Below are 121,650 nucleotides of genomic sequence, written 5' to 3'. Positions count from 1 at the left end.
ATGCCCACAGGAGAGAGCAGGAAAGATCTAAAATCAACACCCTAATATCACAATTAGAAGAACTAGGGAGAAACAAGAGCAAACAAATTCAAAAGCTAGCAGAAGAGAAATAACTAAGATCAGAGAAGAACAGAAGGAGATAGTGACACAAAAACCCCTTTAAAACATCAATGAATCTGGGAACTGTTTTTTTTTTTTTTTTTTAAAAAGAAGATTAACAAAATAGATAGACTGCTGGCCAAACTAATAAAGAAGAAAAGAGAGAAAAAATCAAACAGACAAAATAAAAAATGATAAAGGGGAGATCACCACTGACCCCACAGAAATACAAACTACCATCAGAGAATACTATAAACACCTCATGTAGAATAATGAATAAATTCCTGGACTCATGCACCTCTTAAGACTAAATCAGGAAGAAGTTGAATCCCTGAATAGACAAATAACAAATTCTGAAATTGAGGCAGTAATTAATAGCCTACCAACCAAAAAAAGCCCAGGACCAGATGGATTCACACCCAAATTCCACCAGAGATACAAAGAGGAGCTGGTACCATTCCTTCTGAAACTATTCCAATCAATAGAAAAAGAAAAAATCCTCCTTAACTCATTTTATGAGGTGAGCATCATCCTGATTGCCAAAACCTAGCAGAGACACACACACAAAATAATTTCAGGCCAATATTCTTGAAGAACACCCATGTGAAAATCCTCAATAAAATACTGGGAAACAGCATCCAGCAGCACATTAAAAAGCTTATCCACGACGATCAAGTTGGCTTCATCCCTGGGGTAAAAGGCTGCTTCAACATACACAAATCAATAAATGTAATCCATCACATAAACAGAACCAATGACAAAAACCACATGATTATCTCAATAGATGCGGAAAAGGCCTTCAATAAAACTCAACACCCCTTCATGCTAAAAACACTCAATAAACTTGGTATTGATTAAACACATCTCAAAATAATAAGAGCTATTTATGACAAACCCACAGCCAATATCATATTGAATGGGCAAAAACTGGAAGCATTCCCTTTAAAAACTGGCACAAGTATGCCCTCTCTCACTACTCCTACTCAGCGTAGTATTGGAAGTTCTGGCCAGGGCAATCAGGCAAGAGAAAGAAATAAATGGTATTCAAATAGGAAAAGAGGAAGTCAGATTGTCTCTGTTTGCAGATGACATTATTCTATATTTAGAAAACCCCATTGTCTCAGCCCGAAAAACTCCTTAAGCTGGAAAACAACTTCAGCAAAGTCTCAGGATACAAAATCAATGTGAAAAATCATGAGCATCCCTATACACCAATAATAGACAAGCAGAGAACCAAATCATGAGTGAACTCCCATTCACAATTGCTACAAAGAAAATAAAATACCTAGGAATACAACTTACGAGGGATATAAAGGACCTCTTCAGGAAGAACTACAAACCACTGCTCAAGGAAATAAGAGAGGACACAAATGAGAAAACATTCCATGCTCAGGGATAGGAAGAATCAATATTGTGAAAATGGCCATAATGCCCAAAGTAATCTATATATTCAATGCTATCCCCATCAAGCTACCACTGACTTTTTTCACAGAATTAGAAAAATACTACTTTAAAGTTCATATGGTACCAAAAAAGAGCCCATATAGCCAAGACAATCCTAAACAAAAAGAACAAAGCTGGAGGCATCACGCTACCTGACTTCAAACTATATTACAAGACTAAAATAACCAAAACAACATGGTACTGGTACCAAAACAGATATATAGACCAACAGAATAGAACAGAGGCCTCAGAAATAACACTACAGATCTACAACCATCTGATCTTTGACAAACCTGACAGAAATAAGCAATGGGGAAATCATTCCCTATTCAATAAATGGTGCTGGGAAAACTGGCTAGCCATATGCAGAAAACAGAAGCTGGACCCCTTCTTTACACCTTATACAAAAATGAGCTCAAGATGGATTAAAGATTTAAATGTAAGAACTAAAACCATAAAAAACCCTAGAAGAAAACCTAGGCAATACCATTCAGGACATAGGCATGGGCAAAAACTTCATGACTAAAACACCGAACGCAGTTGCAACAAAAGTCAAAATTGACAAATGGGATCCAATTAAACTAAGAGCTTCTTTTTTTGTTTGTTTGTTTTTGTTTTGTTTTTTTGAGACGGAGTCTTGCTCTGTCGCCCAGGCTGGAGTGCAGTGGCCGGATCTCAGCTCACTGCAAGCTCCGCCTCCCGGGTTCACACCATTCTCTTGTCTCAGCCTCCCGAGTAGCTGGGACTACAGACGCCCGCCTCGTCGCCCGGCTAGTTTTTTGTATTTTTTAGTAGAGACGGGGTTTCACCGTATTAGCCAGGATGGTCTCGATCTCCTGACCTCGTGATCCGCCTGTCTCAGCCTCCCAAAGTGCTGGGATTACAGGCTTGAGCCACCGCGCCCGGCCTTAAACTAAGAGCTTCTGCACAGCAAAAGAAACGATCATCAGAGTGAACAGGGAATCTACACAATGGGAGAAAATTTTTGCAATCTACTCATCTGACGAAGGGCTAATATCCAGAATCTACAAAGAACTTAAACAAATTTACAAGAAAAAGAAAACCTCATCAAAAAGTGGGCAAAGGATATGAACAGGCACTCCACAAAAGAAGACATTTATGTGGCCAACAAACATACGAAAAAAAGCTCATCATCACCAGTCATTAGAGAAATGCAAATCAAAACCACAATGAGATACCATCTCATGCCAATTAGAATGGTGATCGTTAAAATGTCAGGAAACAACAGATGCTGGCAAGAATGCGGAGAAACAGGATCGCTTTTACACTGTTGGTGGGGTTGTAAACTAGTTCAACCATTGTGGAAGACAGTGTGGCGATTCCTCAAGGATCTAGAACTAGAAATACCATTTGACCCAGCAATCCCATTACTGGGTATATACCCAAAGGATTATAAACCATTCTACTATAAAGACACATGTGCATGTATGTTTATTGCAGCACTATTCACAACAGCAAAGACTTGGAACCAACTCAAATGCCCATCAATGATAGACTGGATAAAGAAAATGTGGCATATGTACACCATGGAATACTATGCAGTCATAAAAAAGAATGAGTTCATGTCCTTCTCAGGGACATGGATGAAGCTGGAAACCATCATTCTCAGCAAACTAACACAGGAACAGAAAACCAAGCACTGCCTGTTTTCACTCATAAGTGGGAGATGAATAATGAGAACGTATAGGCACAGGGAGGGGAAAATCACACACCAGGGCCTGTCAAGGGGTGGGGTACAAAGGGAGGGATAACATTAGGAGAAATACCTAATGTAGATGACGGGTTGATGTGTGCGGCAAACCACCATGGCACATGTATACGTATGTAACAAACCTGCATGTTCTGCACATGTACCCCAGAACTTAAAATATACTAAAAAGTAAGTAAATAAATAATTAATAAATAAATAAGAGTAAAGTATCCATTTGGTGGTGAAGTATAATGATCACAAGTAGAAAAATTCGATTGTGGGAAGGAAGGTGGCCCATTTTTCTTTCAGTCACTAGTGGGCGGTAGAGGCATTCTTCAGGCACCTAATTAATACTTTCATTCAGGTAATCATTCTGCATTAGGATGGCCAGTGACTTTTTTTTCATTTACTGGTGCATTATAATAATTTTTTCAAATTAAATTTTATAAAAGAAAAAGAAACCAGTCTAAGAACTGATGATTATACTTTATATAAGAAGGGAAATATTTGGAAATTATGTAAAATCCTGTCTCCTAATTGTATTAGAGCTCCTTCAGGACAGGCATACTCATAGCCCCTTGAAAGGAAGCTCTTTCAAAAATCCTCCTCTAAGCAACATAGCTATCAATAATTTTGGACAGTCATCTTATATAAAACAATACCTAATTAATTTATTGAATTAAGTTCCCTGGACTTGGTTCCTAGACCAAGATGGTGCCTGAAACAAATTATTCATATGTCATCAGGTGATTTGCAGGACAAATTGGCATAAAAATCACTGTGGAAAGAGATATCCAACTGTACTCCTTCAACTGCTCTTGTGAAAATCCAGCCTCATTCCCAATCAGCATGCTTCTAAACATGTGAACTGGTCTATCTCCTATAACTTCCTGTTATATACATTCTGCCTAGTGTTACCCCTTCATCTATCACTTCCATTTGTGAGTCTTGTAATCTGAGTTGGGAACTGAAACATATGAAAGAGGTTCTAGATTCCTACTTTTACCACTACCAACTCAAGCATCTAATACAAGTCACATATTTAACAGCAGCAGTTGTAGAAACTAGTTGCCAATCTAAATTATGTCATTTGAAGGCACCAGGGACCTTCAATAGGCACATTCAGAGAGCCCCTGAATGGACTTGTACTTTCCACATTATAATCTGTAAAGGGAAATCAGTGGATGCCTTTTTAGCAAGAGATTCACATTTCTTTCATTTGTTCCTCTCCAGTTTTTACGATCCTCCAATTACTGACACTATTCCTCTCAAGTTTGTTCTCTGACATTTGTCCTTGGATTTGGCACTGGTATTTCATTAACAGGTACTAGGTCCAGGTGAAGATGAGACTGCTCACATGCACTTCCTCAAACATGGCTCTCAAGTACAGTTTCTCTCCATCTGTAAACCTGTGAACTAAACAGATAAGCTTTCTGTCCTCTACACATTACTCAGACAGTGGAGTGATGAGCATAGTATAACCAACCCAGACATTTCTATTCAAAGAGATATAATGCAAAGTACAGAGAAGTCATTGATCCAGAACAGTTCTGAAACCCAGCTGGGCAAATGTTGCAGGTTCCATGACTAAGACCCATCCATTTCTTCCCCAAGAGTTGTTCTATATGACTCCTGGCTACATCCTCCAGGCTGTTTGTTCTGCCTTCTAAGTCATCTTTTCATTTTCATTAAAATTGACATATAGCTGAAGACATACAGTTTTCTCAGCCTGATTCTTATCAGTAATGTTTGAGGGTCCAGTGGTCTATTTTCATTGTCTACTGTCTCTGTCCATTTCTGTCCAAACTGGCTGTGTTTCTCCTGATATAATTCTATTAAAAATCAAAAATGTCCTGGGTCTCCTTTGAATCTTATTGGAGGGCCCACTCATTAAGTAAAAGACATCTAAAAATCTCCCCAAGTAAGCCCATCTCCTTATTATGCCTCTATCAGAAACAATGCCCTAAGCTTCTTGCAAGTGATGTTTTTATTGAAAGAATCTGTGGGTCATAACATCAAAATATTTAGAGAGCCTTTTGAACTGAGTAATAATCTGGGGCATCATGTAAGATAGCTTTGATGATTTAACAAAGGTTTTTAAAAAATTTGTGTGGGTACATAGTAGGTGTATGTATTTATGGGGTTGCACAAGATGTTTTGATACAGGCATGAAATGTATCATAATTACATCATGGAGAATGAGGTATTCATCCCCTCAAGCATTTATCCTTTGTGTTACAAGCAATTCAATTATACTCTTTTAGTTATTTTATGATGTACAATCAACTTATAATTGACTATAGTCATTCTGTTGGGCTATCAAATACTAGCTCTTATTCATTCATTCCATTCTTTGTTCTCATTAACTATCCCTACCTCCCCTCAACCCCAGTCCTCCCACTACATTTCCCAGCCTCTGGTAACCATCCTTCTGCTCTCTATCTCCATGAGTTCAATTGTTTTGATTTTTAGATCTCATAAACAAGTGGGAACATGTGAGGCTTGTCTTGCTGCGGCTTATTTCACTCAGCATAATGACCTCCAGTTCCATTTAACGATGGATTTTTTTTAACATTCAACTCCCAACTTATTCATGTTTGACATTTGCTTCTTTTCTCTCTTTTCTTGTATTTTACTCTAAGCAGCAATATGAAACCAGGCTGTATTTTTAGCACTTTACCCAGAAATCTCCTTATCAACACCACCCAGTTCATTAGGCATGTTTTCTGCTTTCCACATACCATATGGAAGAATACCGCTAAACATCTGCCATTCATAACAAGAAGTCCTTTCCTCCAGTTTCCATGTTTTTCACATTGCTTTAAGTCTTACTCACAACTGCCTAAAAATCACAAGCTTCTAAAAATATTTTCAAGACTCTTCAAGCTTTATATAACTTTCTCATCAAAATCTTTCTAGTTGCAGACCACTGCCCACTGCCAAAGCCACTTTCACATGTATAGATATTATTAGGATAGCACTCTGCTCCCAGTATCAAAAGATGTATGAATTACCTATCACTGCAAAACAAATCATCCCAATACCTAGCCACTTAAACAACATTTACCTCCCACAGTTTCTAAGGGTCTAGCATCCTAAAGCAACTTAGCCAGATACCTCTGGTGCAAGGTCTTCTATGATGTTGCAGTCAAGGTGTCAGCAGGGGTTGAATTTGTGTAAAGGACTGAGTGGTGCTAGAGGATCTGCCTCAAGATGGCTCACTCTCCAGCTGCTGTTGGAGGAAGGCCCCAGTTCCTTGACAAAAAGGCCTCTCCTCAGGGAATGTCCTCATGGCATGGCATCTTGCTTGCCTAGGAGTAAATAACCCAAGAGGCAGAGCCACCATGCCTTCTTATGACTGTCTGCAAAGGCACACACCATAACTTCTGTTTTGTTCAGTTACTCAGAAGTGAGTCACCATGTCCAGCCCACACTCAAGTAGAAGAGAATTAAGCTCTAATTTTTAAAGACAGGATTATTAAACTATAAGTGCCTATATTTCTTTTCAAAACCACAAACTGCATCACTGTTCAACTTCTACCTTTGCCCAATCCTGTGTTCCTTACATGCTTACAAATGTTGGTTCTAAGAGTACGCCAAACAAAACCTTCCTGCGTGTACATTTCTGCCTCAGACTCTCTTTCCCAGGGAACCAACCCAAAGAAACCTATGGCAATGGCTAACACAGCAACGCTTTGGGCAAAATAGATGGGCCACCAGCAAGAGTGCTACTGATATATACAATCAAAAGAAGTTAGGAAGGATAATCAACAATTTGAGGGCAGATTCCCCGATAAAAATATTATGATTTCTTTTTTAATTTCCACATCAGAGTAGCCTCTCAGAACCCAAAACCAGCGGATGAAGGAGAAGTTGTATTCCTAGAAGGAAGACCTCTGAAACACCAGAGTAATTGCATATTTAAATGATTCCTGCAGACCTTCTCAAATGAATCTATGTCATTTACTTGCATGAACATGCACTGGAAACATTTTGAGGACTACTGGGCACAGAGTTCATGGTGGCACAAACATTCAGGGACTCAAAGAGTCATCATTCTGCCATTTTAAAGCAGGAGATTTGGGAGTGACATAATAGAGTATTACAAGCAAAGCCTGACTCACAGCAGATCTACAATCACAAAGGAGTTATTCCCCCGTTCCTTCCTGAATAATGGGATTCACCATACTTGATGGCTTGCAGAACACCCACAGGTCCTTGACCTGTAGAATAAGAGCCACCGTGGTGGAAAAGGTCAAGGGGAAACAAGAAAACTGTATCTCACTCCCTCTCAAAATAGTAAATCAAAAATAACACTGTGTTCCTAGTGAATAACAACTTTTCTACCCTTAAAAGCTTCAAGTACACAGGGGCTGTAGTCTCCAGAACGTCTCCATCTAATTGTTTGCAGGGCCAGACTTAAGTCCATTTGAGTCTGGCCCTGAAAATAATTGACTGATTGTCTTACTCTGTTTAGTGTTGCTATAATAGAATACGTGAGGTTAAGTCATTTATAAAGAGGAGAAGAAGTTTATTTAGCACCCAGTTAGGTGGGGTAGGAAGTTCAAGGGTCTTACCATGGCTTCTGGCAAGGGCTTTCATGCTGTGTCCTAATATGACAGAGAAGGACAAACAGGAAGTGGACATGTTTCAAGAAACAAAACCCAAGGGGCACCCTGACTTTGTAACGACCGTCTCAGCCCCAGAGTCCCCATAGCTTGGCCTTTGCTGTAACTGCATCACAGTTTAGCTTCTGCCTCTGCCCAATCCTGTTCCTCCACCTTCCCCAGTAAATTTCATGCCCACAAACCTCAGACTCAGAGTCTGTTTCACAGGGAGCCTGACCAGTAGATTCCGTATAATGCTGGACTGAAATGAAACTATAAAAAGTAAAAACCCCAAAGCACATATTTTCTATAGAGAAGGGGAAGATCTGTTAACAGGTTCTACCCACGTGTCTCGCTACAAAACTTCTTTAAGGAATTCCAGCCGTGAAGCTAGACAGAAGGACCAGCTGTTGTGCATTAGAGCATATTCTGGGTCCTGTTGGAAGAAAGAGCAAGGAACTAAGATGGTGAGATGTACCGTGGTCCTGTGCTGTTTCCATCCACCTGGCGCCTTCACTTCCTTCACCACAATGTTCACATAGCTCTGGAGAACTGACCAATCACGTTATTTTGAAGCTTATGTCATGAAGTCCTAAATCCAGCTGTACTGTTTTCTATTCCAGGATTTGATAGTCCCTTAAACCAGGAAGTTCCTCACTTTGCTTAAGGTATTTTGTTTGCTGTCCCTTGCAACTAAGAGAATCCTAACACAGGTCTACTTGTTAGCCCTGGGAATATCTAGAGAGATTAGACTAATGAAGCCTCTAACAGGTTCATTTCTTGTATTTGGAAATGGACAGATCACTAAAGCCACACACACCCTTTTCTTTCTTTACTTTTCTTAATATCATACATCTGCCAGGCTCCTTGTGTTAAGAGTCTGGGTGTATGTTCTTGACAGACAAGCCCTGCTGAGCCTTGCCCACACCACTTCCTGAGCCCAGCCTTGTAGAGCAGTAGTCCTAAGTGTGAGCCTCCAAAAGCCTGTTTAATCAATTATCTATAGGCAATTACCAGAGTGCTGTTCTCCTGTTGCCCCATGAAGTGACAGGACTTTGCGGAAGGTGCTCAGGGCTTCAGTGGACCTCTCTCCACAGGGTACAGAGGTATGGAAGAACGGAGTCCTCAGCATCTGCATTTGAGCAAGACACAGAAATTTCTTGATATATTTCCCTCAGCTGAGATGGTGGTAAAGTTTGCTCCCACTACAGTTGTGTCAGACTGGGCTCCCCGAGACATTAAAGCTGCCTTCCTGATAGGTTTCACTATCCAGGCAGGTTCTGCCACAGCCACAAGGTTGGCAGTCTCTGTGCTACATCAGTACCAAAAGACTGATTAGCACTAAGGAGTTTCTGAGGTTCCATAGCTTTCTATTTCCTCCCTGGACTGAATTCTCACCCCAACCCTCATAAAGAAGACAGTACAATATTGGCTGTGGGTTTGTCATAAATAGGTCTTATTATTTTGAGCTATGTTCCATCAATATCTGGTTTATTGTTATTAGCATGAAGCGGTGTTGAATTTTATCGAAAGCCTTTTCTGCATCTATTGAGATAATCATGTGGTGTTTGTAATTGGTTCTGTTTATACGATGGATTATGTTTATTGATTTGTGTACGTTGAACCAGCCTTGCATCCCAGGGATGAAGCCGACTTGATTATGGTGAATAAGCATTTTTGATGTGCTGCTAGATTCAGTTTGCCAGTATTTTATTGAGGATTTTTGCATCAATGTTCATCAGGGATATTGGCCTGAAATGTTTTTTTGTTGTGTCTCTGCCAGATTTTGGAATCAGGATGATGCTGGCCTCGTAAAATGAGTTAGGGAGGAATCCCTCTTTTTCTATTGTTTAGAATAGTTTCAGAAGGAATAGTACCAGCTCCTCTTTGTACCTCTGGTAGAATTCGGCTGTGAATCCATCTGGTCCTGAGATTTTTTTGGTTGATAGGCTATTAATTACTGCCTCAATTTCAGAACTTGTTATCAGTCTATTCAGGGACTCAACTTCTTCTTGGTTTAGTCTTTGGAGGGTGTATGTGTCCAGGAATTTATCAATTTTTTCTAGATTTTCTAGTTTATTTGCATAAAGATGTTTATAGTTTCTCTGATGGTAGTTTGTATTTCTGTGGGACCAGTGGTGATATCCTCTGTATCATTTTTTATTGTATCTATTTGATTATTCTCTCTTCTTTATTAGTCTAGCTAGCAGCCTATTTTATTAATTAAAAAAAAAAAACCTCTGGATTCACTGATTATTTGAAGAGTTTTTTGTGTCTCTATCTCCTTCAGTTCCACTCTGATGTTAGTTTTTTCTTGTCTTCTGCTAGTTCGATCATCCCAGGGCAACATCCCAGGTCAATTGCTGCTGTGCTGGCAGCAGGAATTTCAAACCAGTGATTCATAGCTTGCTGGACTCCATGGAAGTGGAACCTGCTGAGTGAGGCTACTTGGCTCCCTGGCTTCAGCATCCTTTCCAGATAAGTGAACGGCGGTGGGGGGTTCTGACTCACTGGGATTCCAGGCACTATCAGGGTATGAAAAAAAAATTCCTGCAGCTGGCTCGGTGTCTGCCCGAACAGCCGCCCAGTTTTGTGCTTGAAACCCAGGGCCCTGGTGGTGTAGGCTCACCATGGAATCTCCTGGTCTGCGGATTGCAAAAGCTGTGGGAAAAGCGTAGTATCTGGGTTGGATAGCACAGTCCCTCATGGCTTCCCTTGGCTGGGAAAGGGAGGCCCCCGGCTCCTTGCACTTCCTGGGTAAGGTGATGCCCCACCTTGCTTCTGCGCACCTTCCGTCGCAATGAGATGAACAGGGTATCTCAGTTGGAAATGCAGAAATCACCCGCCTTCTGCCTTGGTCTCACTGGGCGCTGCAGACTGGAGCTGTTCCTATTTGACCATCTTGCCAGAACCCCCAACAAGAATATTTTTAAAACAAAGTAAATACCACCATACTCCTGGAAAAAAAAATACACATTTGCTCTCTGCCAAGAAGCAGCAGCATGGGGTTCGTAAATAGTTGGATTCCTAGTAAAGATTCTGCCCAGCTGAAAGTTAGCTTTGAAAATAATGCGACCAGAAACTTGGGGAGAACAGAACTTTAAGTAGCTCAGATAGCCTTCTTAGAGTCTGGATTACCATTGATTGTTCTCCTAAAGTGATAAGAAGTTTCTAGAGGAACAGTGTGGAGATCAAAATGTCCTATGATCACCAGAATGCTATGTATCCAGCCCCTATGCACCTTGTGCTGTGCTTGTCTATGTGTGTTATAAGGACCCAAGTCCTACAGAGTCAGGAATCACCCTTCCCTTTAAAATCTTCCTTCTTTGACAAAGTCCCCCTCCTGCATGACTGCAGGAAATCCAGTTCTTTCCCAAAGTATTCCGGAGAATACCAAAGGTAGCTTACATTTTCAACCAACATAGTGCCTCTCTAGTCTGCTTGTTTCCTATGGACCACCTCTGGTCCTGAGCCTCTTCTCTCCATAGCTACAAACTTTTTGGGTACCACAAATCATACTCCTCCTTTTATTCTCTAAGAACAGCCAATAACAAAGCTTGAAGATAACAAAAGGGGAGCATAAGACAATACCTTAAAACTGGGAACTAGAGAGTAGCTTCTTTCTACTCCCGGTGTCACCCAAGGCTCCCTTCTGTTTTTTCCCTGCTGCCTCTGCTCTGCTGCCCCCATGGTGGGATCCATTCCCCCTTTTTCAGTTGGCATCTCTGGCTGACATGTTCTCCACCCCTAGCCAGCAAAACCAGATTCCTTTATGGCCGTAAAAATCTCTGCAGAGGTGTTTATTTCCTGAAGTCATTCTTTCTTTCTTTTTTTTTTTTTTTTTTGAGATGGAGTCTCGCTCTGTTGCCCAGGCTGGAGTGCAGTGGCCGGATCTCAGCTCACTGCAAGCTCCGCCTCCTGGGTTCACACTATTCTCCTGCCTCAGCCTCCCACGCAGCTGGGACTACAGGCGCCCGCCACATCGCCCGGCTAGTTTTTTTTATTTTTTAGTAGAGACGGGGTTTCACCGTGTTAGCCAGGATGGACTCGATCTCCTGACCTCGTGATCCACCCGTCTCGGCCTCCCAAAGTGCTGGGATTACAGGCTTGAGCCACCGCGCCCAGCTGTCATTCTTTCTATCATTAAGCAAAATAACTGGATTGTGCCAGCCCCTACTGGCTCGTGTGCCACTAGTACTGGGCCTCCCTACCATTAAGGAACGCAGCACTTTCAAGTTCTCTGATTCTCCATGTGACATGCCCAAGTGAACCAAGACCGCCACTGCCCCAATCACCCACCCATTCCCAAAAAGTGAAAAATAAGCACACAAACGAGTGACTCGCGTTTAACTCATCTCAGAAACATTTGCATTCAGATTACTTTGCCTTAGAATTGTCTCCTCTTCACTCCATCAGGAGTGGGCATGTGCTTTATTATATCAACAAGACTAAGAAGCCTCACCCGAGTGGTCCCACTCAAAGAAGAGATTTCAGTTTCTACCTTAAAATGCAGAAGCCACTACAGATTAAAAGAGAAACACACACACTTTAAAGAAACTCTCCCCTCCTCATCTTCAAAGGGTGGGGTAAGCATTCCAGATCTCTCAGCCTGACGGACAGCTTGGAAGTGGAAGGGACCAATGTCCAACAAGTGACCTTTGCCCCATGTCCACTGTGCCCTGTGTCTTCCCAGCTGACTCAGAATTCCTCACACCCAGCCCCCAGACTACTGCTCATGGGCTCAGGCAAAGGTGAGAGTAGCCAGGGTTTGGCACTTGGGAGACTCTCAAAAATATTTTTTGGACAAACAAGTGAATATGAGCCCTGAAACTTTCCAGGAGTCTCTGTCCCATTGGGTTCAAACCAGTAAAAAGGCAGAAAGTGTCTTTCTGTCCCAAACATAAGCAAGAGATGGATGAGTCCTTTGTGCAAAAGTTACTCAACACTCCTTGGTGTGGAGGAGTTTTTTGTTAATCAAACAACATCCATTTTGTTTTGATGAAAGATTAATATGGTCGATGAGTTCAAAGTCATCTTCCAATTAAAGCATTCACTAAAACATGGCTGGGTCAGTTTGCAGCTAAAAGGAATAAATACACTTTATAAAATATGAGTTCCTGGTACTCAGGTTCTGCTTCAAAGGAAGTCTCAACCTAGACCATATAATGAATAGAGACTGAAGGAAGAGATATTGGGAACTCAACTGATTACCAGGCGGGGGAGTGTGAGAGGAAATGGGGAAGCGGAACTAGGGATATCAGCTTCATCCTGGTCATGATTCACAGAAATGAGTGCAGAGGGAAGACGAAGTCAGACGCCCAGACTGCGGTGCTGGGGAACAGGAGGTCATCGAATGTAGATTGCTAAGAAAAGAGTGGAGGGTAAAAAAATCGGAAGAGTTTCAATGGGAGTCTATTTTCTCCAATAGGAGCAAAGCGTATGGGAGATCCCAACGGACCTTATCTGAAACACTTTGAGGGATCCATCTTGCTCTTTTCTACATTCTTCATATTTTCTAGGTATTTCTGGAGGCAAAAGAGAACCCTTCTCTAGCTTTTTTTGGGTGGTTTCAGCTCCCAGCTGTCACTACAATCCCCAGCCATAATTTCAGATCTTCCATCCTGTCAACATTCTTCAAAACACAAAAATAACTCCTTTCTCTCCCTCACTCGCACAGTAGAGTTCAATTGATTAAACTTATCAAATTATTTTAAATATTAATCTGAAATCAGTGAGACTAGAAACTTCACATTTTAGGGTAATTATGAGGTAGAAAAGCAAGATAAATTGTCTTATCGATACTTTTGATAGATGATTTTTAAACAATAAGGAATAAAGTTGATGTATAATTCTAAAAAGAAAATATTTCTTGGGATATGTGTTTCTAGATTAAGGTACTGAATAGCCCTGAATAGCGAATCACAGTTTTTCTTAAGGTCCTCCTCCCCTGAGGCTACACTATGGCTTGAAAAGGGCAGGATTATCATAAATAGAAAGAAGCTAGAGGCATTTTAGTTCAATAAAAAGAACATCTGGAAAAAGACATCTTCGTTTCTGGAAATATTCAAGCAGAGGCTTCTGGGATGTTTCTGATGGCATTCAAGCATCAGAGACCAAGATCAGCCTAAGAAACAAGCAAGGTCTCTTCCTACAAAGAGAGTGAAATTAGATCAGTATATGAAATGCCTAGCACAGTGCCTGGCGCATAAGAGATACACACTAGATACCAGATCCTTCCCATCCTGAGAGTCTGTGGGTCTATGCTTGTATATATTGGATGTATTTCTGGAAGGGTAATTGGATACATTGTAGATTCTTCCAGAAGTTCACAGTTTTCTTCATCGGAGGCATTGAGAGAAGGCAAGGGAAGGAAGCATGTTCTTTTTGCTTGTGTCAGTAACTCTTCCTCTAGTTGGAGTTCTCATCACCTTCAGGCAGTTATTGGTCTGGGCTTTATGCTATCCACTACAGCTGAAATAACTGCTCCAACAGCCTTCCTCCTTCCATCAGGGCGTGCTCTACCTGCAAGGCACATCAGTTCACAGGACAATCGGTACCAATCCTAGGCTTGCACCCTCCCTACCTCTACCCCACCACACATTCAGCAACCAGCCTGCCTGGTGTCTATTCCCAAGAGAAGAAGCAGTCCACGCTATCTTATATGTTCAAAACTCCTAGAGTGACAAGAGACCAAGAAAAGCCAGGACTGTTGGAGACAACTCCTTCCTCCCTCTGTGCCATTTGGCCCAGGGTCTGCTTCCAGTGTGGAGCTCAGAAGCAAAGGATCTCACAGCACCACAGTCACTGAGGCCCTCATTCTACAAACAGGGGATCCAAGAGCCAGGGAACGGAACTCACTTGCACAGAGCCGTACAGTAAATTCGTGTCCAAACTTAGCTCTTGGGTTCTTGGGCCTCATGACTCCTGGGCCCAAGCTTCTTCAGAGGACTTCTTGTAACGCCTTCAGTCCTTGGGATCTTCTTGTACAAATTCTCATGGGATGGGAGGTTTCTCACACCAGAGCCCACCAAGCCCCTGACTCTAGAGCAAAGCCTCACAAGAATGGAGTGCAGTCTGGAGAGGATGCAGAGCAGAGAGGAGGAAGGTGCAGAAAGTAAAGGGCACAGCAGGGAGGCTGCCAATGCTCTGAGGATGGGCTGGCAGCAGCAGAGACCAACATTGGAATGTGAGCCCAATCTGCTTAGACAACAGAAGAAACATAGACAAAAATAGAACAATTGTGTTATCTTCTAATCCTTAACTTTTTTCATCTCTTTAAAGGGGGGGATAATAAGCCGGGTGTGGTGGCTCACGCCTGTAATCCCAGCACTTTGGGAGACTGAGGCGGGTGGATCATGAGGTCAAGAGATTGAGACCATCCTGGCCAACATGGTGAAACCCCGTCTCTACTGAAAATACAAAAATTAGCTGGGCATGGTGGCGCGTACCTGTAGTCCCAGCTACTTGGGAGGCTGAGGCAGGAGAATCGCTTGAACTTGGGAGGCAGAGGTTGCAGTGAGCCAAGATCGTGCCACTGCACTCCAGTCTGGGTGACAGAGTGAGACTCTGTCTCAAAAAAAAAAGGGCGGGGGGGGTGCGCTAATAAATACTTTCTCTGCTCATCTCATGGAGTTTTAGTAAGGATCACCTATTAATATGAACAGCTCAAGTTTTTACATATATTTAAGATTCAAAGTTCTTTCACAAGCACTGAACTACATGAATTTATTACTTCTCTATATGGGAGGAAATGACAGAGCCAAATGCAGTATAGGCCAGGGAGTAATGTGAGTGAGGCAGGTGGGTGATACACCTACCGCTTATCCCCTGCAAAGCCACAGCATGTCCCTACAGAGTGTCAGCAAGTAGGAATGCCAGCCCAGTGGCCTGATCAATTAATTGTCTGTTAAAGAAAAGCTGAGGGCCGGCGCGGTGGCTCAAGCCTGTAATCCCAGCACTTTGGGAGGCCGAGGCGGGCGGATCACCTGAGGTCAGGCATTCAAGACCAGCCTGGCCAACGTGGCGAAACCCCGTCTCTACTAAAAATACAAAAATTAGCCGGACGTGGTGGTACACACCTAGTAATCCCAGCTACTTGGGAGACTGAGGCATAAGAATTGAACCCAAGAGGCAGAGGTTGCAGTGAGCCGAGATTGCACTACTGCACTCCAGCTTGGGTGACAGAGCAAAACTCTGTCTCAAAAGAGAGAGAGAGAGAAGCTGAGAAGCTACATATTTTTATATAAAATTTTATATAAAATTTCTATATTTTTTAATATTGGTAGGTAATTCAAACAAAAATTGTGTGTGTGTGTGTGTATCCAAGATGTGGCCCACAAAGTACTAGTTTACAATTTTAGCAACAAGGTATCTGCTTCTGCTTATCCCTGCTTTGTTAAGGAAGAAATGGTCTTTGGTCAGGCACGGTGGCTCACACCTGTAATCCCAGCACTTTGGGAGGCCGAAGTGGAGGATCACTTGAGCAGAGGAGTTCAAGACCAGCCTGGGCAACATAGCAAAACCGCCTCTCTACAAAAAAATTAAAATTATCCGGGTGTGGTGATGCACGCCTGAAGTCCCAGCTATTCAGGAGGCTAAGGCAGGAGGATTGCCTGAGCCCAGGAGGTTGTGGTTGCAATGAGCCATGATTATGCCATTACACACCAGCCTAGGTGACAGAGTGAGACTCTGTCTCCAAAGAAAGAGGGGGAAAAAAGAATAGAAAGACTCAAAGAGGGTCAGGAACCTGCCCAAAGCTAGGTGGATAGTCATTTAAAGCCAGTACTGTTTTTCTGCTACAACCGTGTCGACATGCAAATGTCTATACCCTTCCCTTTATAAGTTGTCCAAGGGCAAGAAATGCTCCATGATCTTTTCTTACAAATTTGAAGAAAATCTGCTGATTTTATAAAAGCTGGTAGTAGATAATTGAGCATTCAGGAGCAGAAATGGCAGAATTCATTTTCAGAGAGAGCAAGATAGGAGTAGGGGAAGATATAACTGATAAGTATCTCTGTGGTTGCACAAGAGGGAAACTCCTGGACTTAGTCTGGAAAGAAGAGATGAATTATCACATTCTTGGAGTAGGTTCTGAGACAAGAAGCGGGAAGGGTACGAGCGGATGGGACAGAGAAGAGAGGCAATGAGAAAGGGTCTCTGCTCCATGGGACATCCCAGCATGGTGAGAGACGGGGCCAGAGGAAGAAGACAGGACACAGAGATGACAGCTGAGAACAAGCTGGGACCAAAGGCCTTTGGTATAGTGCCCTTCTGTAATTCAACTTTGAACTGGCAATACCTGCACAGGAGACAGCATTCAAAGGGCATTCAAGGGTATTCAACAGGGTCCCCCTACCCCTTCCTCTCCCACACCCCAGCACTCATCAGGCCTCATCTCCTGAGACAACCATTGTGACCAGCGGTTCTAGACACCCAGTTTTTCAGTTGTTTCCCATTTTGCTGTAATCTCCCTCTACTGTCGTCACCTCCTCCCCCATCAAATCTCCACTAAGATTTAATGAACACAAATTGAATCTCAGCCATATGTTAAGACAGCTGTGAGAGATGAAAGGAGGGCTCTATCTACATGGAGGGTGAAACAGCACGGAGCGTGTTGGAACGGCAGGGAGACAAGGTGAGGACAAAGGTGCCAAAGGTGATCAAGAAGCCAGATGCAGTGTCTGAGGACTATAGAAAACAAATGATGATCAGAACATGTGAGCATCTGCACCCTCCTTGGGGAATCCTCAGAAAGGTGAGGACAGATGCTCAACTCTTGTCAGTACAAAATGGAGTTCAAGTTCTAAAACGTGTGTTTTTCAACAAAGGGCCCTCTAGGAGGTCAGGGAACTTGGGCCACGCTCTTCACACTTGTATCACTCTTAGGCCTGGACACTCGGTGGTTTTTGGTGAAGAGAGACCAAGCTCTGTCACAGTAAACAACGGTCCAGTCATGCTTCAAGGGTTCCCGTTGCTAAAGAATGGCAATAACTGAGGAACACAGTAATGAACGGTGCTTCTATTTACTTGGCTAACTTCAATATCAGTATTTCAATATACTATTCACACTCACTCGGGGGAGCCAGATGGACCACGCAATCATCTTCTACATAGATGGCCCAGTGCTCATAGCCAATTCGAAAAATCTCAATCAGGTCTCCAGGTCTGGGTCTTGGTTTTCCCTATAATGGAAAAACAAAAGATACATGGCACATGCCCAAGGAATTCCAGAGACCTTGTCTTAGGATCAGGTACAGCTCAGCCTAAAGGTCCCCTCAGTGTGGTTCATCGCTTCACAGAAACCCAAGCTAAAGACATTTCTCTTCACACTGAGGACCAAAGAAGTCCCCTCCTACCACCACTCACATTACTAAAGCCATCAAGGATACCTGTGCCAGTTATCAAGGTATTGCCTCGCAGCTGTGAATGTACCCTCCAATATATACCCTGTGATAGACGACTAAACTTCTTTAAGCATTTCTTCCTTAAAGCAAGTAAGATGTTAAACCTCCTCAGTAGAGGGTGCTGGAGGGACACTGCAAGATCAAGAGGCTCTCCTGCAGTTTCTGGCCAGGGGTGGGCAGGATGATGGTCAGTAGTGTGGTGTGTGGACATCTAGTAGAGTTCTACCTCAGACCCAGGATCCTCAAGGCCTCCTGCCTCTGCTGGCACCCTGATTCCCTCTGCAGGGCCCCCACAAGACCCACCTGAAGCCCAGAGGGTGCCCCCATCCTCTGCACACCCACACCACCAGTTACTAATAGCCCCTTCAGTCCTGCTTGCCCAGCAATTGCAAACTTCTCTATTATTGTGTGTGTGTGTGTGTGTGACAGGTAGAGACAGAATGAGAATATACACGAAAAGGTAGGCATAGAGTTGTAAATATGATGAGCATCCATCTTTTTAAGAAATCTCTGGCCAGAGCTCCAGGTCTCACCTTCACTGCTGTGTTATCATCTCCTGGAGGCCCAGCTTCTGGGGCCCTGTGACCTGCAGGTCTTTGGAAATCCATAGCTAAGATGTTAGGACCCCCTGGAAGCCTAGAAATGGTATTGCTGTCTCTAAACCAGACCGGATCACCTACTTGGAGCAAAGAAAAGAGCCCTGGAATATGGAGAGACACAAGATGGTAGAGAAACACCCAGTTACACGTTCTCATTTCACCCAAGACCCTTGGCCAGAACAGGGTATAAAAGACTCATTCCCAAAAGTGATACTAAACAGATATGGAAAATGTAAGCATGAAAATTTACAATTAAGGAAAGGCTATAAAAGTGTGGGTGAGTGCAAAGTGCACAAAGGTCATAATGGACTTAATTAACGTCATTAATGTCATTAATTTGTCAACTACTCAGAGCAAAATATTTTAATGCAATACATATGTGAAAGTCTCTAGCAAATTTTCGAATTCAAATAGACATAAGACAGGACACACTGGAGAGAAACCCTTCAAATGTAAAGAATATGGCAAATTGGCCAGGTGCCGTGGCTCACACCTGTAATACTAGCACTTTGGGAGGGCGAGGTGGGTGGATCACCTGAGGTCAGGAGTTTGAGACCAGCCTGACCAGCATGGTGAAACCCCATCTCTACTAAAAATACAAAAAAAATTAGCCAGGCTTGGTGGCATGCACCTATAGTTCCAGCTATTCAGGAGGCTGAGGTAGGAGAATGGCTTGAACCTGGGAGATGGAAGTTGCGGTGAGCCGAGATCACGCCACTGCACTCCAGACTGGGCGACAGAGCAAGACTCCATCTCAAAAAAAAAAAAAAGAATGTGGCAAATTATTTCACATGCTTTCATGCCTAACTCAACATCAGAGAAGTCATACTAGACAGAATTCCTACAGATGTGAAGAAGGTGGCAAAGCCTTTAACCAGTCCTGAGCCCTTACTAAACATAAGATAATTCGCACTGGAGAGAATCCCCACCATTGTGAAGAATGTGGCAAAACCTTCAACCAGTTGTTAACCTTTATTACACATAAGATAATTCACACTGGAGAGAACTCTGACAAATGTGAAGAATGTGGCAAAGCCTTTAACCATTACTCAACTCTTATTAAACATGAGAGAATTCGTAGTGGAGAGAAACCCTACAAATGTGAAGAATATACCAAAGCCTTTAACTGGTCTTCAAACCGTAATGAACATGAGAGAAGTCATACCAGGGAGAAACCCTACAAATGTGAAGAATATACCAAAGCCTTTAACTGGTCTTCAAACCGTAATGAACATGAGAGAAGTCATACCAGGGAGAAACCCTACAAATGTGAAGAATATACCAAAGCCTTTAACTGGTCTTCAAACCGTAATGAACATGAGAGAAGTCATACCAGGGAGAAACCCTACAAATGTGAAGAATATACCAAAGCCTTTAACTGGTCTTCAAACCGTAATGAACATGAGAGAAGTCATACCAGGGAGAAACCCTACAAATGTAAAGGATGTGACAAAGCCTTTTAAGTGCATCTCAAGCCTTACTAAACATAAGATAATTCGTACTGGAGAAAAACCCTCCAAATGCAAAGAATATGGTAAAGCTTTTAACCAGTCTTCAACTCTTACTATACGTAAGAGATTCATACTGGAGAGAAACCCTGTGGTTGAATATGGCAAAGCATTTTAATGGTCCTCAAATGTAAGATAATTGATACCGGAGAGAAACTCTACAAATCTGAAAAATGTGGAAAAGCTTTTAACCACACCTCATACCTTTCTAAACATAAATGATATTGGTGAGAAATCCTCGAAATGTGAAGAACGTGGCAAAGACTTTAAATGGTTGTCACACCTTACTGTATGTAAGATAATTCATACTGAAGAAAACCCCTACAGATATAAGTAACATGGTAAAACTTTTAATTAACGTTCATGCCTTATTGCAGAGGAAAGCATTTATACTTTAGAAAAATTGTACAAATATAAAGAATGTGGAAAAGCCATTGCTATCTGCTCACATCTTACTCAAAATCAGAGAATTCATACTTCATGAAACCATTATAAATGTAATTACTGTAAAAAAAAAAACTTTCAGAAAATATAAGCCTTTAAAGTGAATAAGAGTATTTATTTTGAAGAAAAACATTACATATATAAAGAGGATTGCAGTATCTTTACTTGTATTACAAACCTTATTGTACACATTTTATACCAGAGGAAAACACCAAAGCAGTTGTTCAAACCTTGTTGAGTATCAGAGAATTTATGTTGCAAAGAAACCCTACAGACGTAATGAATGTAGAAACACATTTGTTTAAAAACTCCAGCGTGGAGAATGCCAGAGAGATCATACTAAAAGATACTTTTGCAGATGCAGTAAATGTGAAAAACATATTTTATCAAACATTAAGTCTCTGTAAACATCAGAGGATTCACATAGAAAGAACTAAGGTACCAACACTTCACACATTACACTAAATCAGAGTGTAGAGTACGGAAAATAATTGAAAGCTAAAACTGTCAGGCTTTTTTGTATATAACTTTACAAGAAACAAGACTTTTTTGAAGAGTTGTAATTACAAAGTATTTGTTTTCCCTTGAAAAAATTATAGTTGGTTGAAAGCAAATGTCATTTAATTCTCAAATTACTTCATGCTGTTCCTTCATTCCCACTGTTTACGTGAAAGTACGTGATCCATGATTGTTGCATCAGATCTATGAGAGATTCGTTTTCATCAGGTGGGCATGATTTATGACCTTTTCCATAGAAGAGTAAGGACATTGAAATGCAAGGTGTGCAATGAAAATCTAAGTGAAGAGGCTCCTTGTGGCTGACTTACAACATGGTTTGAGTGAAGCAAGAGGTAGGTATTCAGAGTAATATTCTTCTACATGATAGTGAGAGAAAAACATTTTGAATTTTAGTAGTAAATCATTTTAAATGCAGTACATTTTGAAATTCTGATTTAAGATTACAGGTGAACTTAATTTTTTAAACAAAACTGTTTTAAAAAAATATTAATAGGCTGGATAAAGAAAATGTGAAATTCTATGCAACCTATAAAAAGGATGAGAGCATGTCCTTTGCAGAGACATGGTTGGAGCTGGAAGCCATTATCCTCAGCAAACTACCACAGGAACAGAAAACCAAACACCGCATGTTCTCACTTACAAGTGAGAGCTGAATGATGAGAACACGTGGACATACAGGAAGAGGAACACCACACAGTGGGGCCTGTTGGGGTGAGGGTTGGAAGAGGGAAAGCATCAGGAACAATAGTGAATGGATGCTGGGCTTAATACCAAGATGATGGGTTGATCTGTGCACAAACCACCATAGCACAATTTTACCTATGTAACAAACCTGCACATCCTGCACATGTACCCCAGAACTTAAAAGCTGAAGAAAAAAAAAAAGAAAGAAAAAACAGCCCAAACAGCCATTAATAAGCACCAGTTAAGTAAATAATCCTACATCCACACACACAGAGACATTAGAGAGAGCAAGCTGAATTTACATGAGCAGCATAATGCCACTGAGATTCATGCTTGCTGCAGCATGTGTCAGTTACTCCATTATATGGAGGCACCACATTTTACCTAACCAACATTGTTCTTTTTCAATATCACTTTGGCTATCTCAGGTCCTTTGTCTTTCCATGTAAATTTTAGGATCGCTTCATGAATGGATATCAAAAAAAATATTTTGACAGGGATTGTGTTTAATCTGTAGATCGATTTGGTGAAGACTGCCACCTTAAGATTACAGCTATTTCGCAACCCACAAACATGGAATTTGTTTTGTGTACTTAAATCTTCAATCTCCCTTACCAATGTTTTGTAGCCTAACATTTTTGTTAAAGTTATTCCTATTTTTATGCTATGATGAATGGAATTATTTTCTTAATTTCATTTTCAGATAGTTCACTTGTAATATACAGAAATTCCATTGATTTTTGAACATTAGCCTTGTATCCTGCAATTTTGCTGAACATATTTATTAATTCTAATGGTTTATGTGGCTCAGGCGCGGTGGCTCCTGCCTGTAATCCCAGCACTTTGGGAGGCCAAGGTGGGCGGATCACTTGAGGCAAGGAATTCAAGACCAGCGTGGGCAACATAGTGAAACCCCAACTACCATCAGAGTGAACAGACAACCTACAGAATGGGAGAAAATTTTTGCAATCTACTCATCTGACAAAGGGCTAATATCCAGAACCTATAAAGAACTCAATCAAATTTACAAGAAAAAAACAAACAAAAAAACTTTTTGATAAAAAGTGGTCAAAGGATATGAAAAGACACTTCTCAAAAGAAGACATTCATACAGCCAACAGACACATGAAAAAATGCTCATCATCACTCACCATCAGAGAAATGCAAATCAAAACCACAATGAGATACCATCTCACACCAGTTAGAATGGGAAGCATTAAAAAGTCAGGAAACAACAGGTGCTGGAGAGGATGTGGAGAAATAGGAACACTTTTACACTGTTGGTGGGATTGTAAACTAGTTCAACCATTGTGGAAAACAGTATGGCGATTCCTCAAGGATCTAGAACTAGAAATACCATTTGACCCAGCCATCCCATTTCCGGGGATATACCCAAAGGGATTATAAATCATGCTGCTATAAAGACACATGCACACGCATGTTTATTGCAGCACTATTCACAATAGCAAAGACTTGGAATCAACCCAAATGTCCATCAGTGACACACTGGATTGAGAAAATATGGCACATATACACCATGGAATACTATGCAGCCATAAAAAAGGATGAGTTTGTGTCTTTTGTAGGGACACGGATGCAGCTGGAAACCATCATTCTCAGCAAACTATCACAAGAACAGAAAACCAAACACCACATGTTCTCACTCATAGGTGGGAATTGAACAATGAGATCACTTGGACACAGAAAGGGGAACATCACACACCAGGGCCTATTGCGGGGAGGAGAGGGGGTGGGGATAGCATTAGGAGATATATCTAATGTAAAGGACAAGTTGATGGGTGCAGCACACCAACATGGCACATGTATACACAAGTAACAAACCTGCACATTGTGCCCATGTACCCTAGAACTTAAAGTATAATAAAAAAAAATAATAATACAAAAAAAAAAAAATTAGCCAGGAGTGGTGGTGCACGCCTGTAGTCTCAGTTACTTGGGAGGCTGAGGCACGAGAATCGCTTCAACCTGGAAGGCGGAAGTGGAAGTGAGCTGAGATGGTGCCACTGCACCACTGCACTCCAGCATGGGTGACAGAGCAAGACTCTGTCTCAAAAAAAAATTCTAATAGTTTTGTAAGTACAGGCATGTCTCATTTTATTGTGCTTTGCTTTATTGTGCTTCACAGATAATTTCATTTTTTACAGGTTAGAGGTTTGTGACAACCATGCATCAGTAAGTCAATTGGTGCCTTTTTTCAAACAGCATGTGCTCGCTTTGCTAGCATTTTTTTAGCAATACAGTATTTTTAATTAAAGCATGTACTTTTTTACATGTAATGCTATTGCAAACTTAATAGGCTACAGAATAATATAAGCATAACTTTTATGTTATGACTTTCTTGCAATATTCGTTTTATTGTGATGGTCTAGAACCAAACCCACAATATGTCTGAAGTACACTTGTATGTGATTGATTCCTTAGGATTTTCTACATACATTGAATACATGTGATGAGAGTGGGGATCGTTGCCTTGCTAGATCTAGTCTCTTACCATTAAATATGTTAGTTACAAATTTTTCCAAGGTGCCCTTTTCAGGTTGAGGAAACTCCCTCTAACTGAGGTCAAGAGAATGTTTTTTATCATGAATGGCAGATTTTGTCAAATGCTTTTTCCAGAGGTATTGATATGACATATGATTTTTATCCTTTATTAACATGATATGTAACTTTTTTTTTTTTTTTTGAGAGGAAGTCTCACTCTGTTGCCCAGGCTGGAGTGCAGTGGCGCAATCTTGGCTCACTGCAACCTCCATCTCCTGGGTTCAAGTGATTCTCGTGCCTCAGCCTCCCGAGTAGCTGGGACTACAGGCGTGTGTCACCACTCCCGGGTAATTTTTTTGGTTTGCTTCACCTTGTTGACTAGGCTGGTCTCAAACTCCTGACCTCAAGTGGTCCGCCAGCCTCCACCTCTCAAAGTGCAAGGATTACAGGCATGCGCCAAAGCGCCCCGCCCTGGTATATTACATTAACTGATTTTGGGGTATTATACCAAACTTGCATTTCTGGGACAAATCTTAAGTCATTGTGTATAATCCTTTTTATATACATACTGGATTCAGCTTGCTAGCATTGTTCTGAGGGTTTTTACATGTATATTCATAAGAGATATTAGTCTTGTAGTTTTCTTTTTTTGAGATATCTTGGCTTTGGTATCAAGGTAATACTGGCCTCACAGAATGAGTTGGGAAGCATTTCTTCCTCTCTTTTCAGAAAGAGTTTGTGAAAGATTGGTAATTTTTCTTATTTAAATGCATGGTAGAATTCTTGAGCAAAGCCATCTGGGCATGAGATTTTCTTTGTGAAAAGATTTTTATTTATTAATTCAATTTAGATTTTCTAGTTTTTCTTGGCCAGTTTTATAATTCATGTCTTTCTAGGACTTACCCAGTTCATCTCAGTTGTCTAATTTGTTTGCTTACAGTTTTTCACAGTATTCCCTTTTATGTCTATAAGATTGACAGTGAGCCTCCTTACATTCCCAATTTTGGCAATTTGAGTGCTCTTTTTTTCTTGGTTAGTGTAGCTAAAAGTTTGTCTGTTTTGCCTTTCCAAAATACTATCTTTTGGCTTCATTCGTTTTATTGATTTCTGTTTTCTATTTCATTGATTTCTATTCCAGTAGTTATGATTTTCTTACTTCTGCTTGTTTTGGTTTTAGTTTGCTTTGTTTCCCTAGTTTCTTAAGGTAGGAACTTAGATTATTGATTTTGAGATTTTTTTTTCTAATACAGGAATTTGCAGCTATAAATTTTCCTCTAAGCACTTCAGCTGCATCTCATAAAATTGATAAGTTCTATTTTCATTTTCACTCAGCTCAAAATATTTTCTAACTTCCTTGTTCCTTTTTTGACATTATTTAGATGTATGTTGTTTAATTTCCAAATACTTGTGAATTTCCCAAAATATCACTTTGTTATTAATTTCTAATTTAATTTCATGTGATCAAATAAAATATTTTGCAGAATTTCAATCCCTTCAAATTTCCTGAGACTTACTTTATGGCCTAGAAGAGCGTCTATCCTGGAAAACATTCATGTGTGCTGGAGAAGGATATGTATTCTGTTGTTGAGTGAAATGTTTTATGAATGTCAGTCACGTCAGTGAGTTGCTTACATCTTCTATCTGCTCACTGATTTTCTGTCTAGTTGTTCTATCCACTACGGAGAGTGGGGTATTGAAGTTTCCCAACTATTATTTCTGAATTCCCAATTTATCCCTTTATTTCTATCAGTTTTTGCTTCATACTTTTTGGGATTATTTTGTTGGATATGTATATGTTTATAATTGTTATATCTTCCTGATGAATTAACCCTTTGTCATTATAGAATGACCCCACTTTTTTCTAAGAATATCTCTTCTCTTAAAGTCTATTTTGTCTGATATTAGTACAACCACTCCTGCTATGGCCACTGTTTACATCAACCTATTTGTGACTTTAGATCTAAAGTGTGTCTCGTGTGGATGGCATTTAACTGGATCTTGTTCTGTTAAGTCATATGATCTCTGCCTTTTTTTGGTGTGTTTAATTCATTCACATTTAATGTTACTATTAATAAAGTTGGATTTATGACTGTAATTTGCTATCAGTCTTCTTTTTTCCGCTGTATCCGTCTTTTTTGTTCCGCTGTTCCTCTTTTGCCTTCTTTTTTGTATCAAATACGTATTTTCTAATGATCATTTTAATTCCTCTGTTAACTTTTTAATAACATTTTTAATTGTTTCCTTGTGGTTGCTCTAAAGATTCCAATATGCATCTTGACTTATTGCTATCTATTTTAGATTAATACTAACTTAATTCCTGTAGAATATGGAAACTTAAAATTAGCTCCATTCCTTCTTCCTTCCTTTATTATTGTCAGATATATTACATCCATATATGTTATAAACCGAAGACAGTGTTACAAATATTGCTTTATACAAACTTTTGTCTTTTAAATTAGTTAAGAGAAAAAGGAAAAAATATACTTATGGTCATTTATATTAACTACACTTTACCATTTCCATTTCTTCCTGTTGATTAAGATACTTACTGTCTGGTGTCATCGATCTAATATAGCTTCATATCAGTCCCTCTCCTTGGTGCTATTACTATTATATTTATTATGTATTTGCATGTTATAAGACCAAGAATAGGATTTATAACTAGTTTTATTCAATTACCTTTCAAATTGGTCAGCATAAATGATAAAATATATATTTATATTCTTCTATATAATCACCTACATAATTACCTTTACTAGTGCTTTGTATTTCATGTGGCTTAGAATGCTATCTGGTGTGACTTTCTTTCCACTGGAAGAATTTTCTTTACTATTTCTTTTAAGGCAAGTGTGCCAGGCAAAAATTCTCTCATTCTTCATTCATTTAGGACTATCTTTATTTCACCTTCATTTTTGCAAGATATATTACTGGATATAAAATTATTGGTTAACAGGTTTTTTTCTATCAGCACTTTTAATACATCATCCCACTGCCTTCTGGCCTCCATTGCTTCTGATGAAAAGTTGACTATTGTTTTTTATTGTGCACCTCTTGTATAGAAAAAGTCTTGTTTTCTCTTGTTGTTTTCAAGATTCTCTTCGTGTTTGGCTTTCATCTGTTTGAATGACATGTCTAGATATTCACAGAGCTTCTTGGGTGTATAGATAAATGTTTTATATCAAATTTGGAAAGTGTTCAGGTATCTTTTATACAGGTATTTTTTCTGCCTTTTTATCTTCTCTCTTTCTGGGACTCCAATTACACATTTGCTGGTTTGCTCAATGATGTCTCCTTGGCCTCTGAGGCTCTGTTCATTTTTATTTTTATTTTTCCTCCTACTCTTCATATTAGATAGTTGCTGTTGATCCAGCTTTGAGTTTGCTGATTCTTTTTCCTTTTTAGGAACTCAAATTTGCTGTTAAATCACTCTAGTGAATGTTTTATTTTGGCCATTGCATTTTTCAACCCCAGGATTTTCATTCGGTGCTTCTTTATCATTTCTACCTCTTTGTTAAGATTCTATATTTGATCAATCATTGTCATTCCACTTTCCTTTAATTCTTCAAACTTGCTTTTTTTTTTTTTTTGAGACAGAGTCTCGCTCTGTCGCCCAGGCTGGAGTGCAGTGGCCGGATGTCAGCTCACTGCAAGCTCCACCTCCCGGGTTTACACCATTCTCCTGCCTCAGCCTCTGGAGTAGCTGGGACTACAGGCGCCTGCCACCTCGCCCGGCTAGTTTTTTGTATTTTTAGTAGAGACAGGGTTTCACCGTGTTAGCCAGGATGGTCTCGACCTCCTGACCTCGTGATCCACCCGTCTTGGCCTCCCAAAGTGCTGGGATTACAGGCTTGAGACATCGCGCCCGGCCGATTTACTTCTTTAAACACACTCATAATAGCTGTTGAGAAGTATTTGCTACATTCAACATGTAGGCCCACTAGGAAAGTGTCTCTATTGACTGTTTTTGTGGGGGGGGGGGGTCACTCTATCCTGTTTCTTTGCATGTCTCATAATTTGTTGTTGAAAAACTGGATATTCTAGGTAACATATAGCAACTGTGGGTTCTGATCTCCTTCCCCACCCAACCAGGGCTGATGGATGTTGCTGTTTGCTTGTTAGTGACCTGCCTGGACTGGTTCCGTGATGTCTGTTTCTCTCACAGCATGTAACCACTGAGACATCTGCTTAGAGGTTTTTTTTTTTTCTCCTGAGACAGAGTCTCACGCTATCGCCCAGGCCAGAGTGCAATGGCATGATCTTGGCTCACTGCAACCTCCACCTCCCAGGTTCAAATTATTCTCCTGCTTCAGCCTCCTGAGTAGCTTGGATTACAGGTGCCCGCCACCACACCCAACTAATTTTTGTATTTTAGTAGAGACAGGGTTTCACCACGTTGGTCAGGCTGGTCTTGAACTCCTGACCTTGTGATCCACCCGCCTCAGCCTCCCAAAGTGCTGGGATTACAGGCGTGAGCCACCGTACCCGGTTTCTTGTTTTTAAGCCCGGCTTAGATCAGCATAGCTTAATGGGCAGCCAGTGACTGGCCAGAGGTTGAGCCACACCTTGTGCCGGGAAGGTTTCACCTTTTGTCAGTGGATCTCTGTGTGACTTGGAGAATTCATTCAAAGTTGCAGATTTTTATAAGTCTTCAGTCTCTCCTGAATGTGAATGTGTATGCAGCCTTATGCATACCTTTCAGATCACCAGATACATGTGGTAGCTTTTCAAGACCCCTCTTTCATTGTATCATTACGTGGATTTCCATGTTAAATTTTTGGCTGGCCTGTTGGCCTATTGCTTGTCCTAACCAGTACTGCAACCTCAAGCTAGCTGCAATTTTGGTCTTCCATGATTGTTTGTCACTGAGATAACTATTGTTTTCAACATCCCTGGGCATGGAAGTAAAGTCAGCCACCCTCTGCTGCCACTGCCATTCCCTCCCACAAGCCCCACCCACCTGGATAGAACTTCCTTACCACAACCACACAGCTGGAGGTGAGGGGGCAATGCTAAAACACTACAGACTTCCACTGTTCTTTCTGAAATTCTGAGAACCAGTACACTTTTTTTTTTTTAAGATGGTGTCTTGCTCTGTTACCCAGGCTGGAGTGCAGTGGCGTGATCTCAGCTCACTGCAACCTCTGCCTCTCTGGTTTCAAGGGATTCTCCTGCCTCAGCCACCCAAGTAGCTGGGACTACAGACTAGCGCCATCACACCCTGCTAATTTCTTATATTTTTAGTAGAGGTGGGGTTTTACCGTGTTAGCCAGGATAGTCTCAATCTCCTGACCTGCCTGCCTTGGCCTCCCAAAGTGCTAGGATTATAGGCTTGAGCCCACGCCCGGCCACGGATGGACTTTCTTAAATTAACCCTTCTCAGTTTGTTGTATGCCTTTGGTCAAATTTCCAGTCTTTAAATGACTGTCTTTGGCAATTTTGTCTAACTTTATAATTGTTTTGGGAAAAGAGGATTTGCTGAGATCTGCACTCAGCCATTCCACAAGTCCTGCCCACTTGCAGGAATGAGTTGTTGTGAGCACCAAGCAAACAGTATACACTACAATATTTCATGGAAGGAACTGAGGCCAAGAGAGTGGAAGTGCTTTGTCTAAAGTCCCACAGCAAGTCCATGGTGGAGCTAGGACCAGAACCACCCCTTTGCCCCTGCCAACAAACTAACTCTTTCTTCTGCCTTACTTAAAGGGAAAATGTAATGGCAGCCATATATCCACTAGAGGGCGCCCCAAACCAGGTTTCTCACCCTGAAAGCGGAATGATATTGCAGGAGACTTCAAACTGGACTTCATTTTCTTTTGCCATAAGCCCTGGGAGAGCAATAGGGATATCCCCCACCATAAAACCCGGAAGCTGGTAGTATACAGAAGAGGTTGAGAGCTAAGAGTTGGGAAGACAGCGTGTGAGTGATGTAGACGGATACAGAGGAGCAGAAAGCAGCCAAGAGAGTAAGTGAAGAAAGGGAAAGTGGAGGAGAGATCTTTCTCATCCTTTGGAGAAGACTAAAAAGGAACAATAGCAAATAGTATTTTCTTTGTGATTCAGATATTCAGATAGCAATATTCTATTCAGATAGCAATAAGAATATATTGCTTTAAGCAGATGCCTCTGTCTTCATAAATGGCAAAGGGATCAGAGAACAATGTTTTAAAATGTTCATAAGAAAGTCTGAAGTTTAAATATTTTGATGCTCATTTAAAAAAAATCAAGTCAGGTTCAACATTTGCATGTGCAGATGCAGGTAAACAGTTAAATTGCCTTTAATTTATAATTTAGGCATATACAGATTTTTGATTCATAGATTGTCTGATTATTTTTTCCTTTCAGACATAGGTAAATGAGAGAGGAACAGAAGCTATTTAGCCTAATTTCTTTATATGAACATATGTGCCAAGTTGAGGTCATTTCTGCTATTATACACACATGACACAGGAAAGCCCATAGGCCCATCCTCACTGTTACATTAACCAAAGGACCATTACTATCTAAGTCCTGACACTGGTCAGGAAGAAAAACAGAAAGGCCCATGAACGAAAGATGAACAAGAAGTGAAGAACAGGTGCCAGAGCTTAAATCAATCCAACTCAGGCTATTATTTCTGGCATTGATCAGGGTGAAAGGAATGGCAGTAACAATAAGATTACGGGACAGGTTTTCCTGCGTCAGTCCAGAGGGAAAGCCAGTTGACATGTTATGTTACTCTTGAACCAACCCCTGACTCCATCTCAGTCTACCTGAGCACAGACCCCAATACCTTAGAGTCCTAACCAATGCCTTTCACCCACCAGCCACGGTATGTAGTGGAGGGCAGGGCTCTCAGAGTGGGCCAAGCCAGTTGGATGGTCACATCTGTTCTTCGTAGGAACACGCAGTCTGTTCTTCACCATCCCTCCACCTTGGACACACTTCCCCATCAACCAAATAGCCAGTTACTTCCCACCCAACATGACTAGGTCATTTCCAATGACAACAAACAAGCAATCAATCAAATCCTTGTTGTTTCCTGGAACACTGACAGCAAGGAGAGAGCCCAATTCATTGTGAGGCCAGTCTAAGCTAGAAGAAAGCTCACAAAACCCAAGTTCTGTTCATCAAGGATGTCGAACGAGCTTTGTGGTACAGAAAACAGAAGGCTCAGGGACTGGAGAAGGAAAGAGAGGGAATTTTGGAATTTTAGATATTTTCTTTTGCATTTTAATACTCTCTCATCTGCAATTTTGCCACTGGATGGGGTAGTAAGGTATAAAACTAAATGGGATTCACAGAGACTTAACATTTATCCACTCTCTTGTTAAATTTCCTCCCACTGTAAATCGATTATATTGAGTATTGATTCTCAGCCTTGGTTACAAATTGAAATCGCCTGTGGAGCTTTAAAAAGTTCAGCTTGGTCTGGAGTATAGCCTCGGTGCCAGAGTTTTAAAAGCTCCTCCGGTGAGTTGAAGGTGTAGCCAAGGTTGCAGTTATACTGGGGGCTTTTCTACAGTCCCATCCTTCCCTTTTTCTTTAACATCTCTCCAGCATTTCATGAAGTTCTGCTAACTTCATGAGCCACGGTGTAGCTGTCAGTATGCTCCAGAGCTGCCTCCAATCCCAGCAGATGCTGCCACCTTCAATTCCAGGTGAAGATTTTGCTGCCGTTGGTCTTTGTGTGATTGGGTTAATTCGAAAGCCTTGTCTTCAAGCTCTTCCTTTTATTAATACTTGTTCAGTTCTATTTTCTATGCATTTTGTATCTCTCTAAGTGTGTCTTTCATTTCCATAAGTTGTGATTATTTTTTATTTATAATATCCATTTTTTCTGGAGCATTTTTCATCCATATCCTGTATTGTCTTTAAAATTTTCTTTAAGTTGGTTATCACCTTTCTCTGGTATCTCCTTGAATAGCTTAGTAATCAACCTTCTGGGCTGGGTGCGGTGGCTCATGCCTATAATCCCAGCACTGTGGGATGCCAAAGCAGGTGGATCACCTGAGGTCAGGCATTCAAGACCAGCCTCGCCAATATGGCAAAACCCCTCCTCTACTAAAAATACAAAAAGTAGTGAGACATGGTGGCACATGCCTGTAATTCCAGCAACTGGGGAGGCTGAAGCAGGAGAATCACTTGAACCTGGGAGATGGAGGTGGCAGTGAGTCAAGAGCGTGCCATTGCACTCCAGCCTGGGCGACAGAGCAAGACTCCATCTCAAAAATAATACTAATAATAATCAACCTTCTGAATTCTGTTTGTCCCTTTGGAATAAACAGTCATTTCCAAGCTCCCTGTACATCTGCACAGGCTGGCAACCCAGCTCTGGCCCTTCTCCCAGAAACAGGCACCCACTTGAAACTCCTCTTTTGTAAGGCCCCCTATTTGACAAAGACAAAGAAAAAATAATCAAAAATATGAACAAAGCCTCCTAGAAATTTGGGATTATCTTAAATGACCAAAACTAAAAATAATTGGTGTTCCTGAGGAAGAAGAGGAATCTAAAAGTTTGGAAAACACATTTGAGGGAATAATTGAGAAAAACTTCCCTGGCCTTACCACAGATCTAGACATCAACACCTGGGAAATTCATCACAAAAAGATCATCATCCAGACACATAGTCATCACGTTATCTAAAATCAAGACAAAGGAAAGAATCTTATGAGCTGTGAGGCAAAAGCATCAGGTAACCTAGAAAGGAAACCCTAACAGACTAACAGCAGATTTCTCAGCAGAAACCCTACAAAACAGAAGGGATTGGGATTCTATCTTTAGCCATTTCAAACAAAATAATGGTCAGTCAAGAATTTTGTATACAGCAAAACTAAGCTTCATAAGTGAAGGAGAAATAAAGTCTTTTTCAGACAAACAAATGCTGACAGAATTCACCACAACTAAGCCAGCACTACAAGAAATGATAAAAGGAGGCCGGGCGCGGTGGCTCAAGCCTGTAATCCCAGCACTTTGGGAGGCCGAGACGGGCGGATCACGAGGTCAGGAGATCGAGACCATCCTGGCTAATACGGTGAAACCCCGTCTCTACTAAAAAATACAAAAAACTAGCCGGGCGACGAGGCGGGCGCCTGTAGTCCCAGCTACTCGGGAGGCTGAGACAGGAGAATGGCGTGAACCCGGGAGGTGGAGCTTGCAGTGAGCTGAGAGCTGGCCACTGCACTCCAGCCTGGGCGGCAGAGCAAGACTCCGTCTCAAAAAAAAAAAAAAAAAAAAAAAAAAAATGATAAAAGGAGTTCTAAATCTTGAAAGAAAACTTCAAAATACACCAAAATAGAGCCTCCTTAAATCTCACACAGCCTATAAAACAATAACACAATTTTTAAAAAAGGTATTTAGGCAACAGCTAGCACAACAAGTAAAACAGCACCTCACATCTCAATACTAACATTGACTGTAAATGGCCTAAATGCTCCACTTAAAGGATACAGAATGGCAGAGTCGATTAAAATCCACCAACCAAGTATCTGCTATCTCTAAGAGACTCACCTAATGCATAAGGACTCACATAAAAAGGGTGGAAAAAGATATTCCAAGCAAATGGAAATCAAAAGTGAGCTAGAGTAACTATTCTTATAAAAGACAAAACAGACCTTAAAACAACAACAGTTTAAAAAGATCAAGAGGGACATTATGTCATAATAAAAAGATCAGTCCAACAGGAAAATATCACAATCCTAAATATATGCACCTAACACAAGAGCTCCCAAATGTGTAAACCAATTATTACTACACCTAAGAAATGAGATAGATGGCAACACAGTAATAGCAGGAGACTTCAGTACTCCACTGACAGCACTAGACAGGTCATCAAGACAGAATGTCAACAAAGAAACAACGGACTTAAACTATACCCAGAGCAAATAAACTTAACAGATATTTACAACATTCCACCCAACAACTGCAAAATATACATTCTTGTCATCAGCACATGGAACATTCTCCAAGATAGATCATTTGATAGGCCACAAAACAAGTTTCAATAAATTTAAGAAAATCAAAAATATATCAAGTACGCTCTCAGACCACAGTGGAATAAAATTAGAAATTAACTCTGAAAGGAACCCTCAAAACTATACAAATACATGGAAATTAAGTCATCTACTCCTCAATGATATTTGGTCAACAATGAAATCAAGATGGAAATTTAAAAATTCTTTGAACTGAACAATAATAGTGACACAACTTATCAAAAGCTCAGTGACACAGCAAAAGTGGTGCTAAGAGGAAAGTTCATAGCATTAAATGCCTACATAAAAAAAACAAACAAACAAAAAAAACCTTTAAGGTTACACCTCAAGGAACTAGAGAAACAAGAATAAACTAAACCTAAATCAGCAGAGGAAAAGAAATAACCAAGATCAGAGCAGAACTAAATGAAATTGAAGCCAACACACACACACACACACACACACACACACACAAACACACACAAAAGATAAATGAAACAAAAAGCTGGTTCTTTGAAAAGATAAACAAAATTGATAGACCATTAGTGAGATTAACCAAGAAAAGAGAAGAGATCCAAATAAATTCAATTAGAAAAGACATGCGAGATATTAAAACTGATACCACAGAAATACAAAAGATCATTCACACACACAAACTAGAAAATCTAGAGGAGATGGATAAATTCCTGGAAATATGCAATCCTCCTATATTACATCAGGAAGAAATAGAAACTCTGAACAGATGATAACAAGTAGCAAGATTGAAACAGTAATTTTTTAAAATGCCAACAACAACAACAGAAAAGTCCAGAACCAGACAGATTCACAGTTGAATTCTATCAGGCTTTCAAAGCATTGATCCCAATCTTACTGAAACTATTCCAAAAGACAGAGAAAGGGGGAATGCTCCCTATATCGTTTTATGAAGCCAGCATCACCTCAATACCAAAACCAGGAAAGGACATAACAAAAAAAGAAAACTACAGACCAATATCCCTGATGAATACGGATGCAAAAATCCTCAAGAAAATACTAGTTAATGGAATCAACAGCATATCAAAAAGATAATCCACCATGATCAAGTGGGTTTTATAGCAGGGATGCAGGGATGGTTTAATGTATACAAGTCAATAAATGTGATACATCACACAAACAGCATTAAAAACAAAAATCACATAATCATCTCAGCCACAGAAACAGCATTTGACAAGATCCAGCATCGCTTTATGATTAAAAACCTCAACAAAATCAGCATAAAAGGGACATACCTCAAGGCAATAAAAGACATCTATGACAAACCCACAGCCAACATTATACTGATTGGGGAAAAGTTGAAAGCATTCCCCCTGATAACTAGAACAAGACAAGGACGCCCACTTTCACCACATTTATTGGATATAGTACTGGAAGTCCTAGCCAGCACAATCAGACAAGAGAAAGAAATAAAGGACATCCAAATCAGTAAAAAGGAAGTCAAGGCCGGGCGCGGTGGCTCAAGCCTGTAATCCCAGCACTTTGGGAGGCCGAGACGGGCGGATCACGAGGTCAGGAGATCGAGACTATCCTGGCTAACACGGTGAAACCCCGTCTCTACTAAAATATACAAAAAATTAGCCGGGCGAGATGGCGGGCGCCTGTAGTCCCAGCTACTCGGGAGGCTGAGGCGAGAGAATGGCGTAAACCCGGGAGGCGGAGCTTGCAGTGAGCTGAGATCCGGCCACTGCACTCCAGCCTGGGCGACAGAGCGAGACTCCGTCTCAAAAAAAAAAAAAAAGGAAGTCAAACTGTTGCTGTTTGCTGATATGATCATATATCTAGAAAACCCTAACGCCTAATCCAAAAAGTCCTAGAACTGGTAAATCAATTTAGCAAAGTTTCAGGATACAAAATTATTGTACACAAATCCAGTAGCCCTGCTGTACACCAACAACGACTAAGCTGAGAATCAAATCAACCCCTTCTACAACAGCTGTAAAAAATAAAATAAAATACTTAGTAATATACCTAACCAAAGACATGAAAGATCTCTACAAGGAAAACAAAACACTGCTGAAAGAAATCACAGATGACACAAACAAATGGAAACACATCTCGCACTCATGGATGGGTAGAATCAATATTGTGAAAATGACCATACTGCCAAAAGCAATCTACAAATTTAATGTAATTCCCATCAAAATACCTATTCACAGAACTAGAATAAAACAACCCTAAAATTAGTATGGAATCAAAAAAGAACCCACATAGCCAAAGCAAGACTAAGCAAAAAGAACAAATCTTGAGGTGTCACATTACCTGACTTTGAACTATACTGCAAGGCTATAGTTACCAAAACAGCATGGTACTGGTATAAAAACAGGCATGTAGACCAATGTAATAGAATAGGGAAGCCAGAAATAAAGCAAAATACAGCCAACTGTCTTCAACAAAGCAAACAAAAACATAAAGTAGAAAAGGACACCCTATTCAACAAAAAATGCTGGGATAATTGGCAAGCCACATGTAGAAGAATAAAGCTGGATCCTCAACTCTCACCTTCTACACAAATCAACTCAAGATGGATCAGAGATTTAAATCTGAGATATGAAACCATAAAAATTGTAGAAGATAACATCGGAAAAACCCTTCAAGACATTGGTGTAGGAAAAGAGTTCATAATCAAGAACCCAAAAGCAAATGCAATGTAAACAAATATAAATAGATGGGACCTAATTAAACCAAAAAGCTTCTGCACAGCAAAAGAAACAATCAGCAGAGTAAATGGACAACCCACAGAGTGTGAGAGAATATTCACAAACTATGCATCCAACAAAGGACTAATATCCAGAATCTGCAAGGAACTCAAGCAAATCAGCAAGGAAAAAAACAAACAATCCCATCAAAAAGTGGGCAAAGGACATGAACAGGCAATTCTCAAAAGAAGATATATAAATGGCCAACAAACATATTTTAAAAACTGCTCCACATCACTAATTATCAGAGAAATGTAAATCAAAACCACAATGCAATAATACCACCTTACTCCTGCAAGAATGGCCATAACTTAAAAATCAAAAAATAATATGTGTTGGCATAGATGTGGTGAAAAGGGAACACTTACACTGCTGGTGGGGATGTAAACTGGTACAATCACTATGGAAAACACTATGAAGACTCCTTAAAGAACTAAAAGTAGAACAACAATTTGATCCCACTACTGGGGTATCTAACCAGAGGAAAAGAAGTCATTGTATGAAAAAGACACTTGCACAACCATGTTTATAGCAGCACAATTCACAACTGCAAAAATATGGAACCAGCCTAAATGACCATCAACAAATGGGTGGACAAAGAAAATGTGGTATGTATACACACACACACACCATGGAATACTACTCAGCCATAAAAAGGAATGAAACAATGGCATTCACAGCAACCTGGATAGAACTGGAGACCATTATTCTAAGTGAAGTAACTCAGGAATGGAAAACCAAAAAATCATATGTTCTCACTTATAAGTGGGGACTAAGCTATGAGGGCACAGAGGCATAAGAATGATGTAATCGACTTTAGGGACTCAGAAGGGAAGGGTAGGAGTGGGGTGAGAGATAAAAGACCACGCACTGAGTATAGTGTACACTGCTCAGGTGATGGGTGCACTAAAATCTCAGAAATCACCACTAAAGAACTTTTCCATGCAACCAAACACCACCTGTTCCCCCAAAACTATTGAAATAAAAGTACAAATAAAGATGCATCAAATATGTAAATGTAAAAAATAAAACTATAAAATATCTGAAAGAAAACAGGAGAAAATCTTTGTGACCTGGGCAAAGGTTTCTTAGATACGACACGAAAGGCACTATTCATAAATAGAGATTTATATGAAATCATATTGTGTGTCCACTTCTTTGTCTCCTTCATATAACTATTTTGAGTGACATCAATGTTGTTGCTTTTTATCAATAGTCCATTCCTGTTTATTACTGAGCAGTATTTCATTACATTTCCTTTTTATAAATGGAAAAGCTGATACATCGGACTTCATCAAAATTCAAGAACCTGTTCTGAAGAGACAAGCTACAGATGGAGAGAAAATATCATAAAGTATTTATCTGATGCTGTACTTGTATAGAGAACTTCTGGAGAACTCTCAAAACATACAAACCAATAGGAAAAAATGGGCAAAAGATTTGAACACTTCACCAAAGATTATATATATGGATGACAAATATATGCATGAAAAGATGTTTAACATTATTAGCCATTAGGAAAATGCAAATGAAAACCACAATGAGATACCTACACATCTATTAAAATAGCTCAAATGTAGAAGATTTTAACCATGCCAAATGCTGATGAACTGGAACTCTTCTATACTGCTGGTAGGAAGGTAAAATGATACAACCACTGTGGAAAACAGTAAGTTAAGGTTAGAGGTCTTTTAGAATTTGTCTAGCGGGCTTGGAGAGCCCCAAAAAAGAAAAAAAAAAAAATTAAGGAAAACAGTAAGTTAAATATACATCTACCACATGACCTAGCCATTTCATTCCTACATATTCACCCAAGAGGAAAAAATACACAGTCTGCACAAAGACTTGTACATAAATGTCCAAGCAGATTGTGATAGTCAAAAACGAGGAACAACTCAAATGCTCAATCAACAGATGAACAGATAAACAAGAGTGGCATATCCATGCAATGAAATCCTGCTCAGTAATAAAAAGGAATGAACTGTTGGTAAAAAGCAACAACATGGATGTCATTCAAAATAGTTACCTGAAGGAGACAAAGTGCACATACAGTATGATTCCATATAAATCTCTCAAAATGCAAACAAATCTATGGTGACAAAAAGCATATCAGTTGTTGCCTGGGGATGGGAGTGGTGTGGGAAGAGAGAGGGATTATAAAAGGCACAAAGAAACTTTTGTAAATGATAGAGATTATCCATTATCTTGATTGTGGTGAAGATTTCACAGGATATATATATAGATGTCAAAATGTATCAAATTGTACACTTCCCTGGCATATACATATGCCAAATGTATCAAATTGTATATTTTAGATATGTGGAGTTTACTATATGTCAATTACATCTCAATAAAATTGCTTTAAAACAAAGCATAACTAACATCCCAAATCAGGATATTTATTAGACTGTCTAAACCAAGCTTGTCCAACCTGCAGCCCACAGGCCACATACAGCCCAGGACAGCTTTGAATGTAGCCCAACACAAATTCGTAAACTTTGTTAAAACATTATGACGTGTGTGTGTGTGTGTGTGTGTTTTAAGCTTAACAGCTATCGTCAGTGTTAGTGTATTTTATGTGTGGCCCAAGATGTTTCTTCTTCTTCCAATGTGGCTCAGGAAGCCAAAAGATTGGACACCCCTGGAAACAAAGTAAAATACAATATATAGAGAAGTTGCCAGGAGGTTAAAGATAGTCACTTTGAGAATTTTTGTTATACCTACTTCAGCTGCTTGCTTTATTAACTTGCCTTCATTCTCAGGAGGAACCGCGGAGGGGAAAGCGCCGCGGGCGACAAACGGCAGAGGCGCGCGGGGCGGCGACAGTGGTGCGGACGCAGTGATGCGTCCGAGGACAGAGTGGGGCGAAACGGGGCGCTTAGAGGCCCGGGAATCTGTGGGTCTTTTAGGGGGAGGGGGGCGAAGGTTATTCGTTTTGGGGAAGGTCATGGAAACAGCAAAGGCTCAGAGGTGGTGCCGAAACTGGCTGGAGAAGCTGAACGGTTTGGAACAGAGGCGTGACATGGAGGGGTAAATGGAGACCAGATGAGGAAGCCTTGGGAGGCACAATCAGGAATTAAAATCTTGAACAATTATTTTGTTTTAAAAAAATATAGCAAATGAAATCTACACATACGTGATAGATAACATACAAAAAAGTACATGGAATACACATGTTGCCATCTTGCCAATGTACTTTAATGTAGCATTTTCTCCTTGTTTGGACTAATACCTGGGATTCTTTGTCCTACTCCAAGAAAACTAAGGAACGGGACACAGGGTGAGGTGGGAGTGAAAAGTTTAATAAGCAAAAGAAGAAAGCTCTCCACAGTGAGCTGGGTATGAAAGTGGATTGCCCTGTGACAGCTGAATTCAAAAGTTTTTCCAAGAAAACCTCTTATCTCTGTAGTAGTTTGAGTAACTTATCAGTAAAGCTGTCTTATCTTACGCAGCTGTGGGTATGTATCTATGCAAGCACAAAGCACCGCCTTTTTTGTTTGCATAACTGTGAGTTTGTTTTAGGTAAGCACCTCTCCTGCCTGTGCAAGTTCCCACCATGTATATGCCTGAAAAGGGGAGGAAACTTTCCTGGGAGCTCGCTAATTGTAAAAGAACAAAGGGCTTCTATGCTGGACCCTGTGTGCTTGTCTGTGTGCAGGTACAGCCTGAGTTTTTTACCAGATTGTTTTATTTTTGCCTGTTGCTGTGACTTTTCAGGCAGGCCGCTTCTGCAGTGAGTCTTCTGCACTGACTTTCTCTTTCCTTCTCCATCACACATCCTTAGGAAACATAATATAATTACTATCCGTGACAAAACCATCCTACTTAAGAAATGGAGCATTCCCAGTATAGATGCTCCCACCTATGGTTTCCTTCCTTATCCCTTCTCCCTCTGCACGCCCAACTTCTATCCTGACCTTTGTGTCTGTCATACCCTCACTTTTTTTTTTTTTCCGTACACAAATAACTGTATTGCCGTAAGTTCAGAATACTCAAAAATAGTTTCCAAATTTGGAGAAATCAGAGAGAAACAAATATGATCTAAATTTTGTTCATAGGAGTATACACAATTGTGAAAAGCTGTCAATAGCTCATACCCTTTTTAAAATAGGTTTTTTAAATCGTTTCTTTGTATCCCTAATACATCACTTCGCTTTGCTTCTCTGTAACTTTATAAAAATGGTGCTATGGTCTGGGTGTTTGTGACTCCATAAATTCATGTGCTAGAATCCTAACCCCCAAAGTGATAGTATCAGGAGATGGGCCCTTTGGTCATGAGTGGGATTCATAAGAACCCTTATAAAGGAGGTCCTGCAGAGCCACCTAGCCACTTCCACCATGTGAGAACACAGCAGTTGCCATCCATCTAATAACTGAGACCAGTCCCTCACAAGACAGGAATCTGCTGGCGCCTTGATCTTGGACTTTCCAGCCTCCAGAACTGTGAGAAATAAATTGTTGTTTATGAGCCACCCAGCCTATGGTATTTTGTTATAGCAGCCCAAATGGACTAAGACAAATGGTATCATGCTGTTAAGTTCTCTTCTGCAATTTTCTTCTTTCAAAGTTGTTTCTGTAATACATACACAGTGCTGTATAGTCCTGTAATTCATTTTCACTACAGTAAAATATTCCACTATGTGGCTATACCACAATTTATTGATCCGGTGATAAAGCCACTTGGTGGTTTGTTGGTTCTTTTTTTTTTTTTTTTTCCAATGTGGGGTTGGAAACAATTGAAAAGGACCCAATTTGTGTCCTGGTGTACGCATGCAGACATCCCACAAGATGTAATACCTAGTAGTATATGCAAATATCCAACTTTACAATAAAACACTAGAACTGTTTCCCCAACTGGTGGCCCCAATTTCACTTCTACCAGCAATGAGTAAGAATTGTTAATTTACATCCTCACCAACACTTAGTATTGTCACACTTCTTGATTCTTCCAGGTGGGTGAATGTAAGATAGTATTTCACCAGAGTTTCAATTTGCATTTCCCTGATCACTAATAAAGTTGAGACCTTAACATATATTTATCATATTCCCTCTTTTTAAAAGTGCCCGTTCATGTCCTTTGCCCATTTGTCTTCAGCGTTCTGTTCTTTTTGATTTGTAGGAGCTCTTTGTATAATCTTGATACTCATCTTTAGTCAATTATACTTGTTTACACACATTTTCTTGCCGTTCATGGCTTGTCTTTTCACTTTCTTCATGACATCTTTTGACAAATAGAATTCATGTATTTTCTTTTGTGGTCAGCTCCCTATCTTTTCATGAAGTCTTTCTTGCCCCGAATTCAGAAAATGTTTTCATATTCTTATACATACATACATATATATATACACACACACACATATATATACACACATATATACACACACACACACATATATATATATATATACATATATATATATAATTTTTTTTTTTTTTTGAGATGGAGTCTCGCTCTGTCACCCAGACTGGAGTGCAGTGGTGCTATCTCAGCTCACTGCAAGCTCCACCTCCCAGGTTCACGCCATTCTCCTGCCTCAGCCTCCCAAATGGCTGGGATTACAGGCACCCACCACCATGCCCAGCTAATTTGTGTGTGTGTGTGTGTATTTTTGTATTTTTAGTTGAGATGGCATTTTGCCTGGAATTACAGGAAATCAATAAATCAGCTTGGCAATTTTGGCATCTTTACAAAAATTGTTTCCTTCAGTTAATTATGTATTCTATGTATTTGTTAGGTTTTAAAATATTTCAATGAATTCTTCTAATATTCTTCATAAATATCTAATCTTAGTATATTACATTTTTCCCTCTACTCATTTGGAAGTTTACACTGTTTTCTTTTACTTATTGCCCTTGAAATTTTAACATGTATGCTTCAGTCTAAAATTAATATCCTAAATAATCCTCTGAAACAATGTACGGACCTTGGAACACTTTCACTCTAATCTTTCCTGCCCATGCTGTTTTAGTCTGCCCCTTTTTTATCCCCAATTCACATTATTATTACCATTGTTATATTATGCATTCATTTAGATTTGCCTATATGTTTGCCACCACCTTTGCTCATCATTCCTTCTTGCATCACAAACCTTCTGTCTGAGGTCACCTTTCTTCCCAAAATACAGATGGGCCTTGAAGGTCCTGTAGTGAAGGTCTGTTGGTCATTAACTCCGGTTCTCATGGTGCTGAGATGAGGACCTCAGTGCTTCCTGTGACAACATGTGGGGGAGCTGACATGGAGAAGCAGAAGGAGTTCTAATTCTGGAAGGGCCTGTTAAATTAAGCTTAGCCTAAACCTCCTCCTTACGTATTTTAAATTCAGCCTAAAGGTTTCTCTGTACAGAGTGAAATGTAACTTAACTGGATGTGTAAACAGACTAGAATCTACTCTTGTGCCAACCACCAAGTTTTAGCCAACTGTTCAAATCATGTTCAAATAAGGCATAAGCCAAGCTGTAACCCACCCAGCTGTTGCTGACCTCACTTGTTTCTGTATATCAGTTTCCTTTTCCTGTCCGTAAATCATCTTCAACCATGCAGTATCACTGGAGTGTCTCTGAATCTCCTGTGATTCGACAGGTTGCCTGATTCATAAATTGTTCTTTGCTCATTTAAAGTCTGTTACATTTAATTTATCTTTCTTTTAACAGGCCCAAAGGGAGACCCAGGTGCCTCTCTGGCGGTGGGGGGTGAGAGTCCTCAGTGGCAGAGAGTGTTGGAATGAAAGAACTTTGCCTGCACACTGTCTCTATGGAGACCACATTTGCAAAGGCCCCCAGCACAAGAGCTAGAACTACACAGAGCTGGAGGGAGTCCATGGACTGTCCCACGACACACTAGAATCTGTCACTTCTGTCCCTTCTCCCTGCTCCCAACTGCAGAGGGAGGAAGAGGTGGTGTCTTTGAGGTGGACATAGTAGCTCCTGCCATCCTTCTATTCCAGGGTACTGCAGTGGGAGGGAGGGTGCCCAAAGGAGCAAACCGTGCTCCCCACCTCCAGGCGCTTAGCTGTGCATCTCACCTGCCACTAATAGGATATGGAATCAAAAGCTTAACATTAATTAAGTATGACTTTTGTTTTGAATTTCTACTTTTTACTATGGACATTTTCACATACATATGAAAGTGAGAAAGAAGTATTTTGTTTGAGAAATACAAGCCTCCTTTAAATTATCAGACTCAGAGAGACATTGGAATGAGAAGCAGTCATGTCCCACTGCCCCCTTAAGCTTAGTAATGATTTCAAAGCTGCTTGCTATGCAGGATCCAGACTGAGAACCACACAGCTTGCCACCCTCTGGAGTATACCCATGGCGTCTCCATTGTTGTTGTTGTTGTGTTGTTGTTGTTGTTTTGGTTGGGGGGGATATTCATCCCTTCAAGCATTTATCCTTTGTGTTACAAACAATCCAATTATATTCTTTTAGTTATTTTTAAATGGACAATTAAATTATTGACTATAGTCTCCCTACTGTGATATCAATACTAGGTCTTATTCATTCTATTTTTTTATATGCATTAACAATCCCCCCCCTCCCTCCTACCTTCCTACTACCCTTCCCAGCATCTGGTAACCATCCTTCTACTCTCTATCTCCATGAGTTAAATTGTTTTGATTTTTACATCCCACAAATAAATGAGAACATGTGATGTCTGTGCCCAGCTTATTTCGCTTAGCATAATGACCTCCAGTTCCATCCATGTTGTTGCCAATGAAAGGATCTCATTCTTTCTTGTGGCTGAATATTACTCCCTTGTGTATATGTACCACATTTTCTTTATCCATTTGTCTGTTGATAGACACTTACTTTGCTTCTGAATCTTGGCTATTGTGAACAGTGCTGCAGTAAACACAGGCATGCAGATATCTCTCTGATATACTGACGTCCTTTCTTTTGGGCATATACCTAGCAGTGAGATTGCTGGATCATACGTTGGCTCTATTTTTAGTTTTTAGAAACTGCCAAATTATTCTCTATAGTGGTTGTACTAATTTACATCCCCACCAACGTTGTACAGCAGTTCCCTTCTCTAGAAGGCTGTCAGATAGAAGGGGAGGCAGAGATATAGACCAAAGTAGGTGAATGTAAGCATTAGTCCCTCCTCTAGGCCCTGAGAGTTACACCCGTTCAGAAGCAGGGATTGTGAAAGAAGCTGCTGGAACAAAGAAGGGGACAGAGGGGGGTACCTCAAGATCCCTGACCACAAATTGTTTTTCCTAGGCTGTTAATTGATAATTGATTAATAATCATTATAATTGGGGCATTATAATTAGTAAATTATAATTTTATATTATAATTGTAAATTTATATATATAATTTACTAATTAAAATGCCCCAATTATAATCTGTGGCCAGTTGGAAGAAGAGTATGGGACTAGTTTGTGCTTGGGCCACAATTCCAGGCCTACTGGGAGAAATTGAAGAGGAGAGGCTGGACAAGAGCCGTAAATCACCAGGGGTTATGAAACCACCTTTGCAAATTTATGACAGTGAGAAAATTATGACAGTGAAAGAGATCTGATTCAACCAACATCCCTCTTGCTCTTGACCTCCAAACTGCCCTTGATCATTCCTGAGCTTAGGCCAAGCTAACTTTGGGAGACATGTATGTAAAAAGAAAAGTAGAGGTTCCTCTTCAAAGACTTTCCTCCCCGTCTAATTAGGAATCAATTGTAACTTCTCTTAGAAGCAAAATGTATTCAAAGACCTGTGCTAACATTCTTAAATATCTGCTAGCCGAAATAAGGAAATCAAAGTACTTTATGTTCCTAGCTCCCACAGTTTAGCCTAAATCTTTGCCCTGGCAGGCTTATACTGGTTCAAGCAAGCATTAGGTTATAGCCTGTTCCTCCTCCTTATTTCAAGGTGTTTTTACCTTTCTCAGCATTCCACAGGTTACTTCCTCCTTCCTTTGTTCTCCTCTGCCTTTGCCTCTTTTAAAAAGTTCTAAGTTGCTAGCCAATCAAGACAAATACAGAATGTGAGGTCCTGTTCCAGCCAGTGGAAACTGGACACAGCAGTAGGGTGAATGCATCAGGTTAAAATGACCCTGTCTCCTTTGTTCATGTACTTTCATGGCAAAACTGCTGGTGAGTGTACCCTTTCTGCAGAAAGTATAAAAATGGCCTTGCTGAGAAAATTGAATTTATCTTCAAGTGCCATTTCATTACGGTACTGGGGAACAAGCATTTCAAACATTTAGTTTATAGTTTAAATGATAATAGCCCTTCCCTAAAACTAACCCACCTTTGTAAAGCTAATGAAAGGCCACCAGGTTAGGAGGATGAGAGGAGCCTACATTCTGCTAAGGTGTAGAGGTAAACAATTACCAGCCATTATTCTGGAGGTCATAAGATTTGCCACTCCCCCAATTACTCCTGCAGGTAATATGGTGGTTGTAGAACCTAAGATTGACCATTTGAGATGTATTTTCAGGTTTTTGCATTTCTGACAACCAGTGGCTCCACCTGGACCTGCCAACCCCACCAACCAGCCATAGACCCAGAAGCAGACTCCCTGGCCTGCCAAACTATCCTTACAAAACCCTAACCTCCAACTTTTCAGGGAGATTGATTTGAGGAATAACTTCATTTCCCACATGGCATGGCTGGCCTCATGTTAATTAAACTCTATTGCAATGCTGTGGTCTCAGTGAATTGGTTTTGTCTGTGCAATGGGCAGGATGAACCCATGGGGCAGTTACCGTTACATTCATTCATTCCATAAATATATTCGAACACTCTGTGTCAGGCACTTTGCTCAGTACTGAGGGTGTAGGAATAAGTCTGCCCTCATGAAACATAGGGAGTAGAGCGAATGGGGAGAAAACGTTAAACAGTTCTTCAAATATATAATGATGAGTGTTGGTAGGTGCTGTAAGGGAAAAATAGAGGGAGTAGGGAGCTAAGCTGGGCATAGGGGATACCAGGTTTGGGGAGAAAGGTGTGAGGACTAAACTCTGATTTTTTTCTCTTGCCCAAATGCCTATCTAAGGGGTCTGGGGAGCCGTGCCCTACAAATCATGAATTCTCATCCGATGGCTTTTATTTAACCCTATGTATTGTGACTTACTTTCCAACCTAGCTCTGGTATAACGTTAGAAGGCAAGGAAGAAAATCAAAATATTTTACCCCAAAACATGTTTCTTTGCTATATTTTGAAATGGTCCTGCAAAGTTGTTCTTTGTGGGGGAAAATTTGCATCTGTAAAGAATCCCTATTAACATAGCTAGGTCTTTTTCTTCCAGACTCTCCCAGTCTCCTAAAGAGATTAACTAAAATCTGAATAGGAAACATTTGTCATCTATTGTCTCTAAGGGCAGCCACCATCAGACTTCAAAAGAACTTTGGTCTCCACAATCTTTATCTTAATCCGAACTTTCCCTTTCTATGAATTCCAGGTCTTTAGACAAACTCAACCAATTGTCAACCAGAAAATGTTTAAATTCACCTATAGCCTGGAAGCCCCCTGCCCCCCTCCTTCCTGCTTTGAGTTGTCCCACCTTTCTGGACCAAACAACCCATGTATATTTTTTTTTTTTTTTTTTTTTTGAGATGGATGGAGTCTTGCTCTGTCACCTAGGCTGAAGTGCAGTGGTGTGATCTCAGCTTACTGCAACTTCTGCCTCCTGGGTTCAAGTGATTCTTGTGCCTCAGCCTTCCGAGTAGCTGGGATCACAGGTGTGCACCACTATGCCCAGCTAATTTTTTTGTGTTTTTAGTAGAGATAGGGGTTTCACCACGTTGGCCATGCTGGTCTCAAACTCCTGACCTCAAGTGATCCACCCACCTCAGCCTCCCCAAGTGCTGGGATTACAGGCGTGGGCCTCCAAGCCCGGCCCCAAACCTATATATTTCTTCAATGTATTTGATTGGTGTCTCATACCTCTCTAAAATGTATAAAACCAAGCTGCACCCCAACCACCTTGCACACATGTTCTCAGGACCTCCTGAGGGCTGTCATGGGCCATGGTCACTCATATTTGGCTCAGAATAAATTTCTTCAAATATTTTAGAGTTCGACTCTTTTCATCAACAGGTGGGAATAAATGCTCCCCTGCCAGTGTCAGGGTCACCCTAGGCCATTGGCCCCCTGAGGTCACCAGCACTTTCCTGGATTTCTCTCACAAGTTCTCCCTCATTCTGGCTCTGGAAGAGAGATTTGCCCTGCCTCACCCCCAGACACTCACAGACACTGAGGCCCCTTCTTATTCTGGAGCAAGCACAAGCTCTTGACAAGCCCAGTAAAGTCCATTCCAGCTACCAAAAAGCAGTTATGTAAAAAGAGAAAGGAAATGCGCCATCCTCTTCCTGCTGCTCCCTCCCCAGAACAGGCCTCATCAGCCTCACCTTAGACTGTGGCAATAGCCTTGGGGTTTCAGGAAGATAACAGTTACAGCTACTCCTCTCTTAGGGGCTGAGTTGGGTCCTTCCAAAAAACCTGTGTTGAAGCTCCAGACACTTAGAATGTGACTGTATCTGTAGTCAAGGCATTTAAAGAGGTGATTAAGGTAAAAGGAGGTCATGTGTTTTGGCCCTAATCCAATATGTCTGGTGTCCTCATAAGACGAGAAGATTAAGACACAAACGCAGAGACCTGGGGAAGGTGGCTATCTGCAAGCCAAACAGAGAGGCCTCAGAAGAAACCAAATCCTTTGACACATTGATCTTGGACTTCTGGCCTCCAGAACAGTTAAGAAAATAAGTTTCTGTTGTTCAAGCCACCTGGTCTGTGGGTTTTGTTATGGCAGTGAGGACTAAACTCTGACGTTTTTCTTCTCTTGCTAAATTCCTATTTAAGGGGCCTGGGGAGTCACAACCTACAAACCATAAAATCTCAACAGAGGGGTTTTGCTTAACCTTATATAATGTGGCTCACTTTCCATACTGAGTCTGGCATAACATCACATGACAGATTAGAAGGAAATCAAATATTTCACCACCAAATATGTTTCTTTGCCATATTTTAAAATGGCCTGCAGAGCCATTCTTGTGGGGGGAAATTGCATTTGTAAAAAATCTCTGCTAACATAACTAGACCTTTCCCCCTTCCAGGCCCTCCCAAGCCTGAAGAAATTAATTGAGTCTAGCACCTTTTTGGGGTCTGAATAGAAAACATTTGCCATCTATTATCTCTAAGGGTGGCCACCCATGAGGCTTCATCTACATAATGAGAACCCTGGTCTCCACAACCTCTTATCTTGACCCAGACACTCCTTTCTATTGATTCCAGACCTTTAGATAATAACTTAACTCTTTTCACCAATAGCCAATCAGAAAGTCTTGGAGTCCCCCTATGACCTGTAACCCCCACCCCGACTGCCTCTTTGAATTGTGCCACCTTTGGAAACTGAACCAATGCATAAAACCTGGCTGCAGCCCAATCACCTTAGGCACATATTCTCAGGACCTCTTGGGACTGTGCCTTGGGCCTTGGTCACTCATATTTGGCTCTGAATAAACCTCTTTAAATATTTTACAGAGTTTGACTTTTTTCATCCACAGCAGCCCAAGCAAACGAACGTATCCTCCTTCCTCATTTCACCCAGGAAGGAAGTGAGGCTGGATGGGGACCGTGCACCATTGGCCTCAAGCTGCAAGATCTGCGCTGGTTCCAGGGGCTGGGACTAGGACCCAGATCTGATTCCAGTGCAGTGACCCATGTCCAGACCCATTCAACTTGCAAACCAAAAGTAAAATTCTAGGCCCCACAACCAACCGAATGGACCCCTCCTCTCAGCCAAAGACATTCCAAAGTTAACCTGAAAAACAGTTCAGACTGTGATGGAAAGTGGGGGTTGGATATGCCTTATTATGCTGTCTCCTCCCTTTGGAATTCAGGCACAACCGGCTAGCATTAATATTAAAACAAAGATCTGAAGACTGACCAAACAGACTTATTGTAGCAATAAGACACCAAGTTCTAACCTGGCTCTAGTATAGCATCACATGACAGTGGGCCCTGAAAGAAATGAAAGTATTTTACCTCAAAATATTAATATACTTATTTGACATATTTTGAAATGGCCCTGCAAACCTTGCTCTTGTGGGGAAAATCTACTCTGCAGAGAATCTCCGTCCCTTTCCAAGTCTTTTCCCTGATCCAGGCACCGTTTTAGGTCTGATAAGAGCTCTGAAGCCTGCTTTCTGGAGGCTTCATCTGCATGATAAAACCTCCATACCCCTTAACTTAACCCAGACACTCTCTTCTATTGAGTCCAGGTCTGTAGGTACTTACTTAACTCTTTCAACCAATAACCAATCAGGAAGTCTTTGAATTCGCCTATGACCTGGAAGCCCACCTCTTCGAGTTGTCCCACCTTTCTGGACCAAACCAATGTACATATTACATGTATTGATTGATGTCTCATGTCTCCCTAAAATGTAGAAAGCCAAGATGTAGCCCAATAACCCCGAGCACACGTTCTCAGGATCTCCCGGGACTGTGTCACAGGCCATTGGTCACTCATATTTGCCTCAGAATGAATCTCTTCAACTATTTCGGAATTTGACTCTTTTCTTCCACAAACTGGCCCCTCCAGCCCCGGCTTCCTCTCACTGTGTATGCAGAGTACCCTTCCTGAGCACATCTGACTGAATTTCCCCCGAATAAGCCCCTTAAGTCACCCAGCTCCACCTACTCGACAACATCTGAACAAACTCAGCTCCGCACCCAAAGCCCTTCCAGTTCCATCCTACGTCAATGCTTCTCAGACTAAAGTGCATCAGAATTACCTGGAGGGCCTGGTAAAATGCAGATTCCTGGGCCCAGCTTCCAGAGAGTGCTCCTCAGTCGGTCTGGGGTAGGGACCCGAAACTTGCATTTTTAACAAGTTTCCAGGTGAGGCTGATGCTGGTGGCTTGCAGACCACAGCTTAGGTAGCACTGGCTAAGACACCTTATCCCAGGACCCTTCATGCACTCTCCCTCCGTCCTCTGCCCTCAGCACCCCATGTGCTTGAGCCTTTGCCCAGCCTGGGCCCAGTCCAGGAATTCCCTGCTGCCAAGTCTGATGCTATGGGTCAGATCCCAGAACCTCCTAACTCAGGATAAAGTTGAGAGGTTGTGCTTCTTTTTAAAGGGAAAGCCTTTTTGGGATTTGAGCCAGAACTGGAAGGACTCTAGTAAAATGCAGATATTTGGGCCCACCCCCAGACATAGGCCTCCCTGTGGGACATGCTGCTATGGTCGCTTTCTCCATGTACAGATGAACAAAGGATGGCCCAGAGATGGGAAGTGACTTTTCCAAGGGCACACAGCACATTAGACGAGAGGCTGAAGAAGAATTCAAGTCTCAAGTCTCCTTCCTGTGCAGTTCTGTGCTTCTTGTGCTGCCCTTTCCGAGCTTAAGGGGTTCTGCTTTTTTCTCCTTCCCTCATTCTACTTTCTTGTGAGCCCAGCTGGGCCCCAGCATTTCAGGCTGATGCTGATATGGAGCCTCAGGGGGCTGTAAAACTTGGAAAAGGAAGGAGAGTGGAGGAAGGGACAAGAAAATGGGGGGAAGAGGCCGGGCAGGGTGGCTCACACCTGTAATCCCAGCACTTTGGGAGGCCGAGGCAGGCAGATCACGAGGTCGGGAGATGGAGACCATCCTGGCCAACACGGTGAAACTCAGTCTTTACTAAAAATACAAAAATTAGCTGGGCGTGGTGGCGCACACCTGTAGTCCCAGGGAGGATGAGGTAGGAGAATCGCTTGAACCCAGGAGGCAGAGGTTGCAGTGAGCCTAGATTGTGCCACTGCACTGCAGTCTGGCAACAGAGCAAGACTCCATCTCAAAAAAAGAAAGAAAGAAAGAAAGAAATTGAGGGGAAGAGATAAAACCCTTTGTGGTGAAGGGAGGAAGGAATGGGAAGTCACCCAAGGCTGTCCAGGGAGCTGGGGGTGGGGCTGTTTCTGGAACCTAAACACACGTACCACCTCCCCTTCCTCTGACCCAATGAGGTCTTGAGCTGGAAACCACAAACCCTCGCTGACCCCACAGGAGCCAGCATCTGGCTTCCCTCTGCAGTGGCCACTGCAGTGCTGCAGACCCAGCGTAGGTAGTTAGTTGGTTAATGCCAGTCCTCCTCCCCCGGACACGGAGTTCTGTCGACAGCCACCACCACTGCCCCCATCCCCGTTCCCCCCTCCATCAGAGAGCTCTACCTTATACCGCTGGGAGTGGGGCTGGTGTGGAGCCTGGAGGTCACCCACTGCCCTCCCAGGGCTGCTCCAGACAGCATTAAGACCCTGCAGGGCGCAGGTGAGACTAACAGCTGGGAGAGCTGCACGAGGCATTTAGGACTTGGCTGGGACAGGTGAGTCAGCCCAGTGGGGGCAGGGCTCCCGGAACGAGGATCTACAGTTGGAGTTGCCCCACCCTCATGTCACCTGGAGAAAAACTGGACCCAATTCCTGACAGCTTCATTCTGCAACCGCCAGTCTTCCACCCAGTGAGTTGTCACTGTAATGTGGAACCTCCTCATTCTCTGGGCTCTTCCCTTCCAACTGGGCCCAGACTCCTGGGTGGTGGGGTGGAGAGGACCTCAGTCTTTGGCTCTGCTTCTCCCAAGCACCTGCCCTGGGTTCTGGAAGGCCCTCCTGAGCTAAGCAAAGTGGCTGACTGCTAATTCCCACTTGGGTGTAAATGACTGCTAGGCTTCCAGGGTCGCTGCATTTTGAAAGTGGTGAAGCCTGGAGTCACAGTGCTCTGCCCCTACTGTAAAGGATGCTAGGAGGATGAGGGTGTGGGTAGGATTGTTGGGGGGATGCTGATTACTTAGTAAGGAGAGTCTCATCCCCAGCTTGGAAGGAAGGGACGGGTGGGAATTTCCACTCAGGGATGGGGGTTGCGGGGGGTTTCTCTCTTCCTCCTCTTGCTCAGTCAGTGCCCAAGAGGTTTTCTGAAGCCAGGCAATGATTTACAGGAGGCTGAATTCCCAGCAGACACCCTCTACTAATGAGCATTAATTATCACTTTCCCTTACTTGGCCCTCCCCTCCCATGACAGCTGCGTCCTCTCAGTTAATTACAAGCCTGGAGGGAGCCTGGGAATGGGAAGTGATCAACTGCTGAACCAGCTGAGTTTGCCAGGCTGGCATCCCAAGCCTCCCTCCCATGCTTCTCAGGTGCCTGAGGAATGGGCAGAAGCAGCTGCCCAGGTTACGGCAGCTCCTTGCTTTAGAGGCTGCGAGCTCCCACCTGGAGGGCCATCCTGGTGGGTTTCAGGTTTTTCTAGGTGGTTTGGGTTCCTAAAGGTTGCTGGGAGTTAGAGAGCAACACAGGAAGGCCTATCTTGTGATACCACTGGTATGTACCTGCCGTCCTGCTCACACTCATTCCGAACACATCTATGCAGAGCCCTCACGGCGCCAGGCGAGGCACTGAGCCTACAGGAGGGAAAGATAAAGCTTCAGTTTTGAAGGGCTCATAAACTCCTAGGGAAAACAGCCAACCAGACCCTCTAAGCCAAGGGCCAAGCCAGCCACATGAGCAAAATGCCCTGGGAGCTCTGGGGAAGAAAGGAATAATCCAGGAACCCAAGTGGATGATGCTTGGAAAAAGAGTCAGGGTGAAAAGAGACAGGAGGAACAGCCCAGAAAAGGCAGGAAGTTGTAAAAGTGTGTAATGTATTTTAGGAAGGCCAGGTAACTTCTTCTTCTTCTTTTTTTTTTTTTTTTTTGAGACTGAGTCTTGCTTTTTCGCCCAGCCTGGAGTACAGTGGCATGCGTGATCTCAGCTCGCTGCAACCTCTGCCTCCCAGGCTCGAGAAATTCTCCTGCCTCAGCCTCCTGAGTAGCTGGGATGACAGGTGCATGCCACCACTCCCAGCTAATTTTTGCATTTTTAGTAGAGATGGTTTCACCATGTTGGCCAGGCTGGTCTCGAACTCCTGATCTCAAGTTGATCTGCCTGCCTCAGCCTCCCAGAGTGCTGAGATTACAGGCATAAGCCACAGAGCCCAGCCCAGGAAACTTCTACTTGGGGAAAGGTGAGCCTGGGAAGGCCATTTCAGAGTTAGCTGTCAGTTCCTAACTTGTCCATTCTTCTTGCTTCCCAGTTCCTAGTCTCCAGCCACTAAACAGTCCTCAGAGAGTCCCCCCAGTACCAGGCTTCTGGGGACCAGGGTGGCGTCTAGTGGATGGCAAGCGTCCCTGGGGTCACTGCAGCCTGTTGTGCCCTAGGAGCTGGGGAAAGGCAGCTGGCTGGTGCTGAATTTGGCAAGGGAGCTGAATTTGACTTCTCTGGTGTAATGTGGCTTTGCTGTATGAAGGTCCAGGAAAGGGGATTAGGTGGGAGAAAATATTTCAGTGAACACTGATTTTTACCTCTAAGGAATTTTCTGTTTGGGGAGGAAAAGTTGAGTTTTATTCTGCTCCTTTCCTCCCACTCCCCTGACAGAGAGGTTCCTAAGCCCTTTCTCCAACCCTGCATGGACGGGTTTCTCTTCTTGTTCAGGTGGTTCCTTATGTCACGACAATTTTTGGAGGCCTGCATGCAGGCAAGATGGTCATGCTGCAAGGAGTGGTCCCTCTAGATGCACACAGGTAAGGTTGGGGAGGTGGCCCAGGGGGTGCTGGAGCTCGGTCCTAGAGGCATCAAGCTGGAGGGCCCCTCCTTGCCTCTGGGATCTCTGTGGGTCTCTGGTCAGAACTGCACTTCGAGAGGCTCACCTCCCAGTAGGTTTCAGGTGGACTTCCAGTATGGCTGCAGCCTGTGTCCCCGGCCAGATATCGCCTTCCACTTCAACCCTCGTTTCCATACCACCAAGCCCCACGTCATCTGCAACACTCTGCATGGTGGACGCTGGCAAAGGGAGGCCCGGTGGCCCCACCTGGCCCTGCAGAAAGGCTCCAGCTTCCTCATCCTCTTTCTCTTTGGGAATGAGGAAGTGAAGGTGAAGGAAGGGATGGGCATTGGGTGGTCTAGAATTTGTGTCCTTGTACCCTTCCTTCCCTCAGCCAGACTCCCCACGATGCGGTGTTGAGTGTCATTGGTAGTGGTCAGGTACCAAGAGGACCAAGAAGCTGCCATGCCCAGTTCCAGGCTGCCCTGGGCCTACATGACAGTAGGAAAGCTCTACAGTGCCTGGCTCCAAAGAAGGCACTGCTGTCATAGTCATGGCCAGCACTTAGAAAGCACCTGCTGGATACCAGGAACTGTTCTAAGCCCTTTAAAGGTATCTGCTCATTGAATCCTCACAATAACCCCATTAGGTAGGTACCTTCATTATCCCCATCTTACAGCCACAGTGGTAGGAAAGAGGGAGAGAGAACCTGACCTCAAGGTTTTGACTTCTAATGTGAGCTCCTGCCAGAAACATGATGGGATCTTCAGACTTCTCCAGGAGACAGGGCAGCTGGTGGGAGGGGAGCCTCTTGAGCCTCAGTTTCCTCACGTAAATGGAGTGAAGATGATTCTTTGGGCTGCTGAGAAAGCACAGTGAGGGGCCTCTGTGGGGTAGAGGGAGCGTTGAAGGTGCCTTGATCTCCAGGCCACCTCTGCAACCTTTGGAAGATTACTTAAGCCACCCAAGGCTCTGTAAAATGTACCTACCTCATAGAGTTGGTATGAAGTTAAGTGAGGGAAATTGAGGGAAAAGTGCTTGGCAATGCCTGGGACGTTGTTATGAACTCAATGAACATTAGCTGCTGATAAGCCAGCCTCTGTCTGTCTCTCCAGGTGAGTGTGAACGGACAGCACTTTCTCCACTTCCGTTACCGGCTCCCACTGTCTCATGTAGACACGCTGGGCATATTTGGTGACATCCTGGTAGAGGCTGTTGGATTCCTGAACATCAATGTAAGTTTCCTTGGGACCAAGGCCTGGGCAATGGCAGTGTCTAATTTCCCCTGACTCCTGGACAGGCCTGGGACCCCTTCCTCCACCCTAGACTGAGAGAGGGCAGAGGCCCTGTGTACCAGTAATAGCCACGGGGGAGGGAGTCCACTGAGGTTTCAGGTGTGAGTGGGCTGAGGGGGACGAGAAGGTGATGGCAGGAAGAGAGCCCAGGAGCTACAGGCAGGAGCCTGTACCCAGTGTGGGTCTGGTTAACACTGAGAAGCAACGCCCAGGAATGATTTGGCACACTGGGGCTGAAACAGGCGGCAGCTGGCTTTATCATTCCCACCTGATGGGCTTATCAAAGCCCAGATTTCTGGGGCTTGCCACGAGAGATTCTGATTTGGTAAGTACAAGGTGGGGCCTAGGAATTGGGATGTTCAAAATGCCAGCAAGAAGCCACCACTGACCAGCTGAATGGGAACATGAGGAGCTCTAAAGGCCAAAGCCAGGGCTCTGCCCATCTCCCAGGCATAGGTAGGGGACTGCAGTGGTCCTAAATGCTGCTGATTCTTTTCTCTCTTTCTGAACAGCCATTTGTGGAGGGCAGCAGAGAGTACCCAGCTGGACACGTGAGTCTCTTGTGAGCAAGGTCTGAGCAGCCACACCAGCCGATCCGCCCTTCTGTACGGCTGCTCCCATTACACAAGGCCCAGCTGCCCCTTCCCTCACTGCTACGGTTGCCATGGACACAGCTGGCTCTGCTTCAGTCTCTGGAGGGCCTGGATTTGCCTCTCCCAGCCCCTCTCCAGGCCCAGCTTGGGAAGATGAATGGGGGTGCGCTGCATGCAGAGGGGGCAAGACCCTATATTCCTATCAGGAGAGGCCTTAGTTGAAACGCTCATTTCTCAAACCACTCCTGCGAGGTGGCTGGGGTTGGCCTACCAGGACAGAAGGGGAGATGAGGCCCATGTACTGCTCAAGGCCACACAGGGAGTGGATGACAGATCCTCCACCCCATTCTTCCCTAGTATTCCAGAGGTGGTGAACCTCTGAAGTCCAGAGGATCCCACTGGGGCTCCAATAACTCACCTGCTACTGTGAGAGAGACAAGCCCCAAAGATTCCCAATTTGTCAGAATAACAAGAGGTTCTCTTTTCCTGAGCAAACACCACATGGCCTTGCGTCCTCTCTCTCTTTCCCTGACAGCCTTTCCTGCTGATGAGCCCCAGGCTGGTGAGTGAACCTCCCTCCCGCTCCATCAGGGCTGGGGGCGAGTCTGGGTAAGCAGCTAATGAGCTCCTCCTGGTGGGCAATCCCCAGCGCCAGGATTTCCCCTTCCTTTATAGCAAGCTGCAGGCTGTGGGTAGGCCAGGAAGTTTATGCCCTCAGCCCCAGGATTTCCCTTCCTTTATAGCAAGCTGCAGGCTGCAGGAGGGCTGGGCAGCTTCAGGCTGAAGCTCCAGCTTCATTTGACCTTTTCTCCACGTATTCTGAACATTGCTACTTGATACTTCTCTGTGCCAGGCCCAGTGCCAGGCTCTAGGATAGAGGAACAAGCGGGTCCCAGCCATCCAGTTGCTCACAAGCTGGTGGGGGACAGACCACTAGATGGTCATTACAGTTCAGGATGCTGTGAAGGGAGAAGGACATGGTGGTCGGGACCCAGAGAGGCCAAGCTCAGTCTGGAGGGGCCAGGGAAAATGTTCAGCAGGAACAGCGTACAGCAGGCCAGGTGCTAAACAAATAAGCAGCGCCTCCTGGCTGCAGGTCTGGGCAGAACATGCCTGCCCGGGTGCTCCCCTGGCCCTCGGGGCTGGGTGGTTCTCCCCAACAACCCCGAGAGTCAACTTCTCAATACCTCCCTCGTTCCTTCAGGAGGTGCCCTGCTCACAGGCTCTTCCCCAGGGTCTCTGGCCCGGGCAGGTCATCATAGTGCGGGCACTGGTCTTGCAAGAGCCAAAGCAGTAAGTATCCAGCATGTAAGTGGAGGGGAGGGAGCAGCCTCTCTGTGACAGTCATGTGCTCTATAAAACATCATCTTTTAATCTCCTAGCCCCACCATTTAATCCCCATTTTACAGATGAGGTAACAGAGGAGCAGAAAGGAGAAGTGGCCCAATTTGGCAGAGCTTGTGAAGGTCAGGCTGGGACTGGGACCAACAGCCCCAGTGCTGGGAGCATCATTCCTGCTGGTACATGTAGTCAGGCCTAGCCTCTTGTCCCAGGTCCTAGGAAAGGGGCCCCAGGAAAGGCCCTTTGTAGATGCAGGCTGAGGCCCAGAGCAAACATGTAGCTTCCCATGGTAACACAATATGTGGTTCAAAAGATACAGCCAGACTGCCCCAGAGAAGAGGACTGGTATTTGGAAGCCAGGACTTGGAGGGACACAATGACTATGTGGACACTACTTCTCCTATATGGTGGTTCAAACCCAGACCTGTGGCTGCAATCCAGTTAGACAAGAGCCACTGGCCAGCCTGCCTTGAGGAAATGCATCTGGGCCCGAATGCCTGGGTTGGCATGTGCTCAGGACACCTACTACCTGTGCAACCTTAGGGCAGATACTTTTCCTCTCCGTGCCTCTGTTTCCCTGTCTGTAACAAGGAGATGATAGACCAGGCATGGTGGCTCATGCCTATAATCCCAGTACTTTGGGAAGCCGGGGTGGGCGGATCATGAGCCTGACCAACATGATGAAATCCCGTCTCTACTAAAAAATACAAAAATTAGCCAGGCGTGGTGGTACATGCCTGTAATCCCAGCTACTTGGGAGGCTGAGGCAGGAGAATAGCTTGAACCTGGGAGGCAGAGGTTGCAGTGAGCCGAGATCACACCACTGCACTCCAGCCTGGGTGACAGAGCGAGACTCCGTCTCAAAAAAAAAAAAAAATAAATAAATAAATAAAGTGGGGTTGATAATAATGCCACCTTTAGGGGTGGTACTTAGAATAGTACCTGGCACGTGGTAAGTGCTCCAGAAATGTGGGTGCTATTGCAATCATCTCAGTACAGGCAGGGGAGGGCAGAGTAAGGGAAGCACCCTGTGTTCTCCTTGCTCAATTTTTTTTTTTTGAAACAGTCTCGCTCTTGTCCCCCCGGCTGGAGTGAAATGACATGGATTACAGGCGGAAGCCACCGTGCCTGGCCTTCTTACTTAATTTTGTTTTTATTTTTAAGTCACTGACCTCACTAAACCCTTACCCTGGCCGGGCGCAGTGGCTGAAGCCTGTAATCCCAGCACTTTGGGAGGCCGAGACAGGCGGATCACGAGCTCAGGAGATCGAGACCATTCTGGCTAATCCGGTGAAACCCCGTCTCTACTAAAAAATACAAAAAACTAGCCGGGCGAGGTGGCGGGCGCCTGTAGTCCCAGCTACTCGGGAGGCTGAGGCAGGAGAATGGCGTAAACCCGGCAGGCGGAGCTTGCAGTTAGCTGAGATCCAGCCACTACATTCCAGCCTGGGTAACAGAGTGAGACTCCGTCTCAAAAAACAACAACAACAACAAAAAAACCCTTACCCTGCACGCTCTCAATCATGCCTGTGAATTCCTGGGCAGGCATGAAGCCCAGCACTCAGTGGCCTGAGCCTCCAAAGACAGGCATGGCTGAGTTGGATTCCTGGTTTTGTCTCTTATAAACGGTGCAGTCGTGGGCCAGTCACTGAACCTCTCTGAGTCTGAGTTTCCCTGCCAGAAAAAGGCGAATGATAACTCCAACCTGCTAGGGAAAATGAAAAGTACTCAGTGATGGAACCAACACTTCTTCCCACAAAACCTGGAGGCATGAGACCAGGTTCATATCGTAGCTCAAAGTCACAAGGTTACTAGTGACATAGTCAGCAAGTAACTGCCCTTTCCCAAGGGCCATGAATGCATGTGTCATCAGAAGCCAGACAAGTCTCATGAATAGTGAGGAACCCAGCTGGAAGGTGGTGAAGGGGAAGGAGTATTTCCATACACCCAGTCACGCCAGATCTTCTGACTTTTTTTTTTTTTTTTTTTTGAGACGGAGTCTCGCTCTGTTGCCCCGGCTGGAGTGCAGTGGCCGGATCTCAGCTCACTGCAAGCTCCGCTCTTCTGACTATTTTTAAAGCGAAAATAGAAGCCGTCTTTTATACAAACTCTCCCAACTTTTGAATATTGTATTAAAGTTGAAGAATACTATGGACCAGACAAAACATGCCTATATACCAGTTCAGCTGAGATCCACCAACACGAAGATTTAGCACAGCACCTGGTACTTAGCGAGGCTGCAGAGAATGCAGCTGCTGCTATTTTATGAAGGCAACCGATGGCTTGAATGGGGCAGAGGGAGTAAGAGATGGAGGGCGCAGGATTCATCTGCAGTGAAAAATCTATCCCTCTTTCTCCACCTCATCCCTTCCTTCCTCCTCACTGAGTGGGAGTGTATGACTGCAGCCTCAAAGAGCTTCCACAGAGCTTCACTGGGCATCTGGTGATTTGTGATTATTCAGTGATCTAGTGGGCATCTAGTGATTCATGATTATCCAGTGATCTGGTGAGCTGAGCTGCATGGAGGTGAAGTAGGGAGACACTGAGGCCTCCTCACCAGGAGTTCGCAGGCCAGGGGAAGACAAAGCGTTGTCTGGCAGGACAGGGTAGGGGGAGCCATAGTGGGGCTGGAGGCTCCACGCAGTCCACTCTGCAGGGTTCCTGCCTTCCAAGCTTCTTTCCAAAATTGAGTCCTGGCCACCTTCTTCCCAAAGCTGGAAACTTACGGGACCTCCTCCTGTGAGGATCTACCAGTAGTCCCTGAAAGGCCTGTCCAGGGCGGCCTTTTCCCCTACCTTACCTGCTCTCTGCATCTTGTCGGGATGCAGCCTTCTCTGGCATAGTGCTTCAAAGAAGGAGACTTTGGAAGTTCCCAAGAGATAAAAATAATCTGGGCCAGGCACAGTGGCTCACACCTGTAATCCCAGCACTTTGAGAGGCTGAGGTGGGTGGATCATGAGGTCAAGAGATCAAGACCATCCTGGCCAACATAGTGAAACCCCGTCTCTATTAAAAATACAAAAATTAGCTGGGCGTGGTGGTGCACACCTGTAATCCCAGCTACTCGGGAGGCTGAGGCAGGAGAATCACTTGAACCCGGGAGGCGGAGGTTGCAGTGAGCCAAGATCGTGCCACTGCACTCCAGCCTGGGTGACAGAGCAAGACTCCATCTCAAAAAACTAAAAGAAAAATAATAATCTGGTTGCCCTATTTGAGAGGCAGGTACTGGATCCCCCCAACCCCAAATCTGGGGTCATGAATCCTAGTTCACATCCTAACCTGAGGCTGTACGACTATTACTCATAACAGAAGTCATTTAACTTCTTGTTCTCATCACTTAAACGGGCTGACAAACTCACAGCACAGAATTTGTGAGGATTAAGGAAAGGCAAACTAGCTTCTGTAAAACACCTACTGTGTGCTAGGAATCACTAGTTTTCACATACATTATCTCCTTTGTTGCTTTTTGTGGCTCTGTGAGGTACAGATTGTACTATATAGTAATATTTTTAAACAGTAGGTATCATCTGAATGCTTATTACATACCAGGTGCTGTTCTCCATAAGTATTTTTTATGTATTAATTCGCTTAATTCTTAGGGCAATGCCACAGGCAGGTACAGTGCAGTTATCTCCATATTACGGATGTGGAAACTGAGGCAGAGAGATTAAGAGTCTTGCCCAAGGTCACAGGACTAGAAAGTAGCAGAGCCAGGGTTGAACCTGGGCTGCCTGACTAACCACTATGCTATTTAGAAAACATTTAAGACAATTTTTAAGACAATACCTGGCACTAAGCATTCAATAAATGCTAGCTGCGGCTATCATCATAATCACCCCCATTTTGAGAAGGAGAAACTGAGGCTCGGGCTAGGCAATTTTCACACATTTCCCTCCCACCCCCATCCTCCTGTAGTCAGTAGATGGCAACCCGAAGTCAATCTCAAGTTCGTCTAGAACTCGTGTTCTTTCCACTGTTCTGAGCATCCAGCCGTGAGGCTGTCATAGGCCCTCAGTGCTTGTTTCTGGAGGCTGAAGCAGCTCAATCTTCCATCCACTACCCCACCTCCACCCTTCCCCTGGGGGCTGAGCAGCAGCTTGCGGGCAATGGGCGCTAATCCCTTCTCCTTCCTCCTGCTTCCTGCAGTTTCACTCTGAGCCTGAGGGACCAGGCTTCCCATGCTCCTGTGACACTCAGGGCTTCCTTCACAGACAGAACTCTGGCCTGGATATCCCCCTGGGGGCAGAAGAAGCTGATCTCAGCCCCCTTCCTCTTTTACCCCCAGAGATTCTTTGAGGTGGGTCAGAGCCAAGTGGTTACATCCCTTCAGGCTGGAGCACAGAGCTGAAGTCCCATAATGACCTGGGAGACTCTGGGGAGGGTGTACAGGGCAGATGTTATGGGGTGGGAGGCCCCAGCCAGCAGAGCACAGCGAATGTCTGTACAGCGGTCCTCAATGCTCCACTCTGATGCCAGGGATCCCATGGCCAGAAACTCAATTGGTGCAGGTAGGGACCCAACATCAGCTTTAGTAAAAAGCTCCCCTAATGATGCCGACACGCAAAATCACTCCTCTACAGGAAGCAGCCCCAGTTACAGGTGGTGAAACTGAGGCCCAAGGCTGGGAAGATCCTTGTCAAAGGCCACAGTGGACTGGTGACAAGCCAGGCCCCTTGTCCTGTTCTTTTCCAGCACTGTACTGGCTGCCCCCTGGGTCCAATCTTTGTGTCCTCTGAGAGGAGGAGGGTCTCACTGGGGAGCGCATCAGGCAGACAAGGGAAAGTCTGGCTGGAAGCTGCAACCTCCTCATTCCTTCTTTCCCAGGTGCTGCTCCTGTGCCAGGAGGGAGGGCTGAAGCTGGCACTCAATGGGCAGGGACTGGGGGCCACCAGCGTGAACCAGCAGGCCCTGGAGCAGCTGCGGGAGCTCCGGATCAGTGGAAGTGTCCAGCTCTACTGTGTCCACTCCTGAGGAGGGTTCCTGGGAAACCCTGACAGAAAACAGGAAGGTCAGCCCACACCCAGGGCCCAACTCTCCTCCCCTCATTAAACCGTCCACCTGACACCACCACATCAGGCCTGGTTCACTTCTGGGCTTGAGTCTGCAGGAGCTTTGGGCCTGAGGGAAGGCACAAGGGTGCAAAGGTTCCTCGGACTCTGCACCTTCCTCCACTAGGAGCCTGGGATTTGGCTCCATCTGCCTTCAGGGCCTGAACTGCACTCACAGAGGCAGGTTTTGTAGACTAACAAAGATACTCCAAAATACAATGGCTTAAAGAATGCGGTCATTTATTCTTTATTCTTTATTTGTTTCATTCTCATCTAGCAATTCTAGAGACAATGGTCCAGGTTAGTGGGGCAGCTCTTCTCCCCAGAGACATTCAGGGTCTGTCCCAGCCATTGTTCCACCACCCCCAGGGCGTCATCATTGTCTCCTTGGCTGAAACTCAGCTGCTACCCTATCTTGGTCTCAGCCACTGAGAAGGCTAACAGTGGCTGTGGACAAGACCCACCTGATCTCATACGCCCCAGGCCTGGGTCTGACACACACCAGGGTGTCAGTCACATTTTATCTGCAGGCACTCGCTCTCGGTCTCACTACCTGCAAGGGAGGCCGGAAATGTTCTCTAGTGGGACATCCATGAGACCGGCCACATAAAACAGAATAGTCACAAAATAGCAAAATAGTTTTATTCTATTACTATAAAAAAACAGGGAGAATGGATTTTGGTGGATAGCCACAGTCTCTGAGACAAGTAGATGCTGTTAATATCCTCATTTTGTAACACAGGAAACTGAGGCACAGAAAGGCTAAGTAATTTGCCAGGATCACACAGTGAGTAAGTCATGGGATTAGAACCCAGGGATTCTGTCTGCAGAGTTTGTGGCTCTTAACCATAAACTATTATCAAGTGTACACAGGCACACTAGAGCTTCCAGATAAAGATGGGCTTTGGAGCTGGAGGCTTGAGAGGAATCAAAGAACCTTGCAAATTGAAAAGTACAGACAAGAGAAAAGAAGGACCACCACAAGGAAAGAGCAAGATTAAATGAGAAATAATTTAAGAATTATATATAACTGTATATAATATATACCATACAAATATATATATAGCATAGTATACATTATACAGTAATATATGTGCCATGGTCTGAATGTGAAATGAAAGAACACATTCCTCAACACATCACAGCCTTGAGCACATCACATCCCCCCATATGCCTGCCCGACACAAACACATTAAGAAAAACAACACCTGGGGAAGCTCCAATAAGGTTACAACCGTTTGTAAAAGCGCAGGAACCAATAAGAAGGCTGCTAAAAGCATAACTTCACATTAACATGTAAACCAATTGTAATGCTGTAGCCTAGAGAAATGCCTTGTTCCTCTGTAACCTGACAAGTCCTGTTTACCTCGAGCTATAAAAAGCAAGCGCATGCATTGTTTGGGGCCCTCTTGAATGCTGTGTTACGGAGGGACCAAGTTCGAACTTGCATTAAAGATCCTTGCCGCTTGGCTTTGACTCTGGACTCTGGTGGTCTTCTTCGGGGAATGAACGGTCTGGGCATAACAAATGTTTGTGTCCCCCCAGCTAAAATTTATATGTTGAAATCCTAGCATCCAAGGAGATGGTATTTGGAGGTGGGGCCTTTGGGAGGTGATTAGATCATGAAGGTGGAGCCCTCATGAATGGGCTTAGTGCCCTTATAAAAGAGACTCCAGGCTGGGCGTGGTGGCTCATGCCTGTAATCCCAGCGCTTAGGGAGGCCAAGGCAGGCAGATTACCTGAAGTCAGGAGTTCGAGACCAGCCTGGTCAACATGGCAAAACCCCATTTCTACTAAAAACAAAAAAATTAACTGCATATGGTGGCACATGCCTGTAATCCCAGCTATTCAGGAGGCTAAGGCAGGAGAATCGCTCGAACCCAGGAGGCAGAGGTTGCAGTGAACCAACATCATGCTGCTGTACTCCAGACTGCATGACAGAGCCAGACTCAGTCTCAAAAAAAAAAAAAAAAGTATAAGTAAAATAAAAGAGACTCCAGAGAGCTCCCTCAGACCTACCACCATGTGAGATTGCAGCAAGAAAGCAGGCGTTTATGAAACGGGAAGCAGACCTCCACCAGACACAAAATCTGCCGGTGCTTTGCTCTTGAATTTTCCAGCCTCCAGAACTGTCAGCAATAAATTTGTTGTTTATAAGTTACCCAGTCTAAGATATTTCAAAGCTGGACCCCTACCATTCACCATATACAAAAGTTAACACAAGATGGATTAAAGATTTAAAGTAAGACCTTGAACTGTAAGAATCCTAGAAGAAAACCTAGGAAACACCATTCTGGTCCCTGATCTTGGAAAAGAATTTGTGACTGAGTCCTCAGAAGCAAGTGCAGCAAAAACAAAAATTGTCAAGTGGGACCTAATTAAAGAGCTTCTGGGCAGCAAAATAAACTATCAACAGAATAAACAGACACCACACAGAATGAGAGAAAAATATTATATTCACAAAGTATGCATCCCACAAAGGTCTAATATCCAGAATCTATAAGGAACTTAAGAAAAAAAACCCATCAAAAAGTGGACAAAAGACATGACAGACACATCACAAAAGGAGACATACAAGCAGCCAATAAACACATGAGAAAATGCTCATCATCACTAATCGTCAGAGAAATGCAACTCAAAACCACAAGAGCATATCATCTCATACCAGTCAGGATGGTTATGATTAAAAGGCCAAAAAACAACAGATGCTGGTGATGCTTTTCAGAGAAAAGGATGCTTTTCAGAGAAACAGATGCTTTTCAGAGAAAAGGAAATGCTTATGAACTGTTGGTGGGAATGTACATTAGTTCAGCCACTGTGAAAAGCAGTTTGGAGATTTCTCGAAGGACTTAGAACTACCATTCAATCCAGCAATCCCACTACTGGGTATATATCCAAAAGAAAATCATTCTACCAAAAAGACAGTTGGACTTGTATGTTCATTGCAGCAGTATTCACAATAGCAAAGACATGGAATCAACCTAGATGCCTGTCAACAGTGGATTGGATGAAGAAAATGTGATGCATATACACGATGGAATACTATACAGCAATGAAAAAGAATGAAACCATGTCCTTTGCAGCAACATAGATGCAGCTGGAGGCCATTATCCTTAGTGAATTAACAGAAGAACAGAAAACCAAATACCATGTATTCTCACTTATAAGTAGGAGCTAAACATTGGGTGTCATGAACAGAAAGATGGCAATAGACTCTGGGGACTACTAGACCGGAGGGAGAAAAGAAAGAGGGAACGGGAGAAAGGGTTGAAAAACCACTGGGTATTATGTTCACTACCTGAGTGATGGGATCATTCACACCCCAAACCTCAGCTTCACACAATATATAAACCTGCACAGGTACTCTCTGAATCTAAAATAAAAGTTGAAGTTATGTTTTAAAAGAAGATAAACCTCAATTTCCCCAAATATGTTTTATAGGATTTTTTTAGTAAAATGTATTCCGTGTATAGATTTTTAGGAGCACAGGAGAGCCTGCATCTCTACACTGCTTCTTCCCAATCATATATACAGTATATCCCTCAATCTATTTTGGTCATCCTTTATTTCCTTCTGTCACTGGGAAGCCAAGTTCTTTCCTTACTTTGTACTGATGGCCAAGAAAGAATATCCAATTGGAAAAAAAAGGCAAGCAGGTTTTATTGCTGGTCAGGAATGGAGGAGTGAGCCCTTTTTCTAAAGAACCCCTTCTCCTGAGGGTGATGGAAGCCAGGGAACTTTAAGGAATTAGATGTGGGGCGGGGAGGTATGTATGTAAGCACGGGAGGGACTCCAGATGTGCAGCTGCAGATCATAAACATGCTTCTTCATATGAGGTATGTTCAGAAAATGGCAGCAATTTTCTTCTAGGGGTGGGGATTTGATATGGTTTGGCTGTGTCCCCACCCAAATCTCATCTTGAATTCCCACATGTTGTGGGAGGGACCTGGTGGGAGGTAATTGAATCATGGGGGCAAGCTTTTCCCAGGTTGTTCTCATGATAGTGAATAAGTCTCCTGAGATCCGATGGTTTTAAAAAGAGGAGTTTCCCCTCCCTTTTTTTTTTTTTAAGTTTTTAAACTTCTGTTTGCATATTTTTCTAAAATTGTGCATTCCAGTACTTAAAATCATTTGAACAACAACAACAAAAAATGGCACTCTGGTGAAACTGTATTACAGCCTGCATGACACCTTGGGCCAGCTTGGTTTTACTCTAGATTTTACTGTTGTCCCACCCCACTTCTTCCACCCACTTCTTCCTCCACCAACATGCACGTTCTTTCCTTTTCTGCCAGCCAGATAGACAGATGGGAGTGGCAGGTTTGGCCTTCGTTGTCAGTAGTTCTTTGATGTGAAAGGGTCAGCAGAGTCACTTAAACTTGATCCAACCTCTATGCATCTTACAAAGTTAAACAGCTAAAATAAGTAAAATAAGAAAGCAATGCTTGTGGAATGTACAGTGCATATTGGCAGCACATGCCTCATTACAATTCACCAGCTTGCTTCTCCTGTTCAATCGTTTCTTGGAAGGCAGTGGATTTTTCTCTTGTGCTTCTGTCTTCTTCAATTTTGACTTATCTCTTTGCCTGCTGCCATCCATGTAAGATGTGACTTGTTCTTCTTTGCCCTGCACCGTGATTGTGGGGCTTCCCCAGCCTCATGGAACTGTTAGTCCAATTAAACCTCTTTATTTTGTAAATTGCCTAGTCTCAGATATGTCTTTATCAGCAGCATGGCCTAAGACAGGACTTTAGCATTACAATGATATGTTAATGATCTAAAGGTAACAAGGGGTCGCCAGCTCTGGTTTGCTGGGGTCTTGCTCTGACCTTATCTTCCTCCAGTAATTGCCAAAGAGTCCAGAGACTCCAGCGGCCTCCTGGGCCATCTGAAGTTCTCTTAAGCAAACATACATGTAGATAAAATGATTTAGAAACCTGTTTAAGGAAGAACAATGAGTTTTCTTAGTTATCTACTGTTTAAGAAAATAATGAGCTTTCTCAGCTATGTCTTCAGGGTTGCCCTGGTAACATAAGATGTGTGTGTTTGTTTTTACCAGGACCTTGCACAACTTTTGTTAGATTTATACTTAGGCACTTTATAGCTTTGTGTGCGATTTGTAAATGCTATCTTTTTAAAAAATTGTATTTACTTGATACTGGTACAAAAATGCACCTGATTTATGTATATTAATCTCATTCCTAGCAAACTTGCTAAATTCTTTTATTAGTTCAAATAGACAATCTTGCACTGGCACAGTGGTTTACACCTGTAATCCCAGCACTTGGGGAGGCCGAGGCAGGTGGATAACTTGAGGTCAGGAGTTTGAAACCAGCCTGGCCAACCTGGCAAAACTCTGTCTCTACTAAAAACACAAAAAATTAGCTGGGCATGGTGACACATGCCTGTAATCCCAGCTACTCAGGAGGCTGAGGCACAAGAATCGGTTGAACCCAGGAGGCAGAGGTTGCAGTGAGCTGAGATCACACAACTGTACTCCAGGCTGGGAGACAGAGCAAGACTCTGTCTCAATAAATAAACAGGTAATCTTACCACTTGCAAAAAATAATGATTTCTGATTTCTTCCTTTCCAATATCCCTCTCCCTCTCTCTCTCTCACTCTTCCCCCTACTCCCAACAATATTCCCTCCCTTCCTTCCTCTCTCCCTCATGTTTCCTTTATTATATCACATTGGCCAAGAATTCTTGCACACTGTTGAGTAGCAGTGTGGTTAGCAGGCATCTTTGACCTGTTCCTGACCGTAGGGAAATGCAACTAAGGTTTCACTATTAAATATGAAGATTGTTATAGGCTGGGAATAGATACTATTTTTAGGGTAAGGAGATTTTCATTTTTTCTTAGTTTGTTAAGAAATTTTTTCATTTTTTTCATCAGTGTCAAGTCTGTCTTCTGCATTTACAGATATGAACATATATTTTTCTAATCTGTTAATGAGATAAATTACACGAATAGGCTCTCTAATGTCATGCTATAAGTATCTTTAAATTCCTTAAATTCCTGGAGTAAATGCATTTTTAATGAATACATTGCCACATTTCATTTACTGATATTACTGGTTTTGCATTAAGTTCATAAATTGGCTTATAATTTTACTTATCCATCCATCAATACTATCTCAGCCTTAGATTCTGGATTGTCTCCTTTCTGTGCAAGGTCATCAGTTGTTTATATGTACTCTAGGTCTTTATTTAATCCATATATTCCATCTTCCTCTCTTTTTTTCTTACATTTTATTGTTGGTGATAAAACTGATAACTTTTTCTTATAGAGTTTCCCAGAGTCTGAATTCTACTGATTAATCCCTAGGTCACTGTTTAAAATACTGTCTCCTGTACTTCTTTTCATCTAGAGTTTTGATCAGATTCAGTTTCAATTTTTCAGCAAGAAAACCAAAACTACTATCTTATTCTCTAAATGTTTCCTTTTTAAATTTAATTTAATTTATATTTTCTTGAGAGAGTCTCAACTCTGTCACCCAGGCTGGAGTGCAATAGTGCAATCTCAGTTCATTGCAGCCTCCACCTACCAGGTTCAAGCAATTCTTATGCCTCAGCCTCCTGAGTGGCTGGAATTACACATATGCTCTGCCACTCCTGGCTAATTTTTGTATTTTTAGTAGAGATGAGGTATCGCTATGTTAGCCGGGCTGGTCTCAAATTCCTGACCTCAAGTGATCCACCTGCCTCAGCCTCCCAAAGCGCTAGGATTCCAGTCATGAACCACCATGCCCAGCTAAATATTTCTTTTCTATAGCTTCCTATTCTTGTTTCCTGAATATATTTTCTCTTATCTCTTCCATGATATAAATTGTGGGGAGCCAAAGGCCCGTGGGACGTGACCAACTCAGCACTCCACTGGAGGCTATGTGATCAAAGAGCAAACTGTTTCTCATGAATGCAGGATGTGAGCAAACTCATGACTGCTTCTGCCCACAGAAGGTTTGCTGAGGGCAATCGCTTCCTGACACCGAGCTTCTTGAGGTTGTCTACTGGGACATCTAGGGAATGCAGTCTTGCAACCCTACTCTGGACCAAGCAGCTGACCCCTTCTTCCACACCCCTTCTCACTATCTCTTTTGCCTAATAAATACAGAGGGCTGTGTAAAGCTCAGGACCCTTATCCACTAGAGGCAAGGTGCCCCCGACCCCTTCTTCCAAATATACTGTTTTGTCTCTTGTCTCTTATTCCCGTATTTGTCCCCTCTTTGTTCAGTCCCCCTAGGTCCATGCGGGTTACATAGTGACACTCCAAACAGTGACAGAATTGGGCGCTCCACAAGTGGCTTCCGAACACAGGGACTTCAAGGATGTGAACAAAGAAGGTCTGCTGGAGCACAGGAACTGAAATTGACAAGGCAAACAGGGACCCTGGGTCAAGTCTGCTGGCAGTGGATATAAGGACCGTGCCCTAAAGAGGTACTGGGAGCAGTGCTTTAAAGAAGTACTGGGAATGGGAAGTTTTTGCAATCAGGGTAACATGGGGCAGACTTTGTCTATTGAAGAAAAACATGATGTGCAGTTACTTAAAGTGTTGTTGAAACAAACTGATGCTCAGGTTAGTTCTCAGACACTAACTAAGCTGCTGCAGGAGGTTATTATGCATAACCCATGGTTTCCACAGGCGGGCACTCTTGATGTGGAAAACTGGGACAGAGCAGAAGGATTAAAATGGGCTCATCAAAAAGGTCTTAAAGTTGATTCTTCTGTTTTCTCCGCTTGGAGTTTACTTCAACTGTACTTCTGCCATTATCTCCTTATTCTTCTGTGGGACAGCAGGCTGAATCTAAAACTCTGAAAGAATCTGTTGTCCTACTCACAGCTCCAGTTGAAAATTAAAAAAAAAAAAAACAGAAGAGGGAGGATAAAAATTGGCCTATACCGCCTCCTCCAGTTGCAGAAACGTCTATACCGTCTCCTTTGGTAGCAGAAGTAGAGACCCCAGTTCAAAGAATTTTACGCTTTGCTCCTATAGCCGGAGAGCCCTTAGGATCTTGTGCTTTTCCTATTTCTGTAAGGCCTGATCCAAATAATCCACAGCAGGTTATTCATGAACACACTCCACTAGAGTGTAAGTTGTTGAAGGAATTAAAAGCGAATGTGGTAAATAATGGCATACAGAGCCCGTTCACTTTAGGATTGCTAGAATCTGTGTTCGGTGCTATGCGTCTTTTACCCTTGGATGTGAAACACTTGGCGTGAACTTGCTTGTACACTAGTGCACATCTGACATGGAATTTAAATCCGCAAGAAACGTGTGCAGATGGAACCGTGTTGCTGGACATGGAGACATTACAGAGGATATGCTGTTAGGTGATGGCCCTTATTCAGACCTGGAACGTCAACTGGCAGTCCCAGATGCTGCTTATCAGCAGTGTGCACAGGACCCTAAATGCGCCTGGGCCACAATTCCTGAAGAGAAAGTCCCAGTACAATCCTTTTTACATATAATGCAAGGGTCACAGGAGCCCTATGTGCAAATTCTTACAAGATTATAAGAGGCAGTGAAGCGTCAGATTCCTCACACCACAGCTGCAGAAATGCTAACCTTAACTCTAGCTTTTGAGAATGCAAATGCAGATTGTAAACATGCACTGGCACCAGTGAGGTATGCAAAAACCTTGGGAAATTTTCTCTGAGCTTGTCAGGATGTAGGAACTGAGCTTCATTGCTCTGCAATGTTAGCGCAAGTAATGGCTAATTTAGCAGGTGACAAATCTAAAAGGAGCCAAAGGTCAGACCCTAAAATGGGAAAATGTTATAATTGTGGAAAAACTGGACATTTTGAAAAAGGAATGCCGCCAGATCTCAGGACAGAAAGGACCTTACAATGCAGTGCCCCACCCAGCTGAAAAAAAATGTCAGGACTTTGTCCTCGCTGTAACAAAGGAAATAACTGGGCTAATCAGTGCTGCTCAAAATTTTATCAGAATGGCACCCCCATGCTGGGAAATGAGAAGGGGGCCTGGACCCAGGCCCCACAACAATGAGGGTGTTCCCAGTCCAGCCCTCAACCCTGTTTCAGGGATGGGTTCCCAGAGGCACATTGATTCCCTCACCCCAGGGACACCAGGAAGTGCAGGATTAGATCTACCTGTCAGAGAATGGGTAACGTTACCTGGGGGCGACCAACCCACCAAGATTCTCAGTGGCATTTGGGGACCTTTACCAACAGCATATATGGGACTAATTTTAGGCAAAAGCCGTCCTAACTTGCAAGGCATCACTGTAGTCCCAGGAGTAATTGACTCCGATTATGAAGGAGAAATTCAAGTAGTTTTAATGTCACAAGATCTTTGGGTTTTTGAACCAGGAGAATATATTGCTCAATTATTGCTTATTCCCTTCAAGTCACACCCTTCTCCACGAAAGGAGAAACAAGGAAATAAAAGGTTTGGGAGCACAAATAGGTCAATAGTCAATAGTCTCATTGTCTGAAGTGTTATCCAAGTTCATTGTCTCATGACCAAGAAAATTAAGGAGCATAGCTCCAAAGGGTGAGGTTGGAGTGAAACTTTAATAAGCAAAAGAAGAAAGCTCTCTATAGCAAAGAGGGGAGCCTGAGTGGGATGTCATTTTACAGTTGAATGCAAAAGCTCTTATAAGAAACTCCTCCCATTTCTGTAACTGTTTGAGTAACTTCTCTTATCTGTTTAGGTATCTCTGTAATTCCCCTTATCTATGCAGCTGTGGGTATGTCTCCAGGCAAGCCCAAAGCGCAACATCTCTTGTTTGTATAACTGTGAGTCTGTTTTAAGTAAGTCTCCCTCCCTTCCCCATGAAAGCTCCTACAGCGTCCCCTTGTACATGTCTGAAAAGGGGAGGAAACTTTTTCCTGGGAGCCCACTAATCACACAAAGTACAAAAGGCTTCTATGCTGAGAGCCTGCTTATCTGTGTAGTTGCAGCCTGAGCTCCCCAGGCTGCTCTATTTTTGCCTGTAGCTGTAATTTTTCAGGCAGGCTGCTTCTCTGAGGACCAGCCTTAGCTGTCTGCCTAACTGATTTTTCCTTTTATTCTCCCTCAACAGGGTGACTAGGAAAATAAATGGCTTTTCCCCCAATAAAATTAGTCACTTTTATTTAAAAGAAACACTAAAAATAAGTGTGTAAAATTAAACTGCATGATTAAATACACATAAAAGTAATATCCATACTTTACATCAAAATCCACATACAAAGTTTGTTGATTGCATAACAGTAAAGGAAATGGCAAAACTGAGAACTTGCTGCAAATGTTTGCAACCTAAAATAACTATAAAATTGTTTCTTTAAAGGGAATTTAAGAATTAAATATATCCCTCAAGTAGTTGACAATGAAGAGCCCATAACTTATTTTAGTTACCAAATGTTTAAAAAGTGTTCTGTGTTCTTCCTCCCCAAAATGTTAGTGTACAGCTATTCTTATAAATGTTGAGGAGAGAAGATGGTGAGAAAGGAATGCAGAAACGACAGACTGACCAAGGCATTTCCTTCCACGCCGACAGCAGTCACCAGGGGTTGCTCTCAGGCACAGTTTTATGGAGATGTCCCCACATTAAGCGATGCTTTCTTCTATGACAATTTTTAAAGCCTATGCATTACTTTGTTCCATGTACATCACAGGGAAGCTCAGTTTTAGCCCAGAATTTAACTTGGAGACCCAGCTGTCTCCCTCAAGCCCCAAGGACTGGTTGTTCTGCTTACTGAGTGAGTCCAGTGTTTGCCTCATCCTAATGGCTCCAACAGAAAGACTGAGATACCCACCTGTGGACACAGACAACCACCTTACAGACACAGAAAAGACCATGAGACTGGGCTCACATGAAAGGAAACATCCACACTGCGTTTTCTGTTAAGAAATGCAGTTTTCTTAACAGAAAACACTGCGTTTTCTTATGTCATTTTTTTTTTCATGCTCAGGTGGAAGAAGGGATTTCTTTTTCTTTTTTTTTTTTTTTTTAGACAGTCTTGCTCTGTCGCCCAGGCTGGAGTGCAGTGGCATGATCTCAGCTCACTGCAACGTCTGCCTCCTGGCTTCAAGTGATTCTTCTACCTCAGCCTCCCAAGTAGCTGGGACTACAAGCACGTGCCACTGTTATGCCCAGACCATTTATTCCCCGAAGAAGACCACCAGAGTCCAGAGTCAAAGCCAAGCGGCAAGGATCTTTAATGCAAGTTCGAACTTGGTCCCTCTGTAACACAGCATTCAAGAGGGCCCCAAACAATGCGTGCGCTTGCTTTTTATAGCTCGAGGTAAACAGGACTTGTCAGGTTACAGAGGAACAAGGCATTTCTCTGGGCTACAGCATTACAATTGGTTTACATGTTAATGTGAAGTTATGCTTTTAGCAGCCTTCTGATCGGTTCCTGCGCTTTTACAAATGGTTGTAACCTTATTGGAGCTTCTCCAGGTGTTGTTTTTCTTCATGTGTTTGTGTCGGGCAGGCATATGGGGGGATGTGATGTGCTCAAGGCTGTGATGTGTTTGTGTCGGGCCCAGGAAGTGGAGGCATATGGGGGGATGTGATGTGCTCAAGGCTGTGATGTGTTGAGGAATGTGTTCTTTCACCACCATACCTAATTTTTGTATTTTTAGTCGAGGCGGGGTTTCACCATATTGGCCAGGCTGGTCTCGAACTCTTGACCTTGTGATCCACCCACCTCAGCCTCCCAAAGTGCTGGAATTACAGGTGTGAGCCACGGCAGCCGGCCTCTTTCTCCTTTTTTAAGACAAGCTGCTGGTGTTCTATTTAAGTATGCTTACGGTGCAAGAACTAACATTTACATACTTGTTCATTTCCCCACTGTAGTCTCTGTAAAAATGACGAAATCTACTGCAAAAACAAACTTCAATTTGTCCATCCTCAAACCAGCCCTTAGGTTTGTATGGGGTACCACATAACTCCAATTTCTGATTATTTCTGAAGTTCCATTCTCTTCTTCAAGGCTCTTTCTCCCCTGCAGTCTTAACATTCATCTTTCTCTGGTCTCTTGAATCAACCACCATATACCCACCAGTTTTCCAAATTCTACCAATTTGGGATTTTTTTTTTTTTTCAGCATGTCTTGTCAGCTGTCTTCTCTTCCATTCCCTGGGTCCTTAGAGTGTAGTGTCTTTTAAATACTTTTGCTGTTGTTTTAGTTGGTTTCAAAAGGAACAAAGAAAAAAGCATTTTTCCATTGTGTCTCCAATTTCCTGAATAAAACACTTAGCTCAATAACTGCCAATCTTTCTAATATAGACCTATAGGAATTAAATTACTACATAATTATTCAAGCTACAACCAATCGTTTTTGAAAGTCATATTTTGTGTTACTTCTAAATATTTCATCATTTCTATTACTATTATTACCATCTTGATCCTGAAGTCTTTATTAGTTAGAAGTGTGTCTTCATAATCCCAACGGTATGGGCTTGGGGCCATACTTTCTAGTTAATCACACTATGTTCAGAAGAGAACGCTTGTGTGGTATTACTTTTTTAGTATTTGTTTCTTGTTCTATGGCCTAGTATGTGGTCCCTGTGAACTTGAAAAGAATGTATATTTTCCACTCGAACTCAAAGACACCTGGGAAATCCTTCACAAAAAGATCATCACCCAGGCACATAGTCATCAGGTTATCTAAAATCAAAACAAGGAAATAATCTTATGAGCTATGAGGCAAAAGCATCAAGCAACCTATAAATGAAACCCTGTTAGATTAACAGTAGATTTCTAGGCAGAAACCCTACAAAACAGAAGGGATTGGGGTCCTATGCTTTAACCTCCTCAAACAAAATAATGGTCAGCCAAGAATTTTGTATCCAGCAAAACTAAGTTTCATAAGTGAAGGAGAAATGAAGTCTTTTTCACACAAACAAATGCTGACAGAATTTACCACAACTAAGCCAGCACTACAAGAAATGATAAAAGGAGTTCTAAATCTTGAAACAAAACCTCAAAACACACCAAAATAGAACCTCCTTAAAGCATAAATCCCACATGGCCTATAAAACAATAACACAGTGGGAAAAAAGGGTATTCAGGCAGCAAGTAGCATGATCAATACAGTAGTACCTCACATCTCAATACAACTGTTCAACGAAAATGGCTGAAATGCTCCGTTTAATGATATGAAATAGCAGAGTAGATAAGAATTCACCAAACAAGTATCTGCTGCCTTCAAGAGACTCACCTAACACATAAGGACTCATAAGGCTCCATTTAACTATATGAAATGGCAGAGTAGAAAATCATTTACCAAACAAGTATCTGCTGTCTTCAAGAGATTCACCTAACACATAAGGACTCACATAAACTAAAGGTAATGAGGTAGAAAAAGACATTCCATGCAAATGGACACCAGAAGTGAGCAGGAGCAGCTATTCTTATATAAAACAAAAAAGACTTTAAAGCAACAACAGTTAAAAAAAAGACAAAGAGGTTCTGTGGAATATATCAACAAAAAAATACAAAAAGAAAAAAGGGACAAAGAGGGACATTAAATAATAATAAAAGGACTAGTCCAACAGGAAAATATTACAATCCTAAATAAATATATATGCACCTAACACTAGAACTTACAAAATTTATAAAACAATTACTACTAGACCTAAGAAACGAGATAGACTAGCAACATAATAGTGGGGGACTTCAATACTCCACTGACACACTAGACAGGTCAAGACAGAAAGTCAACAAATAAATAATGGACTTAAACTATACTCTAGAACAAACGGACTTAACATATTTACAGAATATTTTACCCAGCAACTGCAGAATATACATTGTATTCATCACCACATGGAACATTCTCCAAGACAGACCATACGGTAGGTCGCAAAACAAGTCTCAACAAATTTAAGAAAATTGAAATTATATCAAGTACTCTCTCAGACCACAGTGGAATAAAATTGGGAATCAACTCCAAAGGGAGCCCTGAAAACCATGGAAACACATGGAAATGAAATAATCTGCTCCTGAATGATCATTGGGTCAATCATGAAATTAAGAAGGAAATTAAGAAATTCTATGAACTGAATATTAACAGTGACACAGCCTATCAAAACCTCTGGGATACAGCAAAAGTGGTGCTAAGAGGAAAGTTCATAGTATTAAATGCCTACATCAAAGAGTCTGAAAGAGCAGAAATAGACAATCTAAGGCCACACCTCAAGGAATCAGAGAAACAAGAACAAACCAAACCCAAACCCAGCAGAAGAAAAGAAATAACCAAGACCACAGCAGAACTAAATGAAATTTAAACAAAAAAGAAATACAAAAGATAAATGAAACAAAAACTGGTTCTTTGAAAAAATGAACAAAATTGATAAGCCATTAGTGAAATTAATTAAGAAAAGAGAAGAACCAAATAAGCTCAATTAGGGCCAGGCATGGTGGCTCACGTCTGTAATTCCAGCACTTTGGGAGGCCAAAGTGGGTGGATCACCTGAGGTCAGGAGTTTGAGACCAGCCTTGGTAACATGGTGAAACCCTATCTCTACCAAAAATACAAAAATTAGCCAGGCATGGTGGCGCATGCCTGTAATCCCAGCTACTCGAAAGGCTGAGGCAGGAGAATCACTTGAACTGGGAAGGCGGGAGTTGCAGTGAGCTAAGATTGTGCCACTCCACTCTAGCCTGGGTGACAGAGTAAGAGAGACTGTCTCTAAATAAAGCTCCGCCTCCCAGGTTCACGCCATTCTCCTGCCTCAGGCTCCAAAGTAGCTAAGGACTACGGGCACCCGCCACCACGCCCGGCTAATTTTTTGTATTTTTGGTAGAGATGTGGTTTCACCGTGTTAGCCAGAATGGTCTCTATCTCCTGACCTCGTTGCCGCCCGCTTCAGCCTCCCAAAGTGCTGGGATTACAGGCGTGAGCCTGCCTGAGGATATTTTTCACGCCACGGTGCAGGAAAAAAGAATCAAAGGGGCCCTTTGACATAGATTAGCAATCTCATTAACTGGAGGAAGCCAGTCAGAGTCCAGGAATGCTCTAACACACCTGGACAGAGTACCAGAGAGCAAGGAGCTTCAGAGAAAAAGGCTCTGAAAATGGTGTAAAAATGTCCTGTGGGTTCTTGGACAACTTTTAGGCAACAAATACATAGGACAAGACATTCCAAGAGGCCCAGCAGAGACATCTCCTAGGGCGCTAATGGCTTAACACACCAGGAATTCTATTGAAACAAACAAACCAAAAAGATGTGCCCTGGCAATAACAGCTATGCTTTAGAACTAGGGTGAAAACTGAAATTAGATCTGCTGTAATAAAGTCTAAAACCAAGCTTCCATAGAATCAGCATGATTCACCAGTAACTTACCTGTGTGCCTTATCAAAATTTACTATTCTTTCTGGAATAATAACAATCTAGATCCTCTACAATGTTATCCCACAATGTCCAGCACAAAATTTAAAAATTACCAGATATGCAAAGAAGGAAAAGGTGACTGATAATCTAGGGATAAAATGATCCATCCACAGAAGCAGACTCAGGCATGATCCAGATACTTCAGTAAGCAAACAAAGACTTTCAAATTCTGTGATTTATAACTTTAAAAATATTAACGGAAAAAAGTCAAGAAATACCCAACTCAACTTTTTAAAGTACAAAGACTTGAGCAGGTATTTTACAAAGAATGATACTCAAATGCCCAAGCATCCTATGAAATGAATTTTATGATTTCATATAAAGTGATATGAAAAAGCTATTCAACATCATTACTGATCAGGTGGATACAAATGAAAACCACAAATTTATACATCTAGGCTTCCTCCAGAGGGATTTAAATGAAAAAGAATGGCCATGATAGTTGTTTTTAAGAAAGTGAATCAACTAGAACTTACAAAGTTTCCAGGTGGGAATATAAATTGATTTAATCACTTTGGAAGATGGCTTAGCTCTAGGTACTAGAGCTAAGTATACACTCCCCCAATCCATGACCCAGAAATTCTACTGCTAGACATGCACTCAAGAGAAATGAGTGTCTATACCACCAAATGCATGTACTAGAAAGTTCTGTTTTCTCAAATTCTTAAGCAACCAATTATCCCACTGATTGTGTCTACTGTCTCCCTTTCTGACAGCTTGTAAGCTTGTGTAGTTTGTAATGTCTTAGTGTAATTTTCATTCATAATTATTTCTGTATGAGAGTCCAGTGTGCCCTAAATCTTGACTTCACCAGTCTAACTTAGGAATTCCTCCACTGGGTAGCAAAAATACAGACTTCCTATCTGCACATAAAAAGTGTCTGGTTTTCGTCCAGCTGCAAAAGTGGCAAGAAGCCCCTGAAACAGCCCAAGAAGCAAGCCAAGGAGATGAATGAGACAAAGCTTTCAAGAAGAAATAAGAGGAACAGAAGAAACTGTAGGAGCTAAAAGCAAAGTTCTCATGGAAGAGTCCCCAGGCTACAGGTAGAATTAAGAAGTCCAGCAAAAAGTAAGCTGTTCCTTGTTCCTGAGGTGATGGTGACCTTTGATTCCATTTCTGTTTAAACATCTGTAGGTATCCCTGCTGTAGCATCTTTTGCCACCCGTAGCTAGAATGGAGTGTTGTCTTGGAGCCTGTTGCACATTTGGCTGGGCATGGTGGCTAACACCTGTAATCCCAGCACTTTGGGAGGACAAGGTGGGGGGATCACTTGAGGTCAGGTGTTCGAGACCAACCTGGCCAACATGGTGAAACCCTGTCTCTACTAAAAATACAAAATACACCTGTAGTCCCAGCTACTCAGAAGGCTAAGGTGGGAGGATCGCTTGAACCCAGGAAGCAGAGGGTGCAGTGAGCCAAGATCACTCCACTGCACTCCAGCCTGGGTGACAGAGTGAGACTCTGTCTCAAAAATAAAATAAGCTTTTATTCTAAACAAATAAATAATAAAAGCCTTGGGTTTAAATTTCTTACAGGAAGCTTTTAAATTTTTCCACTCAGAACTCTAAGCAGACTTCAACTTTATATAGAAATCTCAGTTCTCAGTTCATATCTCTCATGGACTACAACTGGCTCCCTTTTTCCCACACAGGCATTAAAATCCTAGTTCCAAACACTTAGAATCTAGATCTAGACTAATGTATGCACACCTCCACCTGTCCCTGATACCCAGGTATCAGTTCATAAGTTTACGACTTCAACTTTAAGTTACTTCTTCATTCCTGGCAGTTGGGATTTTTCTTTTTTTTTTCTTTTAAATTCAGTTATATATATATATATATATATATATTCAGCCTTTCTAGATGTTTTTGGAATACCTTTATATATAAGACATTATAGTAGATTCTGGGAGTCATGGTGCCTGGTTGCAGGGAATAACAAGTCTTTTTTTTTTTTTTTTTTTTTTTCTTTTAAATTCAGTTATATATATATATATATTCAGCCTTTCTAGATGTTTTTGGAATACCTTTATATATAAGACATTATAGTAGATTCTGGGAGTCATGGTGCCTGGTTGCAGGGAATAACAAGTCTTTTTTTTTTTTTTCTTTTTTTCTTTTTGAGACAGAGTTTCGCTCTTATTGCCCAGGATGGAGTGCAGTGGCGCGATCTCAGCTCACTGCAACCTCCACCTCCCAGATTCAAACAATTCTCCTGCCTCAACCTCCCAAGTAGCTCAGATTACAGGTGTGCGCCACCATGCCCAGCTAATTTTTTTTTTTTTTGTCTTTTTAGTAGAGATGGGGTTTCACCATGTCGGCCAGGCTAGTCTCAAACTCTTGACCTCAGGTAATCTGCCCACCTCAGCCTCCCAAAGTACAGGGATTACAGGCATGAGCCACTGCACCCAGCCTGGGAATAACAATTCTTGTAAGGAAAATAGAGGTGAATCAGAGAAACACATAATCAAAATTCAGTTGTAAATATGATGAGTGTCACAAAAAGGGACTTGCAGAGCTGAGAGCTCTGACCTAGTCATGGAGAGTGGACAAAATTTTCATAGGAAGGATCCAGGGTTTCCAATGAAGTAAATAGATATTCACATGCCCTGGGAATGAGGCTAGAGAATAAGTCGTCCTGAAAAAGGGAAGGTCCTTCTCCTCTCCATGTGCCCAAGCAACACTGGGCTGGACCCTGGTGAAGCAGCCATGGTGGAGAACACTGCCATCATGTAAGGCGAGCTGGGCCCTTGTACATGCAGGGAGAACAGGAGCTAGGCAGGCAGGCCCAAGCAGGACTCTCTAAATATATGAGCTGACTTGGGCCTGGGATTCTGAGCATAGGCACATTCAGTATTATAGTAGCAGGACTAAGTTATTCCCTTAGTTGGTCATCTTTTCTGGTACCTCTGGGCTTCCAGCAAATTCCTATTATTAGACAAAGGCTTGGATTTGTTGTGCTGTAGGGATTAAGGAACCAGCATTTCATCTCTTTGAGATAATGAGTAAAGTAAGAGGTGTCACCTCTCCTCTCAAGGCCAGAACAATGGTGCCATAGTGACCTCACTAGAGGATGACTGTCCTGGAGAGGCCACTCTCTGGGGAAGGTTACTGGGGGCAGTGGCAGCAGCATGGCAGCCTGCAGGATGAAGATGCTGGAGTGAAAGACCATAGGATCCATGCCACTTCTGAAGTCATGCCTGAAGCATGCAGGAACTAGCTAGGAGCCATATTGAGGACTTCCTGAAATCCAAGGGCAGCTTGACCCACAGAAGTGACTATTATTTCATGTAGTAGACCCAGATGGACAAAGCCTACACTCTTTGTTACAAATGAACATCTTCTATAACAAAGAAGGCTGACCAAAAGAGGGTACTGGAGGGATGGTGGAAGTTGTTACCCTATCAGGGTTATTGGACTCATGCACAAGATGCTGAGGTTACCCAAGAATGTTAGTGCCTAGCCTACCCCAAGAATAAAATTGAGCAAGTCAGAAGTAAATGCAAGGAGCAATTTTACTGAGCATCTGCTATGGGATTGTAGGGATTGTACCAAGCCATTTTACACCATCTCATTTAATCTCAGCAAAACATGGTGAAACCGTCCTTGTTACCCCCATAATATAAATGCAGTGGAAGCTCAGATTTTAGGAGACTTTTTCAAAGGTGTGCAGTTGGAAGTACTCAACAAGTGCTCAATCATAGTTGCTTCCTTTCCAATGATTCATGAATCTATAATCAAGTAGTGGAAATATCTGATGAAGGGATCACTAGGTTCCTTCATTTGATTCTTCGAGAAGTTCAGTCGCCGGGTGCGGTGGCTCAAGCCTGTAATCCCAGCACTTTGGGAGGCCGAGACAGGCAGATCACGAGGTCAGGAGATCGAGACCATCCTGGCTAACACGGTGAAATCCCGTCTCTACTAAAAATACAAAAAAAAACTAGCTGGGCGAGGTGGCGGGCGCCTGTAGTCCCAGCTACTCGGGAGGCTGAGGCAGGAGAATGGTGTGAACCTGGGAGGCGGAGCTTGCAGTGAGCTGAGATCCGGCCACTATACTCCCGCCTGGGCCACAGAGCGAGACTCCGTCTCAAAAAAAAAAAAAAAAAGAAGTTCAGTCTTGTTACAATTGGTCCTTCCAAAAGCCAGTGACAGAGAGAATTAGGCACACAGAGGAACAGCTGGTCTGTGAAGCAGCCTCCAACTAGGGAATTTTTAATGGCTTCCTCAAGCAGTGATAACTTTGGGCAAGAATTACTCAAATCATACACGTCACTCCTATCCAAGCCACAATGATAGACACTGCACGTTTACTCTGCAAAGTAGAACAGGGCATTGTTCAGAGTCAAAAGAAAGCCAAGACTTTATTTTTCTCAAGTCACACAAAGACATAGTAATTCTTCTGTCCACCCCAGAGACCTTTCCCCCAGGAGGAAGTTGACTGTATCCCTTCAGCAGCCCTGACCCTGGAGGTCCCCTAGAGGATAAGGAATCTGATCTAGATCTGAGATCAGTCCACATTCTGACAGCCCATGGGACCTTTTACGAGCTGCCTTCAGAGCTGGGCTCAGAAACAAAGGATCCCATATGGTCAGGGCCAGCCAGGCCTACACAGGTCCCCCACGCAACTCCTCATTCTGCACCCATGGAAACTGAGGCCCACACAGGGAAACAATCTGTCCAAAGACACTTACTGATAGAAGCTAATTTGTGATTTGAGCTCAGGTATTCTCAAGCCATAGGAAGCTCAGAACTTGGGCGGGATCCAGACAGCTCAGAGCACAGAAGGCTGAATGAGGAGATGCTGCCAAATTTGGGAATGAGGATGCTGGTGCACATCCGTGGCTGGCAGGAGTGTGTGGAAGAACCAGCCTCAAAGCAATGGCCTCTGGGGGATGTAGTCCAGAATAACACATTTAGCCTGAGCTAAATCATGTGACTACTCTGAACCGAAAAGACGTGAGGCATTTGCCCCATTTTCTGGATGAGGAAACCAAGTCTCAGTAAGGTGGTTTTGGGAACATCTCCTAGCTGGTCAGTGCTGGAACCAGAACCTGAGCCAGTTATTCCTGGTGTATGGGGTCATGATCCCTCACCTGGACTACACTGAGGAGCCTTGAGAATTTCCCCACTGCAAAATGCTCTTCAAAGCGAAGCAAACATGGGATTCAGTGGACGCAGCACTGATCCTAGAGTCAAAGTAGATGGGTTCAGGCCAGGCGTGGTGGCTCACACCTGTAATCCCAGCACTTTGGGAGGCCGAGGTGGGCGGATCATGAGGTCAGGAGATTGAGACCATCTTGGCTAACGTGGTGAAACCCCATCTCTACTAAAAATCCTAAAAATTATTCAGGCGTGGTGGCGGGCACCTGTAGTCCCAGCTACTTGGGAGGCTGAGACAGGAGAATGACGTGAACCCGGGAGGTGGAGCTTGCAGTAAGCCAAGATCACACCACTGCACTCCAGCCTGGGCGACAGAGCGAGACTCCATCACACACACAAAAAAGTAAATGGGTTCAATTTCTGAAGTGTCCTCTTCACTTTGATCACCATGGACAACTTACCAGGAATCCCTGGGTCTCAGTGTCCCCAGCTGTGGAGCAATGAATAATAACCCCTGTAATAATAACTCCTGTATTAATTAGATATGCCATTTAAATGTCTGGTCCTTGAGTATCTATGTAAGAGGTGTCAGGAGGGCTCCCTTGATGTTTGCCAATAGCTTCATCTATCCCTCTGCCAACACAACTCCAGAAGGAGGCTTACCTGCTTGCTGTGGCGCTCGTCATATCTGAGTGGCAAAGTGCTCACAGTTTGAACAAAGAATGTTGTAGTGAAACTTTTTGTCAATTCTCTCCCTTGCCAAGCGAATGATCTCATGGACAGGCCATGGTCTGTACTTGTCCAAGTAGCTGTTGACCTGGTATGTGCTATTCTGGACCACATCCCCCAGAGGCTCATATTTCACCACATCCTTTGAAGACCCACCTAAAATACAGACAGACACTCTAAGGTACTACAGTGCTCAGGGATGCAATGTTGGAAAAGGATGGGGAGAAGGAAGAACAAAAAGTTCCACTATTGACCTTTGAGTGTGACTATCTCTTCCTACTCTTCTCTTTTGTTCTTGTTAGATTTAACATGAGTGCAAATATTTGATAAGTATTTGTAATCTAAATACTTAACAGTGTGTTGAGATTATGCTCCCATTGCAACAAATGTGAAACTACTTCATGGCGACCATGGCGTTCCACTACATGGAGGCACTTTAATTTATTTGACAACTCTCTGACTGTTAAGTATTTAGATTGTTTAAACTGGTTCTCTACTATAGACAGTGGCATTATTATAAACACCTCTTATGTATCTTTGGGTATGTGTCTGACTCAGACAGGTTTTAAAGTTTTTTTGAGTATCTACCAGAAAGAAGTAGGTCTCATTCAGTTTTCTTACAATTTCTTCCAAGTAAAAACACCTATCTCCATTTTACAGAACAATCTTGTGTCAGAAAGGTTAAGTAACATGCCCAAGAACTGAAAGTTGTGAAGTGAAGTTTTGAAACAACTCCAAAAGCCTGGCAATTTCTACCCTACTGTGTAGCAAGCAGGTGACTCAATGGCAAGACAGAACTTTCTGGAAACTTAGGAAAGGGTCACAATAGGCTTGTCAAAAGATGAAGTCCACATTCTACTCTTTCATGAATGAAAATTTGGGGTATTAAAATTCAAAAGGAAACAGAGATAATAAGCACAGTAACGAATTGTGCTTTCATTTACTCTTCTCAACTCAAAGCTAGTGTTTAAACTGATCATTCGTTCTTACCTGAATGATCAGATGGACCACATAACCATCTCCCACATAGATGGCCCAGTGCTCATACAGAGTGTGATAAATCTCAATCAAGTCTCCAGGTTGTGGGTTTTGGCTTGACTCCAACAGAAAAACCAGACAGCGTGCGGGAAAACTTCTAGGAAACATCAGAGACCTGGCTTGGGGAGCCCCCACCTCAGCTGCAGAACTGCTCACTGCCCAGCAGCATCAGATATTCACCCAGGAATGAGAGACTCTGATGACTGATGGGATCACCAGCTTTGCTGTCACTCTCAGAGATCCCTTGTGAGGAACAGTAGGAACAGAGTTTCTTCTCGGTGTTTCTGTTCCAAAGCCTATGTGTATATTCAGGTGTACCCACATGATTGCATTTATACACATATATATAATGTGCATATATCCCTGCATGCAAGATCAGCACACTTGAATAAGCACATGATGTCACCTATGTTGGAGAACCTGGCCCAACCTGGGCAAAACTAGAATGGTGGCTGCTGAACTTTCTTGTTAGACTGGGCCTCAGGGCCCTGAAACATTTGTGCTGCCCCATGGTGTGTATTACCATATATTTTATTTTCTACTCTGATGCTTTTGATATCTGGGGCATTGCTGACCCTAGAGAGTCAGCCCCTCCCAAAGCTAGCCAGTTCCTAGAGATGGCATGCAACTCACCCATAAACACACTCTTCAAGTGAAAACTAACCAATACAAAGCTCACACCCCCAGCCACCTTCCCTACCCACCCTGGTAACCGAAGACAAAGGGCATATACTCTTGGGAGTTCTAGGGCCCCACCCATCACTGGTTCCTCTCCATACTACCACAGTTGATGCTCTCTGGAAAGTGCAACCTCCTGACAGGAGGCCAACCAGCACAAAAATAGTGCATTAAACCACCAAAGCTAAGAATCCTCACAGAGTACATTTCACCCTGCTGCCTCTACCAGAATGGGTGCTGGTAATCCATGGCTGAGAGACCTACAGACAGTTCACATCACAGGACTCTGTGCAGACAACCCCCAGTACTAGCCCAGACCCTGGTAGACTTGCTAGGTGGCTAGATCCAGAAGAGAGATAACAATCACTACAGTTCAGCTCTCAGGAAACCACATCCCTGGGAAAAGGGGGAGAGTAGTACATCAAGGGAACATCCTGTGGGACAAAAGAATCTGAACAACAGCCTTCAGCTCTAGACCTTCCCTCTGACACAGCCTACCCAAATGAGAAGGAACCAGAAAACCAACTCTGGTAATATAACAAAACATGGTTCTTTAGCACCCCCAAAATATCACACTAGCTCACCAGCAATGGATCCAAACCAAGAAGAAATTCCTGATTTATTCCTGAAAAATAATTCAGAAGGTTGGTTATTAAGCTAATCAGGGAGGCACCAGAGAAAGGTGAAGCCCAGTTTAAAGAAATAAAAAAAAAAAAGATACAGGAAGTGAAGGGAGAAATATTCAGTGAAATAGATAGCATACGTAAAAAACAATCAAAACTTCAGGAAACAATGGACACACTTACAGAAATGCAAAATGCTCTGAAAAGTCTCAGCAATAGAATCAAATAAGCAGAAGAAAGAAATTCAGAGCTAGAAGACAAGGTTTTCAATTAACCCAGTCCAACAAAGACAAAGAAAAGAGAATAAGAAAATATGAACAAAGCCTCCAAGAAATCTAGGATTATGTTAAACAACCAAACCTAAGAATAATCAGCATTCCTGAGGAAGAAGAGAAATCTAAAATTTGGAGAACATATTTGGGGAAATAATCAAGGAAAACTTTTCCAGCCTTGCTGGAGACCTAGACATCCAAATCCAAGAAGCTCAAAGAACAGAAATTCATCACAAAAACATCATTGCCTAGGCACATTGTCAACAGGCTATCTAAAGTTAAGACAAAGGAAAGAATCTTAAGAGCTCTGAGGCAAAAGCACCAGATAACCTATAAGGGAAACCTATCAGATTAAAAGCAGATTTCTCAGCAGAAACTCTACAAGCTAGAAGGAACTGGGGCCTCCTCAAACACAACAATTTGTTTCAGCCTCCTCAAACAAAACAATTATCAGCCAAGAATTTTGTATCCAGCAAAACTAAGCTTCATATATGAAGGGAAAATACAGTCTTTTTCAGACAAAGGCTGAGAAAATTCACCACTACCAAGCAACCACTACAAGAATAGCTAGGCCGGGCACGGTGGCTCAAGCTGTAATCCCAGCACTTTGGGAGGCCGAAACGGGCGGATCACAAGGTCAGGAGATCGAGACCATCCTGGCTAACATGGTGAAACCCCGTCTCTACTAAAAAATACAAAAAACTAGCTGGGCGAGGTGGCGGGCGCCTGTAGTCCCAGCTACTCGGAGGCTGAGGCAGGAGAATGGCATAAACCCAGGAGGCGGAGCTTGCAGTGAGCTGAGAACCGGCCACTGCACTCCAGCCCGGGCGACAGAGCGAGACTCCGTCTCAAAAAAAAAAAAAAAAAAGAATAGCTAAAAGGAACTCTAAATCTTGAAACAAATCCTGAAAACACATCGAAATGGAACCTCTTTAAAGCCTAAATGTCACAGGATGCATAAAACAAAAATACAATTAAAAAAAAAAAGAAAAAACAAAAAAACAAGGTATACAGGTGACAAGTAGCATGGTAACTGGAATGATACCTCACATCTCAATACTAACACTGAACGTAAATGGCCTAAATGCTCCACTTAAAAGATACAGAATTGCAGAATGGATAAGAATTCACCAACCTGCTGCCTTCAAGGGACTCACCTAAAACATAAGGGCTCACATAAACTTAAGGTGAAGGGGGTAAAAAGACATTTCATCCAAATGGACACCAAAAGTGAGCAGGAGTAGCTGTTTTTTTGTTTTGCTTTGTTTTGTTTTGAGACGGAGTCTTGCTCTGTCACCAGGCTGGAGTGCATTGGCACAATCTTGGCTCACTGCAACCCTGCCTCCCAGGTTCAGGTGATTCTTCTGCCTCAGCCTCCCAAGCAGCTGGGACTACAAGCACGTCACACCACACCCAGCTAATTTTTGTATTTTTAGTGGAGACAGGGTTTCACCATGTTGGCCAGGATGGTCTCAATCTCTTGACCTCATGATCCACCCACCTCGGCCTCCCAGAGTGCTGGGATTACAGATGTGAGCCACAGCACCTGGCCAGAAGTGTTACAGGAAGTCAGGGACCCCGAATGGAGGGACTGGCTGAAGCCACAGCAGAAGAACATAATTTGTGAAGATTTCATGGACATTTATTAGTTCCCCAAATTAATACTTTTATAATTTCTTGCACCTGTCTTTACTGCAATCTCTAAACATAAATTGTGAAGACTTCACGGACATTTATCACTTCCCCAATCAATACTCTTATAATTTCCTATGCGTCTTTACTTTAATCTCTTAATCCCGTCATCTTCATAAACTGAGAATGTATGTCACCTCAGGACCCAGTTAACTACACAAATTGTTTGTAAAACATGTATGTTTGAACAATATGAAATCTGGGCATCCTAAAAAGGAACAGGATAACAGAGATTTTCAGAGAACAAGGGAGATAACCATAAGGTCTGACTGCCTTCTGGGCTGGGCAGAACAGAGTCATATTTCTCTTCTTGCGGAAGGCGAATAGGAGAAATATTGCTGAATTCTTTTCCCAGCAAGGAATAACCCTGGGAAAGGAATGCATTCCCATGGGGAGGTCTCTAAATGGCCACTCTGGGAATGTCTGTCTTATGGGGTTGAAGATAAGGGACGAAATATGCCCTGGTCTCCTGCAGTGCCCTAAGGCTTGCTAGGATTAGGAAATTCCAGCCTGGTGAATTCTAGTCAGACCCATTGTCTGCTCTTGAACCCTGTTTCCTGTTAAGATGTTTATCAATGACAATGCATGCCCAGCAGGATGTGGAACCTCATCAGTAATTCTAATTTCGCCCTGGCCTTGTGATCTTGCTCTGCCTCTCTGCCCTTGTGATCTTTTCCTGCCCTTTCAAGCATGTGATCTTTGTGACTTACTCCCTGTTCATACCCCCATCCCCTTTTGAAATCCCTAATAAAAACTTGCTGGTTTTGTGGCTCAAGGGGCGTCATGGAACCTGCCAATATGTGATATCACCCCCAGAGGCCCAGCTGTAAAATTTCTCTCTTTGTATTTTTTTTTTTCAATTTCATTTAGTTCTGCTCTGATCTTGGTTATTTCCTGTCTTCTGCTGGGTTTGGGTGTGGTTTGTTCTTGTTTCTCTAGTTTGTTGAGGTGTGACCTTAGATTGCCTGTTTGTGCTCTTTCAGACTTTTTGATGTCAGTGTTTAGGGCTATAAACTTTCCTCTTAATCATCACCTTTGCTGTATCCCAGAGGTTTTAAGAGGTTGTGTCACTACTGTCCTTCAGTTCAAAGAATTTTAAAATTTTCATTTTGATTTCATTGTTGACCCAGTGATCATTCAGGATCAGGTTATTTAATTTCCATGTATTTGCATGGTTTTGAAGGTACTCTTTCTCTTTATTTCTCAGACTGGCCGACACTTAGGGAAAAGAGAAATAATCTATGTTGAAATATTGGGGGCTGGTTCCTCCGATACAGAGGTAGCTATGCTTATATCAGACAAAACAAACTTTAAAGCAACAGCAGTTAAAAAAGACAAAGAGGGACATTATATAAAAGGCCTTATCCAACAGGAAAATATCGCAATCCTAAACATGTATGCACCTATCACTGGAGCTCCCAAATTTGTAAAACAATTACTAATAGACCTAAGAAATGAGATAGACAGCAACACAATAATAGTAGGGGACTTCAATACTCCACCTACAGCACTAGACAGAAAGTCAAGAAACAATGGATTTAAACTATACCCTGAAACAAATGGACTTAACAGATATATAAGAGAACATTCCACCCAACAACCACAGAATATACATTCTATTCAACAGTGCATGAAACTTTCTCCAAGACAGACCATATGAGAGGCCACAAAACAAGCCTCAATAAATTTAAGAAAATTGAAATTATATAAAGCACTCTCTCAGACCACAGCGGAATAAAACTGGAAATTAACTCCAAGAGGAACCTTCAAAACCATGCAAATACATGGAAATTAAATAACCTGATCCTGAATGATCACTGGGTCAACAATGAAATCAAAATGAAAATTTTAAAATTCTTTGAACTGAAGGACAGTAGTGACACAACCTCTTAAAACCTCTGGGATACAGCAAAGGTGATGATTAAGAGGAAAGTTTATAGCCCTAAACACTGACATCAAAAAGTCTGAAAGAGCACAAACAGGCAATCTAAGGTCACACCTCAACAAACTAGAGAAACAAGAACAAACCACACCCAAACCCAGCAGAAGACAGGAAATAACCAAGATCAGACCAGAACTAAATGAAATTGAAACAAAAAAAAAATACAAAATATAAATGAAATAAAAAGCTGGTTCTTTCAAAAGACAAATAAAATTGATAGACCATTAGGAAGATTAATCAAGAAAAGAAGAAAAAAGGCCGGGCGCGGTGGCTCAAGCCTGTAATCCCAGCACTTTGGGAGGCCGAGACAGGCGGATCACGAGGTCAGGAGATCGAAACCATCCTGGCCAACACTGTGAAACCCCGTCTGTACTAAAAAGTACAAAAAACTAGCCGGGCGAGGTGGCAGGCGCCTGTAGTCCCAGCTACTCGGGAGGCTGAGGCAGGAGAATGGTGTGAACCCGGGAGGCGGAGCTTGCAGTGAGCTGAGATCCGGCTACTGCACTCCAGCCCGGGTGACAGAGCGAGACTCCGTCTCAAAAAAAAAAAAAAAAAAAAAAAAAAGAAGAAAAAAAATCCAAATAAGCTCAATTAGAAAAGAAATGGGAGATATTAAAACTGATACCACAGCAATACAAAGATCATTCAGGGCTACTATGAACATCTTTATGCACATAAACTAGACAACCTAGAGGAGATGGATAAATTCCTGGAAAGATACAACCTTCTTACCTTAAATCAGGAAGAACTGGATACCCTAAATAGACCAATAACAACAGTGAGACTGAAATGGTAATTTAAAAATTTAAAAATTACAAACAACAAAAAAGTCCAGGACCAATGGATTCACAGCAGAATTCTACCAGACATTCAAAGAAGAATTGGTACCAATCCTATTGACACTATTCCACAAGATAGAGAAAGAGGGAATCCTCCCTAAATCATTCTGTGAAGCCAGTATCACCCTAATACCAAAACCAGGAAAGGATGTAACTAGAAAAGAGAACTACAGACCTATATCCCTCATGAACATAGATGTTAAAATCCTTAACAAAATACTAGCTAACTGAATCCAACAACATATCATAAAGAGAATCCACCATGAACAAGTGGGTTTGACACCAGGGATGCAGGGATGGTTTAACATACACACGTTAATAAATGTGATATACCATGTAAACAGAATTAAAAGCAAAAATCATATGATCATTTTAATAGATGCAGAAAAAGCAGTCGACAAAATCCAGCATTCCTATATGATTAAAACTCTCAGCAAAATCGGCATACAAGGGACATATCTCAATGTAATAAAAGTCATCTACGACAAACCCACAGCCAACATAATGCTGAAAAGTTGACAGCATCCCCTCTGAGAACTGGAGCAAGACAAGGATGCCTACTCTCACCACTCTTCTTCAACACAGTGCTGAGAGTCCTAGCCACAGCAATCAGACAAGAGAAAGAGATAAAGGACATCCAAATCGGTAAAGAGGAAGTCAAACTGTCACTGTTTGCTAATGATATGACTGTTTACCTAGTACATCCTAAAGACTCCTCTAGAAAGCTCCTAGAGCTGATAAAAGCATTCAGCAAAGTTTCTGGATCCAAAACTAATGGACACAAATCAGTAACTCTTCTACACACTAACAGTGACCAAGCTGAGAATCAAATCAAGAACTCAATCCCTTTTACAATAGCTACAAAAAAATAAAATAAAATACTAGGAATATACTTAACCAAGGAGGTGAAAGACCTCTACAAGGATAACTACAAAACACTGCTGGAAGAAATCACAGATGACACAAACAAATGGAAACACATCCTGTGCTCATGGATGGGTAGAATCAATATTGTCAAAATGACCATACTGCAAAAAGCAATCTACAAATTCAATGCAACTCCCATCAAAATACTATCATCATACTTCACAGAATTAGAAAAAACAATCCTAAAATTTATATGGAACCAAAAAAGAGCCTGCATAGCCAAAGCAAGACTATGCAAAAAGAACGAATCTGGGGGGCATCACATTACCTGGTTTCAAACTATACTATAAGGCCATAGTCACCAAAACAGCATGGTACTGGTATAAAAATAAGCATATAGGCTACCAATGAAACAGAATAGAGAACCCAGAAATAAAGTCAAATACTTTCAGCCAGCTGATCTTTGACAAAGCAAACAAAAATGTAAAGTGGGGAAAGGACACCCTTTTCAACAAATGGTGCTAGGATACTTGGCTAGCCACATGTAGGAGAATGAAACTGGATCCTCATCTCTCACCTTATACAAAAATCAACTCAACATGGATTAAGGACTTAAAGCTAAGACCTGAAACTATAAAAATTCTAGAAGATAACATTGGAAAAGCCCTTCTGGACATTGGCTTAAGCAAGGATTTCATGACCAAGAACCCAAAAGCAAATGCAATAAAAACAAAGATAAATTGCTGGGACTTAATTAAACTCAAGAGCTTTTGCACGACAAAAGGAACAGTCAGAAAAGCAAACAGACAACACACGGAGTGGAGAAAATCTTCACAATCTATACATCTGACAAAACACTAATATCCAGAATCTACAACAAACTCAAATCAGCAAGGAAAAAACAATCAATCCCATTAAAAAGTGGGCTAAGGATATGAATAGACAATTCCCAAAAGAAGATATATAAACAGCCAATAAACCTATGAAAAGAAATGCTTAATATCACTAATGATCAGGGAACTGCAAATCAAAACCACAGTGTAATACCACCTTACTCCTGCAAGAATGGCCATAATAAAAAAAAAAAAAAAACAGTAGGTGTTGGCATGGATGCAGTGAACAGGGAACACTTGTACGCTGTTGGTGGGAATGTAAACTAGTGCAACCACTATGGAAAACAGAGTGAAGATTCCTTAAAGAACTAAAAGTAGAACTAACATTTGATCCAACAATCCCACTACTGGGTATCTACTCAGAGGAAAAAAAGTCATTTTATGAAAAAGATACTTGCACGCGCATGTTTATAGCATCACAATTCGCAATTGCAAAAACATGGAGCCACCCAAATGCCCATCAATCAACAAATGGATAAAGAAACTGTGGCATATACATATGATGAAATACTACTCAGCCACAGAAAGGAATGAATTAATGGCATTCACAGCAATGCAGATGAGGTTGGAGACTATTATTCTAAGTGAGGTAACTCAGGAATGGGAAACCAATCATCATATGTTCTTACTCATAAGTGGGAACTAAGCTATGAGGATGCAAAATCATAAGAAGGAATCAATGGGCTTTGGGGACTCAAGGGGAGAGGGTGGGAAGTGGGTGAGGGATAAAAGACTACAAATAGAGTGCAGTGTAGACTGCTCAGGTGATGGGTGCACCAAAATCTCACAAATCACCAGTAAAGAACTTACTCTTGTAACCAAACACCACCTGTTCCCCAATAACTTATGGAAATTTTTTTAAAAATTTTTTTCTTTTTGAGACAAAGTCTCACTGGGTCACCCAGGCTGGAATGCAGTGGCGTGCTCTCGGCCCACTGCAACCTCCACCTCCCAGGGTCAAGCAATTGTCATGCCTCAGCCTCCCAAGTAGATGAGATTACAGGTGGCCACCACCACACCTGGCTAATTTTTGTATTTTAAAAAAATTATTTATTTATTTATTTATTTTATTTTATTTTATTTTTGAGAAATAGTCTCACTCTGTCACCCAAACTGGACTACAGTGGCACAATCTTGGCTCACTGCAGCCTCCACTTCCCGGGTTCCAGCTATTCTCCTGCCTCAGCCTCCTGAGTAGGTGAGATTACAAGCACACGCCACCACGCCCGGCTAATTTTTGTATTTTTAGTAGAGACAGGGTTTCACCATGTTGGCCAGGCTGGTCTTGAACTCCTGACCTCAGGTGATCCACCCTCCTCGGCCTCCCCCCAAAAAAATCCTTTTTAAAGAACGCTATTAATGTTATGGTATGAATACTATAATATCAATGTGAGAAATACAGCGCAATCTCCACTGGTCATCTTTGAAAAAATCCACACATAATCTCACCCCAAGAACTCCAGAAGGAAGAGTTCACCCCAAAAGGGGCCTTACCAACTTGCAAAGGGGTTGGCCATATTCCAGATCAGTGACAAAGCATTCACTGTTATTAAAAATAACTTTGGCCGGGCGCGGTGGCTCAAGCCTGTAATCCCAGCACTTTGGGAGGCCGAGACGGGCGGATCACGAGGTCAGGAGATCGAGACCATCCTGGCTAACACAGTGAAACCCCGTCTCTACTAAAAAATACAAAAAACTAGCCGGGCGTGGTGGTGGGCGCCTGTAGTCCCAGCTGCTCGGGAGGTTGAGGCAGGAGAATGGCGTGAACCCGGGAGGCGGAGCTTGCAGTGAGCTGAGATCTGGCCACTGCACTCCAGCCTGGGCGACAGAGCGAGACTCCGTCTCAAAAAAAAAAAAAAAAAAAAAAAAAAACTTTATGCATCTTCTGGTCGCCAACCAACTCCTCTGCAGAACTGATGATCTCACCCACAAGCCGAGGTCTGTACTTGGGGTCCAAACGGTTGTGGACCCAGCAGAGGCAGCCCCATGCCACATGCTCCAGGGGCTCCTTTGTCACCACGGCCTCGCCAGTCAGAAACATGAAGGGATTGGAGGAACCAATCTTGAAATACTTACCTGGGAATCACAGACAGTGGACAAAAGGCAGGTAAGGTAAGGACACAGAGGCAGGAGAAGAAAACAGAAGGTTGAAAAGTACCAATTACTGAGCTTTTAGTGTTACCCTTTCACCAAGAAGTTTGACAGAATCATAGACTTTGCTTTTTGTGTTTACCAAGATGTGTCATGAATATTTTACATGTCATAAATGTGATTGTCAATGGCTATACCATATGACAATGTCATCATGTTGCATTATAAGTGTGTACATAATTTAACCAGTCCACTACTATTAGGCATTTAGGTTGTTCAAAATATTTAGCCATTATACACAATGATGTTAGAAATACGCCTGAATATACTTATTGATTTTAATATACTTGTGAAATTCAGAAGGGAATCCATTTTTATTACTATCTATGGTGCTTGGATGCACTACAAGGCTGTTCTTTATTCTACCCTTCAAGGAAAATATTATCATCTTCATTTTCTTTTTTTTTTTTTTTTTTTTTTTTGTTGAGACGGAGTCTTGCTCTGTCGCCCAGGCTGGAGTGCAGTGGCCGGATCTCAGCTCACTGCAAGCTCCGCCTCCCGGGTTTACGCCATTCTCCTGCCTCAGCCTCCCGAGTAGCTGGGACTACAGGCGCCCGCCACCTCGCCCGGCTAGTTTTTTTTTTGTATTTTTAGTAGAGACGGGGTTTCACTGTGTTCGCCAGGATGGTCTCGATCTCCTGACCTCGTGATCCGCCCGTCTCGGCCTCCCAAAGTGCTGGGATTACAGGCTTGAGCCACCGCGCCCGGCCTATCATCTTCATTTTCAAGAATCAATATTGGGCCCAGAGGAACAATATCTGACTTTTCTATGCTGTGAAAAGTCCTAGAACCAGGATGTGAAACTGCTTCTCTCAAGCCACAAAGGGCAGGCTCCTTCCACTGCACTGAGCTGACCCAGAGGGAACCCTTCGTTAAATGTCTTCTGTCCTATGACCCAGCAAAGTTCTAGGCACATACACAGATGCACAGAAGAGCTATCCACCAAGGAACTCTCAGTTCCATTCTATAATGAGCGTTAGATATTTAGAGGGACCATAGCTGATGTACACAACCTTAAGCATGATTTTATTTATTTGTATCTAATGTCAAGCTGATGTTTGGACTGAGAGTCTATCCTCTTAAGAAAATCTACCCGTACCCTGGAATTTAGGCACAAAATAGAACCATGTCTCCTACTGGGCCCATGGTGATGGGAGCAACGCTGATGAACCTTAGGTAAATCATCTGCCTTCTCTGAGCCTCTACAACTCAGAGATGAAAAAAATGCTTGCCCTAATCTGTCCCCTGCCCAGGGTTGGACCTTCCTCTGGCCTCATGCTTTGCCTTGCAAGGCCCCTCAGGGTCATCAAGGTTAAATGACCTTGATTTAATGTTTGTGATCAATTCCTACATTTGCACAACACTCTCAGGGTAAGTGATAATGTATAGATACAAAGGTGTTACTCTGATATGGATGACAATGATTTGGGTGTGGCGACAACACAGATGCTTGGTGCAAAGAGAACATCAAAGGCTGTAAAACCACACCTCTGTAGAACGTAAAGCAACTTGCTTCTAACTTAGCAGGTTCATTCTAGCTTTCTTTTTTTTTTGTTTTGTTTTGTTTTGTTTTGTTTCGGACGATACATTTATTCATTCCTTCATTCTCCTGTTAACCAGCTTGTTCTCATTATCTCACTAACAAAATATTTTGTAAATTTCATTTTCTACAGTCCTTACTTGGAGGATCCAGGTGGATCATGTAACCATCTCCCACATAGATGGCCCAATCCTTTTAGCCAACGTGGAAAATCTCAAACAGATCTCCAGGCTCAGGATTTTCAAAAAACTGCAACAAAAAACCAGCTCTGGCTCTGGCCTCTGCTGCTCTGCACATCTGGGTCTCTCTGCCTCCATCACCTCCCCACATCCACTCTTCCTCTTCCTCTCCCTCAGACCCTCTCACCTGAGAGGCAGCCCTGGTGGCCCAAGCCTGGCTCAGCTGACCCACCACTCCATTCTCAGGCCCTGGGTCCTCCGAGGCCTCCGCTGCTCCCTGCAGAGGTCGGGTTGAGCTTCAATTCCCTGTGCCTGTCTGTGCCCCTCTGTGCTGTGAGCTCCACGCAGACAGGATCCTGTGTGCTCCTTCCTCCCTCCCTCCATCCCTGCACCTCCAGGATCCAGTGAAAGGCCTGGCATGGAATGGGACAAAGGAAATAGACAAGGAAAAGGGAAGGGGGAGGAGCAGAGCCAGGACTCCTCCCTAGCTCCTCCTCCACATCAGCCACATTGGTCAGGGAACCACAGGACCCAAAGATGGTCTCCACGTGGGGAGAGGGAAAGGCTTTTAACAGTACTGCTGAATGTCTAAAATCAGTTAAGGCACTAGCAGCAGCAGCTGATGGCCAATGAAATATGAGCTTTGGCCTAAATAAGGAAATGGCTCCCTGTTAACAGCCTTGATTTGTTGTGGCAGCAGTAAAGTCCTTCCCCAGAATCAGGTGGTGCTGGTGGAGTGGACTGTGGTGAAAGCAAAATAAATCTTGGGGCCCCCAAATCACTAACTAAAGGAAAAAGTCAGTCTGATAAATGCTTAGGACAAACCTGTCTCCCATTCTAGTCAAAATCATCCCTCTGCTCACTGAGATAAATGCGTATCTGATTGCCTGCTTTGGAAAGGCTAATCAGAAACTCAAAAGAATGCAACCATTGGTTTCTCACCTACCTGTGAGCTGGAAGCCCCCTCCCTGCTTTGGGGTTGTCCTGCCTTTCTGGATGGAACCAATGTACATCTTACATATATTGATTGATGTCTCATGTCTCCCTAGAATGTATAAAACCAAGCTGTGCCCCAACCTCCCCTTAGGTACCTGTCATCAGGACCTCCTGAGGCTGTGTCATGGGCACGTGTCCCCAACCTTGGCAAAATAAACTTTCTAAATTAACTGAGAACTGTCTCAGATATTCAGGGTTCACTTTGCCCTCTGGAATTTGCAGGATTCATTCCGGAATTGTTTTGTTTCTAGATTTAAGAGCCTGAGCCCTGCTGTTCCTTTTCAGTCACACACCATTGAGCTCAGCCTGCTCTCCCTGGAGCTTCTGCCAATCGGTACATCTGGGCTGATGGGAGGAAAGATTTCAGTATTCAGAACGCTGCTGCTGAGATTAGAATGCACCTTATAAGGCAGGACGATGCCACAGAGGAACGAGGAGAGAGAAAGCATTGTTTGGGGTTGAGAAGGGACTTAGGCCCCATTGCAGCAGAAGCAGACGATGTTGGGATTTGCTCGTTTCCCACGACCCAGGGTCCCCCACCTGCCCACTCTCTGGCTTCTCCTCTGGCTAAGGTAGACTCAGTCCCTGGCACCCCACAACTCTCTACTACATGGGGATCCCGGGCTCCCCACACTGTGCCAGATACACAGAGGTGGTGAACTCTGCCCAGAGGCCTCACTGTCCAGCAAGACAGATGGACTTTCAAAAGACAAATGGTTTTCCGTGAAAGCCTTCTGTGAAAGGAAAATAAATCTTTTTTTATTTATTGGGACCCCAAAATCATGAAGCCAAAGGGAAAAGTCAAGCTGGGAAGTATGTCAGGCAACCCCACCTCCCATTCTATTCCTAAATAATAGCTGCAAAGAAGCTACATACCTCCCTCACAGTCTGCCCACAAGGAAATTCCTTGTGGACAAAGGACAGACAGAATTCATCTCAAGGTCAGTCATCCCTCTGAGGCTCACATGAGACAAATGCATATTTGATTTCTTCCTCTGCCCTAGTGTTTATGTAAAAATACAGTGGTATGAAAAAAAAAAAAAGAGAGAAAAAAATACGGTGGTATGAAATTATACCAAAGTGGTTTGCCAGGGGCTCTCAGGCCTTCAGCCACAAACTGAAGGCTACACTGTCGACTTCCCTACTTTGGAGACTTTGGGACTTGGACTGAGCCACTACCACCTTCCTTGCTCCTCCGTTTGCAGATGGACTATCGTGGGCTCCACCTTGTGATTGTGTGATCAATTCTCCTTAATACACTCCCTTTCATGTACACATATATCCTATTATTTCTGTCCCTCTGGAGAACCCTAACTAATACAGAGACCCTTTGCTGCTAATTCACCTCAGATTACTAGGGCACCCCTTAATAGAAAGTCAACTATTAAACACTATGGTAAATACTTGAAATAAATTTTTTTTTTTTTTTTTTGAGACAGAGTTTCGCTCTTGTTGCCCAGGCTAGAGAGCAGGGGTGTGATCTCGGCTCACTATAATCTCCACCTCCTGGGTTCAAGTGATTCTCCTGCCTCAGCCTTCCTGAGTAGCTGGGATTACAGGCGTGCACCACCACATCCAGATAATTTTGTATTTTTAGTAGAGACAGGGTTTCTCCATGTTAGTCAGGCTGATCTCGGACTCCCAACCCCAGATGATCCGCCTGCCTCGGCCTCTCAAAGTGCTGGCATTATAGGCGTGAGCCACTGCGCCCAACCAGGACAAATTCTTAACATTTGCATAAGCTTGCTTCCGACAGGAGCATTGTGAATTTGGCAGAACGATGCCACTCCTTCCAGCCCAGTGATCATATATTGCTAAAGAATGGAGGGAAACAGGCTCAACTCAACAGCCACAGGAGAAATGGAAAAGGGCCTAAGGTGTGCTCTTGGCCACCAATTCGGCACTGAAACTGGTGGGCATCACGCCATGGAGCCACCACACACAGGTGAAGGCGTCCTACCAGATGAAACATCCATGACAAAGGCCACCAAGGCCACAAGATGGGAGACAGAACCCCTAGAAGGCCTGATTTCCATTCAAAAGATGACAAGCTATTCTTTTACAATATGTTTCTAAACTTCTTCTTTCATGGACACAAGATTATGCAGATATCTTACAGCAAGACTCTTGCTGGATCTGTGGTCTATTACTCCTCTCTAGCCCTATGTGACTGCTTTGGTGAGCCTCCCCTAAACAAGGAAAATTTGGGTTTCTTTATAGAAAATCTTAAACAATGGACAGGATTGCAAATGACCAGAATAACTAAAAAAAAAAAAAATTCAGAATGGCCTATTAAAAAAACTTTACGTGATGCAATGTCAGGTTCCTCCTTGAGCTGCAGTTAAAACTGAATATTGTATGTATATTCCCAATAACTCGGGAAACATTTCTTTAGCTTTGAAGGATATGCACCAACAGACTGAGGCCATATCTAACCCTGCACTGTCCCTCAACGAAGTGATAGCCTCTTGGTTTGGTGGAGGACCTTCCTGATGGCAGAAATTCTTGTTGTCCTAACCACCCTCCTGGGCATAGGCATAACACTATGTAATGGCCTATATTGTTGTCATATGTTGTTCCAAAACATTCCTCAATCTCATAAGATTATGTTGCAACAGGCACTGCCTTTGAGTTTCCTAAGTCGGGTACATTACCAACGCCAAATAGATATCTTCCACTCCAGTGCCCCCGATGAAGACCCTCTCCAGCAGGAAGTAGCCAGAAAGAATGCATCGCTCACTTTGTCTTAGTTCACCATGTCATAATTTGTACTCTTGTACTAATCTCGTAACAAATCAGTGCTTGGAAAAGTAACTAACATGATAGAAATCATGTACAAATTGACAGTGGGGACTGTGGCAGGCCAGGTGTCCATTAGCAACCAGCACACTCAGCCTTCACCAACACCTTGCTATAACTCTGAGGAGTATATAAGTTAAATATTAAGGAACCAGAGAAGCTAGTGCCTTAGTACAAACGCTAGAAAGCAAAACAAGTTTATCAAGATCCCGCCTGGGCTTTCTCAGATCTTAGGGTTTAATTAAAATAATGAAAGTCCTCAGGCGGGGATCAGAAGCTGGTTGACACGTGAGAGGTTTTCTTGCTCTAGGGAGATTCCTCAAGCAGTTGCTATGTCAACAGACACAGATGTTTCCCTTTCTTCATATGATGAAGATCAGGGATCCAAACTTATTCGAAAAGCTAAAGAGGCACTATTCGTACCCGTTAGAAAAGCAGGTTTTGCAGCACTTGTTACATATGGATTACACACATTGAAGAGCAGGGGAAATACTCAAATGTCCCTTCATCTGATCCACATGTGTGTGGCCCCCCAAGGCTTTGTTGTAGGAGCAACGACTGTTGGTAAGGGCTGTTCCGTGTGTTGGGAATTCTGGGCAAAACCTAAGCCTTAGAAGAAGAGATGCTGTCTTGGTCTTGTTGGAGGAGCTTGCTTTAGTTAGACGTCTCATTATTGAAGTTATGTGTTATTGTGGAAAATGAACTATTTGAGTGGGTTTAGATGGTAACACGGCATTTTGAATATTGGCTTCCTTTCTTGCAGGCTTGATTTGCCTGGTGACCAAATTACTAGTGACTAGTTTACTAACTAGGTCATTCAAGGAAATCAAGTTAGCATAAAAGAAACATGTCACCTAAATGCACTAGATTGTGTTGAAATGTCCATCTTCTTCAATTGTGAAGATGAACTTAGTTCTAAAGGAGATAGCAGGCCAACCCTGAAGTCCTCCCAGTTTGCTGCAGGATCTCACATGTTTTGGATGTTATCTAAGAGTTCTATATGCCCCAGTTAACTTTTTTCTGCCCTTCTTGTGGACTGGCTGGCTCTTTTAGAACTCTGTCCAAAAAGTGCATGACATATAAATTCTAAAGCTTCCCACAACTGATGTATCTATGTGTGTGTATTTAAACCAAATCTAGAAAGCTTACAATAGAGCTGCATAGTAGTGGTATTTATTAAAGAATCACAATTGTAAACATGAGAATAACTTGTGGATTCTAATTCTTTTGTAATTGTGAATTGTATTTTTGCTGCTGTTATATTAGAATAAATTTTAAATGTCATCTTGAAATAGAAATATATATTTTAAGCACTCATGCAAAGGTAAATGAACACTTTTTTTTTTTTTTTTTAAGAGAGTTTCGCTCTGTCACCAGGCTGGAGTGCAGTGGCGCAATCTCAGCTCACTGCAACCTCTGCCTCCTGGGTTCAAGCGATTCTCCTGCTTCCGCCTCCCAAGTAGCTTGGACTACAGGTGCATGCCACCACGCCTGGCTGATTTTTTTTTTTTTTTGTATTTTCAGTAGAGATGGGGTTTTACCGTGTTAACCAGATGGTCTCAATCTTCTGACCTCGTGATCTGCCCTCCTCAGCCTCCCAAAGTTCTGGGATTACAGGCATGAGCCACCGTGCCCAGCCAATGAACACTTTTTAAATGTGTGCATTGCTTATTTTTTCCATAAGAATTGTAAATACTAAACTAATTACCTATAATGGAATCAATTAATAACTTATGAGCAAGCTGGTTTGGCCACACAGTATAACCAAACTTTTATAAACTACCGAATGCTGTTACACTTGTGAAATTCTCTTGTCTAATCTGAATTTACATTCCATGGTGATACTATGGTATATATATATATATATATTTTTTTTTTTTTTTTAGACGGAGTCTCGCTCTGTCGCCCAGGCTGGAGTGCAGTGGCCGGATCTCAGCTCACTGCAAGCTCCACCTCCTGGGTTCACGCCATTCTCCTGCCTCAGCCTCCCGAGTAGCTGGGACTACAGGTGCCCACCACCTCGCCCGGCTAGTTTTTTGTATTTTTTTAGTAGAGACGGGGTTTCACTGTGTTAGCCAGGATGGTCTCGATCTCCTGACCCCGTGATCCGCCCGTCTCGGCCTCCCAAAGTGCTGGGATTACAGGCTTGAGCCACCGCGCCCGGCCGTATATATATTGTTATTAAAGTAAGTGACCCATGTCAAAAAATAAAAGTAAAAAAAATGGAGATGTTCTTGCATACTTTGTACTAGGACCCATGTTAGATTAAGTAATTTTTCCAAGACTCTAAAGTAACTGTCTAGACCCCGGATTGTAGTTAAAGATTAGATAGAGTGAAACACTGGCTTTTGGCTTGTAGGTACATGAATGTATATAAGCACTTGGAAAAAACTTGTAATTTGGAGTTGGTCTGGTGAGTTACTCTGACCTCCCTGTAACCGGTTGCAGAGATAAATTCCCTTCTTTCCCAGCCTGTCTGCATCTCATTACTGGACCACGAGAACAAACAGCCAGACCTTGTTCTGTTTGGGAACAATCTTACATATACTGATTGATGTCTCATGTCTCCCTAAAATGTATAAGAGCCAACTGTACGCTGAGACCTTGGGCACGTGTTGTCAGGACCTCCTGAGGCGGTGTCACCGGTGCATCCTTAACCTTGGCAAAATAAACTTTCTAAATTGACTGAGACCTATCTCAGGTATTTTGGGTTAACACTTCTAAAGACAAGCTCTGCAGCTGTGCGCCCAAAGCCAGGAATCCAGGCTGAAGCCCTTACAGAGGGAGCCACCCACCTGCTGTAGAGTCAGTAATGCAAAGTTCCGGGACTTACTGAAGCCATCTGGAAGCCAAGGCGGAGCCTGGTGGTCTGCTGCTTGTGGATCAGCTTTCACACAGACGTGGATAATTTTACTTTCAAAAACAGAAGGAAATGTTGACACTGCTCAGAATGACCACTGTTCAAAAAAGGAAACATTTCTCTAAACAGAAAGTGTAATGATTTCCTCTAAAAGGACAGAATAATAATTACTCTCCTCAATAGCTGGAATCATGAGTGCAGAAAGCCACTTTGGAAACACCCAGTGTAGGAAGGCAGCCCTGAATTTCTGTCCCTGCTTGAAAAAGCAAGGTCTCGGCCGGGCGCGGTGGCTCAAGCCTGTAATCCCAGCACTTTGGGAGGCCGAGACGGGCGGATCACGAGGTCAGGAGATCAAGACCATCCTGGCTAACACCGTGAAACCCCCGTCTCTACTAAAAAATACAGAAAGAAAAACTAGCCAGGCGAGGTGGCGGGCGCCTGTAGTCCCAGCTACTCGGAGGCTGAGGCAGGAGAATGGCGTAAACCCGGGAGGCGGAGCTTGCAGTGAGCTGAGAACCGGCCACTGCACTCCAGCCCGGGCGACAGAGCGAGACTCTGTCTCAAAAAAAAAAGAAAAAGCAAGGTGTCTTCCAGTGAGAATCCTGGGCAACTCTTTCTGTCCCAAGAAGAAGAAGCATTAGAGGCAGGGAGGTGTCAACCTTCAATATAGCCCTCTATTATCTGGGCCAGGCTCGGTGGCTCACTCCAGTAATCCCAACACTTTGGGAGGCCAAGGTGGGCAGATCACGAGGTCAAGAGATCAAGACCATCCTGGCCAACGTGGTGAAACCCTGTCTCTACTAAACACACAAAAATTAGCTGAGCATGGTGGTGCACGCCTGTAGTCCCAGCTACTTGTGAGGCTGAGGCAGGAGAATAGCTTGAACCCGGGAAGCAGAGACTGCAGCGAGCCGAGATCATACTACTGCACTCCAGCCCGGCGACAGAGCAAGACACCATGTCAAAAAAAAAAAAAAATCTAATAACAACCTCCAGAAAATACTGGGATTACAGGTGTAAGCACCATGCCAGCCTTACTGCTTTGTTATGCTTTTTCTGTACCAGTTTCTTTCTCCTCTCCTTCTAGAGATCCAGTCACCCATACATGGGACCACTTGACATTGTCTCACAAATCCCTGAGACTGTGCTCTCCTTTTTCTTCATTTAATCTGTCTGTGCTTCAGTTTTTAGATTTGTATTGTCTTCTCTTTAAGATCACTTAACTTTTCCTCTGGAGTGTTTAATCTGCTTTTAATATTATCCAGTAAACTCTTCATTTAAGATTTATATTTTTCAGTTTTAAATTTTCCACTTGCTTCTCTTTTTTGGTTTCCATTTTTCAAATGAAATACGCTATTTGTTCCCTAATCACGGTCCCTAATCATGGTCAAGAAACTCAGAAGGGGGAGAAAGCATATGAAAACCGAAACAAGCAAAGAAAGAAAATGTAATAAAGATAAAAGAACTAATAAATAAAGTAGAAAAAGAAAAAATCAATCAACCTAAAGCTGGTTCTTTGAGAAGATCAATAAAATTGATAAACCTGTAGCCCAGGGGGTCAGCAGAGACCCAAGTAATAAATATGTTAGGCCTCACCTGCCAGGAGACCACACAATCTGCCACTGTGGCACAAAAGCAGCCACAGACAACACAAAAATAAATGAGAATAGCTGTATTCATGGGTCTTGTAAGATAGGCAGTGGGCCCAATTTGAACTGATTTGGATCCGTGTCCCACGCCAAATCTGTGTCCCATGTTTCAAGGGTGAGCCTGTGGTGAGAGAAGGCAACTTTTTTGAACCAGTACTGCTCCTCGCAGAGCAGGACTTACCCATAGACAGTGGGCTGAGTTGGCAGCATATGGGCTGTTGGCAGCTGTATTTATACTCACTTTTCATTACATGCTAATTAAGAGATGGGTTATTCAGAACTTTCTGGAAAAGGGTGGAGAGTTTCCAGAACCATCTAAGGTAACTTCCAGGCCATTACCATGGCCTGTTGCAATGACATTTGTAAACTGTCATGGCACTGGTGGGAGTGTCTTATGCTAATGAGCAGTGAGGACAAGTAGAGGTCACTTCTATCACCATCTGCTAGTTTTGGCTGGCTTCTTCACTGCATACTGTTCGGACCACATCCTGCTTCGATCAACAGATCAACAGGGCTGCAAACAGAAAGCAAGTCTTGCCAGCCTCCTACCTCACTACTATAGTAAGTTAGTGGAGGAGGAACGTTTCCTTGTCTCAAATTCCAGCCAGAGTCTTTCCCAACATCTAAATATTGAACGCCACCATGGCTTCAAATAAATTTGCAATGAAAAAAATATATTTCTAAATGGTTTTGTATTTTGCTGCAGGGAAGGAAAACAAAATATCGGAACCCAAACTCACTAAGCCAAAGGGAAAATTCAAGCTAGGAACTGGGTCACCCAAACCTGCCTCCCATTTTGTTCCTAAATAGATAGCTACAAAAATTAAAAGCTCTATAACTCCCTCACCATTTGCTCACAAGAGAATTCTTTGTGAGCCCCAAGATCTTCACCCTAAAACGGTTCTGCTGAATGACACTCCGATGATGTAAATTGACAGCTTGTCATCACAGGTATGGGACAAAGGACAGAACTATAAGTCATCCCTCCGTTCACCTGAGACAAAGGCATATTTGACTGCTTAAATAAAAATGCAGATTCACTAAGCACGAAATGAAGGCATCATTAGCTATTCCTCTACCCCCTCGTTTCACATGTAAAATGCAGATTCAGTGAATGCTGATCAAAGACTCAAAGGAATGCAACCACTTGCCTCTTACCTACCCTCCCTTTTCCTCCCTCTTCTCTTTCCCCTAATGCCCACACTTTTCCCTTTAAATAATGATGTCCCCAGACGCACTTTGGAAAAAGCACAAACCACAGATGTTTCCTATGGTTTTCTGTTCCTTTTTTCCTGGATGTGTCCTTAACCTTAGCTAAATAAATCTCTAAATTTTTTATTGAGCGCTGTCTCAAATATTTTCTTGGTTGCAGCAGCTATTGCATCTAGATATACAATATAAATTAATGTAAAATATCATATGCTTGTAATTTCATAAATGCTAGAAGGATCATCCCAACGGGGGAAAGCTACAAGAAGAAAGTGTTGATGGTAAAACACAACTTCCTAGATTTTTGCTGTCAGTGGGCTGGTTGGAATTTAGATTCTTTGAGTATTAAAAACAAATCTGTCTTCATAACTGGTTATTTCTGCTATTATTGTTACCTATTGGAGCCTCTAGGAAAAAAAAGAGGCAATAGAGAAAGAGAGGCAGTCTCCAGATAGAGATATGCTTCCGGGATTTTTCAAAGAAGGTTTTAGGTTGCTAATGAGCTCTGGTGGGATTAGATGTCCGATCCTTAGGAGCAGATCATCCAACCTGATGTGGGTCAGTTTGGACTCCAAGTCTGACACAGCAGAACAGGCTTCAGAAAGCCTTGCTTGTCACTCGGAATACAGCCGTCACTCCTGCCCCATCTAAGCTTTGGTGCTGCTGAAGAAAGGCCACTGGCTGTTTTGGAATCCTGAATTCACAGACCCCAACTGCCCGGAACTGACTCTAAGCTAAAACCTGACACTATCTACCACAAGCTGTTTCAACCTCAGCACAAGCTGTGATGAACTGGAAGTGTAAGCAGACAGGAAGGGTTTCCAGGGATTATAGGAATTTAATCAACGGGGCCATCAGCCTTTTACAGCCTACCGTCCTGCAGCCTGTTTCTTCCTAAACCTTGCATGGAATGCAGTCATGTGGTTGGTTAAAACCAGCTCCTAATGGATCCCAGCAACTTACAGATGAACCTGAGTGAACTTTCCTCATTACCATGCGAAAGTCTCCACCCCGCAGGAGCTACAGCTTCATTACCATAACATGCAACCTATGTGTTGGCATGATGACTCCCTGCATCTACGCAACTGCGACCCCCTCCTCTGTATGTGCTGATGAACCCCCTCCCCTCTCCATCACCCATAAAACCCTCCAAGGGAGGAGACCACCCCCCATATTGTCTTATGCCCAATTTCTGCCTCCAAAAAAAGAAGAAATAAAAACTAAAAAGCAGAAGTGAAATCCACAGGCAGACAGCCCGGCACCGCACCCTGGGCCTGGTAGTTAAAGATCGACCCCTGGCCTAATCGGTTCTGTTATCTATAGATTACAGACATTGTATAGAAATGCACTGTGAAAATCCCTATCTTATTTTGTTCCGGTCTAATTATCGGTGCGTGCAGCCCCCAGTCACATACCCCCTGCTTGCTCAATCAATCACGACCCTCTCACGTGCACCCCCTTAGAGTTGTGAGCCCTTGAAAGGGACAGGAATTGCTCACTCGGGGAGCTCGGCTCTTGAGACAGAAGTCTTGCCGATGCCCCCAGCCGAATAAACCCCTTCCTTCTTTATTTCGGTGTCTGAAGAGTTTTGTCTGTGACTCGTCCTGCGACACCTCCTGTCACTTTTCCTAGGGACGACTGCTTTGGAGAATCCTCCCAGTGTCCTCCTTACTTGTGCCAAGTAATAAAACTCCTATTGATCAACACCTGTGTTCTCATGAAAAGTTGTTTGTTACCAGATGAATGATCCCCAGTTTTTTTCGAGTAACAGAAGCAGGCATGTATAGTTTCTTCTGATAGCAACCAAATACATGTCATTTGTCCACATCCATCAGTCCTGCAATTCTCCAACACTGACTGACTGCGTGTTCAACAATCCAACTCAATTCCGATGCTGACTATCCAGAGTTAGGCTCAGCCTCCACAGGTACAGGCTCCAGGCTCAGCAACAAATGGAGTTCCTTGGCTACTCACATTTCTACGTGGCTGAGTACAAACGGTGGAGGCCCCCTGAAGCCCCTTTAAATCTGATAATTCCCTAGAACAACTTCCAAAATTTAGAAAACTGCTTTACTTATGATTGTCAGTTTATTATAAAGGATACAACTCAGGAACGGCAACATGGAAGAAACTAATAAGAAACTAATGGGGGGGCAATGATTGTGCAGGGCTTCCGTTGTTAAAGAAAAAATTATCTAATGATACAAGCTTGATACCCACTGCACTGGGATTTTGCAGCAGGAGAGAGAGAGATGAGGCTTAAACTTGAACACAGCACGGGCAAGTGGGAATTTATAGGCAAGGAGAAGCATATAGGTCAGGGGATGGAAAATTAGGAAGAGGAAACCTCAGGGGCGAGAGGGATTCTGGCTAAACCACACTAACAGGATTCTTGCTGAAGACAGGCTAGGGTGATCAGACATCACCTGGAGAACAGTGAGGATGAACCCGGTCAGATATCGAGGGTGGGAAGTTCCTGCTAAACTGACTTGACAGGGTCCTTTGCTAAAATTAGATTTTACAAGGAAGTACCGATGTGCCTAGGAAGAGGTTTGGGAACCTGACTAAAATGTGGTCACGCAGAGAATCTTTGCCCCCATGACCTCTCCAGCCAGGCCAGTCTCCCACCACATCTGTGATCACCCGCCCCAAAGCTCTCCCAACCCCGTCATGTAGGGCTTTCTATGAAGGCTTCATGATGTAGACATTATTGATTAAATAATGATGATCAGTCCCCATCCTGAAGTTATCCAGCTCCCCCTCCTTAACAAAGAGCCCCTTCTTTAGCATAAACTCAGGTTTATTTGACAGAGACTCCTTTTGAATAACAAGACATCCTATCACTCAGGAAATTCCAAGGGTCTTAGGACCTCTGTGTCTGGAACTGGAGTCAAAGACCAAAAATACATATTTTTATTATGCCACAGAAGTCATAAATAAACTTTTATTATGCTACAAGGCATAAAGTTATTTAAAAATAAAATTTTTTAGTATGCCACAAGGCAAAAGCCCAGACTCTGGGATTGTTGAATCCAGACTCTTGTTGGGCCCCCCCACCGTAAAGAGTTTTGTGATCCTAAATATTTCAAAATGGAGTCACTTATGACAAGTGATTCAGCCTACAGTGAAACTGCTGAACCCTCAAAATGATAAACACGGGTATGATGGACTGAGGGAATAAGATAACATCTGTGTGGCCAGACACCCCCAAGACCTAACAAGAAACTGAAACCAAAAGGTGGCTGAGAAATGACCATGGACACTCCTGCAGAGGGCCATAAAACAGCAAAGAAACTGACCATGGCACGACACCTGCAGAAGCTCTGCCCAAGAAAGCTCTGAGAAAGCTCTGAGAAAGCCCAAGAAAGCTGCCAAGAAAGCTCTGAGGCCTCCTCAGGATATCCACAGTCCCTGGAGGCTCTGCCCAAGAACAGCAACTTCACTCAACAGTGTTTTTTTTTTCTTTTTTTTGAGACGGAGTCTCGCTCTGTCGCCCGGGGCTGGAGTGCAGTGGCCGGATCTCAGCTCACTGCAAGCTCCGCCTCCCGGGTTTACGCCATTCTCCTGCCTCAGCCTCCGGAGTAGCTGGGACTACAGGCGCCTGCCACCTTGCCCGGCTAGCTTTTTGTATTTTTTAGTAGAGATGAGGTTTCACCGTGTTAGCCAGGATGGTCTCGAACTCCTGACCTCATGATCCGCCCATCTCGGCCTCCCAAAGTGCTGGGATTACAGGCTTGAGCCACACCGCGCCCGGCCTCAACAGTGTTTTGAGGGAAATCCAGAGGCGTGTTAACCTAAACAACAGAAATGGGGTTTTTCTGTTCTGTTTTGCTTTGAGACAGGGTCTCACTCCAGTTGCCCAGGCTAGATTGCACTGGAGCAATCTCAGCTCACTGCAGCCCGACTTCCCGGGCTCAGGCGATCCTCTCATCTCAGCCTCCCAAGTAGCTGAGAGTACAGGCACGTGCCACCACGCCCGACTGACATTTTTTTTCTATATTTTTAGTAGAGACGGGTCTCGCCATGTTGGCCAGGCTGGTCTTGAACTCCCGGGCTCAAGTGATCCACCTATCTAGGCCTCTGGTTGGGTGTGAAAATATGGCCCAGTTCTGGCCAGTGGAGAAGGGAACAGGCCATCTGGGGGACTGTGGGAAAGACTTTACTCCCTGAAAAAAAGACTAATGATGAGAATCACCTTTCCCTCCATCTTTTGGGCATAGCCAGGTGAAAATGGGCCACTCAAGGCTGCTACAGCCATGGGAGTCCCTGCAGGGCAACAGTGCAGACCCAGGACCAGTGCAACGGAGACAGCCTGAGGAGTCCTTGGTGATCTTGGTGAGTCACTAGACCCAACCTGAGTCACCCTCTTCCTACCTTTCTGTTACTGAGACAATGGGTGTCCAGGCTGTTGAAGCCCCTTTGGGTTTAGTTCTGCTTCTTGCACCCAAATGCATTTTAATGGGGCTATGAGCTCCTGGGCTCCACATGGTCTAAGGTAGCCCTCACCTCCAGGGCATCCCCATGGCATGAAGCACCCCCTCTGGCCTTCCCCCAAGACTTCTCCCAAGACTTCTGGTCCAACATTTTCTGGGCGTTGTTACAAGACAATGTCCTATAGGGTGCACTGGGGATTGACAGCTCCCTGCCTCCAAATGCCTCCCCTTCCTGGAGTAGGAAGAGTTGCCCAGAATTCTTGTTAGAAGAGGCCTTTATTTTGGCCAAGTTCTTGTTAGAAGAGACCTTTATTTTGGCTCACACCTGTAATCTCAGCACTTTGGGAGACCGATGGGGGCCAGATCACAAGGTCAAGAGATTGAGACCATCTTGGCCAACATGGCGAAACCCCGTCCCTACTAAAAATGGAAAAATTAGCTGGGGATGGTGGCAGGTGCCTGTAATCCCAGCTACCCAGGAGGCTGAGGCAGGAGAATCACTTGAAACCAGGAGGCAGAGGTTGCAATGAGCCCATATCGCACCATTGCACTCCAGCCTGGGTGACAAGAGCGAAACTCTGTCTCAAAAAAAAAAAAAAAAAGAAGACACCTTTATTTCTCAAGCAGGAGCAGAAATTCAGGGCTCCCCTTCGACTCTGGCTGCTCCCAAGGTGGCTTTAAAGCACCAATGAGTCCATGACTTGTGTAAGAAATGGTTAGTCCTTTCATCTAGAGAAATAGCTCCCTTTTAAACAGTCGTCTCTCTTAAACAGTATTTAGTATTTGAATGAGGTTGAAACAGTGTGAAAAGGAAAGTAAAAGTGAAATTCTGTCCTTCAGCATAAAAGCTGATCCACAAACAGCAGAGCACCAGACCCCACCCTGGCTTGGAGATGGCTTCGGTAAGTTTCCCGGGACTTTGCATTACTGACTCTGCAGCAGTTGGGCAGCTCCACCCAGGAAAGGCCTCAGTCCGGGCTCCTGGCCTTGGGCACACAGCTCCAGAGCTCGTCTTTAGAAGGCTGGCATGGAAAACTGTATTTGTCTTTTAAAAGTGCATCTGCCTGGCTGGACAGGGAGTCCTCTGGGCAGAATCCACCTCCTCTGTGTACGTGGCACAGTGCGGGGAGCCCAGGACTCCCATGTAGTAGAGGGTTGTGGGGTGCCGGATGTCAAGTCTACCTCAGCCTGAGAAGAAGCCAGAGTGTGGGCAGGTGGGGGACTCTGGGTTGTGGGAAGCAAGCAAATCCCAACTTCATCTGCTTCTGCTGCGACGGGGGCTTAGTCCCTTCTCAACCCCAAACGATGCTTTCTCTCTCCTCGTTCCTCTGTGGCATCATCTGGCCTTATAAGGTGTATTCTAATCTCAGCAGTGTTCTGAATACTGAAATTTCTCCTCCTATCAGCCCAGATGTACCGACTGGCAGAAGCTCTAGGGAGAGCAGGCTGACCTTAGTGGTATGAAACTGAAAAGGAACAGCAGGGCTCAGGCTATTACTAGAAACAAAACCATTCCAGGAAAGAGTCCTGCAAATTCTGGAAGGCAGCCCACCCACCAGCACCACCTGATTCTAGGGAAGGCCTTTATTGCGCCACAACACAAACAGGCTCTTCACAGGGAGCCATTTCCTTATTTAGGCCAAAGCTCATGTTTTCCGGCCACCAGCTGAAGCTGCCAGTGCCTTGACTGTGGTTTTAGACATTTAGCAGTACCATTAAAAGCCCCTCTCTCTCCCCACATGGAGACCATCTCTGGGTCCTGCGGTGCCCTGAGGCACAGAGGAGGAACTGGGCAGGAGTCCTGGCCCTGCTCCTTTCCCCTCCCTCTTCCTTGTCTATTTCCTTTGCCCCATTCTTTTTTTTTTTTCTTTTTCCCGAGACGGAGTCTCGCTCTGTTGCCCAGGCTGGAGTGCAGTGGCCAGATCTCAGCTCACTGCAAGCTCCGCCTCCGGGGTTTACACCATTCTCCTGCCTCAGTCTCCCGAGTAGCTGGGACTACAGGCGCCCGCCACCTCGCCCGGCTAGTTTTTTTGTATTTTTTAGTAGAGACGGGGTTTCACCATGTTAGCCAGGATGGTCTCGATCTCCTGACCTCGTGATCCGCCCGTCTTGGCCTCCCAAAGTGCTGGGATTACAGGCTTGAGCCACCGCGCCCGGCCTCTTTTGCCCCATTCTATGCCAGGCCCTTCACTGGATCCTGGAGGTGCAGGGAGGGAGGGAGGGAGAGAGGGAGGAGCACACAGGATCCTGCCTGCCTGGAGCTCACAGTCCAGAGGGGCACAGGCAGGCACAGGGAGTTGCAGCTCAACCTGACCACTGCAGGGAGCAGCAGAGGCCCCCAGGGACCCAGGGCCTGGGAGTGGGGTGGCGGGTCAGCTGAGCCAGGCTGGGACCATCAGGGCAGCCTCTCAGATGAGGGGGTTTGAGGGAGGGAAAGAGGAAGAGTGGCTGCAGGGAAGTGATGGAGGCAGGGAGACCCGAATGTGCAGAGCAGCAGAGGCTAGAGCCCGGGCTGTAGTGAGGGGCTGGAATGTCACTCAGTGGGCCTATGGGTGCAGAGCCCAGGGAGGGAGAGGAGGGTGAGGAATGGCCAGTCAGGAAGGGCCTGGGAGCTGCCCACAGGGTGTGTCCTGGGCCCTGAGGTCAGAGAAAGGTCATGGCCAGATGTGCCCTTGGGAAGGCCGCCAAGGGTTCTGAGGGGTTGGATACGGAGTGGCAGGGACAGGAGGCGGGGGCTGGTCAGGGGGCTGTGGGGGTCACAGAGGCAGACACGGGGCTGCCTGAACCAAGTCTGTGGATGGGATCTTGACAAGGACACCAACCAGGAGAAGCTTCTGGAGTCCACACTGATTGGTTTTAGTGACTGAATATTGGCGTGAGGAAGAGGACAAAGGAGAGCAGACCCCAGGTCTATGATGGGACATCCTGGGATGAGGGAGAAGGAGGCTGTCACCCACTGAGGACAGGCATAGAGAGGGCAAAAATGGAAAAAACCTTCGATGATGAGGCTGCTATGCCCTGGGGCAAGACATGGAGAAGTGGGAAGGAGGTGAGGAAGGGGAAGAAGGTGGGCGAGACAGGAACCAGCATGAGGGGTGTGCAGGGAAGACCCAGCTTGGCCTCCTTCCAGCTGAGTGTTCTCAGGCAAGCCTCTCCACCTCTCTGATCCTCAGTTTCCCCACGTGTGTCATGGGACGATCATGCCTTCCCCTAGGGCTGTGGAGAGGGTGCAGTTATTGTAGGACAAGTTCCCACAGAGGCCTGTTCTGTGAGTGCAGAGCTCCCTCACTGCTGGGAGCTGGGGGGCGCATAAGACCCCACTCAGGTCCCAGCAGGATGCTGTGAGCTCCTGTCTCCCAGAGCATCATCTCCAAGAGATAGGTGTCCTGAGTCTGGATGGGGTAGGGTCTGAGGAGGAGGTGGCTCTTGGGGCCATAGAGAGGCACAGGGAAGGAGGAGTGATGAGGAACTGAGGGTCAGTCTGCAGAGGGTGGAGAGCTCAAGACTCACCTTCCCAGCCTTGCTCCCGGCCTCAGTGAAGGTGCTGGTCCATGCAGGCTCTTGAGTCGGCCTGCTGAGGGGCACATGTACAATGCACCCATGCACATACATCCGCATCCTCAGCATACACACACACAGCACACACGCGCCACACATGCGCCCAGACGGTCCTTCTCTCTCCCATCCCACAAGATAATTCTCCAGACTTCCAGCCCCCGGTGCCCCCACTGAGGAGAGCCTCTAAAAGTGGCAGCAGGGCTGGGGATCTCATGGGGGCTAGAAGCTGATGAACATCAGCAAGTCGTCTCCAGGATGAGCTGCAGCTCCCCCAGCCAGGGTCTCTTGCCTAGAAGGCCGTATACTCCATCTCTGGCTTTTCTGTTGCAGCCACAGCAGGAGCTCAAACCGGGAGACCTGATTGAGATTTTCCGCATTGGCTATGAGCACTGGGCCCTGTATATAGGAGATGGCTACGTGATCCATCTGGCTCCTCCAGGTAAGGACTGATGAATATATAATTTTCAAAATATTTGTTAAAAGGATGATGAGAGGGCCGGGTGCGGTGGCTCATGCCTGTAATCCCAGCACTTTGGGAGGTGGAGGCAGGCTGATCGCCTGAGGTCAGGAGATCGAGACCAGCCTGACCAACATGGAGAAAGCCTATCTCTACTAAAAATACAAAATTAGCCGGGCGTGGTGGCACACGCCTCTAATCCCAGCTACTCAGAAGGCGGAGGCAGGAGAATCACTTGATCCTGGGAGGCGGAGGTTGCAGTGAGCCGAGATCGTGCCATTGCACTCTAGCCTGGGCAACAAGAGCAAAACTCCATCTCAAAAACTTAAAATAATAATAACAATAAGATAATGAGAGCCATTGAAAGACTGCTAAGAAAGGGAAACTTGGGTTAGGAGACACATTCTTCTTCAAGGATGCCTGATGAGATTGTACACATATGTCCCAGGGAGTAGACACAGTGCCTTCCATAGGTTCTGGCAGAACAGGAGAAGAGACCATTGCCTCCCACAGCAAAGCTGGGCTGCTTCAGCACTGGGATCTCTCTAGCTCAAAGTCAGTTAACTTAGCATGCAGAATCTCACACGACTTAAACCAGCCAGGTTTCTTAGGTCTTAAAGAAGGAAGTTTCTCAAAAGGAACAATGTTTCTCCGTGCTAGATCCTTTGCCTCATATGTTTTCACAGAACCAGGTGTCTTGATATTACGTACTTCATTGCTCCTTAATGGGAGCAATTCTCACAGGTTTATACATTTTTTTTTTTTTTTTTGAGACGGAGTCTCGCTCTGTCGCCCAGGCTGGAGTGCAGTGGCGCGATCTCGGCTCACTGCAAGCTCCGCCTCCGGGTTTACACCATTCTCCTGCCTCAGCCTCCGAGTAGCTGGGACTACAGGCGCCCGCCATCTCGCCCGGCTAGTTTTTTGTATTTTTTAGTAGAGACGGGGTTTCACCGTGTAGACCAGGATGGTCTCGATCTCCTGACCTCGTGATCCACCCGTCTCGGCCTCCCAAAGTGCTGGGATTACAGGCTTGAGCCACTGCGCCCGGCCAGGTTTATACATTTTTTAAAAATCCTCATACAAATGCACAGTAAGCAATACCAATGATTTCTTTAACTCATTAATAACAGAAGCAGCAAGATGACATAGCCAGTTAAAAGCAGCGTGAAGGAAACATATGTATGGATAGTCAATGAAAGGGGAAAAAAACGAATGCAGAGGACAGGCACAGTGGCTCACTCCTATAATCCCAGCACTTTGGGAGGCCAAGGCGGGCGGATCACTTGAGGTCAGGAGTTCAAGACCAGCCTGGCCAACATGGTGAAATCCCATCTCTACTAAAAACACAAAGATTAGCTGGGGGTGGTGGCGGGCATCTGTAATCCCAGCTACGTAGGAGGCTGAGGCAGGAGAATTGCTTGAACCCGGGAGATGGAGGTTGCAGTGAGCCGAGATCCTGAGACGGTGCCACTGCACTCTAGCCTAGGTGACAGAGCAAGACATTGTTTCAAAAAACAATAACAACAAAAATGCAGAAATGAGACAATGAGGCTGCCAAATTAGGTAGGTGCAGGCAAGTTCACATTCTCTAAGGCAATGCCACTACATAACTCTTGATGTTCTCTTTTCACCAAGCATTTACACTGTCACTGGACAAAAACCATTCCCATCACTATCAGAGCAAGACATTTGCATCTTATCAGTTTTCTCCAACCTATCATCTCCCAGGCAGGGTTGTAAAAATGTCTGAATTGAGGAAAATAGTAAATCAAGCCCACTTATCCAGATGACCTTCAGGGACCTTGTAAGACAAAGCATGGCAATGAAGACACATGGTCCTTTTTGTGTCTAACCTGCAAGATGTAAAGAGGCTTTTTTTTTTTTTTTTTTTTGTGGCACAGTCTTGCTCTGTCACCAGGATGGAGTGCAGTGGCGCAATCTCAGCTCACTGCAACCTCCACCTCCCAGGTTCAAGCGATTCCCCTGCCTCAGCCTCCGGAGTAGCTGGGACTACAGGCACACGCCACCACACCCAGTTAATTTTTTGTATTTTAGTAGAGATGGGTTTCACCACGTTAGCCAGAATAGTCTCGATCTCCTGACCTCGTGATCCACCTGCCTTGGCCTCCCACAGTGCTGGGATTACAAGCATGAGCTAACACGCTCAGCCGTAAACAGGCTTTTTTAAGACAATTTTTCTTTCTTTCTTTCTTTTTTTCCTCTGAGACAGGGTCTTACTCTGTCTCCTAGGCTGGTGTGCAGTGATGTGATTACGGCTCACTGCAGCCTTGACCTCCCTGAGCTCAGGCCAGGTGATCCTCCCACATCAGCCTTCTGAATAGCTGAGACGACAGGCATGCGCCACCACGCGCAGCTAATTTTTGTGTTTTTTGTAGGGACAGGTCTCGCCATGTTGTCCAGGCTGGTCTCGAACTCCTGAGCTCAAGTGGTCCACCTGTTTAGGCCTCCCAAAGTGCTGGGATTACAGGCATGAGCCACTGTGCCCAGCCAACAGGATTTTCTTAAGTGGGTTCGAAGTGCAAACATCAGCCTTGAGATTAGAAATGGGGCAAGAGAAGTAACACACCTAATTATTGTGTGCATTAGGTACTATCCATTTTAATAAAAATAACACCTGGAGTCACTATCTAATGCAATTGGGGTTCCATTGGTTGACAGCTCTTCTGTGTACCTCTCTATGTGCCTAGAACCATGCCAGATTCTAGGACAGAAGACACTTTACAAAGGATTCCCTCAACGTCAGCTCAGTGCAGTGGAAGGAACATGCCCTTTGGGGCTTAAGAGAAGCAGTTTCACATCCTGATTCTAGGACTTTTCTTTTTTTTTTTTTTTGAGACGGAGTCTCGCTCTGTTGCCCAGGCTGGAGTGTAGTGGCCGGATCTCAGCTCACTGCAAGCTCCGCCTCCCGGGTTTACGCCATTCTCCTGCCTCAGCCTCCTGAATAGCTGGGACTATAGGCGCCCGCCACCTCGTCTGGCTAGTTTTTTGTGTTTTTTAGTAGAGACGGGGTTTCACCGTGTTAGCCAGGATGGTCTCGATCTCCTGACCTCGTGATCTGCCCGTCTCGGCCTCCCAAAGTGCTGGGATTACAGGCTTGAGCCACCGCACCCGGCCTAGGACTTTCATAGCATGGAAAAGTCTCATGATATCTCTCTCAGCCCGATACTGGTTTTTAAATTGAGATGATAGTATTTTCCTTAAAAGTTAAAAAGGAAATTAAATTAGGAAGTATGTGTAACAGCACAGCATGGTAACTGAAACAGTGGGTACTAAACGAAGTGGCTCTTTTTCCGAAACACGAGTGTACAAAGCTGAACAGGTAATAAATATGCTTTGCCATCATTGCTTATAATGATGAAAATTTTTCCAATACCTAAATGACTGATAACAGGGGATTGGCCACAGAAGTGATGCACATGCATAGCATGGAATATGGTAGCAGCCACTGGCAATCATGACATTCACTGACTTGAACAAATATTCACACCTTATTTGATTAAAAAAGAGAGAGCAAAATCTATTAGCTGGGCGTGGTGGCCGGCTCCTGTAGTCCCACTACTCGGGAGGCTGAGGCAGGAGAATGGCATGAACTCGGGAGGTGGAGCTTGCAGTGAGCCGAGGCGGCGCCACTGCACTCTAGCCTGGGCGACAGAGCTAGACTCCGTCAAAAAAAAAAAAAAGCAAAATCTGAATCCTCCAATCACATTTGTGAAAGGATAAACAGCAGTAGTTCCCTAGTGGAGATTTCAAGCCCTTCTCTCCCTACTTCACCTTCCCCTGCCAGTGATAGTGCCTCTGATTGCAGATGGGTACCCCGCGGCTAGCTCCTCCAGTGCCTTATCAGTCCTGGGCAGCATTGCAGTGGTGAAACAGGAGCTCCTGACAGATGTGACAGGAGGCTGTCACTATTGGGTCAACAACAGCTTGGACCATAAGTACGAACCACTGCCCGTGGACGTGATCATCAGTTCTGCCAAGGAGTTGGTTGGTCGGAAGATGAAGTACAGTATTGTCAGCAGGAACTGTGAGCACTTTGTCACCAAGCTGAGATATGGCAGGTCCCACTGTCAACAGGTAAGGACCTCTCTGGATAATCCATCTCCCCTGGGGAGGTCTGCTTGGGGCTGGACTCACTGGGCTAAGCAATCAGGCGATCACCGTGAATGATGCAAACGCAGCCTCTTGGAGACCCACTGACTAACAGTCAGGACCTCTGAGCTCCAATGCCAGATCTGCTTCTAATCCACAGAGGGTCTTTGGACAGGTCCCTTCCCCTCCAGGCCTCTCCATGTGCAGAGTGGGTGGATGGAGGACCTCTGAGGATCCTTCCCCTCTAAACCCTATCCTGAAAATGATTCCTGAAGTTCTGGGGGTCATCGGGAGAATCTGGGCCAACCCAGGACCGTGACAGGTCCCGCAACCCCCCAAAGAGCACTGAGGCAAGGGACGCTCAGGGTCCATGGACCTATGTAAGAGCTCAAGGACATTTGTGTGTAAGATCTGCAGCCTCCATCCCTTGCCTCTTCATCGTCTTTCACATTTGTTGCCCCAAAACACACAACTAAGAAGTGGCAGAACCAGGATTGAAACCCCAGCTGTCCTTTCTAGAGTCTCTGCCTGTGATGCCTACCGTGTAGCAGCTCAGGGTCCCTGGCCTGCGGGACTGAATGGATGCACGTCCTTGATGAGAGGGGGATGATGGCAGGAGGAGAGGCTTTGGGGAGGGAAATGGAGAGTCTGGCGTGGCATGTGATGTCTGAGGTACCCATTAGAAGCCCAGGTGGAGAGAAGGCATGGAGGTGGCGTTTAGGCTGCAGTAGAGCTGGAGATGGCTGCAGTTGGGAATAGTACACAGTGACCCCAGGGCACGCACATGCCCATGGCCTCCCTAAGCCTCCCCTCAGCTTCTGCCATAGCCCTCCCCGTGCAACGGTGTAGCTCAAGGAGGACTCAGACTGCAAAACAGTCCCCAGTCTGGTCCCTGGAGCTCTGGCCCTAGAAAGTGAGGCACACACCTTCTTCCTCGCCCCAAATCCGAACAAATGTCCTCACCTGGAAGCTCTCTCAAAAGGATCTCATGGGTACATTCTAAGGACAAGCCCAGATAAACCCAACACCAAGAAGTGGTCACAGCCCAGAAAATGGAGTCCCTGGGGATACAGCCAACGGCTTCTCTGGGAGAGGATTCTGAGCCAGTCAGCTGGGAGAGAAGAGAGGAGATGCCAGGCCCTAGGGGAGGCAGGAGAGAGGGGAGAGGGGGAGGAGTTCCAGGCCCTTGGGAGGGAGAAAGTGCCAGCCTGGCTTGCTGCGAACGCTCAACAAAAGCTGCTTGCTTTGCAGGTGGAAAATGCCGTGGCTGACATCGGTACGGTGGCTAAAGTCGGTGCGGCTGCGGTGATTGGAATGGCTGTTGCTGGTGCTCTTTTGCGATCATGAAACGCTAAAAGTGACAGCCTGAAGCAGCCACAAAATCCTGTGTTAGAAGCAGATATGGGGGTCCCAGTGGAGATGTGGGGGTCCCAGGCCTCCCCCACACCTCCAGCAGCCTGACCCTCGTGCTCTGTCTCAGGCTCTCTCTAGATCCTTTCCTCTATTTCCTTCTCTCGCTTGTGAAAGTATGATCTAATTGAAACAAGATTGAAAGATCAATAAACAGCCATCTGCCCCTTCAGAAAGGAATTCTACCATGTTTTTATAGACTTCTGAATCACAAAGGAGGAAAGTAACATTGAGTGAACACCCACTGGATAGTTCCAGCAATTTCCAGCTGGGTGACTTTGAAGAAGACTCTTGATTCTCTGAAACTCAGTTCTTCCATGTCAGGTGATGTCAGGAGGATCACCTAAGATAATGCATACACGACACCCAGCCTCATGTCTGGTATGTAACAGATGTTCAGTGAATTGTCTTCATCATTCTACACAGACATAACATTGACGTAATTGCATGTCATTAATTTTACTCTCAGGGAGGTAAAAAAAAAACTTAATTACCTCCCGGTATAGTCTCATGTGGTGCTTAAATCCACTCACAACACCTACGCATCTACCAGCATCCTCCCAGTTCCCTTCCTCAGCTGGGCCTCTTTTTAGAAAGTTTTTTGTTTTTTTCTTTAGCTCAAAGGTCTGAGTTCTCCCCTACCTGTGACTACTAGATGGAGTAATATTCTTTCCAGGCCCAAACTGCCATGGCTCAAGCTGGTCCTGGGTGGAATGCTGAGAATTAGCTACCTCTAAATCTCCCTCCACTACTTCCAGCATGTCCTGGGTGTGGCTCTGGAAGTGCCCAGCTCCTCATGTTTCTGTGCTTCCTCACTCCAGCCTGTACCACCAGTGACCCTACTCAGTGGCCGCTTCCATGGTGGTCACTGCAGCCACCACCACTCTGCCTTCAGGACTGAGGACATCACCCTCCCCTGGGTTGTACTTTTTCAGGCGTGAGCGAGTGGGTTGGTCCCTTAATTCACCAACACAGTGGAGACCAGGCTGTAATGATTAACGAGACTCCCCTGGAAGCTCAGGACTATTGGAAGGTTGAAGAACAAAGAGAATAACTTATCATTGCTACAATTAGAGGGGGCTCTGCTTAGATTCCTGGCTGAAATACCAGGCTCCATTTGGGGATTGCAGAAGCATCCATGCCTGCCTTGCTCCAGGGCTACCTCCACATCAGAGGGCCCAGCTGCTCTACCCAGAGTCCAGGTCTAAAAACCAGAAGGCACAGCAAGAGAAGGCTTTCTCACTTCTTGTGA

At 43.7% G+C, this 121,650-nt stretch overlaps 4 protein-coding genes, 1 long non-coding RNA gene and 1 pseudogene across 15 annotated transcripts; 4 read left to right on the top strand and 2 right to left on the bottom strand.

Moving 5' to 3' along the window:
• Window positions 1-12,190: 12,190 nt before the first annotated feature.
• On the bottom strand, window positions 12,191-42,519 carry LOC117080652 (phospholipase A and acyltransferase 5-like). Its single transcript, XM_033205865.1, is given in 5 exon segments — window positions 12,191-14,358; window positions 14,361-14,382; window positions 14,919-15,060; window positions 17,920-18,041; window positions 39,924-42,519. Coding segments are annotated over 5 exon segments (579 nt in total). The 5' UTR covers window positions 40,149-42,519; the 3' UTR covers window positions 12,191-14,290.
• Window positions 38,875-38,923, top strand: LOC117081842 (annotated as a pseudogene).
• A 9,422-nt stretch (window positions 42,520-51,941) lies between the features above and the next one.
• Window positions 51,942-73,886, top strand: LGALS12 (galectin 12). Of its 10 annotated transcripts, XR_004436131.1 has the most exons (11): window positions 51,945-53,398; window positions 54,640-54,728; window positions 54,872-55,078; window positions 55,864-55,983; window positions 56,556-56,594; window positions 57,172-57,198; window positions 57,841-57,929; window positions 62,124-62,274; window positions 62,802-62,985; window positions 70,260-70,462; window positions 73,433-73,886. XR_004436131.1 is itself a non-coding variant. In XM_033206957.1 (10 exons), exons 1-9 carry the CDS (start codon window positions 53,299-53,301, stop codon window positions 62,946-62,948), a joined length of 969 nt encoding a protein of 322 aa, XP_033062848.1. In that variant the 5' UTR covers window positions 51,942-53,298; the 3' UTR covers window positions 62,949-62,985; window positions 64,870-64,907. The 10 variants fall into 10 exon arrangements, 9 of the variants coding, with proteins under 9 accessions (XP_033062848.1, XP_033062847.1, XP_033062845.1 ...); XM_033206957.1 differs by lacking the exons at window positions 70,260-70,462; window positions 73,433-73,886 and adding an exon at window positions 64,870-64,907 and having other exon boundaries at window positions 51,942-53,398; XM_033206956.1 differs by lacking the exons at window positions 70,260-70,462; window positions 73,433-73,886 and adding an exon at window positions 63,890-64,130 and having other exon boundaries at window positions 51,942-53,398.
• An 8,598-nt stretch (window positions 73,887-82,484) lies between these two features.
• LOC117081198 lies at window positions 82,485-103,591 on the bottom strand. The gene is made up of 3 exons (XR_004436132.1): window positions 103,508-103,591; window positions 84,138-84,359; window positions 82,485-82,686 (listed from the first exon to the last, which is right to left on the bottom strand). It is a non-coding gene; the product is annotated as an uncharacterized LOC117081198 (long non-coding RNA).
• Window positions 99,521-102,041, top strand: LOC117081197 (HIG1 domain family member 1A, mitochondrial-like). The gene has a single exon (XM_033206963.1). The coding sequence runs from the start codon at window positions 101,045-101,047 to the stop codon at window positions 101,324-101,326; it is 282 nt and encodes a 93-aa protein (XP_033062854.1). The 5' UTR covers window positions 99,521-101,044; the 3' UTR covers window positions 101,327-102,041.
• Window positions 103,592-111,504: 7,913 nt separating the features above from the next.
• Window positions 111,505-120,574, top strand: LOC117081121 (phospholipase A and acyltransferase 4-like). Of its 2 annotated transcripts, none has more exons than XM_033206769.1 (4): window positions 111,505-111,765; window positions 114,752-114,860; window positions 118,684-118,973; window positions 120,240-120,574. In XM_033206769.1, the coding sequence occupies exons 1-4, from the start codon at window positions 111,757-111,759 to the stop codon at window positions 120,333-120,335; spliced, it is 504 nt and encodes a 167-aa protein (XP_033062660.1). In that variant the 5' UTR covers window positions 111,505-111,756; the 3' UTR covers window positions 120,336-120,574. The 2 variants fall into 2 exon arrangements, with proteins under 2 accessions (XP_033062660.1, XP_033062661.1); XM_033206770.1 differs by having other exon boundaries at window positions 111,521-111,765; window positions 118,705-118,973.
• The last annotated feature ends 1,076 nt before the right edge of the window (window positions 120,575-121,650 follow it).

The sequence above is a fragment of the Trachypithecus francoisi genome, unplaced genomic scaffold, assembly GCF_009764315.1.
Source record: "Trachypithecus francoisi isolate TF-2019V2 unplaced genomic scaffold, Tfra_2.0 Lachesis_group8, whole genome shotgun sequence".
Classification (NCBI taxonomy): domain Eukaryota; kingdom Metazoa; phylum Chordata; class Mammalia; order Primates; family Cercopithecidae; genus Trachypithecus; species Trachypithecus francoisi.
The sequence above is the reverse complement of the archived record's forward strand: the minus strand, read 5'-3'. Positions and strand labels throughout refer to the sequence as shown.

Bases quoted from the DNA above. Each gene is read 5' to 3' on its own strand.
- LGALS12 (XM_033206954.1), top strand. From the start codon at position 53,299: ATGCTTCTCAGGTGCCTGAGGAATGGGCAGAAGCAGCTGCCCAGGTTA. The intron at 56,595-57,171 runs GTGAGTCTCTTG...TTTCCCTGACAG, and splicing joins GAGAGTACCCAGCTGGACAC to CCTTTCCTGCTGATGAGCCC. The intron at 62,275-62,801 runs GTGGGTCAGAGC...CTTCTTTCCCAG, and splicing joins ACCCCCAGAGATTCTTTGAG to GTGCTGCTCCTGTGCCAGGA.
- LOC117081197 (XM_033206963.1), top strand. From the start codon at position 101,045: ATGTCAACAGACACAGATGTTTCCCTTTCTTCATATGATGAAGATCAG.
- LOC117081121 (XM_033206769.1), top strand. The intron at 114,861-118,683 runs GTAAGGACTGAT...TTCCCCTGCCAG, and splicing joins GATCCATCTGGCTCCTCCAG to TGATAGTGCCTCTGATTGCA. The intron at 118,974-120,239 runs GTAAGGACCTCT...CTTGCTTTGCAG, and splicing joins GCAGGTCCCACTGTCAACAG to GTGGAAAATGCCGTGGCTGA.